Source organism: Tenrec ecaudatus, chromosome 11 (genome assembly GCF_050624435.1).
Source record: "Tenrec ecaudatus isolate mTenEca1 chromosome 11, mTenEca1.hap1, whole genome shotgun sequence".
Lineage (NCBI taxonomy): Eukaryota > Metazoa > Chordata > Mammalia > Afrosoricida > Tenrecidae > Tenrec > Tenrec ecaudatus.
Window position 1 is genome coordinate 63,720,000 of NC_134540.1, and position 140,640 is coordinate 63,860,639.

At 48.7% G+C, this 140,640-nt stretch overlaps 7 protein-coding genes and 2 pseudogenes across 19 annotated transcripts in view; 6 read left to right on the top strand and 3 right to left on the bottom strand.

Moving 5' to 3' along the window:
- Positions 1–18,275: 18,275 nt before the first annotated feature.
- On the top strand, positions 18,276–24,095 carry MAT2A (methionine adenosyltransferase 2A). The gene is made up of 9 exons (XM_075563080.1): positions 18,276–18,483; positions 20,380–20,457; positions 20,545–20,667; positions 20,875–20,987; positions 21,074–21,217; positions 21,445–21,663; positions 21,856–22,038; positions 22,172–22,305; positions 22,941–24,095. The coding sequence occupies exons 1-9, from the start codon at positions 18,393–18,395 to the stop codon at positions 23,041–23,043; spliced, it is 1,188 nt and encodes a 395-aa protein (XP_075419195.1). The 5' UTR covers positions 18,276–18,392; the 3' UTR covers positions 23,044–24,095.
- Positions 24,096–26,706: 2,611 nt separating this feature from the next.
- Positions 26,707–29,065, bottom strand: LOC142460945 (vitamin K-dependent gamma-carboxylase-like). Its single transcript, XM_075562655.1, has 5 exons — positions 29,012–29,065; positions 28,748–28,855; positions 28,491–28,622; positions 27,074–27,225; positions 26,707–26,710 (listed from the first exon to the last, which is right to left on the bottom strand). The coding sequence occupies exons 1-5, from the start codon at positions 29,063–29,065 to the stop codon at positions 26,707–26,709; spliced, it is 450 nt and encodes a 149-aa protein (XP_075418770.1).
- Positions 28,977–93,546, bottom strand: LOC142461297 (vitamin K-dependent gamma-carboxylase-like). Of its 11 annotated transcripts, none has more exons than XR_012786875.1 (6): positions 93,416–93,546; positions 92,889–93,059; positions 91,712–91,790; positions 91,203–91,309; positions 90,508–90,620; positions 87,342–90,304 (listed from the first exon to the last, which is right to left on the bottom strand). XR_012786875.1 is itself a non-coding variant. In XM_075563083.1 (5 exons), the coding sequence occupies exons 4-5, from the start codon at positions 91,241–91,243 to the stop codon at positions 29,153–29,155; spliced, it is 243 nt and encodes an 80-aa protein (XP_075419198.1). In that variant the 5' UTR covers positions 91,244–91,309; positions 91,712–91,790; positions 92,889–93,059; positions 93,416–93,546; the 3' UTR covers positions 28,977–29,152. The 11 variants fall into 11 exon arrangements, 1 of the variants encoding a protein (XP_075419198.1); XR_012786873.1 differs by having other exon boundaries at positions 90,508–90,662; XR_012786871.1 differs by having other exon boundaries at positions 90,508–90,701.
- Positions 48,770–59,885, top strand: LOC142461296 (vitamin K-dependent gamma-carboxylase). Of its 3 annotated transcripts, XM_075563081.1 has the most exons (15): positions 48,771–48,917; positions 49,272–49,442; positions 50,947–51,105; positions 51,414–51,579; positions 53,926–54,004; positions 54,407–54,513; positions 55,212–55,375; positions 55,711–55,976; positions 56,102–56,233; positions 56,993–57,144; positions 57,525–57,694; positions 57,837–57,967; positions 58,268–58,415; positions 58,571–58,766; positions 58,970–59,885. In XM_075563081.1, exons 1-15 carry the CDS (start codon positions 48,875–48,877, stop codon positions 59,160–59,162), a joined length of 2,277 nt encoding a protein of 758 aa, XP_075419196.1. In that variant the 5' UTR covers positions 48,771–48,874; the 3' UTR covers positions 59,163–59,885. The 3 variants fall into 3 exon arrangements, 2 of the variants coding, with proteins under 2 accessions (XP_075419197.1, XP_075419196.1); XR_012786870.1 differs by lacking the exons at positions 58,571–58,766; positions 58,970–59,885 and having other exon boundaries at positions 57,802–57,967; positions 58,268–58,406; XM_075563082.1 differs by lacking the exons at positions 53,926–54,004; positions 54,407–54,513; positions 55,212–55,375; ... (6 more) ...; positions 58,571–58,766; positions 58,970–59,885 and adding an exon at positions 52,701–53,915 and having other exon boundaries at positions 48,770–48,917.
- LOC142460736 (small ribosomal subunit protein eS12-like) lies at positions 68,953–69,351 on the bottom strand (annotated as a pseudogene).
- LOC142461549 (ubiquitin-fold modifier 1-like) lies at positions 70,391–80,054 on the top strand. Its single transcript, XM_075563547.1, has 4 exons — positions 70,391–70,458; positions 70,610–70,668; positions 79,176–79,197; positions 79,384–80,054. Exons 1-4 carry the CDS (start codon positions 70,391–70,393, stop codon positions 79,586–79,588), a joined length of 354 nt encoding a protein of 117 aa, XP_075419662.1. The 3' UTR covers positions 79,589–80,054.
- Positions 93,547–112,620: 19,074 nt separating the features above from the next.
- On the top strand, positions 112,621–112,924 carry LOC142460737 (10 kDa heat shock protein, mitochondrial pseudogene; annotated as a pseudogene).
- A 1,092-nt stretch (positions 112,925–114,016) lies between these two features.
- Positions 114,017–126,431, top strand: VAMP8 (vesicle associated membrane protein 8). The gene is made up of 3 exons (XM_075563084.1): positions 114,017–114,174; positions 124,974–125,132; positions 126,025–126,431. Exons 1-3 carry the CDS (start codon positions 114,172–114,174, stop codon positions 126,166–126,168), a joined length of 306 nt encoding a protein of 101 aa, XP_075419199.1. The 5' UTR covers positions 114,017–114,171; the 3' UTR covers positions 126,169–126,431.
- Positions 126,432–138,504: 12,073 nt separating this feature from the next.
- The window catches only part of VAMP5 (vesicle associated membrane protein 5), a 9,903-nt gene continuing 7,767 nt past the window's right edge, over positions 138,505–140,640 (top strand). Inside the window, exon 1 of the mRNA XM_075562533.1 lies at positions 138,505–138,573. Within this exon, the coding sequence (XP_075418648.1) occupies positions 138,571–138,573 (3 nt within the window). The 5' untranslated portion in view covers positions 138,505–138,570. The remainder of the gene's footprint in view (positions 138,574–140,640) is intronic.

A 140,640-nucleotide genomic window follows, 5' to 3' on the forward strand; every position in this document is an offset into this window, starting at 1 on the left:
CCCTGGGGGATGGGCAACAGAAACGTGGGTGAAGGGAGACATTGGACAGTGTAAGACATGAAAAAAATCTTATAAGTTATAAAGGGTTCGTGAGGAAGGGAGGGTGGGGGAGGGAGGGGGAAATGAGGAGCTGATACCAAGGGCTCAAGTAAAGAACAAATGTTTCGATGAAGGCAACAAATGTACAAATGTGCTCGACACGGTGGATGGGTGTATGGATTGTGATAAGAGTAGTATGAGCCCTGCAGAAGTCAATTCCCCATCAATGGGCGGGGACCAGGCTGTAGAAAGGCTATGCCCAGAGCTGGCGTGGGGCCCGGGGTTTGTTCTTGCTGGATAAGGTAGGAGAAAAGAGCAGTTTTGTTGGTGTGTTTGTTTGCTGGGGGGCAGTATGTGTGGAGGAAGGGGAGTCTCTGCTTTTGCCTGAGTTCTGATGTGAATCCTTATTTCCAAGGTTATTAAGTAAAGAATAAAGTTCTTTTAAAACAAAAGAAGCAGCCCAGTACACTTCTGATCCTCATTCTTGCTTTGAATCAACGCCGTGGTCTTAGATACAGTCAGACAGGGCGGGCCGGACTAAAGGCAGCCGCCCCACGTGGAGCAATGACATTGGCCATACAGATGAGAGTGGAGGTGAGGTTTTAAACACGAGTTTGGTGACGATGTAGAATAACTGCGGGGAATGAGAAGGAGCCTGGTAGTACACTGGGTTAGGCACTGGCCTGCTTACGGCCAGGTTGGTCGCTCAAACACATCAGCTTTTCTGAGGGACAAGCAGGAGGCTATTTATTCTGGTAAAGACCCTATAGAGGGATGCTGTGGGCCGGAATCAACTTAATAGCAAGGAGTTTGGCTGGGTGGGTGGGGAATAAGTGCTCTCAAAATAGAAGTCGAACTGGCAGGTGGTAGTAACAGAGCCCCGGGGAGCCGGAAACCATGGAATCGGAGACAGATCATTCTCCCCGACCTTTCCCCGGAGCAGAGGCAGAAAAGCCAGGGTTGGGGTTTTGCTGGGCGGGTGTGAAAGAGAAGAGGAATCAGCAGTGGTTTAAGGGATCAGCTAAGATAACCAGGCAAGAGAAGAGAGTAGTTCTCTGTGTCCTTACGCCTGTCTGGTGAACATGTCTTAGCTGCACTGCCTGGTTCCTCACCTCCATCCCACCCCTAAGGGTGGGTGATTTCGAGACTCCTATCTGAAACTGGGCCTCTTACTGTCCACCCAGTTTCCCCATCTCAGTTTGACCCTGGGACCTCATCGAAGGTGCCCCATCTCCGACCCTGAATCCTCTGGGCTCTGTACTCCTGTCTGCTACACACCTCCATCGGCAACTCGGCGTGTTCACGTGGGGACCCATGCTTTTCTTCCCCACCCCCTCTCTTTCTGAGCGTTGCCTCGAGCAGCCTGGCCATCCACCCAGCTAGCTGCCCACGGCAGAGAGCTTAGCTGCATCCTCAATTCTTTCCTCTTTCTCCTCCTCCTCCTCCTCCAGTCAGGCCCCGGGGCTATCAAGACCCCCCCCACCTTTTTATTTCTGTAATGACTCCCCTTTCTATAGGGTTTCCTCCACTCCCACCATCACTTCCTCCATTGAGCCCCTGCTCTATTGCAAAAGCTTTCTAACATCTCCCCTGGGCTCTAGTCTCAGGACTCCCCTCCATCTTCCAGGCTGCTGCCTCAGCGAGCTTTCTAACGCACCAAGGTTTGGTCACAATAAGTTGATCCGTGCGGCTGAAACCAGGTTGTCCTGGGTCAGGAAAACCATCAGCTATGGGATGGACGTCCCTGTCCCTCTTCTGCCCCTCTTTACGTTCCTTGTCTGCCTTTTGAACATGGAGTTTTTAAAGTTTTACAGTCCCTTGGTGTATGAAACACGCGCATGTTCTAGAAAAGCGGCAGATAAAAAGCCAGTTATCCTCTGGGCCCTGCATCCCCTAGGGCCGCCCTCCACAGGCTGCCCGCACTTTGCAGGTACGGTGTGTGGGTAACACCTCTGCAGTAGCTTCCAAAGCCCAACCCCGGTGCGATCGTGGGGTTGTGCACTTGGGCTATTTCAACGCAGCGTATTTAGAGAAACTTTCCATACCTGCTCCTACCTTGTGTCCAGGGTTGCGTAGTTTCTGTTTTATGGATATATTTACCTGGTCTTCTGTTGATGGCCATCCAATGCCTTCTTTTTTAATGTTATTACCGACACTGTTGCAAGCACCATGGTGTCTGGCCATGGTATCCCGAGAGTGAATTCCCTGTGCCAGGAATTGCTGGGTCCAGGAGCACAAACATTCGGAGTGTTGACAGACATTGCCAAATTGCCCTTCAAAGAGTTGGATCTGTTTACATTTCCAGCAACCGGGCACGAGGGTGCTTAGTTGCCCATCACCCAGTGAACACCGGCTGGTGATCAGTCCTATACACTGGTTTGCCATTCGGTGAGCTAAAAACTGGTATCTCATTGTTTGACTTTGCCTTCTGCAGCTATGAGTGCGGGTGAAGCCATCTTCACATGTTTACTGGCTATAAATAGTTCTTATAAACTGCCTGTTCATATCCGCTGCCTGCCTGGTGGTTACTTTATGAGTCTAGATGTTTGACGCATTGCACAGTATCCTGGGAAAGTTTATCAACAGATAAACTCAGTGCCATTAAGTCCATGCTAACTCACAGCAACCCTGCAGGATAAGGTGGAACTGCCCTGTGAACAGCCCAACACATGACCTGTGCCGCCAGGGCTCCTTAACAAACGGATAGAGCTCCATGAATTTCACCTTGTCCCGCATCAGACGCAGAGGACTGGGCAGCTCGGGAAAGGCCAAGAAAGGGTCCACACCCAGAACTTTCTGTCCACTGGCGCTTGGCCCAAATAGCTGACTGCTCCCTACTCTTCAGTCACCCAGAGAGTCAAGCTGGAACAGCACCACCCTCCCTGTTCGCAGTTTATGCACAGCACCTGAAACAAGTAGCAGAGGAATTGGCTGCACTCAAAAGCATTCGACTCTGGAATTTAACTGAAGCAACACAAACCAATATACTTCGACTCAAGTCATCTTGGAGAATTTTTCTAAAAGAAAGGACTCCCAATATAGGAAACAGTTATGTACACAAGAAGTTCATTTGCAGTATTGTTTTACTAAGCTCACGGAAAACTACAGTCTAGCAATAAAAGAATGAATAAGTAAAGCCCCTGGGTTTATTATGATAGAGCCCTTAATGATTATGCGTACAAAGACCAGATCATGAATGACATGGGAAATGGTAGTGATAAAAGGAAACATCTATATTATGTATTTACATCTCTCTATATTTATAAACACAGTAGTTTCGTTAAAGAATGGGCAGTATAAGTGATTTTTTTCTCTTCTGTTTTTCCAAACGTTCTTTGGAAAATAACTCAAGGATATAATTCACAAGTAATTTAACATTTCAAAGGGCACATCAGTGATTTTGAGTGTCCCCACTGTCTCACAGTGGGACACTTCCTCATTCCAAAAGATACTCCTTACCTGTGAGCAGTCCCTTCTGGGTACCATAGGAACTCTGGTGATCTGTTGGGCTGTGAACTGAAAGGTCAGGAGTTTGAAACCACCAGCTGCTCCATGGGCGAAAAAGAGGACTTTCTACTCCTGTAAAGAGTTAGTCTCTGAGAATGATTGGGGCAGGGAATGTATGGATGTGCTTTATACAATTGATGTATGTATATGTATGGATTGTGATAAGAGTTGTATGAGTCCCTAATAAAATGTAAAAAAAAATGATTAGGGCAAAGAATGTATAGATGTGCTTTATACAATTGATGTATGTATATGTGGGGATTGTGTTAAGAGTTGTATGAGCCCCTAATAAAATGTTTTAAAAAATCACAGAAACCTTTATTAAGCAAAAATAATTAAAATGTGACACTATTGTTCCCCCCCCCCCAAAAAAAAAGAGTCTCAGAAACCCACAGGGGCAGTTCTGTCCTGTTCTCTGGGGTTACTATGAGTCGGCACCGACTTGATAGCAGCGAGTTTGGCTTTGAGTTTTCTTGCTGCCTTTGGCCACCACAGACCCCTCAACTCTTGGCTACTATTAATCTATTTTGTGCCTCTGCATCTACCAGTCCTGGAGATCTCATATAAATGGGATTCAGGCAGATCCTCGGACAGACAACACCTCTCTTCCCTTTCAAGCTAGGATGGGAATTCGCTCTCGTTTTGAAACTGTATAACTCACAACCAATTCACCACAACCGTCACCATTGCTTACTGCGTGTGCTGCTTTTAATCAGCCTCGAGGGTTTTCTCGCACTAAAGCCAAACCCACTGCCATGGACTTGATTCCTTTCCTGCGCTGTTTCCTACAATGGTTACAGCAGGGCTGCTTCATACGTCGATCACGGTCTACTAGTCGATCTCAAATGTAGTGTGGTTAGATCGCTTGGCATTAAAAAAAATAGACGTGCACCTATCATCCACCCCGTCACTTAACTGATCTACAGCGCAGCCAATCAGATGCAGTCTTAGGTGTCAAACGCATGCGCAGACAACTGCGCTAGGTGCAGCAAAACTGACAAGCTAAGTTAGCGCCAATGTTTTTTAAGACCTTGGTTTTTTCTCTTAACCCTAAGAAAGGGCATTAAAATGAGTGGGGGAGCTGGGCCAAGTAAGAAGGCAAAAACATCACTTTCATGAGGAATGGGAGATTTTGACCCGACAAGCCGACATTCAGCTGAAGTCCAGAGCACATGAACATTTCTGGAACTTACTCGCAGACAGAAAGTATCCAAACATGAGAAAATGCGCTACCTCCTTGACTGCATTATTCGGCTGTCCTTACTTATGTGAGTCAGCCTGTTCCCACATAAAGATCATTAAGTCCAAGTACCGTTCCACCAGGACTGATGATCATTTGGAAGTGTGCTTGAGGTCAACTGTCAGCACCTACTATGCATCCCTGGCTCATTCCATTCAGTGCAAGTCATCAGAGCAAACTCAGGTCATGACAAAAAATGTACATAGTTAACTGTGTTTTGTTGTGCAATGTGGACTCATGCGGTTATGCAAAGTACATAAACATATATTGTACATGTAAAGAATTCTCAATGCATTGATAAATAAACATAATAAATAAATAAATATATCTTGAGGTAGTTTGTTGTGCCAACCTGGCCGATAAACACATGTAAAGTTAATGGAAGGGTGGAGGGATAAATGGCTCTGTGAGCCTCACCTTTCTAGTTCTCAGGTCTCTTGCTTTCTGATGGTCAGACCAGGGTGCAGCTGCCGTAGCCAGTTCTCTGCTTCAGCTGGCAAGGCTCACTTTCTGCAAGACATTCCTGAGGAGAAGCCACTTGGACCTACCCTGATGCAGCCCTGCGTGCTGGAGCAGCCATGTGGAGACCCCTGCCAGTGCTGAGATGCTTACATGCTCATTGATTCAGCTTTCCTCCTGCAGTCGGCATCATTGCATGTGTTTTGTGAGATGGAGGAGGACTTTGTGGCTTGGTGTTGGACATATGGATTAATGTTGGACTTGTGGGCTTGGACAGCACTGGGTTGGGATGTTTTCTTGATGCGCACTTAACCTTTAAATCAAACTCTTTTATACATGAGTTTCTGTGGATTTGTTTCTCTAAAGTACCCAGACTAACACATATATGTTTTATATTTTTGTGGTTGGCAGGTCATTTTGACTTGATCATTTTATAAGTAGGTCGCATGCTGAAAAAGCGCAAGCACTGCTGGGTTGGAGCATTTGGTTTTCCCACCAGCTGAGGATACAACTCCAATTGCCCTGGGTCCTCATCTCTACTGGTTATTTTCTGAGGCTCTGTTCCGTCTTGAATCTTAGCCCTCCTAGTGGGAATGAAAGGGTGTCTTACTGTGGTTTTGATGTGCATTGAGCTGCTTTCCACACGTCTGATGGCCCTTTGAATGTTCTCTTTGGTGAACTATCTAGCCAAGTAACCTTTTGCCCATATTGTGATGATGCGATTTAGTTTGTTATTGTGGAGTAGTGGAAGCTTTATGACCCAACCAAACTCACTGACTTATAGAAACCCACTGTGGGTTTCGGAATAGAAACCCAGTCTTTGTCCTGAGGAGTTGCGAGTGGTTTTGAACTGCTGACCATGAGGATCACAGCCCAACAATTAACCATTACACCTCCAGGGCTTCTTTGGTGATTAAAGTCTTATTGAATACATGGTTTTGGAAGATATTCTCCCAGGTAGTGGATTGTTTTTTCTTTTGTTGTTGTTAAAAGACTGAAAATAAAAAGGTATTTAATTGTTACGAGGCCCTATTCATATATTTTGTCTTTACTATTTGCCCATTTGATATTTTATTAGGTAGCATATGTTAAAGGACATGCCTGATAGCACTGGCCCCCGTATTTTCTTCTAAGGATTTTATAGTTTCGATTTTCACATTTAGGATCTTAATCCATTTTTAATTTGATTTTGTATGGTGCGAGGCGTGAATTCTGCTTTATCTTTCTGCATGTGGAAATTAAATTCTACCAACACCATTTATTGAAGAGTCTCTGTCTTCATCAGATGGACGTAACACCTTTGGCAAACACCCGTTGACCTTAGCTTTGTGGACTAAGTCCTTGGATGCTAAATTCTATTCCAGGAGTCTATGTGCCTTTGTCATACCCAATACCAGATTTAGTTTGGTTACTGTACCTGTATAGGAAGTCTGAGTTCCTCCACTTTGTTCTTTTTCAACATTGTCTTAGCTATTTACATTAGCTATTTAAAAAGTAGTAATAATAGCGTTCCTGTGCAAGAGTTTTAAATGTTGATGAAATCTGATTTACCCAAGTTTTCCCAGTTGATAGTACTTTTGGTGTCATGTCTAAAAAGCTACTCCCAATCCAAGGCCACAAAGTTTACACCAATATTTTCTTCTAGGAGATTTTTTTGTTTTAGCTCCTAAGTGTAGGTTTTGATCCACTCTTGATATTTTCATACACAGTGTGGGACAGGGGCTCAATTTCCTTCTTGTGCGTATGGAGATCTAGTTGCAGAGTCATTGTTGAAAAGATGAGTCTTTCACCATTGAATGGTCTTGACACCCTTGTAAAAAAAAAATCAGTGCACCATAAATTCATGACTTTATGGCTCCACTCTCAATTTTATTCTTCCAAACTTTCTGTAATGGGCTTCAATACTGTAGTAGTCACATAAACAGAATGAAGGAGTGGAGTCTAATCTGTCAATTGGGTCACAAGGTAACACCCACCAGGAGGACTCTGGGAACTTTTATTCTCCTGTGAGGAGGACCATACTCTCCCTCTGTTCCACATTCCTGTTGACAAGCCACATGGAGCCACCCTGATGGCAGTCAGGTCCCTGGAGATGGCCCCACTGCCACTGGACCCAGAGGACTTTCCACTCACCAGCCTGTGATCTTCTTGCATTTGGCATCATTGCATGTGTTGCATGAGTCTGAAGAGGAATTCATGAGCTAATACCATACTTATGGGCTAATATTGAATTAAGGACTTGATCAGGACTGGAGTGTTTTATTGATACATAATTACTTCTTGATATAAAATTCTCTCTTGCACATATATAAGTGTCAATGAATTTGTTTCTCTAGTCAACACAGATTAACACAATTACTATTCTATATGAAAAAGAAATAAATGTCCAGACTTTACTGTATTGTGTCTGTGGTACATATATTCATATATCAAATAAAGACATAAAACCAAACACCTCATAGGATTGGTTTACTGGGTTTGAAGGCACAGTCTCATGGGACAGCTCCACCAATGGGCACAAGAGAACTAGGATTTATCTTCTACATCCTAGTAGGGCAAAGAAAGGTACCCTGGTGGTGTAGTGGTTACACATTTGCTGCTCACTGCTAGCTCAGCAGTTTGAGATCACTATGAGCATAGAGAATTGGTCCTCCTGCACACCGTGCCGGTCCTCCGTTTCCCACAGATGCCGACTGCTGCTCACGGAGACCGCACGTCCAGGCGAAGGAAGCACTTCCCGGTCCGGCACCAGCCTCCCACGGTTGTGCTTCCCTCCATCTTTGAGCCACTGTGTCTATCCATCTCCCTAAGGGCCGCCTCCTCTTCTCTGACTCTCTCCTTTGTGGTTGTATTTGTTGTTGTTGCTGTTAGGTCCCAACAAGTAGATTCCAACTCACGGCAACCCCACAGCCAGCAGAGGAACCCATGCCTGGTCCTGCGCCATCCTCACAGTTGCTCTGTGTGTGAGTCCATCGAGGCACCACTGCGTCAATCCTTCCCAAAGGCCTTCCTCCCTTTTGCTGCCCCGCTCCCTTACCACCCATGATGTCCTTCCCCAGACTGGTCTCCTCACATCGCCATTGTCTCCTCGGACACCTCTCCTCATCTTCTCTTTCTCTCCTGTCTCTTTAATGAACGTTTGTTTCTTTGCGCAAGGTCTTCTTGATGTTAGCCCACAGCTCGTCCGGGCTTCTGTCCTTAGTGCTCAACGCCTCACATATGTTCCTGAGATGGTCTCAACTCCGATGGGACGTGCTCTGGGTAGTGTTTTGGCTCTCATGGATTTGTTTTCATTTTCCTGAGGCCCCAAGGAAACCGATGGTGTGACTTGGTTCATACCCTCTATTCAAATCAGGTCTTAACCTCCAATCCTGCCCATTAGCATAGTAGAGAACACCCTCTAACACGGGGCCACAGCCACAGGCTCAGAGTCCAGAATTATGATCCAGCACCGAAGGAACTGTGGCATGTTCGGCAGGGTTCTCTAGAGAAACAAAACCAGAACACTTATGATTTTATATAGATAGATAAGTGTATACAGCGAGAAGGAATACAACAGCTAATGAGGCCACAGCAGTACAGAGGGCTCAGTTCAACTCACTTTCTTATACATTTGCATTAGCCCTTTGTCTGTGATCTGCGTTGCAAAGCGCGGTTTGATTTCTCTTCTGCAGTGATCTGTCACTTTTCGGCAGCCTGTCTATCAACCTTTTCCTTTGTGGCTCAGGGGCATTCCATTGTACTCACAAAGGCCTCCCAAGATCATGAAAGTGTTCTTTTACCATTTTGCATTTGTCGTACAAAAAAGAATTTAAAAGAGCGCGAGTCCTCGGGACTGGTGCGACAGGGAGGAAGTGGCATTCTCCAACCGGGCTGGCAGGAACTTTGGCAGCGGCTTGGAAAGTGATCTGGCTGTAACTACTGAAACCCAAGCATGCATCTATCCTCTCTCTAAGCCATCCTACTTTGGGAGGCCTTTTCACAGAAATAAAAACGCTGATTCATGAAAGCAGATGTCCGAAGGTGTTCAAGTTCAGCATTATGAAGGGGTTAAAAACGGGAAAGAACTTGAATCGCAACAAAGCACCACTTGAGCGAGTCATGTGGCAAAGGCGTGCTACCGTCTAGTTCACAGCCAGACGAGGTCGTTGGTTTTTCTACGTAGTGTCCTGGGAGACGGCCACAGAAACTGTGAAGACAGGACTCCAAGTCTCAGAGAAATGGCTTTTGTTTGTCTTTGTGAACTATGAGTTTATGTGTTCACAGAATGGAACATCGATATGGAAGGGTACAAACCAAACACTTCTTTGTAATTACTTTAGGGGATGGGAGGTCTTTATTGTTTGGTGCATTTGTTCACACTCATAAGAGGAAGCATAAACGTGGAGACGGCAGTCCCAGCTCCATCACTGCCTTGTGACTAGAGGAACAAAGTGAGTTGCTTCCAGGAGCCCTGGGGGCACAGTAGTTAAACAGTTCACCTGAAGGGTGAGGGTGTGGCTGCAGCCCATCAGCTGCTCCCCGCTATATAGATCCTGTTTGTGTTGTTGTTGGGGCCTTGAGTGGGTTCCAGCTCATAGCGACCCTGGGAACAACAGAACCTAAACGCTGTCTGGTCCTGAGCCAGGCTCACAGTTGATCTTGTATATTCAGCCCATTGTTGTGCCACTTGGTCAATTCATCTCAGCCAGGGCCCTACTCCTCCCTCCTTTTTTGCTGCCTGCTCTAATTCTGTCAAGATTAAATCCCTGGAAACCCTAAGCTTGGTCCTACCCAGTTGCCGCGAGTCTCACTGACTTGCCCGCCTGGGCTTGATTCCCTTTCTTTGTTGCTGTTGCTTGTTGGGTCTGTTGCCTTGTCTGTGAAACTGGAAACATGACCGTGTCTACCTCCTAAGAGCCGTTGTGATGAGGATAAGGTCCAGGACAGGAAACAGTGGCTATTTTCATCCTTAGAGGAGTCCTGGTGGTGTAGTGGGTTGTGCATTGGACTGCTCACTGTGAGGCCAGCAGTTCAAGACCACCAGCCACGCTGGTGGAGGCAGCAAGAGGAGGATTTCTACTCCTGTAGAAGAGTCCCCACCTTAGAAACCACAGGGGCAGGTCTACCCTGTCCTATTGAGTTGCTGTGAGTTAGAATTGACCTGAGGGGTTTTGTTGTTCTTGTTAGGGTCGTTGTCTTAATTTTTTAAGATCATGTTATTGAATATTCTTAGAGCTCTTATAACAATCCATACATCCATTGCATCAAGCATATCTGTACATATGTTGCCAACATTCTTTTCTAAACATTTACTTTCGAGTTGAGCTCCTCTTTTTTCCCTCCTGACCCCCCTCCCACGCTGGTGACCCCTTGATAAATTATAAACTATTTTCTTATCTTCAACTGACCACTGATGTCCTTCCCCCCTAGTGTCTGTTTTTCATCCCCTAGGGGGTGGATCATTGGGATCGATTCCCCCTTCCTCCGCTTCTCTCCTCACCTTCCCCTTCCCCTCCTGGTATTGCCACTCCCATTTCTGTTCCTGAGGGGTTGCCCTGACCTGGATTTCCTGTGCAGTGTGCTTTTCTCTGTACCAGTGGACATGCTCCGGCCTAGCGCACAGTGAAAGGCAGGACTGGGGCCCTGAGAGTGGGGGTGAGGACGCCTCCAAGAACCAGAGGAGTGTCACCCTTCTGTGAGGGGCTGTCTCCTTGTCTACAGACGATGATTGTCTTGCTGGATGCGTTCTCCACGGTACGCACTGTATCGTTCCAGTCCTCGCTGCTTTAGTGACATGGTCAGAGGTTTGACCAAATACGAGGACAGAAAAAGAAATGCCAATAAAGCATCAACTGCCCAGAGAAGAGCGCATTCACACAGCACTTGTTTCTGGCCCCATCGGAGTTAGTTTGCTTCCCAGGCCTTCGGAGATGTCTGAGTTTAGGCCCTAAAGAATGGGTACAGGTTGGAGGCACCTGGCTTACATTTCTTTCTCCTTGGCCTATCTTACGTAGAAGATATTACCTTAAGACTCCATCCTTGAAGGACTTACATCATATCCTGTTTAATCCCTCTTTGAGTTTTGGGAACAAAATGGAGACTGAAGGGGCAAGAGCAGGGATGTCAGGGGAATGCAGTAAGATTTCCCAGGGAAATTCCCCAAGGACAGCCCTTGCTACCCTTGAAGAAAGAGTAGGTGCATTATTATATGAGAGAACATTGTTCTTGACACAACTGTCCTGGCCTTTTGCTCACCAACACAGCTTTCAGTTTCCTTAAACTCCTTTATAGCAAACCTCCATGATGATTCTGTATCCTTTGAGAGAAATCTATCAAGGTGACCCCCCCCCCCCCCCGACGGATCTAGATAATCAGGAACATAACCTTCTGAGCAGATCCCGTTGCTTGGAATGAACTGGCTCAGGAGGTCTTCTTGGAAGCCAATATTTTGATGGGGATCCCTTTGTGAAGGCACGCTAAGGAGCGCTGCCGCCACTGAGGGTTCACCATTGGACTCTTCACCACAAGGTTGATAGTTCAAACCCAGCAGCAGCTCAGAGAGAGAAAGATTAAACTGTTGTCATAAAAATTTAGTTTTGGAAACCCTATACATTGTCAATAGGCATGGGTATTGTCTAGAGCAGTGGTTCTCAACCTTCCTAATGCCACGACCCTTTCATATAGTTCCTCATGTTGTGATGACCCCCAACCATAAAATGATTTTTGTTGCTACTTCATAACTGTAATTTTGCTAGTTATGAATTGGGCAAGTCCTATGAAAGGGTCATTGTCCGGAGCCATGAGGCCCGGCCATTGCTTGGAATTTATTAGGACCTGCATGGAGCCATGAGGCCTGGCCATTACTTGGAATTTATTAGCCTGAGCTCTGGGCATTCTTCTACCCCAGCCTACGTGACAGAGCACTGCAGCTGTAAAGCTTGAGCAAACAAGGGGTGATGCTCTTTAGATAAGCATCCCTGTCCTGCATGCCCTTGATTGGGCAAAAGATCGTCTTCCCCTATGCTTGATTTGCATGTACATGCCACTCCTCTGCGTACCTAATTTAAGACTGTAAGCCCTTACTGACTCGTGGGCAGGGCACGCTCCCCTGAACTCCCTGATTGGCCTGTTGCCAAGGTAGCCTAATCTGCATGTGCGGCTGAGGCTCCCCCCACTTGGCTGGCCATTATAAGCTGTGACTCTTTGTTCATTAAAACAGGACTTGATCAGGATATTGTCTTGTCCTCATTCTCCGTGCCTCTTGTACCCCCCAATTCCCACTCTCTCCCCCAGGACCCACGGTGAACGTCCCGTGGGCCGGGACAGGTCATCGACCCCCAAAGGGGTCACAACCCACTGGTTGAGAACCACTGGTCTAGATGGTAGTAGGCTCAGTTTGGTTGAGATTAACACAGGAGTGTTATTGACAGAATCTGTCTGCAACCCTTCACTGACTGCACAGCATACAAGTGCTTACAATATTTTATTTAGAATTAACATAGGTATTGGCAAAATAAGGAGCCTTGGTGGTGCAGTAAAATGGGTGTCAGTTTGCTAACCTCAAGACTGGTGGTTCAAACCTACTATCCACTACTTGGGAGAAGATGAGGTATCAAGATTTACAGGATAAGAAACCCTCAATATGAGTTGCAGCTGACTCAATGCAGCCCATGGGTTTGGTTTCTTAATGTGTGGACTGGGACCCTGTAGCAGTGCTTTTCCATTTACCATCAAAGAGAATCCACGGCTCTCCCTGCTTTGCTTTGATGTGAATGTATTTACTGTTACAAATGAAACCCAACAGGGAAGAATGACGGAGGTGGAGAGAGGCACACTGTGGTTCGGAAGGCACAGCTGGTGCACGTGCAGGTCCTGAAGGCCGTGCAGGGCTTTGGCGCGGTCTTCCTGTGCACAGGAGCCCTGGTCGCATAGAGGGTTCTGTGGGCAATGCTATCGGCAAGGTCAGGTAGTGCAACACCACCAGCCAGTCCAAGGGGGAAAGTCTGACTCCTGCGAAGAGTTACAATCTCAGAACCCACACGGCCAGGTCTACCCTGTAGAGTCCATGTGCATTGGAATTGACTCAGTGGCACTCAATCCTTTTGTTTCTTAGATAACAACCAGAAGACATTGCAGGATTATTTGCAAGCAGTACAATTAATTTTTTTAACTGTCAATGTTTTAACTGTCAATGTACTTATGCACTTGATACTGTACATATTTCATTTTTCACACTATTCTATTATTATACCAATTTTGAAACAGAATTCTGAGAAGTGTTTTAGGGTTCAAAGGAGACCCAAATCACACATATAACTTTAGGAGAACATTTATTAAATTTTAACCCAAACAAAGCCAAAAAGGCATCATTCAGAAGATGGAGAGCATGAGCATGCGGTCCTCCTAGTGTCTGAGGGTTTGCTGAGAAATAGAGCACAGTAAATTCTCCCAAAAGTATAACTGGTGGCAGATCAACACAACAAACTTCCAGGTAGGGCTACAGAAGCAGAACAGGACCAGGACCGAGACATTCCCACCACATTACACCCAAGCGCTTGAAAGATTGGCAGAGGGCCTTCCAACCAAGGCAGTCTGGATATGACTCATCAGGATGTGACCCCAGCACTGTGTCTCCATCAAGGGCACACAGGCCAGCCCCTATGGGAGACTGCCTGTCTCTGGGCTGGCTGGAAGGCATGGAGGTGCTCCACTTCCCAATGCTCTCTGCCCAAGGGCAAGACTTCACGTCCCTGGTCAATGGCCAGAAGGGAGTCAGTGAGGACTTCATCCACACGGGGAATCTCTGCTAAGGGCTGTTGACTGTCACTGCTGTCCCTAGCTCTCTGCAAAATGGGTGCTCAGAACTGAAGCCGGAAGACAATTGGGAAAAAGGTAGTTAGTTACCTGAATGCCTTTCATATGTAGCAGAGGTGTGATTGCAAAATCCCACATACAACCCTCCCACCATGTACTAGGACAGACAACCCCCCCCACCTCCCCGCTCTATGCACCAGTATTACAAAAATGGGCACCACATGGAAGCAGGTTATTCCCCAGGCCTGGCTATTAGAGTGTGCAGCTGGCCCGAGGGCTGAGGATGGGCCCAGGGACTCCTGCTGCCTGACCTACTTGGTCAGACCCTGAGCAAGGGCAGAGGGCAGTTGGCTGGCATGCCACAGTCTAGTATTAGGGAGGTGGCGTCCCTTGCTTGCAGGGGTGTCAGAGTGTTTTTTGGAGGCAGGGCCTCTAGGGTCGTGTGCAGGCCCCCTCCCCCACTGTTCTAACTGCATCCCTGCCTGGGCTCTGCCATGGCCCCATGAAGGGCAGGGTACTTCTCCATGTTCACTGCTCTCTGACCTCAGCCTGGGACCCCAAAATTGCTGGGGCGGAGTCGAAAGCTCATAGAATGACAGTGACCAGGCTAAGGTCACTCAGCCTGTTTGTGTCCAAGCCAGGTCCCCTGACTCAAAATCCAGTGCTCCCTGTGGTACATCCCATTGCTATCCCTTCTGCACTCACCCAGGGTGGTGCTGTGAAAAGTTTACACCTTTGAGTTGGGATGCTGAGGGCCCCCGTGGAGGAAAAGGAAAAGTGACTAGAAAACTGAAGAGAAAAACCAAAACAGCCCACGTAGAATGATCCAGAACGAGGAGTAGGCGAGCAAGAATATTCCTCCGGCTATTCTCATCTCCTCCGGGGAGAGGCCCCACTGTGGAGTCAGTTGCATAGGGGTAGCAGGGCTTAATGAGCTCGTCAATGAATTTTACGAATGACCTTGTTCTGAAATAACCTAATTATATTCTGGCTTCCTGCTCAGATTTTTCTGCTGGGAGATAATGCACTGACCAGCCTACACCTGCATTTTATTCCAGCTGGCAATTTCAGTGCTCATTATCAGTCAATCAACTGGCACTCTGCCTTCAGTTCAAGAGGGCACTTCCAAATGTTCATGGAAAAAAATGGAATTGAGAGACATGAAATCTTCCAAGAATTTCTTTGAAGCCCCCACATCCCCCTCTTTAGATGATGTGGTGAAAGTCATAAACCTCTTAACCAGTTCTTTTCCCATCAAAGGCTGATTTATGGAAACTCACATGGAAATAAGCGAGGTATTGTATGTGGGTAGTTGAACCTCGACTTGCGGTCTGCTCTCCGTGACCAGGCAGGAGGGCTCCAACCCTGGGGAGGGGCTCTGTCTTGAATTCTTGAAGTTAAGCCCTCAAGCACAACCTACTGCTTCCATTGTTTCCCCGGGAGCCATTAGCAAACGCCCCTTTTCCTTTGTCCCTGGGAGGATGCCCCTTCCGAATGTATGAATTTCCCTGAGGGACTAACCGCTGACAGCCTCTGGGGTCTCCCTAACCTCCCCCCACGAAAAATGCACAGTATTCCCTGACATCTTTACACCTGGCACGGACGCCGGAGCGCCATCGCTGCTGGCGGGGGGGTGGGGGCACGGACACCGCCCAGCGGACACTGGCGGGCTCCCTCCAAACCGGGCTCCACCAGCCCTGACGCCCTGACCTGTTCTTATCTCTCTCTCTCTCTCTCTGCCTATTATGGGCAAAACTGGGACAAACGCAGGTGGACATTTTGACGGTGAAGGCGGCATGAACTAGACCGTACATATCACTTTGTCCTTAATCACATTCCAAGGGCTTTTCTCCCAAGAAAATTATCCACCATTCTCCGGAACAAAGGGTTGAAGTGACACTTGAAGCATCGATTTGTGCCCCCGTAGAGGCAAAATCAGCTGGTTTCGGGCTGCCTGGCGTAGGGACCGCCCTTGGGGAAGCGGGGCGGGGAGAGCGAGCTGCAGGGGGAGCGCGGCCTCCACTCTCCGGGGTGCAGCCAGGGTCCTTCTGGCTCTGGCGGGGTCCGAGAGGACGCCACTCGATCACCGAGGGCGGCGCTCGCTCCTTTCAGCTTCTCGGCCGTTTTCACCGCGGTGACATTAGCCAAGAACGATTCGAAGCGGGCGGGCGCCCCAGGATGTCCAGGCGCGGGCAGCGGGCAAGGCGCGGACGAGCCAGGCTGTGCGTGGACTCTCACGCCGACCAGCCAAAATGGCCACTTTCACTGGGCCCAGGCCCTGCCACTCTGCCAGCGAAAAGCAGGCAGCCGGAAAGCCTGTCGCGACCAGGCCAGAGGACACCCCACCCCCTACCTCCGACTCCCCGCTGTCACGTCGGGGGAGGGGGGACGAGCCGCCCGCCCTGCCAACCCCGCCAACGGCCGAAAGGGAGGTGCCAAGTCACAGACCGCGGGAGGTTCTTAAAGCCCTAGTAGCTTTTCCGCGTCCATGAACTCGATGGGCCCGAGGACGGACACCTTTGTGCACATTTCCACGAGCCTGTCTTTTTCGTTTTGTTTTTAACCCGCCCCCCCACCTCCCTTAGATATGAAAGCTCTATCAGCTTAGCCTTAGTACACAAGTCAGGCTTCAAACACTGTATCAAAACCTTCTCAGTAATCAGTGACTTGGACCTTTGGCTCTGTCTTGCGGGAGCTCATCAAGGCACATTGTTCTCAATTTTATACAAGCTTGCAGGGTCCCCGGGGGGTAAGGGGGTGGTGGTGGCGGTGTGTGGGGGTGGGTACCTTCCTGGCTTGTGGGCAAAGTACATTCCTGATAGTCCTGAATCCCAAGTGCAAGTCATCCTGAACGACCAAGAGCTGTGATTGTTGACCATCTTTGATTGTTGAGGACATCAGACCTTTTCTTGCCCCATCTGACCATGTGCTCCTGCTCTGAGCTCTGTCACAAATATTGCATGAAGGAATCCTGGAGACACAAACTTTATAGATCCCTTCCTGCCCCGAAAAGCAACAATTTCTGTTTCTGGGCCAGTTGACAGCGAATGTAAGACCGATTTAAGGTGCCTTGGCCCAATCCTTTAGGGCTTACCCCCTGTGGGCAGCACCACAATGCCCTTGCATCTCTCTGTAAAGTGGTAGTGGGATGAGACTGAGGTGAAACAAAAATCCTCCCTCCGTGTGTAGGCACAGGGGCCTGAGTGATTCCGGACACTTTTATGAACCGAAGGGTATCCAAGTGCTCACAAACGGAGCACTACTGCATCGATCTCAGGATCCCTCTGGGGTTGGCTATCAGGGGAGAAAGGCCAGCCAATACTGCATGTCATCAAAGAACACAGCCCCATGTTTGGTGAGCTAACAAGCTCAGGAGTTACACCATTGCTTTCTTTGACCTTGGCGCAGGTCTGCTCATTGATCTAAATAAAGTGGAATATTCACACGTACACCCGTGCTCATATGCTATCGCTGTTCAACATTGCCTCTGCACTGTTGCAGTGGCCGGAGGGTCTGTGCCCCTGATTTCAACTCGGTCCTCAGGGGACCCTGGCTCAGCTGGTCTTCTCTAGTTATTGTTACTGCCCATACACAGTGCACACAGGCCAGCCTTTGGCCCAGGATGTTCCCCTTTGAAGAAGCGACATTAGCCTTAGATTGTGACATTTCTGGGTTAACACTGAAGGTGTTTGCTCTCAGGACACCCAGACTCAGAGGACTGAGTTTAAAGATGTCACATTTGGCCAATGGCTTGCACTAGGGTTTTTGGCTCTTCTCCATTATCTAGAGATTTCCTCACTGAGGAGGCGCCTAACCCACTTCTCGTTTCTTGGCATGTTGTGTTCTAGGACCCTCTCCCCCCCCCCCCCTCCAAAAGGCCAGGCTGAGTTCTGCATTCTCAGAACCTTCTATTTGACGTCTGCTGATGAACAGCATCTTTCCTGGCTAATACCACAAACGGAGGGGAAAAGTCCGGGTGGTGGGCATGAGTCTCCACTAAGGCTCCTTCGAACTGTTTGAGCAGGGTAAAAGTTCGCAGGCGCCCCGCCAAGCGTTACCTCGCTACTTCCCCCTGCTTCTCAGAGTGGTTCAGCCCAGGCTCCTCCGACGCCCCGCCCACGCTCCTCCCAATCCCCGCGCGCGACCGGTGCATTGGCGCGCGGCTCGGAGGGGCGGAGCCCGGGCCGGGCGCGCGCGGCAGCCGCTCTATAAATAGTGGGCCGCACCAGCCGCGGCCTCAGTCGGGTCTCGCCGTCCTGCAGAGTCGCTTTGCTCCCGGGCTCCGCCGCCGTCTCCGCAGCCTCCGCCTCGCCCCAGCTCTTTTCCCAACGCTCCAGCTTCACTGACCAAAATGAACGGGCAGCTCAACGGCTTCCACGAGGCGTTCATCGAGGAGGGCACCTTCCTCTTCACTTCAGAGTCTGTGGGGGAAGGCCACCCAGGTGAGGCGACGGAGCCCGGAGGAAGGAGAGGCGGGCGGGCGGGCAGGCAGGGGCCGGGGAGAGCGGCGGCTGCGCGGCTTCCTCGTGGCGCCACCGGTGCAGGGCGCGCGTCCGCCTCTCCCCTCCCCTCCCCCCACTCCTCCATCCGGCCGCGCGCCCCAGCGTGCGGAAGATTCCAGAAAGGCTTGAGGGTGGGGGCTGCGCAGCGGGTGCCCGGGCGGGCCGGCCCTCCGCCCTGCCATCCCCGAGATCTGGAGGGGCCGGCCCGCCCTGCGTGCTCGCCACCCGGCCGCGAGAGCGCGCGCCCGCATTGCAGCCGCAACCACGTGGCTGCCGCGTGCGCCCTCCGGGCTCCCGGGGCGCCGGCGCGCTGGGCTGCCGGCGGCGGGGGGCGCGCGCCGGGACGCCCCGAACAGCCCTTCTTGCACCCTCCTGGCCGCGGCCGCTACCCCGAGAGTCCCGATGTGGGGCCTGCCCCGGCTGGTTACGGCCTGCCCATCAGGGTGACAAATGTCCACTCGATACGGTGCGCCTTGGGGCAGGCGCCCCTTATTTGGCCCGTGGGTGAAGTGGACGAATTCGTGTCCGCCTTGAGACGTAACGTTCGTCCAGCGTTTGCTCCGCCTTGCTGTCCGTGCGCTTTGTCCACTGGTCCGCCATCATGGATCTGCGCTCTCTGCGAACGCATGACGCTTCTTTAATGCTGGCCCCTTCCACCTTGGCGTGAAAAGATCGCCTCGTGGGTCAGAGAGATCAGTCACTGCTATTGACCCTTCGTTCGCGGGCCCACTTCGTGTGACGACTGGGGGTCCATTTATCTGCAGTCGTGGATTGTCCTTGTGATGAACCCCCCCCCCCCGGGAGCCTGGGGGGGGCAGCCTCCTGAGGAGTGCAGAACTGCGGAAGTGCAGGTGTTCTGGGGGTTGGTAGGATGGTTGTTAGGTTTATTCCCGCCCCCACTGAGAATTCACCTGTTCCGCCGGCCTTTGGAAAACTGACCATTTGAGTGGCAGGCTTCACGGGTCAAGGCTCGAGCACTGACTCCGTTGCAATACACATTTTGTTAGGATGGTTATAGAACCTTCAGGAAATATTTTAGGGGCCATTGTATGTTTGCCTTCCCTCCCAGGTTTTAATAGGCAGCTAAGAAATTGAGGGAGCGTCCAACGTTTGGAGCATTTTCTGGTCTCAGATGTTCAGTCCCAAATGCTTGAACAAAACATAACTGGAAGTTATTATGGTCGAGCGGCACCATTGGTCTCTGAATATCGGCAGGGTCAAGGGTTCCCACTGTGTAACTGATCGAAGTTCCCAATTTCCAGGTTTCAAAACATTTTATCCCCAATATAAATTTCAGGGATTAAAAAATGTTAGAAAGTGCATCTGTCATCATTGATTGAAAAACAACATTGCGTGCACCAAGTCACTTGTGACCTTGTGGTCCTCTAGGAGCACTTCTGTTGTGATTGATGAGACTTGCGGTAACTCCAAAGCCAGCAGCAAGAGCACAAGGCTTCCCACACCTCGAAAAAGTCTCAGAAATCAACAAGAGCAGTCGTGTGCTGTCCTACGGTGTCTCTGAGTCCAGAATTGACTGGATGGCAATGAATATGAAGCAGTGACCGGGCCCCCTGTCCTCTGACCTGCCCTTCCACGATGGGTTAGGATGCGTTAGGCTTGCAAGGTGTTCTAGCTTAGCAGAGCTGATGGGCTTGTGCAACTCAGTGAAGGTCTTGGTGTCAAGGTTTCAAGTAACATCCAGGACTTCAGGCAAATGGCTTCTGGAGCTGCAGAATTACCTCCAGAGACCTTTAGGATGACGGGGGAGCATGAACTACCTAAGAATGAAAAAAAGCCCAAAACCATTGACTTGAGCTTGCAGTGTTACTTTTTCAGATAAGATTTGTGACCAGATCAGTGACGCTGTGCTTGATGCCCACCTTCAGCAGGACCCTGATGCCAAAGTGGCTTGTGGTGAGTTCAGACCATGTACTTATTTACTACTGATGAAAAGCTAATAGTTTTGTATATAAAAGTAAACTTTCTGAATGTCTCTTATAGAAACGGTTACTAAAACTGGGATGATTCTTCTTGCTGGGGAAATCACATCAAGAGCTGCTGTTGACTACCAGAAAGTAGTTCGTGAAACCATTAAGCACATTGGCTACGATGATTCTTCCAAAGGTGAGTTGCCTTCTCAAAATAGTTTCCATTTTTCTTCAGTTCACTAGTTCTAGAATGTTCTTGCTAGTCATTAACTTGAGCTCTATAGTATCAAGTATTGGTGATGGTAACTGATGTCTTTAGCAGCCATTGGAATTCCAAACAGTTGTGGGAAAAAGGGTTCTGGTATAACTTTGCTATTAAAACAAAGCCTTTCTGTGCTTACAGGGTTTGACTACAAGACTTGTAATGTTCTGGTGGCTTTGGAGCAACAGTCCCCAGATATTGCTCAAGGGGTTCACCTCGACCGCAATGAGGAGGATATAGGTGCAGGAGACCAGGTATTTAATTTTAGCTTCTACTTGCAGTTCTTGTGACATTAAATTCTGAAGTTCCTATTGACCGATCAATGCCTTCCCGTTTTTAGGGCTTGATGTTTGGTTATGCCACTGATGAAACTGAGGAATGCATGCCTTTAACCATTGTCTTAGCACACAAGCTCAATGCCAAACTTGCTGAACTGCGTCGCAATGGCACCTTACCTTGGTTACGCCCAGATTCTAAAACTCAAGTGAGTGATGCTTGGAGTTCCCTGTGGGATTAGCGAGTTCTGTGAAGACTCATTTGTTAGACTGGCACAGAAGATCAAGTCTTTCATTGAATGATAACTGATTACTACTGGGGGGTGGGGGTGGGCATGGAATGCTCCTTACTCTCCTTAGGCTGTACTTGGGGCACGGACCTGAGCACAAAGCTTTCGTTTGGTGTACAGCTTACGTGATGTGTGTGTGCTTCCAGGTGACTGTGCAGTACATGCAGGATCGAGGTGCTGTGCTGCCCATCAGAGTGCACACAATTGTGATCTCAGTTCAGCATGATGAAGACATTTGTCTGGATGAGATGAGGGAAGCCCTGAAGGAGAAAGTCATTAAAGCCGTTGTTCCTGCAAAGTATCTTGATGAGGATACGATCTATCACCTACAGCCGAGCGGCAGATTTGTTATTGGGGGGCCTCAGGTAAGGCCTCAATGTGAGAATGACTTGCAGTGTTAGCGATCACCACTTAGGGTCCTCAGCCTTCTGAAGTCCACATCGTGATTCTTGAGGCCAACTTGCTCAGTGACATACAATGAGCACTTAGCAACTTCATCTAGAACCATCTGATGGCAATACCTAAACACCGACAGTGACTCAATCCTGCATTTTCAGGGTGATGCTGGTGTGACTGGCCGGAAGATCATTGTGGACACTTATGGAGGCTGGGGAGCTCACGGAGGAGGAGCCTTTTCTGGAAAGGATTATACCAAGGTGGACCGATCGGCTGCTTATGCTGCCCGTTGGGTGGCAAAATCCCTCGTGAAAGGAGGTCTGTGCAGAAGGGTTCTCGTGCAGGTATGTGTTCTCTGTCATCAGGGAATTTAATGTCATGTAAGGGCAGCAGCAGAAGGCGGGGATAACACACCTTTTCATTGCAGAAGTGTGTGGGTCTTGGGATCACTGACTTGTGATATCTGAATTCTTCCAGGTCTCTTACGCTATTGGAGTTTCTCACCCATTATCGATTTCCATTTTCCATTATGGCACCTCTCAGAAGAGTGAGAGAGAGCTGTTAGATATTGTGAAGAAGAACTTTGACCTCCGCCCTGGAGTCATTGTCAGGTAAAGATGGTGAAGTCTGTTCCTGGTGAAAACACTCAGGGTGTGGGTGTGGTGCATACCACTTAAATCTATCCAGGAGGGAAAATGACTGGCTCTTCGGCCGGGTAAACCGTGGTTTTTAAAGTTGTAGAGGCATAAGGTTATCCATAGATTGTCTGCGTTGAAGCCTTAGCTTCTTTAGAAACCTCAAATTGTGCACCGTGGCTTAGACTAACCAGCAATCCTTTAGTGTGATAGTAGGCTTTTTGCTACTTTAGGGTGTTTACTTAAAAAACCCTGCAAGCTAAATGACATGGGGTAGGCTATTAAAGAAAACACCCTAGAGCGGTACAGTGGGACATTGGTAAGTATTCCATGGTCTCAGATGAGCTTTTGACATTTGGAAGTCTCAGGAGACTGACAAGTTTTCGTTATTTGTTGAGCAAGTGATGGAAAAACCACTAGTTACTGATAAAGGACTGCACATGGAGTTGGGACACCAGGGAAGTAACACACTTTTGCCACAGACTTTTTTTCCTAGCGGAACCCAGAGAACTGACCTCACTTGCCAGAGCTCTTGAACATGGGTCTTGCTGAATGTTTTGCTTTCTTTTAAATGAATGCTGCATATTAAGTTACGGACTTGTATATTCCAGGGATCTGGATCTGAAGAAGCCAATTTATCAGAGGACTGCAGCCTATGGCCACTTTGGCAGGGACAGCTTCCCATGGGAAGTGCCCAAAAAGCTTAAATACTGAAAAAGTGTTAGCCTTTTTTCCCCAGACTTGTTGGCGTAGGCTACAGAGAAGCCTTCAAGCTCTGAGGGAAAGGGCACCCCCTTCCTAAATTTTTCCTGTCCTCTTTCAGCTCCTGATGAGTTGCAGTCACTCTGTCTGTAGTCAATGGCGTGCATTTTAGCTATGGTGGGGACTGACTGTAAGTTGGGCTTGCTACTCTGTCCCTGGTGTTTGTTCACCATTAGAATGAATTTAGTGAGCATAGGTGATCCATGTAACTGCCTAGTGACAGACAACACTGTAGTAATTAATGCTTTGAAATTGAGGCTTTGTGTCCTATCACCCAACCTTCTGAAATCCTAATTGCATCCACACACCCCCACCCAGTGCTGCAATGCCCTTGTCATGTGCACGTAAAGTATTCGTAGTTCCATTATTCCTGTCTGGCACTGCCACAGCCCTGTCAGCATGAACTTGGTATGTCTGGAGCTCTCTTAGGAAGGTGAAGCCCTCCCTTGAACTCGATCCATTTCTCATTCTGTAGTTCTTTGTCAGGGTGGATTTCCTGTCCAGTCAGCCTTGCATGTAGCGCAAGTTCCAGTTGAAGCTCTAGGCTGACCCCGTAAGGAAAAAGGGCAGTGACCATCACAAAACCATCTCCTGGTGCTTATGCTCTTAACCGCCACCTCGTAAAGAGCACCGACTCCCAGTCCTCGCTCTCAGCTGTCTTGGAGGACGTACGTAATCAGGTGTTCAGTCCTATGCATGGTTTCAGCACTAGCCAAACCTCGCCGACTCTGCTCTAGAAAAAACAGGCGCTTGGCACCCTTGGTGTCATACAGAGAAGCAGCAGGGGTAGTACCTAGGAGTCTGTAGGTTGCACACTTTGGTACCAGATAACTTTTTTTTTCTTTATAAGAAAGACAGAATACTCCACACTGCACAGTAACTCCTCCCAGGGTTTTAACTTTGTTTTATTTTCAAACCAGGTCCAATGAGCTTTTTCTGAACAGCTGGTGTGGCTACAGAGAAACCAGCTCCCTTCAGAGAGCAATGCTTTTGGCAGGGAGGAGGAAATCCCTCATACTTGAACATTTTCTAATTGCTTATTTATTGTACTCTGGGGTGCGGCGTAAGTACAGAGAAGCCATCACCTCAGATGGCAGTTTTTAAGTTTTTTTTTTCCCCCTTGGCACCATAATTCCTTTAACAACATGTTTCCAGCATTCCCAGGTAGGCCAAGGTGTCCTACAGAAAAGCCTTGGGTTAGACCTACAGGGGGTCTGGCTGGTGTTCACAGAAGGGAGGGCAGAGCTGGGGCAGCTGGCCATGGAGAGGCTGACTTGGCTGGTGTGGTACAGAGAAGCCAGCTTGTTTACACGCTCGCTCCATGACTGCTTGCCCTAAGCAGAAAGTGCCTTTCAGGATCTATTTTTGGAGGTTGATTACGTATGTCTGGTTCTCAATTCCAACAGTTTAATGAAGATCTAAATAAAATGCTAGGTTCTACCTTAACTGTGTCCATTTTTCTTCTAGAAAGGGCTTTGTTAACTCTTACAACCAAGTATTGTCCCTTTAGCCTAGGGTAATGATGTGTTGAATCTTAACCTGTGGCTCAAGAGAGAAGACACCGTGGACCCAGCTCTGTGTGTGCTAGCTGAAAGGTCCTAAAGCCTAAAACCTGGGTTTGGCACTGTTGGCCCTCGTCTCACCACTGCAGCGGCTATTCCATTTAATGGCTGCTTCCCACTGAAGGCTTGATGGGTACCCACACAATCCCCATGGAGCGCTAGAGGGTGCTGGACTGTGTCATGTCACCCTTGGGAACTAGGAACCATGCTGCTGTAAAGGTTGGGGCCTGATAGAGTAGAAAGACCTGCTGGGGAGTCCTGAGCTCAAGCTCATCTTTAAGTACTTTTTTAAGGTATTCAATCTTCAGCCAATGCTAGTTTTGAACAAGAGCTGTAAGGGACAGGATTGTGATCTGGAAGGGAAGCCTGGAAGGGCATGTCTACCGTCTACCTGGTAGCCCATGACAGACCACCTACCACTGCATCAGCTTGGGCAGAGGGCTGTTTGGCACAGTCAGCCATCAATGGGGGTTCTGCTTTTTGTCTAACAACCCAAGTTGATGCTGGCTCAATAGGATTTGAGGATGTAAGCAAAAACTTCCACCTTTCATCTGCCTCAAGTTTGCTCCAAGGAGGAACTCCCTGCCATTGCGTCCTGACTTGGAGAACCTGTAGGACCCCCGCAGTTAGAAAGATGCCTCGTTCTGCAGAGCTGCCGCTGGTTTCCACCCGACTGGGTGAGTCTGACCCACTGTGCCACCAGCAACCATCTGCATTCGATAGCCAAAACGGCTCCCTCTGACCTCAGGAGCCTTTGGAGGGAGTCAGAGCTGAAGCAAAGGCTTGAAGGCTTAAGTTGGCAGATGACGACAAATAGCTGGGGTGGAAGTTAAATGGGAAAGGCATGTGGGTTAGGAGTTTCGGTTTGTGGAGATGAAAATGTTTGGCTGACCAGCTAGCACTGGCATGGAGAAGCCCTGTAGCTTGGAGATAGCTGCAAGCCTGATTGCTCCTGGAATCCAACCAACTCTTGGGTAACACCGCCTTTTTTAAGTGGCCAGTATTTTCTTGGGGAATGGGTTTCAGGTGGTGTGCTCACCATGGGCAGGGCAGTTTCCTCCCAAAGTTCAGAGCTGACCTTTGTCTGATACTCAAATCAGGAGGAGCTTCGAGGGAACAGGAGCTTGCTGACAATGGTGGCAAGCCTTAGGTGTACTGTGACAACGAGAATTTGCAAAGATTAACATTCTCTGCCCCTCTCGGTAGCCTGTGTTTGCAGTTCAGAGCCCTCCACTGGATTTTTAAAGAGGTGGGTTGGTCAGAAGAGCTACTCGCTAATGCAGGAGAAACTGTTAACGAGCGTTGCTGGAGCCCTGTGGGAGATGCCAATGGAGCAATAGCCAGGGCTCAGCAGAGAGCAGCACTGGGTGTGGGGAGCACACAGGAGCCTTCCACTGGGAAGGCAGGCAGCTGCTTCATCAAAGCACTGCCCACATGATGTGGCCATTTTCTGCCTTGAGACCCAGAACTTGCAGACAAAAGTCCACAGAGTAGAACTGCCACTGCCCCGTAGAGTTTCTAAGGCCACCATCTTTCTGAAAGCAGACTGCCTTTTTAAATATTCTGCCAGGGCCAAACCTTCAGTAAGTTCTCACTGTAGAGCTGGGACCACCAAGTTAGTTACCCATCCTCAGTCTGCACCAAGTTTGGTTCTTGCTTTACATCAACTCACTAAAGATTAGGATAACGCCTAATGCTAAATCCATTCCTTATTTAACATTGGTGATCTCTTGTGACCTGTATTGTAATTAATAGCCAACACCACTTACTAGCTGTATAGTTAACAAAAAGTGAACCAGTTCATAATAAAGATAAAATTACTTTGCATTTAGAGCCTGATTACCATCCTAATCACATTTAGAAAGTGTGAAGACAGGTTTTCCACTGTGTTATTTCAGAGCTCTGCATCAATGACTGAAAATTACAAGAGGGGCACAGGCAGACAAATTAGACCCCTTTATAAGCAATATGCTCCTGATCCCTTGCAACTTGACCCTCTACACTCTAGGTCTTTCAGGAGTGGCTGCAGCCATGGTATGCTCCTGCGCTATGTCTACCTGAGGGGAAGACAAACACCTAAGAAGGCCACCATCACCCACCCTCCAGGAGGGACTTACAGCTGTGCTCCACTTTTTGCAAAGAAATGGCTTTGGTCAGCCTGTCATTGCCATCTTGGCAGGGAGCGGTGGAGAGCAATTCTGAGGCGCTGGGAGGAATGGGTCAGTGGCTACTTAGAAGACATCCTGAGCCCCTTTCTAAGAGAATGAGTCAGTCAACGCTTCTCCTTCAGGATGGCGCCCCCTGCTGGAAACAATCAGCCATGGCCACCCCAACCAGGTCCACAGGGCCATGCATCAGAGGGACAGCCTGGCAAGCAGGACAGGACAGGCTCCTCCCCCTGCTCTTCTCCCATGGCCCACCTTTGCTGGAAGCGGTCATTGATGGAGACCCAGATATCAAAGTAGATCTGGGGCTCAGTCACATTGTACTTGGAAAGCAGGTGGCTCAGGCAAGTGGCATATTGCTTCAGCATGTCTGCTTGATCCTTCCAGCGCCGGCTCTGGGTGAACACCTGCCCCAAACCACACATTAGTCCCATCGTGGCTCTCCACCTTGCGCCGCCAGGGCATGGAGCTCCCAGAAGGAAATGGAATATGCCTTAACAATGAAGTTTCCATTGCTGAGCTAGTGGTGCTTAACTTCTCTATTTTTTAAAATATATATTATTATTATCAGATAGCTATACCATCATATTGGGCATTTGCCAGTATGCCAAAATTGTCATCGCCCACGCCCCTCTCCCCAGGCACACATAGCAAAAGCACTACACTTCTTAGGCGGGCACTCCCAGTTCCTCCCACAGACAACCACTAAGGTGGGCCTATTCCAGGCCAGGCATGCATGTGGAATGGTACATTATTTGTCCTTCTGCATCTGACTTACTTCCTCAGCAGTGTTTCGTGGGTTCGCGGGTTGGTGCATGTGTGGGAAGCTCATTCCCCTGTGCTGGAGGATCCTATACCGTGATGGAATCCTATCCCCGAATGGGTTCTGTGCATGTAGTGAGGCCCTCATGGCTCGCTTCCCCCTCGTGGCTATCTGGGATACTACTGCTACGGCCAGTCCTGAACCTTGAGGGCAGAATGGCACAAGGTCAAGGAGAGCAGCCTTGACTTATCCTGACCCACACCAGGAAGGTCCACAGCCCAGCTGCTGAGAAAAAGCCACACGGACCCACGTGTTTTCCTGACAGAGCGCGTGTGGGTGGGAGGCAGACCCACGCTCCAGGGGCCTCTGAAGACTCGTGTGTTAGGGTTCTCTAAAGAAACAAAACCAGGACACTAATAATTTTATATAGATAGATAACATAAGAAATAAAGTTAATCTATAAAGCCATACAAATAGCTCTGTGCAACTCACTTCTGTGAGACAGCTACTACACTGGTAGTCCTCGTGGAGCAATTCAGGCTATCCAGCCACAGGCAGTAAACAACAAGCAGGTCAGCCACAGTCAGCTAGATGACAGGGTCCGAGAGTCCTCGGCTTAAGAGAGCTATCTTCCAGTAGTGTGGTGAAGCAAGACTTGAAGGAACCTCAAGTGACAATGACACAGTCCACGGGTTAGGTGTCCCACAGGTAGTGTAGCTTGCAAATGGAGGCTCTGAACAAACAAGGCAGCCGCACACTGGTCCGATGATCAAAGAGCAAGAGAGAGAGGTGAAGCTCTTAGAGCCATTTATCTCTCTGCCCTTCAATTAATCCCATGTGTTCATTGGCCAGGTTGGCACAATAAGCCTACCTATCACAACCCGGGCATGTCAGCAGCAGCCGTCTCACCCCAGGGTTCAGGTAGCCCAGCTCGCCAGTGCGGCCGTCGCGGTAGGTGATCTTCACGTGCTGGTGGGAGCGCGAGTGCACCATCATGTCCCAGGAATAGCCGTAGAGCCCATTGGTCCAGTTGTTGTAGCCCTGGGAAGGCCGGTCAGAGGGGATCTGCTCACACACCATGATTCTCACACTACCGGCGCCTCTGCCTAGAGGATTCTCTGCCTGGGCGGTCCCTGTGCCGCCCAGGCCCAGCCCTGCGTGCCCACCTGGGTGAGAAAGTGGGAGTAGGGCAGGAAGAGCTGCTCCAGGAGGTTGAGCAAGATGAAGGCCGCCCCCAGCTGATGGCGCAGCCCGGGCTTCACAGGGAAACATCCCTAGGAATGTGCAGAGGAACAAACCCTTCTGAGCTCCCTTGGCTGGAACAAGGGTTCTCGTTCCACCCCTTGCTCTCAGGGAGCCTCTGCCAACAGTCCCACTTACAATGAAAGGGCATCACTCAGATCCTCGCACTTTTCAGAGAATCCCTACACAGCATGGGAGGGCAGCAGGCCCATCCTCTGAGCCCGATTCAATCTGTGTTTCATGGTGATGACACTGGGCTCTATTCAGCTCCCGCTCCAGCCCATCTCCCCTTCCCAAGTGGGGCCTCTGGCCAGTCCCTGGCTGCGGAGCTATGGCTCCTGTCTGCCACCTGGCTGCAGGGACTGACCGATGCTGAAGAGCTGGGAGTTCATGCAGTGGAAGTAGGACACGGAGAGAAGGCCCACGGGCCGGGAGGCGTCAAAGAAGAGCAGGAAGCCGGCGGAGAGGTCGAGCAGCAGTCCGCACCAGTGCACCACCAGCAGGCTGGTCATCTCCTCGGACAGCACCAGTCTGCAGACCCCAGAGGCAACGGTCAGTCCCGGACACCGGCCAGCTCCACATGCACAGCCCATTCCCGGCCAGTCCCACCTCTGCTACCCCTGTCCTCACACCCAGTGTGAGGGGAGGAACAAAAGCGCCTCAGGTATGTAACCCACCGGACACTCTCACAGCCCTTATCATTTCCAGACACTCAGGGGTCCACGCGTTCCCAGGCTGCTCAGCCCAGTAAGCAGGGCTGTTCTTCCAGGGACAACATTGGACTGAGATGTCTGTGTGTGGCAGGCTCCCTCACAGAGATGGTGAGTGAGGGTCAACTTTTATTAAAAGGTGAGTATAATATTGAGGACCTGGGGCCTAAAAGGAAAAAGACCTGAGTGTAACACCTTAGTCAAAGCCTAACCCCAAGCTTGCCCAGACCACACTTGGCATATAGGCACATGTGGACTGGCTGTGACCCATGCGGTGGCTTCTCTGCTCTCCTGGGCTGACGCTTCCTCATCCCGCTGCGCCCCCCGCCCCGCCCCAACTGCCTTATCACACAGGCGTTCCCAGGCCAACCAAGACGTGGCACCAACACCAGTAAAGCATGGACTGCTTTGTCCAGTGGTAGGTCTGCAGATGGGAATCATTAATATTAATTTCCCTGTCTCAGACCCCTCAGGACATTTCAAGGGTCCAATTCCTCCCCTGGCTAGTGGCTCCAATACTGGACAGTGCAGGTACAGTGTTTCCACCCTCCCAGAAAGCTTGATTGTGCAGGGAGAAACTGAACTTTCTCCTACAAAGGAAGCCTCGATGGAGAAATGTTACCAGCTTTGGGGGAATCCAGGGTAGAAGTGACCGATTCAATCTATCTCTCAGCAAGTCCTTCCACCAATATATCTCAGGCCCCGATTCCACCGAATTGAGCAGCTGTCTCACTCAGTGCCTTCAAGCCGGTTCCCACTCACAGAGCCCCTCCGCACAGCAGAGGGAAGCCCCCCCGCCCGTGCCAGCCTCCTCGCCATTCCCAGGTGGGGGTCCACCCAGCCTCCTCACCATTCCCATGTGGGGGTCCACCCAGCCTCCTCGCCATTCCCATGTGGGGGCCCACCCAGCCTCCTCACCATTCCCATGTGGGGGTCCACCCAGCCTCCTCACCATTCCCATGTGGGGGTCCACCCAGCCTCCTCGCCATTCCCAGGTGGGGGTCCACCCAGCCTCCTCGCCATTCCCATGTGGGGGTCCACCCAGCCTCCTCGCCATTCCCAGGTGGGGGTCCACCCAGCCTCCTCACCATTCCCATGTGGGGGTCCACCCAGCCTCCTCGCCATTCCCAGGTGGGGGTCCACCCAGCCTCCTCACCATTCCCATGTGGGGGTCCACTGTGGCAGTCACTGTGCCCTGCGTCCTGTGAGGAGCTTCCTCTTTGTCGCTGCCCCTCCCTTTACCAAGCCTGAAGCCTTTGACCAGGGTCTGGTCTTTCCTGGCAGCGTGTCCAAATGACATGAGCCGAATCTCAGGATCCTTGCCACTAAGGAGCATCAGGCTGTACTTCTTCCAGGTCTGATTTGTGGGTTCTCTTGGCAGTCCACAGTCCTTTCAATATTCTTTGTCGGCGTCATAATTCAAATGCATCGATTCTTCTTTGTTCTTCCTTTTTCAATGTCCAATTTTCACGTGCACACGAAACGATTGAAAATACCATGGTTTGGGTCAGGTGCACCTTAGTGCTCAAAGTCACATCTCTGATTGTCAAGTCTAAAGAGGTCGTGTGCAGCAATGTGCTCCGCCAGTACCATACTCCATCCGTCTCCATTGTTCTTCAGCCTTCCTTCCTCGAAGTCAAGTTCAGGCAGTAGATGGTCTCTTAGTTGGCAGAGGCTGTAAGTGCCTGAGCCCAGGCAGGGGACAGGGACGACCTCTAGAGAGGATGATATTTACGTTCACACCTGCAGGGGAAGGAGGCACTAGTTAAGCCAAGGTGCCCACTGTACCAAGCTCTGTTTTCTTGTTTGCCTTCAGGGGCAAAGATACTCACGTTGTCCTCACTGCTTAGACTTCTCCTCTCCCCCAGGGAGGAAAGGAAGGGATGAAATGTCTTGACTCTTCAAGGGGCAACCTGACCTTGGGCAAACATTCCTCTGGGGCCTGGAGGCAGTAGGACCCAAACTTATTAGTCCATTAACTCAAGAGCCCTGGGTTCGGGCCTGTGCTCCCTCCCCTTCCAAAGGCCTGTGTCAGCTGCAGCAGGTTCCTGCACTGGAGGACGGGATGTCACTAAGCAGTTCCTAGTAACCATCACGCTTTGCATCGCCAGTTGCGAGCGATCACTCCGCAGTTAAAAAAAATAGTTCTGCATTTGGAAACCTCCAGGGGCTCCAACCACCACTTGTCTGTCAGTGGGTCCTCCTGTGGTGGCTTGTGGGAGGCTGTGACGCTGGAAATGAATGTCACTGGTCTTTCAAGTGCCAGCAGGTTCATCCACAGGGAATGGGTTCCAGGGAAGCTTCCAGGCTAAGACTACGTTGAAGGAAAAGGGCATCCATGTCAGAGGGATTAGCCCCTGGAAGCCTTATGGTTAGCACTGAAACATTGCCAGATACCGAAACTCTAACGCATAAAAGCAGACATTGTCAGAGAAAGTGCCAGAGATGAAACCTTCAGGTCAGAAGACACTCAACGTATGCCTGAAGAGAGCACCATGATGGCGTGAATGGAGTGAAGCCTGGGGGCCTTCATTTGTGGATGGGGCAAGTCTGAAAATGAGAAGAAAGAGCTGTAAACATCAATTAATAATTGGAATTGTATTGACTGATATTGGCCATTTTGAATCAGACAGTCATATGGTTTCTAGTATTCAAATTTATGCACAAACCACTAAAGCTAGAGATGTAGACATTGGAGAATTTTACCAATATCACCCATCTTAATTGCGCAAGCATACAATCAAGATGTTTGGGTAAGTATTGACAATTGGAACGTAACAGTTGGAAGCAACGGGGAAGAAGGAACAGTAGTTGGAAACTAGGGTCTTTGTGAGAGAAACAAAGCTGAAGGTTGCATGATAGAGTTTGCAAGACCAACAACTTATGCTGGGGCAGAAGTCAGCTTGGGGAAATTCACACAGACCTCCTTCTCTGACCACCGCGCCATAACCGGAAATAAAAGAAAGGAAAAGAAAACAAGGCCAGTACATGGAAGCTGGACCACGTACTTCTGAAAAAGGACTGGGTTGTAGCCTAATTAGAGATGAATTAAGGAAGTTTCTAGAAAATAATGAGACTGACAATACCTCACACCAAAACCTATGGGAAACAGCAAAGGCAGTCATCACAGGATGCTGGATCATGACAAATACACGCATGAAGAAGGAAGATAGACTTATGGTAATACCCTATCACTGAACCTTTAGCAGTAACAACTGGACACCCCTCACAGAAGGGTCCCAAGGAAGAGAAGAGCCAGTCAGGGGGCAGTACAGCACCGATGACACATACAACTGTCCTCAAATTCTTTAATGCTTCCTAACCCCCTTCCACCCACCCCACTACCTTGATCCCAATTCTATTTTATAAATCCAGCTAGACCAGAGATGTGCATGGATGCAGATAAGAGCTGAATTCACAGGGAATCCAGGAAAGATAAACCTCTATGAACCAATAATGAGAGGAGTGATACTAGGAGGTAAGGGGAAGGTGGGGGAGAAAGAGGAAACCAGAAACCGATCACAAGGATCTACATATAACCCCCTCTGAGGGGGATGGACAACAGAAAGTGGGTGAAGGGAGATGGCAGTCGGTGTAAGACATGAAAACAAAAATTTTATAAATGATCAAGGGTTCATGAGGGAAGGGGTGAGGATGAGCTAGTATCAAGGTCTCAAGTAGAAGGAAAAGTTTTTTAATAGTTTTATTAGGGGCTCATACAACTCTTATCACAATCCATACATACATCAATTGTGTAAAGCACATTTGTACATTCATTGCCCTCATCATTCTCAAAACATTTGCTCTCCACCTAAGCCCCTGGCATCAGCTCCTCATATTTTCCCCTCCCTCCCTCCCTGCTCCCCTCTCCCTCATGAACCCTTGTTAATTTATAGATTATTATTTTGTCATATCTTGTCCTGTCCGGCGTCTCCCTTCACCCAATTTTTTGTTGTCCATCCCCTAGGGAGGAGGCATCATGTAGATACTTGTAATCGGTTCCCCCTTTCCAACCCACCCTCCTTCCACCCTCCCAGTATCACAACTCACATCACTGGTCCTGAAGGGATCATCCGTGTGTTTCCAGTTCCTATCTATACCAGTGTACATCCTTTGGTCTAGCCAGATTTGTAAGGTAGAATTGGGATCATGATAGTTGGGGAGGAGGAAGCATTTAGGAACTAGAGGAAAGTTGTATGTTTCATTGGTGCTACATTGCACCCTGACTGGTTGATCTCCTCCCCGAGACCCTTCTGTAAGGGGATGTTCAGTGGACCTCAAATGGGCTTTGGGTCTCCAGTCCGCACTCCCTGCCCCCACCATTCACTATGGCAAGAGTTTTTATTCTGATGATGCCTGATAACTGATCCCTTCGGCACCTCGTGATCACACCGACTGATGTGCTTCTTCCATGTGGGCTTTGTTACTTCTGAGCTAGATGGCTGCTTGTTTACCTTCAAGCCTTTAAGATCCTCGACATTATGTCTTTTGATAGCTGGGCACCATCAGCTTTCTTCGCCACATTTGCTTATTCACCTGTTTTGTCTTCAGCGGTTGTGTCAGGAAAGTGAGCATCATAGAATGCCAATTTAATAGAAGAAAGTATTCTTGCATTGAGGGAGTACTTGAGTGGAGGCCCAATGTCCTTCTGCTACCTTAATAGTAAACCTATAAATATATGCACATAGATCAATTTTCCCATCCTCATATATAAATGCATTTGCTTATGTGCATGCCTTTATTTAGACCTCTATAAATGCCCTTTGCCTCCCAGCTCTTTCCTCTATTTCCTTTGACTTTCCTCTTGTCCCACTATCATGCTCAGTCTTCATTTGGGTTTCAGTAATTCCTCTTGGTTACATTACCCTACCAGACCTCCTACACCCTCCTCACCACCGATTTGGATCATTGTTATTCCCTTGTCCCCCATCTCCCCCTATCCAATGTCCCCCTGGAACTGTCAGTCCTGTTGTTTTCTCCTCCAGACTGTTCATCCAGCCTATCTTATTTAGACAGACCTGCGGAGATAATAACACGCACAAAAACAAGACAGAGAAAAACCAAGCAATAATATACAACAAAACAGTGACATAAAACAAAAACAAAACACAACACAAGAAGAAAGAAAAGCTTTTAGTTAGTTCAAGGACTGTTTGTTGGCCTTTAGGAGTGTTTTCCAGTCCAGTCTGTTGGGGCACCATGCGCTGGCCCCAAAGTCCACCTTCAGCGTTCCTTGGGGACCTCACTGCTCTTTTCCCTTGCACCCCCTTAATGTTTTGCCTTGGTGTGGTGGGATCAGATCGGGCACAATTCTCACACTGTGTCTCTGGTGTTGTCCCTTGTAGGGCTATGGGTGAGTGAGGGACATCATGTCTTATAGTGGGGCTGGCCCTGTGGTCCTCTCTGTGGACTGGCTGCTTCAATCGGGAACATCGTCCTCAAGGCCTGGTGGGCCAGGATGTGCTCAACTCTCTCCTACTTTCCCTTCATTTGGTCCCGTGTGTTCCAATCAGATGTGTCCCTTTCCCGGAGCTGCAGATTAAATGTCATCCTTTGAAATAAATTCTTCTGGGGGGAGGGGCAGGTGTCACATAGTAGTTGGGATTGGGTCGGGCCCCTCAGAAAATGTTTTTAAAATGATCATGACAACATATGTACAAATGTGCTTGACACAATTGATGTATGTATGGATTGTGATATGAGCTGTAAGAGCCCCCAATAAAATTAATTTCAAACATAAAACTAGAAAACAAAAACTTTCAGCAGTTGGAATAGTCAACCTAATAATCCATCAAATAGAAAAAGAAATGATAAAAATTAGATTGTAAAAAGAATTAGATTGCAGATAAATGAAGGGGAAAAACCAATAGAAAGAAGTCAACTCAGTAAAAAGTTGGTTCTTTAAAAGGATCAACAGAATTGACCAGCCTCTAGCAAACTTAACAAGAGATAGGAAAGCACTTCCACCAATATCCAGGCTAAGGAGTGAAACAAGGGACATTACAATGGATCCCAATGAAATCAAAAGACTAACCACACGGTATTATGGAAGACTGTACTCCAACGAATCCGACAACTTGGAGGACAGGGACAAATACCCGGAAAAACAAGCCCTCCCCAAGTTATCTCACACGGATGTCCACAACCTGAGTAGACCTCTAGCAATAGTAGAAATAGATAAGCGTGCTGGTTGTATAATCGTTTGTCAATTTGAGGATTTAGAGTAAAGGGGTGGAGTGTAGGCTGTCAATCAGTTCATAGCCAATGAGGCCTCTGTGTGGGCATAGCCTTCTCCTGAGAATTCTGGGAACTCCGGTACTTCCTCCTTGGAGGCAGAAGACACACTCTCTCTGCTCACTCCCTGAGAGAGTGACAAGACACTACTCACAAGACACTTGGTTCTACACTGAGATAGCCCATGCCCTCGGAGCAGGAGAAGCCACGTGAAGCTACTCGGAGGCAGTCAGTTTCAGAGCTGGAGAAGCCATGTGGAGATCCCTGCCAGCGCTGAGATGCTTACAATGCGAATAGATCCATAAGACTTCCCCCCACTGGTCTGTGATCTTCCTTCATTTGGCATAATTGCATGTGTTTTGTGAGTCTGAAGAGGACTTTATAGATTGGTATCGGACATATGGACTAATATCAACCTTATGGACTTGATCTGGACTGAGCTGGGATGTTTCTCAATATTCAATTGCTCCTGTATATAAAACTCTTTTTTTATATGAGCGTCAATGAATTTGTTTCTCCAGTCTACCCAGACTAACACAATAAGTTTATTAAATAACTCCCAACTAAGGAAGCTGGCCCAGATGGCTTCACAGGAGAATTCTACCAAGCATTCAGGGAAGAGCTGACACCAATCTACACAAACTCTTCCAGAAGAGAGAAAAGGACAGTAAACTCCCAAACACATTTTATGAAGCCAGTATCACAGTGATACCAAAGTTGGGCAAGAATCCCACAAGAATAGAGAATTACAGACCGATATCTCTTATGGACGTAGCTGTAAAAATCCTCAACAAAATTCTGGCCAATAGAATACAAAAGTATACAAAAAATGATACTCCCTCGTGACTAAGTGGGATTCATACCTGGGATGCAGGGATGGCTCAGCATTTGAAAAACCATCCACATTATCCATAAAATTAACAAGAAAAAGGACAAGAACCATAATGTCATCAGATGCAGAAAAAGCATTTGACAACATTCAACACCCACTCCTAATTGACACTCAAGACGGGAGGACTAGAAGGAAATAACCTTAATATAATAAAAACTATATAAAAACCCGAAAATAGAACTCAAAACCAAATCATTGTGAATGTGGAGGGGTGCAGATTGGGGACCCAAGACCCATTTGTAGGCAACTGGACATCCCTTTACCAAAGGGTCATGGGGAGGAGACTGTCAGTCAGGGTGCAGTGTAGCAACAATGAAACATACAACTTTCCTTTAGTTCCTAAATGCTTCCTCCTGCCCCCCTGCCCCCACAACCCCACTATCATGATCCCAATTCTACCTTACAAATTCAGCTAGACCAGAGGATGTACTCTGGTACAGATAGGAACTGGAGACACAGGGAATCCAGGACGGGTGATCCCTTCAGGACCAGTGGTGAGAGTGGCGATACCGGGAGGGTGGAGAGAGGGTGGGGTGGAAAGGGGGAACCGATTACAAGGATCTATATATAACCTCCTCCCTGGGGGATAGATAATAGAAAAGTGGGTGAAGGGAGCCTTCAGTGTACAATATGACAAAATAATAATTTATTAATTATCAAGGGTTCATGAAGGAGGGGGGAGTGGGGAGGGAGGGGAAATGAGGAGCTGATACCAAGGGCTAAAGCAGAAAGCAACTGTTTTGAGAATGATGATGGCAACAAATGTACTTGACACAATGGATGTATATATGGATTGCGATAAGAGTTGTATGAGACCCCAATAAATGATTAAAAAGAAAAAAACAACGAAAATATTCCCACCCAATAAGGGGACCTAGCAAGGATGCCCCTTCTTCCCACTTTATTCAATATCATCCTGAAGGTCCTAGCTAATAATATAAGGCAAGGGAGCATATCAAAGTTATACGCTTGGGGAAAGAAGTGAAATTATCATTATTTACAGATGACATGATTTTATATATTGAGAACCCCAAAGGCTCCTGTGAGCAGCGGATAATGGGAAGAGAGTGTATATGGATGAGTCCTTTATTCTCATATATTAAGAAGTCTGGCAGGCTGGTTATCTGGGGTGGAGGGTGGTCTTCACCCTTGTGAGTTGGAGATGAGTCCCAATCACATTCTCATAACTAATATTGTTCCCTATTATGTCCTCCCAGAATAGTGCTACCTTAAAGTTACCTCTTACAAGCAAACGGCTGATTGCTATGCAGCCGGCAGCTTTATCTATAGGAGCAGACATGTGCTATTGCTCTCTAGGCTCTGAGGACATCCCCTCACCTGCCCTGGTCACTGGTGTTAGGTCACTGGTGTTAGGGTTAGGGTACAGCCCGCTCTGTTACATATGTGGTTAGGGGGCTTGCATGCGCCCCCCTCCCACCCAGTGTATCTAAGCCTTGGTTGGAAATATATTCTCTCTCTCTGCGTGGTCCTGGCTCCTGAAGTCATGGAGGTCCCGGCGATGACCACTTGCATGCCTTACCTTGTCAAATGTCTTTAACTTTACCCCTCAATTACAGCCCCCCGCCCCTTGGATCCATCGATTATGGGGATGGTACCCCGCACATGATATCTTTTCATTTCCCCACTTCACTTCTTCCTCTTCTGATTGGCCACCATGCTTTATCTCTTTTGTAATAGAATTTATCTTGCACTTTGCCAGTAACCGCAAACACATCTGATTTCTCCGACAGACGCTAACCTCCCTGAAGACAGGAGCAGTGTCTCATGTCGGTAGCCCTTGAAAGGTATAATCCACACCCCACACTCACTAAAGGCTTAGGGGATTGAATTGGGAGGTAGTTTTTTATAGTACAGACCGAAAGAGAATTTTCATTAGAAAACACACAGGAAGGAAAGCATGCTTTCCTAAGGTTTGAACTCTTTTATGAATTTAGCAATGTTAAGTGCCACGAGTCTTTGTCTATGGTCCCTGAAAGGACAGACTGGAGGCCAATCCTTGGAACAGAAACAAGTTGAAATCATTTGGCGGAGAAGCAGTGAGTTAGCGCACACAGCTCATGTATTACCATGGGGGTGAGGCTTAGAGAACAGCAAGGTGGCGACATTCTGAAACGGAGGACTTCAGACCTAAACCCCACTTTGAACCAGGTTAACATGTTCATTTCTAGAGAAGGCCAATGTCACAGGGTTACTGTCCATACAACAATGAAGACCAGAGTGAGGCTTTCTAGGTTTCCATGAAGACTTGCTCACTTGTTCGTACAGACGGTCTCACAGATGCCGTAATTAGCAGACGGTTATGAATATCACTGATCATGTTAAATGAAGTTAAGCAAAAATACAACCATTACTTATTTGCGTCATTGTGTTGGCTTCCAAAGTGACGTGGCCACTTTGCCTTTTGGCCCCAAAGTGGTTGGGTCCTTAATGGCGCACTCACTGTCATCCCAGTCATCCTCCCGGTCAAACGCCTCTCTCCCCAGTCGTCTCTTTGTGATGTCTACTCCTGACATCCGTTCTCGTCTTCTGAGAAAACAGTTCTACAGTGTGATTCCTGAGTCCTTCAGCTTGTCAGGGCCAGCTATGTCTATTCTAATGTTGTTAGTTGCCATGACGTCCAGCTGGCTCTAATTCTCCATGACAACGTGCTCTGTGCCAGAGTAAAACAGAGTAAAACGCCTGAGTGGCGTTATTTTTAGTCCGTGGCGCAGCTATTGTGTGGCGCCTTGTAACATCATGGGACGGACGCACCTTCCAGCACACCAGACGGTGCTCCATTATGAGCCATGAGGTTTTCATTGGCTAATCTAGAAGCATCATATTTTTACATAAATAACGCACCCATCATACAGTTTTTTAACTATTATTGCAAACCAGGCACCCCCGCACGTCAGTTTCCTATGTGCATGACATGCATGGGTGGTTATGGCCAAGGTAGACCACAGGGCTTTCCTCCTAGTCTGTCTCAGTGCGGCGCTTGCACACTGACGGTGGTCCCGCTGCTCTCAGGAAGGCAGTGCAATAGCGCCCAGGATCACAGCAACGCGGATTGCAAGCTGCCACAGGGTGGCAAGCTGACAGACCACGCTCAGAACCCCAAACTCACGGCCGTCGCGTTACTCGTGGTGACCAGTTGCCATTGCGTGGACCTCAACTCCTGCGACCCCACGCGTGTCAGGGTCCACGTGCACACCCAGGGCGTTCAGGGGCTGATCCTGTAGACGGAGAGCCCCACGCTTTCTTCCGAGATGCTTCTGAGGGGCTCACACCTCCAGCCTTGCTGCTGGCAGCCCAGTGCATTAGCCACTTGCACCACCCAAGGACTCGGAGTGATCCGACGAGAGATTGTTATCCTGTATCGATTGACATTTGCACCGATAAAACAAGAAGCTGAGGAAAGCAGTGTGACCTAATTGCAGTAGTAATTGTAGTAGTACTGATTGGATCCCTCATGGTCACAGTTGTGATCTTTACAAAAACAACAAAACTTTTTCTCTGACGAAGGAGTAAAAATGGTTACTTTTATTAAATCTTGGTCCTAGAGGCCATGACTTGGGCTCTTTCATATCAAGCAGGACAGGAGACACAGACACACAACCCCTATGTGTGTGCACAGCAATGGCTGTCTCGTGGCTGTTCCAGGAAAAGCATTGTGCAGTTAACCTGGGAGCTGAACTTTTTGGGTCCTTAACTGAAATACCATTTTGCTTGAGAGAATGTCTGATAGGCTGGGCCAATTGGCAAATTCAAGATCCAAGCTCACTGTCATTGAGTCAACTTCACCTCATCCGACCCTAGAGGGCATGGTAGAGCTGGCCCTGTGGGCTGCCCTGGCTGTAAGGTTTTTTGAGAGTAGGAAGCCTTATCTTTCTCCCATGAAGTGGCTCTAAAGCTGACTGTGTGGTTCCCAGCCCTACACAGAACCCGGTCCCCCACCAGGGGCTCAATTTGACAGATGTTTACCCCAAATCGAAAGGAATGAGATTATCTTCAGTGGAAAAAAAGAGAGAGCATCGGTTGTCAATGAGAATATTTGAATTTTCAAATCAAAATGAAAAAATTGGAAACTTATTTTTTTTAATTTTAAAATTTTTTCTGGCTCCGCCCATGGGTTTCACCCAGCTTCTTTGGGTCTCACGGACCTCGTTTGTATAATACGAGATGGGTGTTAGGAGTGGCCTAAATTACTTCAAAAAGTCTCAACAATTCTGCCTGCAAGATTTTACCAGACTGAGCTTTTGTGAGAACATAGGATAAGTGAGGCTTGGCCACTGGCTTTCAGCCTATGCTATCAATCCACTCCTCCTGCCACCTATGAAGACCTGGCTGCTGCCCACATACAATAATTCACTGCTGAGTGGCCTTCGCCCGATCCCAGCTCCATTCCTGGGCTCCACTCCCACTGCCCGTCTCCTAGGCCACTAAGCTGCTGCTGCCCCTGCAATAAGACAAGGGTGAGTGAGCAGAGGCGAAGCCACTGCTGGACCAACAACCATTTCTTCTCCCAGGTATCCGTCTCTCCCCGCCCTGGTCAGAGGCGCCACACCCTATGATACTCTCAGTAGGTGTTAAGGGACTTGCTGAGCTGGGGTCCCCAGCTAGCCCCAGAGACTGAGGCTCACCTCAAAGTAAACTACAAGTTAGCGTGCACCTTGGATGGAGCCCAGTGTTCTTGTCTTTCAGCTCAGCACGGTTCTCAGCTCTTCTAGTCTGGGGCTCCGTGGTTGGGGACGGGGGTGCCTTAGTTACACCAAGATTGGAAAGTGGGGCTAAGAGGAAGGCAGGGTGGGGCGGGGGGAGCTTGTAAAGCAGTGTAGGTCACAAGGAGAGGAGGCAAACTCTGGCTTCACAAACCAGTCACAACAATAGAGATGGCTGGCCAATTGGGGTGAAGTGAGCCCCTGCATGTCCCCTGCACACACACCTTGCTTCTCTCTCTGCCCCCTTCAGGTGTCCTGTGAGTGCCAGCAGTGTGAAGGTAGAGGATGTCTGAACTTGAGGGTCATGCAAGGATGCTTTTGCTTTTTGATTTGGGGTAAGTGTCATCCTCAGTAGATCCCTGGTGGCATAGGGAGTGAAAGTCAAGGTGAGTGGTTTGAAACCAGCAGGCAGAAACTTTTATTAAGAGATCAACACTTTCCCAATACTTAAAACCCTGGGGGGCGGGGGGGGAGAGTGAAATTCAATGTTTCAGTGTTTTGATATCACAAAATGAAATTTCCACATGTGGATGGTATAATTCAGTGAACCACTGGTTTTTTTTTTAAACATTTTATTAGGGGCTCATACAACTCTTATCACAATCCATCCATATACATACATCAATTGTATAAAGCACATCCATACATTCTTTGCCCTAATCATTTTCAAACATTTGCTCTCCACTTAAGCCCTTTGCATCAGGTCCTCTTTTTTACCCCCCTCCCTCCCCACTCCCCCTTCCTCATGAGCCCTTGATAATTTATAGATTATTATTTTGTCATATCTTACCCTATCTGGCGTCTCCCTTCACCCCCTTCTATGTTGTCCGTCCCCCAGGGAGGAGGTCACATGAAGATCCTTGTAATCAATTCCGCCTTTCCAACCCACTCACCCTCTACTCTCCCAGTATCACCCCTCATCCCCTGGTTCTGAAGGTATCTGTACCTCCAGCTCCTATATGTACCAGTGTACAACTTCTGCTCTATCCACACTTGCAAGGTAGAATTCGGATCATGGTAGTTGGGGGGGAGGAAGCATCCAGGATCTGGGGGAAAGCTGTATTCTTCATCAGTGCTACATCGCACCCTGATTGACTCATCTCCTCCCCTAGACCCCTCTGTGAGGGGGTCTCCAGTGGCCGACAAATGAGCTTTGGGTCTCCACTCTGCACTTCCCCCTTCATTCACTATGGTAAGATTTTTTTTTTTTATGATGCCTTATCCCTGATCCCTTTGGCACCTCGTGATCGCACGGGCTGGTGGAACTACTGTTTTATAACCATATGCATGACTGCAAAATCAAGCGTGAGTAGGAGTCCATTCAAAGTGTAAGCTCTGCCCAGGACCATCCTGACATAGAGGATAAAGTGCATTGACATGGCTTCAAATTCCACATTGCCACCCTTTAAAAACTATCAGTTTTACTGTGGGTATAATATCAAAGAATAAAAAACAAAGAAACAAACAAAGAATAACAACCTCAGTTATCTGAAAAGACTATTAAAGTGTTTCTTCCTTTTTCAAGGAAATATATATATATATTTTAACAAGAGAAAAGCTTGTAGTTAGTTCAGGGATCGTTTGCTGGCCCTTAGGAGCGTTTTCCAGTCCAGTCTGTTGGGGCACCACGCCCTGGCCCCAAAGTCCACTTTCAGTATTCCCTGGGGACCTTGCCACTCCATTCCCTTGCTGTTCTGCTGCACTCCCCCAGTGATTTGCCTCGGTGTGGTGGGATCAGGTCAGGTGCAATTCCCACACTGTGTCTCCGGTGCTATCCCCTGTATCGCCCTTAGTCACTGAGTGGCATCATTTCTCATAGTGGGGCCAGCCATGTTGTTCTCTCTGTGGACTGGCTGCTCTACTCAGGAACATCCTCCTCATGGCCTGGTGGGCCAGAAATATTTTTTAAAGTTTTCACATTTACTTTGATCAACATAATGTCACGATTCACAGAATACAAAACCAGCCATCCTATGCCATCAATTAAACCAAATGTTTACAGAAATTTATATGTAAACAAAAAGGTCTGGTGGCACAGTGGCGAGGTGTTGGGCAGCTAACCACAAGGTCAGTCGTTCAAATTCACCCCCTGCTTGCTGGGTGAAAGATGAGGCTGTCTATTCCTGTACCGTTTACAGTCTTCAAAATCCTGTATCACGTCTCTGTGGGTTGGAATCGACTAGATGGTTGGGTTTGATTTAGATATGTAAAGCAATACCACCTTTCTCATCTTTTTCTCTTTATTTTTAGCATAGAATATATTTTCATAAAAATATTTATGTAAATATGTTATGTATTTATTATCAATGCATTAAAAATTTATTAGTGTATTTGGTATGATAAATATTTAAATATAACATACCTTTAAACACTCTTAGTTAAAATGTATTGATTGTGAATTAGGTGAAGGAGTACAGAGCAGATCATCGACTTTACATTCACCGATTCATACACTTTTTGTGTCAATTCATAGATTGCAATCCAAGTATCAGCGCTTATTCTGCTTCCTCCCTGTTTCCTGTTCCCTTTCAACCCTCTTTCCTAACCCTCTGAACTCTGTCTTTGGGTCAGTGCTGCCCTTAGGCTCTGAAATGGTTGATTATTCTACCATAGGGTCGAGTTCAGTTCTAGACTTACTGGGCAAGGGGCCATAATCTCAGGGGTCTCGCCGGACTCTATGTGATCAGTAAGCCTGTCTGGTCCCTTTAGTGATTTTGAATTGTGCTCCACATCCCACCCCATGCCCATCCCCACCCCACCCCCACCACACATACACACACCCTCATTAGGACTTTGTAGTTGGGCCCCATTTCGTTCTTGTGGGTCACGGAGCCTGACGTTTTTGTAGTTCATTAGTCCACTAGGCTAATTGTCCTTCAGGCGGCATCAGTCTTCTTTCCTCCAGAGATGAGCCAAGTGCTGCAGCACCCCACTCCCTCCTCCCCACGGACGATGTGGACCCTTGTTTTGTCAACTAGGCTGTGCCAATAGAACTTCTTGTCCTGCGAGACGGTCGTCCTGATGCCCAGACATGGAAACTCACTCGCTCCCTCAAGGAGTCTTGTCATGTGGAACAAGTATTCATAATTGTGCGTCCTCTACGCTCCACCACAGAGCCCTGGTCGGATAGTGGCTACATGCCGGGTGGCGATCGCAAGACCAGCAGTGGGAAAGCCCACCACTCCGCAGGAGAAAGCTGGGCCTTTCTAATCCTGTAAAGAGTTCCAGTCTCGAAAGCTCCCATGGGCCCGTCTACCCTGTCCTACAGGCTCGCCGTGGGTTGGCGTTGACTTGATGGCAGTGCGTGTGCTCCACCATATTCCTGGACACATTTACAGCAAAGATGAACACACGTGTTCAGACAGTGTCCTCTCTCAGATCTTTATATGTCGGTGGGCATACTTTCACTGTCCCTCCCCGCCTGGTTCAGCCTGCATTCACAAGAAAGCGCTTTCTGGTCCTTGCCGATTTGTAGCAATCACCACCACCTGTCTCTTAGTTTGCCATCCGTGTAGCTGGCATGTTGCTGTCATGCTGGAAGCCATGACAGCAGATTTCAAACACCAGCAGTGTCGCCCGTGGTAGACAGGGTTCAGCAGAGCTTTCTGACTAAGACGAAGTAGGAGGAAAGGCCTGGTGATCTTCTGAACAACAGTCAATGAACATCTTTTTAAATTGTATTATTGGGTCTCGTACTGCTCTTACCACAATCCATACATACATCTATTGTGTCAAGCACATTTGTACATATGCTGCTGTGGTGGTTATATAATCGTTTGTTAATTTGAGAGGATTAGGAGTGAAAGGATGGAGTCTAGCCTGTCAATGAGGTCATAGCCAATGAGGTCTCCGTGCGGGCCTGGCTTTCTCTTGAGGATTCTGCAAACTCCTTTAGTCCTCCTTGAAGGTGGGAGACTCTCTCTCAGCTCAGTCCCTGTGAGACATCTTGTTGACAAGCCACATGGAGACAGATGAATGCAGCCAGAGCCTCGGGGCTGGAGGAGCCAAGTGGAGACCCCTGCCAGCACTGAGATGCTTACAATGCCACTGGATCCACAAGACTTCTCACCCACTGTCCTGTGATCTTCCTGCACTTGGCATCATTGCATGAGTTTCATGAGTTGGAAGAGGACTTTATAGATTGGTATTGGACGTATGGGTTAATATTGGATTTATGCACTTGGTCTGGAATGTTTTCTTAATGTATAATTACTCTTTAGATAGTTCTTTTCATACACATATGAGTGTCTATAAGTTTTGTTTCTCTTGTCCACTCAGACAAACACAGTTGCCATCATCATTTTCAAAATATATTCTTTCTTCTTGAGCCCTTGGTATCAGCACATTTTCACACTTCCCCCACCCTCCCTCCCTCATGAACCCTTGCAAATTTACAGATTATTAAGTTTTTCATGTCTTACACTGACCACTGTCTCCTTTCACCCACTTTTATGTTGTCTGCCCCCCTGGGAGAGGGTTACATGGAGATCATTGTGATTGGTTTCCGCATTCTCCCCTCACCTTCCCCTTATCCTCCTGGTATTGCTACTCTCATTATTGGTCCTGAGGGGTTTATCTCTCCAGGTCTTATCTGTACCCATGTACATGGTCTGGATTAGCCAGATTTGTGAGGCAGAATTGGGGTCATGATAGTTGGGGGGAAGAAGCATTAAAGATCCAGAGGAAAGTTGTATGTTTCATCAGTTCTATATTGACTTGTCTCTTCCTCATGACCCTTCTGTAAGGAGCTGTCCAATTGTCTACAGATTGACTTTGGGTTTCCACTCCACCCTCTCCTTCATTCCCATTGAAATGATTTTTTAATTCTGGGTCTTGGATGTCTGATACCTGATCCCCTAAACACCTCATGATCACGCAGGCTGGTGGGCTTCTTCCATGTGGGTTTGTTGCTTCTCAGGTCAATGAAAATCTTGTGGATTTATCAGCAACCCTCATGGTTTGTGTAGAGTTTCCAGCCACTTCAGTTTCATCTGTACAAGTTAACAGTTCATTGAGGTTCATAGCCACCCTATGCTTGTATAATTCCCTTTTCTTAACAGTGTTTTAAACTCTATACTATTGGCTAAATTAATGACACTGTCAGTGGAATTACCATATGCTCCAGGGGGATGATTGATAATGTTCTCTAACATAAAACAATGATGTCTCCAAAGTGAACCAGAGGCATACATTAATCATAGATAAGTGAAGAGATTTTGGGCTCACAGTTATAGCCCCAATCCAAGAACAATTAAATTGTTCTTGATGCTCACCCTCATGAGGAGATCACTGAAAATATGGGTGCTCTAGCAGTGTGGTGAGGAAACTAGATGGTGCCTGGCTATCGGAAACAATGTCTAGGGTCTTGAAAGCTGTCTTTGAACAAGCTGCTGTCTAAATGGGGTGTCAACTAAGTCCACCTGGAAGAAGATGCCAGTCTGTGTAATCTAAGGGTTAGAAATAATGAAATCTGTATCTGAAGGAGCGAATGGCATCAGAAATTAAATTGAGAACACTGGGCTTTCAGAAGTTTTTGGAAGACAGTGGAAACCCAAAGTCCATTTCCAGGCTCCACACACAGATAGCCTCCAGTGAATTCTCTGTGACCATAGTCGAAGGATGTGACTAGCCTTGTCATCAGAGGATGGTAAAGTTCATTGTGGCAGACGACTTAGGTTAAAATGTAACACCTTATTGGATCTCCCTTCTGACTCATTGTAAAGTTGTCTATTTTTAAGTGAAGGGAAAATATACTTTCTGGGGATTACTTTGGGATTAAAGTGTTAATTAAAATTTAACACCTTATCATTTGATCTCACTTGACCCATTTTAAATTTGTTCTAGTTTTTAATATTTTCTGGTTCTTTTCTACTGCGGTTTTTCTGTTATACGTGTTATTGTTGCTAGTTTTGTTGTTCCTCCGACCTCCGCGCCCCATGGTATATCTTTCTGTGTATGACATCCAGGAGAGGTGAATCTACAGAGGTAGTTACTGGATTTCTCGGGGTTTTGGCAAGAAAGGTTTGGGGAGCTAACAATGGGTACAAGATTTAAGTAAATCTTCTAAAAGTGATTGTTCAACCCTTCTTAAGATGATTGATTTAAATGTATGTGATTTATATACCAATAAAACTTTTAAAAGAAAAGCAAAACTTTATGGATTATAATTTTCTCAATGTGCTTGCTTTGGACTTGTGATTAGCTGGGATCAATCACAGAGAAGGGCATCATACATGAAAGAGAGGGTCAGGGAGGGCAGGGGAGACTCTCAGGTGAGGCAGAGTGGCACAATAGCCCACCACAGTAATGGTAACATTTCACTGTCGTTTTTATAGTTTTCTAGAGTCAAAGTGGATTTAAAGGCAGCGGGTCTGCTGGTGGTTTCAAACTGCTAACCTTGCAGGTAGCATAACCATTATGCCCCACCAGCCGCCATAGGAAGAAAGATGGGGCTCTCTGTTCCCCTAAACAGCAACAGACTCCAAACCCACCGATCGCTGAGTCGCATTGACTCCATGGTAGTGTTTTTATTTTTCAGTGACCTAAAGTGGCCATAGTATCACAGTTTCAGAACTGGGGCTCAGCGTTCGTTCCTCCGTTCTTGCTGACCAATCCCAGTGCAAAGAACGTGAGTGCCGTGTTGCTCACGGCCGAGGCGTGTTGGTGGTGCTGTGGATTAAGCGTGGGGGGGGGCTAAGTCAAAGAAAGGCAGTTTGAGGTAACCAAGAGGCGCTGTCTCCTCCCCTAAGTATGCAAAGCCTTGGCCAATGCTGTGGAGTTCTACTGGGCCGGGGGTCGCTCTGAGTGGAGACGACGGCCAGGACAGAGAGCTTGGGTTTCTCGGCTCCGAGCTTTCCCAGACTCTTTCCTCAGCGATGGTTCCTGCTTCCCCGTTGCTTCCAGACCCGGGTCTTTGGGGTCCAGGAGGAGAGACGAGCGAGATTCGCGCTCGGGTCCGAGGCCACGCCACAGGTGTCCTTTCCGGGCGCGCCCACAACGCCCTCCCCAGCCCTGGGGTGCGTCTAGTCGTGGAGTCGGACCGCTAACTTTCGGGGGACGGGATCCCAAGGCTCCTACCGCCGCGAGCGGGGGAATGGGGGCCGGCGCGGCCCCAGCAGGAAGGAAACGAAGCTTCGGGGTGCTCTGGGGCGAAAGGATGCAGGTGCACACCTCGGACGAGATGCGCGCTGCGCTGAGCGACGCACAGGCCGCCCGGGAGCGTTTCCGTCCCGCCGCCGTCACGGGCCACCGCGCCAGAGGACGCCCGACCACGCCCCCACCGCCCCGCCCCCACGCCGCCCCGCCCCTCGGCCCTTCGCGCCGCCTCCTGCCGTCCAGCAAGGAGCCCGGAGCCGCAGCGTGAGCGCTTCACGACAGCGCGGCGCTTTTCGGCCGGCCGCGCGCGTGCGGACGTGTCCGGGAGGCGGGGCCCGTGGGAGCCAGCCTGGTGCTGCGTGCTGCGCCGACGCTGTCGCCGACCTGTCTCCGCGGGCCATGGCCGTGTCCGCCCGCGCTGCGCGAGCCTCGCCCGGCTCAGGTCTCTTCAGAAGCCTGCGCTCGCCGTGGGGAGAGGGCGCTGGTCTCAGGGGGGAGGTCGCCACGACCGCCTTTTGGGACCTGGTGACGGTGCCCCCCGCTGGGAGGGGCTTGTAAAGGGAGATTGTCCTCTGGGGCGCTTTCAATCGGGGACTGTAATCCGAGAGGGGCTTTGGGGGAGAGAACACACTGCCGAGGGGGGTTTGTGAGAGCTTGTGGTCAGTGGGAGAAAGCAGGTGGGCAGAAGCCTTGGGGCTAGTGGGACCTTGGTTTTGAGATTTGTAAGCATCCTTCTCAAGACACATCACTTCTTGGTGACGGATCAGAGAGCAACATTTCCCCCACTTGGTTGCAGGTAAAGTCCAGAAAGACCAGGCTGCAAAGTCCTCAGAGCCTGGGCAGGGCCGCCGAATGGGGAAACTCTTCGGTTTTGAGTGGACAGATTTGTCCAGCTGGCAGAGGCTGGTGACTCTGCTGAATCGACCGACGGATCCTGCGAACCTGGCAGTCTTCCGTTTTCTCTTTGGTGAGTTCAGTTTCCGGGAGGGGCTAGTTCATTTGGGGGAGGGTTGCGGACAGTAGTTTCTTGTCTATTTCTTGGTTACTTCGTGGATTTACCTCCCTTCCCCACAAAGCTGACGATACCGATAGAATGCAAAAGGTCCCTGTGGAATCTAAGAGCAAAGTCAGCCTTGTCTCCTCCTGGTGGGGTGTGATGGGCAGAAAGGCCTTCCTCTGAAGCTGCAGGAAAAATGGAGGAAGAACAGGGTCCCGGTTTGCTGGGGCCATGAAGTGCTCAGTAGCTCTAGTAAGTAAGCGCTTTAGAGAAACGGCACTGCGGTGCCAGGTGCCAGACATTTTGGCTGTGGGCTCCCTAATTCAGACCATCCTAACTTTTAGGCATGTGTGCTTGGAATGAGCTACCAGTATGCTGAGATAGTACTCACTTTACTCCAGTAGTTTTCAGCTGGGTGCACGTTTGTTTCTAGAGGGCCTTTGGCATTGTCTGGAGACGTTTTAGCTGTCACACAGAGGGAGAGGGACTTGCATCTATGGAGGACTAGGGGTGTCCCATGATGCAAAGGATAACCTCTTCTGACCAAGCATTACTCATGATCATTGAGTGTTGACTCCTAAGAGCCATATAGGACAGAGTAGAACTGCCCCATAGGGTTTCCGAAGCTGTAAATCTTTATGAGGGCAGACCATCAAGTCTTTTTCCACCAAGGAGTTGCTGGTGGGGTCATATGGCTGACCTTTCGGTTAGCAGCCAGGCACTTAACCAGTGCATCACCAAGACCCCTTATCATTATCTGGTCTTAAATGTGAATAATTCTGAGATTGAGAAATCCTTAACTGGAAAGAGCTTCCTGACCTGAGTAGCTTTTGTTTTGTTTTTTAATCCCAGTGTGTTGTCCAAATAGTAGAGTTTCAAAGTACACTTCACTGCCATGGGGTCGATGCTGACTCATAGTGACCCTATAGGACAGGTAGAACTGCCCCTGTGACTTTCTGAGACTATTTACAGCAGTGGACAGCCTCCGCCAACCTCACCCCCACCCCGGTCTTTGTTCCATCGAAGTGCACAGGAAGCAAAACAGTCCAAGAAGCACCCAAGAGTCCTTTCTGTAGCCTAGTAGAACCACGTTTCCAAATCAGCAAGGGGCCCTGAGAAAGTACATGGAAAAATGGAATGAAAGGTAGTGGAATTTTCCCATGGACATTTGAAGCCCCTTGATAACTGTTGAAACCTAATAGTGTTGATAGCATTCTGTCGGTATTTCTCTGGTTTGGTTCTTACTGTGTCCCCATGAGATATTATGATCCCCTTTCACAAATGGGCAGTTGACTGAGTGGACATAGTAAGTGTCCAAGATTATACTGCCTGCACAGTGCCTCTCGGGGGCAGGCACTTGGCCATCACCGTTGACTAGATGAGTAAACTTCATATCCAGGGTTAGAAGAGCACCCTTCTGCACTCTTGCTTCCCTAGCCAAGGCCTGATGGGCCCCTCCTCCCTGCCTTCTCAGGGCTGTTGATGGTGCTGGACATTCCCCAGGAGCGAGGGCTCAGCTCCCTGGACCGCAGGTACCTGGATGGGCTGGAGGTGTGCCGCTTCCCCTTGCTGGATGCCCTGCGCCCGCTGCCACTTGATTGGATGTATCTGGTCTACACCGTCATGTTTCTGGGTGAGGGAACGTGGGGGAGAAGGGCATCCTGACTGGTCTGCCTACGCCGTAGAGCTACAGACTGTGCTGGTGAATGACGCAGGCTTTGACCTCCCTAGGTAGCGTTGTCTTCTGTGACTCAATGCAATGTGTCATCTGGGTGCGATCCCTTAACTCTTTCTTCTTAAAATAGGATTTAATTTTCCTTCCGCTTTAGTTGGTTTTAAAACACCTGGTGGCTTTTCTTAATTCTGCCCACAGCATGGTCTAGGGGACCTGGGCCTGGGGTGACCCCTTGACCTCTTGATCCTTTCCCTCCCAAATCCCAGGGGCCCTGGGCATGATGCTGGGCCTGTGCTACCGGGTAAGCTGTGTGTTGTTCCTGCTGCCTTACTGGTATGTGTTCCTCCTGGACAAGACGTCGTGGAACAACCACTCCTACCTGTATGGTTTGCTGGCCTTTCAGCTGACGTTCATGGATGCCAACCGCTACTGGTATGCGTCTTGGGGGACAGCAGGGAGGGATGGCTGGGTCAAAATGGTTACCAGAGGGAAGGACCTAGCAAGGCCCTTGAGTTTTCCCAACAAGCATATTTTCACTGATGCTTTCTTTGCTTGGTGGAAGCCAAGCCATTGATTGCTGCTCTTAACTGTAGCTGTATTTCCAGCCACACTTGAATTTGGCTGTGTGTGGCAGGAGGGAGGGGACAAGGTTGAGACACTTGAAATGGCAAACACCGAAATGGTGCCATTCCCACCCCTTTCCTTTTTCCGCCTCTCCCCGGGTGCCTTGATTTATCTGGCTCGCCTGCCCTGGCACCTTGTAGAGTAAGAGTGGAGACTAAAGCCAGGCAGCTGTTTCAGAGCCTTCCAGGGTGGTCATGTTGAACAGGGAGCAGAACTTCTCTGTGTGAGCCCAGAGGGGTGGAGGTAGAACCCAGACTAGAAGTTTATCTGAGGCAGGGCTTGGGGAGAGGGAGAGGGTCCACCAGCTCTGTAGCCTGCTGCCCCCGGGAGAAGTATCCCTCCCTGTCTTGACTGGAGAACCATCCCAAAGGAGAGGAGATTTGGAGGCAGGCTGGCAGGTCTGCTGATCTTTAAGGGTCCCTTCCCACTGTTAGCTGAAAAGCAAACATGAGACAGGATGGGGAATGACTGGAAAGGGGCACCGTGAAGTGTCAACAACAACAGAAGCGAATACGAAATGTCCTATGGATCCAGGAGAAACCGTGTCAGACACTGACCTTGTTACTGAATTGTGTCTTCATTGGGTTTTACCTTTTAATACCTCTGCCCCCCCCCCCAACAAATCCAAACCCGTGGCCTTTGAGTTACCTCTCACTCCTATTAATGCAACTGGACAGAGCGCATCTGCCCCATAGGGCTTTGGTCTTCACCGAAGCAGGCTGCCTCGGCTTTCTCTGGAGCTGCTGGTGGGTTCAGTTGGCAGCAGTTTGAGTGACTACTGGGCCCCAGGGCTTCTGCTCAGAACAATGCTCACCATCATTGAGTGGGTGCCAACTCATTGTGACCCTATAGGACAGAGTAGAACTGCTGCTGTGTGTTTTTGAGACTAACTCTTTATGGGAATATAAATCCTCATCTTTCTCTTGCAGAGTCACCAGAAGTTTCAAAATTCTGACCTTGCAGAAGCAGCCAAACACAGCCCTGTAATACACCCACACAAGTATCCCATGTGGGACCCTTCAAACTCATACAGGATGGCCAGCCGTGATAGTAGAGAACTAAGGGACAGTTTTGGCCAGGGCATCCAAGTCCAGACCGACCCTCCTGCTGGGACTTCACTTTTCCAGTTCAGAAATGCTGAATTGGATCTGCATGTTAACAAAATCTGTGAGCATCACCCAGGGATCTCAAAATGTTAAAATGCCCTTTCTGATTCAGTAGACCAGGAATGGAAAAGCAATTTCTCAGCATGGGGATCCAACTACAGTGACCTGGTTTGAAGCCCTGGATTTCAGAACAGCCCAGAAACGTTCCCCTTTAAACAATGAAAAAGACCTGTTGGGTGCTGAGCACTTTCCACATGCCGGGCACTCTCCTTTCTCCCCTCACTACAACTGCGTGGCGCCTGCAGAGTTCTTCCCGGTCTGTAAATGAAGACACTTAGAGAAGTAAAGGCATTGCCTAAGGTGCCAAGCACGTCAGAGGCAGGCATGAAAACCGGTGTCTCCTCAACTCAACTCAGTATTATTTTAACTTGAAGAGTTTATTGACATAAAAACTCTTAGGATTTTTTACTACTAGTGTCAGCTGCCCCCTTCCCCAGTTTCTCTGCTCACCCATTGTCTTGGAAAGTGGCTTTGTTTCTGCCTCCCCAGAACACACCTGGTCTGCAGGCCTGGGCTTAGCAGTTTCTTCCAAGAGAAAGTGTAAGCAGGGCCCTCTGACACCAGATCCTGGCATCCAGGTCTAAGCAAGGTCATGTGTGCTTTACATTGTTATGCTGTCGAGTGTTTGGAATTGAAAATTAACATTAATGTACAGTCTATTTTCATGCACACCGTTAGCTTTTCAAATACTTAAATTTTTTTTCACTTCTTCCCTCATCTTCTAAAATGGTCTTTTTCCTGGTTGGACTTGTTGGGACAAGCTCACTGGCTAGTCGACTGGTGAAAACTCTAGGACTTTTTCTGGTCACATCTCACAGCTTATTGTCAGGACTGTTAGATTTGATCGTGGCATGTAAAGGGCCTCAGAATAGCCAGAGAGGCAGGGAGGACCAGGGAGCTGTTCCTGGCGTGGACAGGATATCCTTGTTTCAAAGGACAGGTGGAAATACAGCTGCCCCACTCTGCCTGCTCTTCTTTCCCCGTGTAGGTCTGTGGATGGCCTGCTGAGTGCCCGGAAGAGGAATGCCCAGGTGCCCCTCTGGAACTACACAGTGCTGCGTGGCCAGGTACGGAGTGTTGGGAGGAGGTAAAGCCCTCCTGGCCTTCGCACGGCCAGACTTCATGTTCTCAGCCTTCCGGGGTCTTCTCTTTTCTGCTAGGAGCTAGGCTCTCTCCCTTTCTCTAGTTCATTCCTCTCTGAGTCTCTCCCCTCATCTGGGAAAGGGTCCCGCTTTCCCTGATCAGTGAGGGCCCTCCTGGGAGACAGGAGCTCACGATGCCTGGTCCAGGCCAGGCGTTTGCAGGCTGTCCATCTGTCGGTGCTTGTTCAGTGGGAGACTGCAGTGACTGAGTGTCTCCCCTCTCCCTTGGGCCCTGGACTGAGGTCAGAGCTCCCGCTAGTCCTGGCTGCCGCAGACAACAAGGGCCCCTGTGTCCTCTGGAACGGTGATTGTGTCTTCCGTGTGCAGATCTTCATTGTGTACTTCATTGCGGGAGTGAAAAAGCTGGATGCAGACTGGGTGGAGGGCTATTCCATGGAACACCTATCCCGGCACTGGCTCTTCAGTCCCTTCAAGTGAGTGGCGGGCAGGACAGAGGCTCACTGAGGCACAGGTCTGGAGGTGACTCATCCCACTCGGGTCTGCAACCATGGCAGCTGATCCTGCCCTCCTCTGTCTGCTTTGCACCTCCCTACTGTGTGGAAGGCAGGGTGGGGGGCGGAGGCCTCTCAACCTGCGTAGGAAAGCAGGGGGAAGTGGACAGAGCCATACTATGTGACTGGTGCTGAGTCAGGGCCCAGTGGTTGCCCAGGGTGGTGGCCACTGAAACCTCCTGCCAGGGGTTCTGAGACAGGAAGCTGAGCAGTCAGGGTGCTGCCAGAGGCTCACCTCTCCTCCCTGGGAGCTCTCTGCATCCTCCATGCTGCTCTTCCAGTTCTTCCATAATACATTCACCTCTTACATAAAGTTGACTCTCACTCACCTTCTCCATGAGAAAGTCTTCCACACACAGACATCTCAGTCCGAATGTTGTCCCTGGAAGAACAGCCCTGCTTACTGGGCTGAGCATACTGGGAACATGTGGACCCCGCGTGTCTGGAAATGATGAGGGGCTGTGAGAGTGTCCGGTGGATTACATACCTGAGGCGCTTTTGTTCCTCCCCTCACACTGGGTGTGAGGACAGGGGTAGCAGAGGTGGGACTGGCCAGGAATGGGCTGTGCGTGTGGAGCTGGCCGGTGTCCGGGACTGACCATTGCCTCTGGGGTCTGCAGACTGGTGCTGTCCGAGGAGATGACCAGCCTGCTGGTGGTGCACTGGTGCGGACTGCTGCTCGACCTCTCCGCCGGCTTCCTGCTCTTCTTTGACGCCTCCCGGCCCGTGGGCCTTCTCTCCGTGTCCTACTTCCACTGCATGAACTCCCAGCTCTTCAGCATCGGTCAGTCCCTGCAGCCAGGTGGCAGACAGGAGCCATAGCTCCGCAGCCAGGGACTGGCCAGAGGCCCCACTTGGGAAGGGGAGATGGGCTGGAGCGGGAGCTGAATAGAGCCCAGTGTCATCACCATGAAACACAGATTGAATCGGGCTCAGAGGATGGGCCTGCTGCCCTCCCATGCTGTGTAGGGATTCTCTGAAAAGTGCGAGGATCTGAGTGATGCCCTTTCGTTGTAAGTGGGACTGTTGGCAGAGGCTCCCTGAGAGCAAGGGGTGGGACGAGAACTCTTGTTCCAGCCAAGGGAGCTCAGAAGGGCGTGTTCCTCTCTGCCTTCCTAGGGATGTTTCCCTACGTCATGCTGGCCAGCAGCCCTCTCTTCTGCTCTCCGGCGTGGCCGCGGAAACTGGTGTCTCACTGTCCCAAAAGGCTGCAGGACCTGCTGCCCCTCAAGGCTGCCCCTCAGCCCAGTGCTTCCTGTCTGTACAAGAGGAGCCGGGCTGGGAGTGGCCCGAAGCCCGGGCTGCGCCATCAGCTGGGGGCGGCCTTCACTGTGCTCTACCTGCTGGAACAGCTCTTCCTGCCCTACTCCCACTTTCTCACCCAGGTGGGGATGCAGGGCTGGGCCGGGGCGGCACAGGGACCGCCCAGGCAGAGAATCCTCTAGGCAGAGGCGCCGGTAGTGTGAGAATCATGGTGTGTGAGCAGATCCCCTCTGACCGGCCTTCCCAGGGCTACAACAACTGGACCAATGGGCTCTACGGCTATTCCTGGGACATGATGGTGCACTCGCGCTCCCACCAGCATGTGAAGATCACCTACCGCGACGGCCGCACCGGCGAGCTGGGCTACCTGAACCCTGGGGTGAGACGGCTGCTGCTAACACTCTGGGTCTTCAGAGGCCCCTGGAGCATGGGTCAGCCTCACACCCACACGCTCCATCCAGGAAAACACACGTGGCCCCTGTGTGGCTCTTTCTCAGCAGCTGGGCTGTGGACCTTCCTGGTGTGGGTCAGGATAGTTCAAGGCTGCTCTCCTTGACCTTGTGCCATTCTGCCCTCAAGGTTCAGAACTGGTCGTAGCAGTAGTATCCCAGATAGCCACGAGGGGGAAGCGAGCCATGAGGGCCTCACTACATGCACAGAACCCACTCGGGGATAGGATTCCGTCACGGTATAGGATCCTCCAGCACAGGGGAATGAGCTTCCCACACATGCACCAACCCGCGAACCCCGAAACACTGTGCCGAGGGAGATAAGTCAGACGCAGAAGGACAAATAATGTACCATTCCACATGCATGTGCGGCCTGGAATAGGCCCACCTTAGCAGTTGTCTGTGGGAGGACCTGGGAGTGGCAGCCTAAGAAGTGTAGTGCTTTTGCTATGTGTGCCTGGGAGGGCGTGGGCGATGACAATTTTGGCATAGTGGCAAATGCCCAATATGATGGTATAGCTATCTGATCATAATAATATATATTTTTAAAAATAGAGAAGTTAAGCACCACTAGCTCAGCAATGGAAACTTCATTGCTAAGGCATATTCCATTTCCTTCTGGGAGCTCCATGCCCTGGCGGCGCAAGGTGGAGAGCCACGATGGGGGACTAATGTGTGGTTTGGGGCAGGTGTTCACCCAGAGCCGGCGCTGGAAGGATCACGCAGACATGCTGAAGCAATATGCCACTTGCCTGAGCCACCTGCTTCCCAAGTACAATGTGACTGAGCCCCAGATCTACTTTGATATCTGGGTCTCCATCAATGACCGCTTCCAGCAAAGGTGGGCCATGGGAGAAGAGCAGGGGGAGGAGCCTGTCCTGTCCTGCTTGCCAGGCTGTCCCTCTGATGCATGGCCCTGTGGACCTGGTTGGAGGGCATGGCTGATTGTTTCCAGCAGGGGGCACCATCTGGAAGGAGAAGCGTTGACTGACTCATTCTCTTAGAAAGGGACCCAGGATGCCTTCTCAGTAGCCACTGACCCCATTCCTCCCAGCGCCTCAAAATCACTCTCCACTACTCCCTGCCAAGATGGCAATGACAGGCTGACCAAAGCCATTTATTTTCTCTGCAAAGAGTGATGAAGGAGCACAGCTGGAAGTCCCTCCTGGAGGGTGGGTGATGGTGGCCTTCTTAGAAAGCATGTGTGTGTCTTCCCCTCAGGATTTTTGACCCTCGGGTGGACATGGTGCAGGCTGCCTGGTCTCCGTTCCGGCGCACACCATGGCTGCAGCCACTCCTGATGGATCTGTCTCCCTGGAGGAGCAAGCTGCAGGAGATCAAGAGCAGCCTGGACAACCACACTGAGGTGGTCTTCATCGCAGACTTCCCTGGTAAGGAGGGGCTGGAGGGGCTTGGCTGCCTTGTGTGCTGGCTCCCTTGACCAGGGACCGTGTGTGTGGTGGAGGGAGTGGGGTGCATACAGTGCACTGTTGGGCAGGGAATGTGTTCACGCCACGAAGAGTGCCCGGGCAGGTCTGCACCTGGAGAATTTTGTGAGCGAAGACCTGGGCAACACTAGCATCCAGCTGCTGCAGGGGGAGGTGACCGTGGAGCTGCTGACAGAGCAGAAGAACCAGACGCTCCGGGAGGGAGAACACATGCAGGTACTTCGCGGGCATGAAGAGGGGCAGCAGGCCTAGCTGGACACAGCTTCTGAACAGTGAGCCACAGCTTTCCCAGGAAGTCTCATTTAAAAGGCGCTTAGATGAGAGCATGCTCATTACAGGCTCAGACTGCTTTGCTGGAGCACCAAGAATAGCATGTGGGCTCAAAAGGCCAGGTTTCTTCAGCCTCCAACATGCTCTGAGAAGGAAGTTTCCCAGGAGATCAGGGCAGAGCCCAGAAGCTGGCTTGCATCTGGGGAGCATCCAGAAGGAAACGGCTCCATTTCTTCCCTGTGTCAGTTGCCTGCAGGCCAGTACCACAAAGTGTACACCACGTCGCCCACACCATCCTGCTACATGTACATCTACGTCAACACCACAGAAGTCACCCTGGAGCAAGACCTGGCGCATCTGCAGGAATTAAAGGAGAAGGTGGAGAATGGCAGTGGTGAGTGACTGAGGACGCAGGCCGAAGCAGCTAGTCCTGGTCGTGAATGAGGCTCTAGCCTGGAGAGAATGGATGTGGAGCCGGTGGAAGGGGTGTGGGAAGGGAGAGAACATGCCCCTTCCAGTGAGTCTGTCTTTATGCCATCTTCTGGGCAGAGACAGGGCCGCTCCCTCCAGAGCTGCAGCCCCTGCTGGAGGGGGAAGTAACCGGGGGCCCAGAGCCAACGCCTCTGGTTCAGACCTTTCTTAGACGCCAGAGAAGGCTCCAGGAGATTGAGCGCAGGAGAAACACGCCCTTCCACCAGCGCCTGGGCCGCTTCTTGCTGCGAAAGCTCTATCTCTTTCGACGCAGGTCAGTGTCGCCCACAAATGCTTGCTGTTGTCACCCTTTATTAATCCTCTGCCAGGCCGCATAAGGAAACAGGGTGCCTTTCAGCTGGGAGGGTGGGCTCACTGAGTGGAGTGTTGGGGGAAGGCCTGATGTCCCTGAGGGCTGTAGCTGCAGTTGTCATGTTGAAATGGAGCGTGAAATGCAGGGTTTCCCCTCTGTTTCAGTTTCCTGATGACCTGTATCTCACTTCGAAATCTGGCCCTGGGCCGTCCTCCCCTGGAGCAGCTGGCCCAGGAGGTGACTTATGCAAACTTGAGGCCCTTCGAGCCACCTGGAGAGTTGAGTCAACCAGAAGTGGATCCTTCCAGCAGGGATCTTCCTGAGTCCAACTCTGATCTGGATCACTCAGAGCTCTGAGTGGAGGCAGCGCGTGGGCTGTGGGCACAGGGGGAGCCAAAGACCATGTCTTAGCCAGTGACGTTTGTACAGAAAACTTCTCAGTATTTTCACATACATATTTTTATTTCACATACATATTTTTATGGTCCAATGCTCATTAATGGAGAAATGCAAGCTCCAAGAGCCTGAGAAATAAAGGAAGGGCAATATGCATCAACCCAATGTTGGGGGCCCATGAGGAAGTTAGAAACAGTGTGAACATGTCCTCAACTGGATAAAGGATACACATGGTTACATAATCTGGTGTCAACCTCCTACTATTGAGAGCGAAGGGATAAGAGTTTCGCCTGTCAAACAGGTCGCTGCTTGATGGTCTCATTTGGAGGTGCTAAGGAGATAAATATCTCACTGGAAGCCAGACCCACACTCTGCTACACATTCCTGTTGGAAACACAAATGGAGCAATGTGCATGGAGCCAGAACCCTGGAGCTGGAGGAGCCAAGTGGAGACCATTGCCAGTGCTGAAATACTTCCACCACCACTGGATGCACACGACGTTCCACCCACTGGCCTGTGATCTTCCTGCATTCGGAGACACTGCATGTGTGTGTGAATCTGCAGAGGAATTTATAGAGTGGTATTGCACATATGGACTAATATCAGACTTAGGGACTTGATGCGGACTGGGCTGGGGTGTTTTCTCAGTATCGTTGCTCTTTAACTAAAGCTCTCTCAGTGTCTCCCTGGATTTGTTTCTGAAGTCGGCCTGGACTATGACACATAGGGAGAGATCTGGTGAACCATGATGAACGTAGTGTCTGCCCCCGCTCTCCTCAGTGCCCACGGGGTGCCGGGCACTGGTAAAGCCCAGAACCAGCTCTGGCACATTGCGCCTGAACAACCAGTAGACCCACTTTACAGTTGGAGCACTCTTCCAAGGCCATTCCCAAGGACATCCAGCTCATAAGGGCTGGAATGTCCTCCTTCCTCATGGACTGACCTCTCAGAAGGCTCAGCAGCCTCTTAATCCCCTTAAATTCCTTTAGATTTGACTGGACTGCAAGGTAGCTCCTCCCTTTGGGACACTCATATGGGAAGATGCTGCCCCCCCCTCCCCCCGCCTCCATAGTTATTCTGAAACCCACTCCCCTGAAAATACGGGGTTCGTTGGAAGGGGGGTTATCCAAGTGCTGGTGAAAGCTGTTCCGACCTCAGGTGCAAGCAGGCTGCAGCTTTGTGAGGTGTCCGGGTCCTCTCCAAGTTAACAGGCTTGTCAACGCCAGGGTAACTGGTCAGCCAAGTTTTTCTCCACAAAACGAAACTCAACCCACAGTGTTCCTCTCCCAGTTTGCTGCCGCCAGGTGTTTGTCGTCATCGGCCCTCTTAAGCCTTCGTGCGTTCCCTGCAGTTCTCACTACCTGCAAACCTCTCTGAGGCAGAGGGAGCCTCTCTGCTTCTCCTCACAGACGGATTAGTGCTGGTGGCACCGTGGGCGAGAAGACTCACCCAAAGTGAGTTTGAGCCTCTGCCGCGCCACACAAATAATGAGGCAGTAAAGAAGGTTCCAGAAACCCACAGGGCAGCGCTATCTTGTCCTGTAAAAGGGTTCTCCACCTCTGGGTTGTGACCTCTTTGGGGGTCAAATGACCCTTTCACAAGGGTCACCAGATTCATAACGGTAGCAAAGTGACCGTTCTGAGGGGGTCACCACAACAGGAGGAACTGTATCAGAAGGTTGAGAACCACGTCCTACAGGGTCTCCCCAATGACTCAGTGGCATGGGAGTGTGTAGTTTCTGGGATCAAGTAAATGAGGCAGGAGAAAGGTGGAAGCTTTGTGCTTCAATCCTCAGAAACCTTTCAAGCCAGAGTCAACCTGGTTTGGTTTGGTTTGTTAGCAAAGAGCTGATGTCCCCCATTAGCTGCATGAAATGCACCAGGTGGTGCTTGGCCCAACCTGACCCAGTGGACGACGGTCCGTCACCAACTACCAGGCAAAGCTAGTGGCCATGCCTTCAGCCTTCTCTCGTCCCCAGATGGCCCCCCTGTGCAGTTCTTTATAGCTCTCGTCCAAACCAGGACTGGCTGGGGACGTGGCACCTTAGGAAAACACTGAATCCTCAGCAGCAGCTAGCACTGCGCTGTAGGCCTTGTCCTCCTGGATCAGGGCCCAAACCTTCAACCCGCACGGTTTGAGGGCCCAGTTTCCAAGGCTGGCATGACGCAGTGTAGCACCCTCTAGCGGGCCATTGGAGTTTTAGGAATCTCTTGGGGGTTGACAGCTAATATCACAATCCATCACGTCGAGCACATTTGTACACGTTGGCATCATTTTCAAAACATTTTTCTGCTTGAGCCCTGACGTTATCAATTACGTTTCTCATATCTTACAACCACTCTCCCTTCACCTACTGTTCTATTGTCCATCCCCCATGAGAGGGGTCATGTCAATCATTGTGATCACTTCCCCCTTCTGGCATCATTTCTCATCATTGGTCCTGAGGGATTTCTCTGTTCTGGATCTTGTTGCCAGCTCCTATTTGTAGCAGTGCACATGCTCTGGTGTAACAGGATATGTAAGGTGGAATTGGGGTCACATGGTGGAAAGCAGCAAGCAGTAAAGAAATGTAGGAAAGGTTTGTTTCTGACAAAATAAGTAATAAATTATCAAGGATTTGTGAGGGAGGGGGGAGCGGGAAAATGACCTGATGCTAGGTGCTTAAGTGGAGATAAAATGTTTTCAAAATCATGAGGGCAATAAATGTGCAAATGTGCTTTACACAATGGATGGATGTATGGATTGTGATAGTTGTATATGCTCCTAATAAAATGATTTATAAGAAAGGTATGTTTATTAGGTGCTATGCTGCACCCTTGTGACCCTTCTGCGAGGGGGCGTCTAGTCTGTGGATGGGCTTCAGGTCTGCATCCCGCCCCCCCCCCCCACTCACGCAGGTGTGTTCTGGGTGGCCATGAGGTTTTGTTGTGCATAAGCACCACTGCTTTATCTTGGGAAACAACCTATTAAAAGGAACAACCACAGCAATGGGAACAACCAAGGGCAAACAAACTCAGTGTGAAGACAAGATCTTCAGCCTTAGGACGTTTCAATTAGCATAGAGTTGGGTCCAAGAAGGGGTCTCACCTGAGCCAGATAAGAGTCAAAGAATTATCCTAGGTGAAAAGTACACTAGACTTCCAGTTTTACAAAACACATTAAGGTAGAGCCTAGCATTTTATTAAGCTCTTCATCAAACTGTTGCAATTGAGAACCAGATGTATGTAATAAACCTCCAAAAGTAGATCCCGAGGAACTTTCTGCTTAGGGCAAGCTGTCATGGAGCGAGCGTGTAAGCAAGCTGGCTTCTCTGTAGCACACCAGCCAACTTGGCCTCTCATGGCCAGCTGCCCCAGCTCTGCCCTCTTATGAACACCAGCAGACCCCTGTAGGTCTGACCCAAGGCTTTTCTGTAGGACACTTCCCCTCGGCCTACCTGGGAATGCTGGAAACATGTTGTTAAAGGAATTATGGTGTTGAGGAAAAAAAGAAATATCTTTTAGCACATTACAGATGGACCCCAAATTTACTAGTGTTTTGCGCGGCATCTGCTATGGACGGATCACAATATAACTCGTGATTTCTACACCCCGTCTTCAGATGCCATCTGCTTGGATATATTTTAACTACTTCGTCTATTTAGGTGTTTACATCAGTAGTGAATTTATCAAACTTGGTTGTCTTCATGTTCTTTTTGTTTAGCATTTTAGTTAAATCAAATGGTTACTCTTTCTTTGAATATTTTTTCAAGGAGTTGTGCACTTACGATCCAAGCTCAGTGAAATGTAAAACATCACCCAAATCGCTCAAGTCGTCTCCCGTTACACAAAAGGACATGAAGAAATTCTCAGCCAGAATTCTTCGAATTTTTCAAAGTAACATGGATGATGTTGATTATTTTTACAAGATCATTCATAAAAGTAATAATGTTCTGCATATATTGCAAATTATTTCATAATATGAGACAATGTTATATATTCAAAAACTGAAAGTTATAAAAAATTGATGAGATGTAAAAACCCATTTATGGTTTAATGCAAAAAAAAACCCCAACAACAACCAAAAACCCTAACAGCTGAAAAAATACCCGGCCACTTGGGTAAGTTAGTAAAAAAATATCCAGTCTTTAATGTGTTAAGACGCTACCATCTGAGGCGAGGGCTTCTCTGTACTGACGCCACACCCCAGAGTGCAATAAATAAGCAATGAGGAGGTGTAGGAAGGGATTTCCTCCTCCCTGCCAATCAACCTTCTACCATCCTGATTGTTACATTGACAAGGATCACCTGTGCCCACTGAATGCATGATCATGGTGAACACACACCAGGGACAGAGAGCAAGTCAGCTTACAGCCAGGCCCCAGCACAGCTACAATCCACATCACTGGTCACAGAGGGCCAGCGACTGAGGAGGAGCCGAAGGAGCACAGGACAAACGTCGGAAGGGGGTCTTTCCCTCAGAGCCGAGGGCTTCTCTGTAGTGCACGCCAACAAGTCTGGGGGGAAAGGCTAACACTTTTTAGTATGTAAGCTTTTGGGGCACTTCCCAGAGGAAGCCTTCCCTGCCAAAGTGGCCATAGGCTGCAGTCCTCTGATAAATTGGCTTCTTCAGATCCAGATCCCTGAAATACACAAGTCGGTAACTTAGTTTGCAGCATTCATTTAAAAGAAAGCAAAACATTCAGCAAGACCCACGTTCAAGAGCTCTGGCAAGTGGGGTCAGTTCTCTGGGTTTGGCTGGGAAATAAGTCTGTGGCAAAAGTGTGTGACTTCCCTGGTGTCCATCTCCGTGTGCAGTCCTTTGTCGGTTACTGTAGTGGTTTTTCCACCACTTGCTCAACAAATACCAAACTTGTCAGTCCCCTGAGATTTCCAAATGCCAAAAGCTCATCGAGACCATGGAACACTTGTTTTCTTTAATAGCCTAGACCATAGCCAAATACCACACTTAAGGGTTCCTGTTTAGTCTAATGCATGGAGCACGATTTTAGGTTTTCAATATTAGCTGAGGCTTCAACAAAGGCAATTAAAACATATCCTTATGCTCCTAGAGTTAGTATGCACCACACCCACACCCTGAGTGTTTTCACTAGCAAAGGACTTTACCACCTTTACCTGACAATGACTCCAGGGCGGAGGTCAAAGTTCTTCTTTTACAATATCTAACAGCTCTCTCTCACTCTTCTGAGAGGTGCCATAATGGAAAATGGAAATCGACACTGGCTGAGAAACCCCAATAGCATAAGAGACCTAGAAGAATTCAGATGTCACAGACCCACACACACTGCTGCAATAAGACGTATTATCCCCCTCCGCTGCTACCCTTACATGACATTAACCGCCTGATGACAGAGAACACATACCTGCACGAGAACTCTTCTGCACAGACCTCCTTTCACGAGGGATTTTGCCACCCAACGGGCAGCATAAGCAGCCGAGCGGTCCACCTTGGTATAACCCTTTCCTGAAAAGGTTCCTCCTCCGTGAGCTCCCCAGCCTCCATAAGTGTCCACAATGATCTTCCGGCCAGTCACACCAGCATCACCCTGAAAATGCAGGATTGAGTCACTGTCGGTGTTTAGGTATTGCCATCAGATGGTTCTAGATGAAGTTGCTAAGTGCTCATTGTATGTCACTGAGCAAGTTGGCCTCAAGAATCACAATGTGGACTTCAGAAGGCTGAGGACCTAAGTAAAGTGGTGATCGCTAACACTGCAAGTCACTCTCACATTCTGAGGCCTTACCTGAGGCCCCCCAATAACAAATCTGCCGCTCGGCTGTAGGTGGTAGATCGTGTCCTCATCAAGATACTTTGCAGGAACGACGGCTTGAATGACTTTCTCCTTCAGGGCCTCCCTCATCTCTTCCTGACCAACGTCTTCATCATGCTGAACTGAGATCACAATTGTGTGCACTCTGATGGGCAGCACAGCATCTCCATCCTGCATGTACTGCACAGTCACCTGGAAGCACACATACATCACGTGAGCTGTACACCAAACGAAAGCTTTGTGCTCAGGTCCTTGCCCTAAGTACAGCCTAAGGAGAGTATGTTAGAACACCATGCCCACTCGCCCCAGCATGTAATCAACCATAATTCAATGAAACAACCTGATCTCTGTCCGTCTAAGACCACACTTCAATTAAGGAGCTGACAGAGGAAGGAAGTACCTGTCAGACCAGGGGTAAGGTCCAAGGATGCCTTTGCTACCAGCAGTTGGTTCTCAATATGAATACAATTACCTCAGGGTTTGTTAGAATATGCATTTTATTTACAGCCTGCATTTCTAACCAGCTTGCAAGTGATGATGATCTTGCTGGATTGTGAATCGCATATTTTATCTTGAGGATTTAGTTGTTGTTGTGAGGGGCCTCAGGTCAGTTTGCACCCCGAGCAAACTTCTGCACAACAGACGGAAGAACTGGTCCAGTTCCATCCTCACAAGTGTTCCTAAGCCCGATCCACTCTCACTGACACTGCGTCAATCCATCTTGCCGGGGGCCTTCTGCTTTTTCTCTGCCCTTCCACTTGCTAAACATGCTGTCCTTCGCCAGGAACTGGTCTTTCCGCTCAACATGTCCCAAGTATATAAGATGAAGTATCCCCCCACCCTTGCCTCTAAGAAGCATTCGGACTGTCCTTCCAAGAGAGATCAGTTTACCCTTTGGCAGTCTATGGTCCTTTCAATATTCTCCAGGCTTCAATTCAAGAACATCCATTCTTTTTCAGTCCTTCTCATTCAACGTACAACATTCTCAAGCATAGGAGGCATTGAAAATAGCATGGCTTAGGTGAGGCGCACTGTAGTCCTCAAAGTAACATCCTTGCTTTCCGACACTTCAAATGGGTCTTGTGCAGCACAGTACCAAATGCCACTCATCTTTTGATCTCCTGCCTTCTGCTTCCCTGGACACTGATCGTGGATCTCAGCAAGACAAAATCCTTGACAACTTCCATCTTTCCTCCATTTATCATGATGTTACCTATTGGTCCAGTTGTGAGGATTTCGGTCCTCTTGACCTTGAGTTGTAATCCACACTGACGGTGGCAACCCATGATCTTCATCCGCAAGTGACTTTGGTCCTCCTCACTTTCGACCAGCAAGTCGGTGTCATTTGCACATCGCAGGTGCTTAATAAGCCTTCCTCCAGTCCTGATGCCACATCCTTCTTCACATACTCCAGCGTCTCTGGGGACTTGCTCAGCACACAGATTAAGTAAATATGGTCAGAGGATACAATCCTGACCCACACCTTTCTTGATTTGTTGATCATGCAGTGTTCGCTTGTTCTCCTTGTACATCTGCCTCTTGATCCAGGTACAGGTTCCCCATGAGCCCAATGAAGTATTCTGGGATTCACGTTCTTCTCAAAAGCTATCGAAATGTGATGATCCACACAGTCGAATGCCTTAGCAGAGTCAATAGAACAACACAAGTGAGCATCTTTCTAGTTGAGGCAGTTAGTTTATTGTGCCAACCTGGCCTATAAACACATGTGGGGTTAATTGAAGGGCAGAGGGATAAAGGCTGGATGAGTCTGGCCTTTCCAGTTCTCGGGTCACTTGCTTTCTGATGGTTGTACCAGGGTGCAGCTGCCTTAGCAGTTCCCTGATTCAGTTTGCAAGGCTGACTTCCTGCAAGACATTCCCAAGGAGAAGCACCATAGACCTTCCCCGATGCATCCCTGGATGCCGGCGCAGCCATGTGGAGAACCCTGCCAGTGCTGAGATGCTTACACATTCACTCACTCGACTTTCCACTTGCAGTTGGCATCATTGCATCTGTTTTGTGAGATGGAGGGAGAATTTGTGGATTGGTGTTTGCGATAGTTTATTGTGCCAGCCTGGCCGATAAACACAAGTAGGATTAATTGAAGGGCAGAGGGATAAATGGCTTCGTGAGCCTTGCCTTGCTTGTTCTGTGCCTCAATTTAAAGGGATACACTACCTGTGGGATGCCTAGCCTGTGGACTGTGTCGCTGTAAATTGAGGTCCCTTTAATCCCACAGGATTGGAATGTTCGTCTCTGGAGCTGGGGACCAACAATTGGTGACAGTTGCTGACTTGCCTTGCTGTTTGCTGCCTGGGGATATATAACCCAGCTCTCTCTACAGAAGGGGACTGGCAACTGACGGCTCTCAAGCCTTAAAGGACTGCTAGTGTCTCACTGCTTTACCATTTAACTGTTAATCTCTTGTATTGTCTATCTGTATATAATTTAATGGTTCATTTCTTGTATTATATATATCTATCTTTATAAATATATTTATACATAATTACTAGCAATCTAGTTTGTCTCTCTAGAGAACCCTGTCCAACACGGTGTTGGACATATGGGTTAATGGGTTAGTGTTGGACTTGTGGGATTGGGTAGCACTGCGTTGGGATGTTTTCTTGATGCACACTTAACCTTTATATAAAACTCTCCCTTATGCATGAGTTTTTGTGGATTTGTTTCTCTAAAGTACCCGGACTAGCACACTGCTATTCTCTGCTTTCAGCCAAGATCCATCTGACATGAGCATTGATGTCTCCCGTTTCTCATCCTCTTCTGAATCCGGCCTGAATCTCTGGCTGTTCCCTGTCACTGAACGAGTATTATCGCAACTGTCGATGGACGATCTTCAGCAAAAGTTCACTTGCATGTGGGATTAATGATGTGGTTCTCTAGCTTGGGCGTTATTTTGGGTTGCCTTTCTGTGGAATGTGCACAAAACTGGTTCTCTTCCAGTCACTTTCCCAAGGAGCTGTTTTAGAAATTTCCTCACAGAGATCAATGAGTGCTTCCTGTGCTTCAGAGGCTTGTGGAAATATTTCTATTGGTATTTCATCAGTTGCTGGAGACTTCCTTTTGGCACATGCTTTCAGTGCAGCTTCAACTTCTTCCTTCAGCTTCATTGGTTCATGTTCATACGTTACTTCCTGAAATGGTCAAAGGTCATCAACTCATTCATTTTAGTACAGTGATACAGTGTATTTTTCCCAGCTTCTTTTTTTACTCACAGAAACGATCACAATAGTAACTCAAGGCTTAATTATTTTTCTTGAGTTCTTTGAGGTGAAGGTAGATATAAATAAATAAAGGTATTCTGACGAGGCTTTTCACATTTCACTGTAATATATGTTTTTGTCTTCTCCGATTACCATTTCAAATTTTTTGTCCTTTTTAGTCATTTTATTGGGCACTTGTACAGATCTTATTGTGGTCCATGCATACATCTATTGTATCAACCACATTTGTACATATGTTACCATCATCATTTTCAAAACATTTTCTTTCTCCTTGAGCCCAATGGTATCAGCTCATTTTCTCCCTCCCCAACCCTGCCTCCCTCCTTTGAAATTTTCTATTCAGCTCTTTGAGTGTATCACTTCTTTCTTCCCTTTGCTTTAGCCAGGTGCCCTGCAACGAAGATCTAGTTTCAGACTCTCCTCTGATGTCCACTTTGATCTTTTCTTTCTTTCTTGTCTTTTTAATAACCTACTGCTTTCTACATGAAAGTCGGTCTTCATGTCCTTCCATAGCCCATCAGGTCTTCTGTACTTAGTGTTCCATGCACAAATATGCTCTCTATGTGTTCTTGAAATTTAGGTGGGTTAGACTCTTAGTCGTATTTGGCTCATGTGCATTTGTTTTCATTTTCCTCCGCATTATCTTGAACTGATATGTGAGCAATTGGTGGTCTGTTCCACAGACAGCTGCTCATCTGGTCTTTTTTTTTTTTTAACAATTAGCAAAGTTTTATTTGCTCATTTTTTGCATTTAAAGTATTTTTCAATAACATCCTTGGCTTGAGATTCTTTGCCACAATCCTTAACAACCACACAACTGCAACCAACCACTTTCCGGGGTTTTCCTTCTCTATCAGTTTTGCAGAGGCCCACCCACTCTCCTAGTTTCTTGCTGTCATCAACCTTAACGAGGTTGGTCTGGTGTTCAGCACACAGGGCCTCCACCAGCTTGACATGCATCGGCTCATCACAGTTGGATGCAAGCACACAAAGATGAGCTTGGTGCTTGTCTCAGGCTTTGGCAGCTGCGCGGACTCCACGTGCTAGGCCGTCGTGCAGGAGGGCGGTCTTCAGCACCTCTTGTAGCGCAGTGTTGACGTCCATTACACCTCCCGCAGCAGTGCCTTCCTCGGCCATGACGGTTGTTATGGGTGGGACCGAATCTTGAACACCAGCTCGGCGGGGACAGGGCTGCTCATCTGGTCTCAGCGGCTTCTCTGGAGCTCCTCCAGCATCCCCCCCACAGATGTCGATTTGAGTTTATTGACTCCATGTGGGGAATTGCATGTGCATAGTCGCCTTTGCATCATTGATGAAAGTATTTGCTCTGAACCAGTTGCTGATTTGCAAGCTTCTGCAATGTGATCTTCAGCTATGTTTCCATCACCAAGCCTATAGTTTCCAATTACTCTTCCTTCCTCTTCATTTACTAATTTGCATTGCAAATGCCAATAGTTATCAATGCATCTTGATGGCACCTTCCATCAATTTCTGACTGAAGACTTTGGTAGAACTCTTCCATCTCTTCATGACTAGCTGTTGGGTTCGTGTGTCGATGTGAATAATGCTTATATAGACTGAATTTCCTTACACTCGTATAGATATTGTCCTATCACAGACACCATTGTACTCAACTTAGAACTTGAATGTCCTTTGTGACGCTGAATTTGACACCATGTCTCTTGAATGTGTTATCCCAGCTTTGTAAACCATGTGACTGCTTCAAAATGGCCAATAGTGGTGGTCCAGTGCAGCTCACTAATGCCTAAGAGATCAATCATTGTGCGTTCCATTTCATTTTTGAAGACTCCACATTTTTAGGGTCATATTTCCAGGTTCCAAGTTTTAGTGGATTTTCGCAGCTGTTTCCTCTGCTTTTCAGTCATGCATCCTCAGCAAAGGAAGGTCTCAAAGTTCTACTTCATCTACATCATTATGGTCAATTCTATATGAGAAGGCAGCTAGTTTCCCAGTGTAGTTTGAGCGGCTTCCAAACTGAGGGGCTCATCTCCTGGCACTATATTTCGTAATATTCTGCTGCAACCCATGAGACTTTCAGTGCCTAAGTCCTAGAGTGGACAGCCTATTCCTTCTTCATGGACTGCTCTTAGTCTGGAAGCCCTGCTGAATCCTGTGTAGCTTGGGTAACCTTGCTGGTGTCTAAAATATTAGTGACATGACTTCTAGCAGCAATGTGCAGATGGCCTCTCAGCCTGAGAACCAAGAACACCAGCTGACCATGAGGTCATGCACGTCTGATGCAGTTGGGCTTAAGCACTGCCCACGTCACCATGGTGGAGGAGTGTGTTAGCACTGGGCTGCTGACTTTGACGTCAGCATTGGAAACGGCCAGACGCTTCTCAGTAGAAAGGTGAGCTTTCCTACTTCCCTACAGAGCTAGGATCTTGGGAACTCACAAGGGCCATTCTCTTTTGTCCTACAAGGTCACTATGAGTTGGAATCAGCAAGACGGCACTGGGTTTGGTTTGGGTTGAGCACCACCCAGGAACACAGGAAGTGTGTGATCATGATAGTTGTTTTGTGTGGCCCTTCACCTTTCCGTCAGGTACAACACATCCTGGTGAATGCCCCTGTGTGCTCTCCTAGCAGGTGATTGTTGACCTGGCCAGGAAGTGGCCTTTACTGCATTTGTTAGTCTGGAGAAATAAATCCATAGAAAGTCATAGGTGTATAAGAAAGAGTTGTATCTAAAGGGTAATTGTAGATTAAGAAAGCATCCCAACCCAGCTCAGTCCAAGCCCGTAAGTCCTTTATTAGCCCATATGGCCTAAACCAATCTATAACGTCCTCTTCTGACTTACACAAAACATGCAGTGACGCTGAATGCAGACTGGACAGTGGGTAGAAAATTTTTGGATCCAGTGGCATCGTCAGCATCTGAGCACTGGCAGGGATCTCCACGTGGCTTCACCAGAGCTGCATCAGGATAGGTCTGTGCGGCTTCTCCTCAGGAATGTTTCACAGGGAATCTACCTTGTCAGTATTGTCTCTCAAAGGGAGTGAGCAGAGTGAGAGTGTGTCTTCTGCCTCCAAGGAAGAAATCCAAGAGATTTCCCAGAATCCTCAGGGGAAGGCCATGCCCACAACGGTCTCATTGGCTATATCTTGACTGACAGGCTAGACTCCACCCCTTCACTTCACATCCTCTCAAATTGACACTAGATTATGCATGCTGCACAAGCCTGTGGTGGATAAAATTGCTCAAGATCTGCAACATCTTCTGGAACTGACCTCATCCCTGTGGCCCTATTTCCAATTGAACAATGAGCAGGTCCGTCTATAAGAGGAAGGATAACACTACTGAGGTACACACTCCTTACCATAACCAACCATGGAAGATGAAAAGGGAAGCATTTACCCGAAGACCAAGTTCAGGAGGGTTAGGAAAGAAAGAGGAATGGGAACAGGACACATGGAGAGAATACGGGAAAAGTGAGGGTGCACTGAGGGAATTGCATGGACTGAGATGAACAAAATACACATGAGTTCCTGAATGTAATACTGATGATCTGCGGGGCAAACCTTCACCCAAGTTACAGGAAAAGTCACTAAACGAACGAAAGAACAAGCCTCTGCAAATTCACTCGCTGTGGCCCGGGGCTGTAAGGAAATGCAGCTGCTGGTAGTTCATGGCTCATCCCTTCCTCGGTTTAGAGAAAGTTTAGAGGCCTCTCCCCCAGGCCCCCCCTATCATTACACACACACTGTAACTATGAAGCTCAACAATGCATTGCCAGCTATCGAGAACCCTTACTGATATGCCTCATCAAATTAAATGCACATCCCCTCAGAGGCTGCAGTCCTACTTTCAGCAATCTACTCAACAGAACTGTTAGCATTTAATATGGAAATATAGCCATATGCATTGATGTCAGCATTGTTAAAAAATCTAAATATGGAAATATTTTGAGTCATAGTTAATATGACCCTCCTCGCCACAGTCCCTTCTCTGATGGACTATAATTCTGATGGATTTCAATTCTGGACTTGAAGCCCGTGTTAGAGGGCATTCTCTACTATGCCAATGGGCAAGATTAGGGGGGGATTAAGACCTGATTTGAGTAGAGGGTGTCAATGAAATCACCCCCTTTTTAGGTCCTTGGTGCCTCAGGTTGAACCTGAAGAAAATAAAAACAGGTCCACAAGGGCCAAAACACTACCCTGAGCACGTCCCATCGGAGTTGAGACCATCTCAGGAACATATGTGAGGCGTTGAGCAGTAAGGACAGAAGCCCGGGCGAGCTGTGGGCTAACATCAAGAAGACCTTACGCAAAGAAACAAACGTTCATGAAAGAGACAGGAGAGAAAGAGAAGATGAGGAGAGGTGTCCGAGGAGACAATGGCGATGTGAGGAGACCAGTCCGGGGAAGGACATCATGAGTGGTAAGGGAGCGGGGCAGCAAAAGGGAGGAAGGCCTTTGGGAAGGATTGACGCAGTGGTGCCTCGATGGACTCACACACAGAGCAACTGTGAGGATGGCGCAGGACCAGGCATGTGTTCCTCTGCTGGCTGTGGGTTGCTGTGAGTTGGAATCCACTTGTTGGGACCTAACAGCAACAACAACAAATACAACCACAAAGGAGAGAGTCAGAGAAGAGGAGGCGGCCCTTAGGGAGATGGATAGACACAGTGGCTCAAAGATGGAGGGAAGCACAACCGTGGGAGGCTGGTGCCGGACCGGGCAGTGCTTCCTTCGCCTGGACGTGCGGTCTCCGTGAGCAGCAGTCGGCATCTGTGGGAAACGGAAGACCGGCACGGTGTGCAGGAGGACCAATTCTTTCCTGTCCTATTTAAGGAGTCTCACAGGCAGATTCTGGCGGAGGGGGCCTCCACGCTCGTGAGTGGGAGACGCATCCCAGTCACGTTCTCCTCAGTACTAGTTGTTCCTCACCACGTCCCCCAGCATAATGCCAATATTTTATCTGTTCCCTTTTTTAGTAATGCCCATTTTGGGCGCTGCTTGCAAGCCCATGGATGCTACTGTTCTACTGAAGGTGAACAGCTTGAAGCTAAGGGCCTGGAGTTGGTCTGTCATCAAGAGGATCAGGATCACCCCAGCCTCAGGAGAGCCCACTCCCTGCTGATCAGGATCATAGATTGTTCCCTGGACAAGAGCTCAGGGACACTTAAAGTCGAGCCAGTTCAGAGAGGACCAAGGTTGGGCTGCCATATCAACTCTAAAACCTACCCATCTTTTTCTGTAGTAACCTTCCTGTCACATGTATCCCCCTAGCTTGTCCCCTGCCTGTCATGTGTCTGCTTCTCATACATCGCCTTCCTGTTACATTAGTGTATGACGTGGTTTGCTAGCCCTACTTCATATGAGCCTGTAAAGGGAGTTCATTACTCCCTCTCTGGTCCTGGTCATCACGGAAGAGGTGAACCCTTGCAAGCCTTGTCTGCTGCTTCTTTAATTTACCCTTCAGGTCCACAGCCTCCCCTCAGACTCATTGGGTTTTGGTGGCTATTCCCCGACAGGTATCCATTTGAAGGCATCTAACAGCCACAAGAAAAACAACAAAAGAAATGTCATCCAAGGTAGTGTATCAGTGGTTCCTCTCTTGCCCTTTTTATTCCAACTACTGTAGTCCCCAGCTCAGGCTGTGCGGGCAAGCTGAGTTGGAAGTCCTGTTATTCCCCTTCCCAAGAATAAAAGAGAAAAGAGAGCAGTCTTTTTGCCCATTATACTTGCGGTGTCCTTGGTCTCATCCTTCATAGCTGTAAGCCGGGCGAGCTGTGGCTTGGGTCATAGTTTTGTTGAAGCTCAACCTTTTGCAAATCCCTCGCACCTTGCAGTAAAGACTTCCACCTCCTTAGCCTCACTTCAACGGCAATTCACCTCTGTAGCGTGTTGCCCTGCAGAACAGATGAGCACTAAACCTGCTACAGCAGAAAAGGGGGAAGCCTGCCTATTTGGTCAAGAGGAGTGCTGCTAGGACATCAAGGAATCTGCTTTGGTTGAGCAAACTATGCAAACCCTGAACAAGTTAGGCAAGAATGTCCAGCGGTTTAGGAAACCACATGAAAGTGCCTTTGGGTGGTGGCAGTCGCTATTAATGGCATGGGGATCAAACGCCCCTCGTGGGCCCTCTTACTGTAATTTCTCTCTTAGCCCTTTTAGCTCCCTGTTTCTTTAAGTTTCTACAAGGCCGCCTTCAAGAGATGACCAACATTGCAGTTAACCAGCTCTTGCTTCACCCATACTTTCTGCTGACCAGGTCTATACTCCTCTTCACCGCCTGCCAGCAGGAAGTACCTACACTGAGCACGGCGCACATATTATAACCAAAAGGCCAGAATGTAAGGCCGCACGCTGGTCAGGTCAAGGACGTTTGGAGGGTGAATACCCTACCCTGCCTGGGAATGGAAACTTCCCAGAGACAGACCAGGAATCATCTGTGGCTCAACAATGAACAGAACCCAGATGCTGTTGACTTTATCCGGCCCTGCATGTGGCAAATACCCAACCCCATGCCAACGGGCCATTCCATCCAGTTCAATCCGCCCGAAAGCAGGCACTCTAAGTTTGCATATAATCTTCTCTTTTCCTATCCTGGGCGAAACTTCACTAGCCTCATTCTCAGCCCTGTGAATCGCCTCCTTCTCCTCCTCTCAGTTTATCTTTGTGAGAAGCCGAATAATGCCTACAGCTGATTCTCATCTCCTCCGTGGAGACACTCCGCTGTGGAGTTAGCTGCAAATGGCAGCAAGCAGGACTTAAGGAGCTCCTCAATGAATTTAGTGAATGGCCTTGCTCTGAATAACCGAATTATTTTCTGGCTTCCTGTAAAGACTTTTCTGCTGGGAGACAATGCACCGACCAGCTTGTACCTGCATTTTGTTCCAGCTGGCAATTTCGGTGCTCATTATCAATCAACTGGCACTCTGCCTTAAGTTCTAGAGGGCACTTCCAAATGTTCACGGAAAATTGTTACTGAGAGACGACAAAATTTTCCAAGAATTTCTTTGAATCCCCTACACCCTCTCGTTAGATGATGTGGGGAAAGATCACTGAAACAAAAAGTCATAAACCTCTTAACCAGTTCTTTTCCCATCGAGGGCTGATTTATGGAAATGCACATAAAAATCGGCCAGGTATTACCTGTGGGTCCTTGAATCTCTTCCTACTGCCTGCTCTCAGTGACCAGGCAGGAGGGCCAGAGGCCCAGAAAGGAGCTCTGTCTTGAATGCTTGAAGTTAAGCCCTCAAGCACAACCTACTGCTTCCATTGTTTCCCTGTGAGCCATTAGCAAACACCCCTTTTCCTTTCTCCCTGAGAGGTTGCTCCTTCATAATTTACCTAATTCCCTGAGGGATAAGCAGCCAGCTACTGAGCAGCCAGGTTCTCCCTCACCTTCGGAGGAGCAGTGCACACTATTCACCGACATCTTTGCATCTGACTATGAGCTGTCCCAAGTATGGCAGAGGGGACCCTGGAGACGCGTAGCTTACAGACCCCTTCCCACCTGAGAAGCACCAAATCCTGCTTCTGGGCCAGTGGACTTTGATGTAAAGCGCCTTGGCCCAGTCCTTCAGGGCTTACCCCCTGTGGGCAGCACCACAACACCCTAGCGTCTCTCCGGAAAGCGGTAGTGGGATGAGCCTTGAGGTGAAACAAAAATCCTCCCTCCGTGTGCAAGCACAGAGGCCTGCGTGACTCCGGACACTTTTATGAACCAAAGGGTATCCAAGTGCTCACAAACAGCACTGCTGCATCGATCTCAGGATCCCTCTGGGGTTGGCTATCAGGCAGGAGGGCCAGCCAATAGCCTTTGCACTTCATCAAAGATCACAGCCCCACCTTTGGGAGATAGACCATTGATTGATGTGACCTTGACGCAGGTCTGCTCATTGGTGATGCTGGACCAAGTGGAATGTTCACATGTACCCCCGTGCTCATATGTTATGGCTGAGCTTAACATTGCCCTGCACTGTTGCAGTGGCCTGAGGGCTCTGTGCCCCTCTTTACAACTCGGTCCTCAGGGGACCCTGGCTCAGCAGGTCTTGACTAGTTATGGCTACCGTCCATAGAGTGCACACAGCCCAGCCTCTGGCTCAGGCCGTTCCCCTTGGAGGAGGAGGAGGCATAAGCCTTGGATGGCTGCATTTCTGGGTTAACACTGAAGGTGCTTGTGCTAAGGACACCCAGTTTCAGTGATTGACTTTAAGGATGTCACACGTGGCCTCCAGCTTGCACTAGTTTTGGGGGCTCTTCTCCAGTCCCTGGGGAGTTCCTCACTGAGGCGAGCCTAACCTCCTCAGGGGAGGGCCTCAGGGCAGGATGGAGAATGGTGTGATCAGGGCACTGAGGGACCATGCTCCTCCCCCTCCTTCAATAGCACACACTGAGGGTCCCTGGGTCATCCTCCCCAGATGAGGTGCCAGGAAGTCATCCTATGTCCTTGCACTCAAGAGCTGGCTTCAAGACTCACCTCAGAGCCTGAGCTAGTTTCTCCCAGCTGAACATGGAAGCTGAGCCTCTAGCCTATGGCTGAACCTCCCTGAGCATCTGGCCTCAGGTCCTGGCTGCAGGGAGAGTGATGAAGCTGGTTTGTGGGAGATATTATTCTAGCCTTGACCTGTCAGATGACCCGGCATCAAAGAATTCCCCTGCTCTTTCAGTAACTCTTTGAGGCTGACTCAGCAGGACTCTGGTAGCTTTTTGCTAATGAATTTAAAAATAGTTAGAGGTGTGAGGGGTGTGTGTGTGTGTGTGTGTGTGTGTGTGTGTGTGTGTGTGTGAGAGAGAGAGAGAGAGAGAGAGAGAGAGAGAGAGAGAGAGAGAGAGAGAATTTCATGGTATAACAATCTTTTTTTTTTATGTATTGTGACAAATATATGTTTGCTGTCTGGACTGTGAACTTGCTGTTTGTTTTTTTTTATGTGCACAGAAAATTTTTTTTTTAATTTTAACAATTTATTAGGGGCTCATACAATTCTTATCACAGTTCATACATATACATACATCAATTGTATAAAGCACATCTGTACAGTCTTTGCCCTAATCATTTTTTTCTCATCTTTTCTTTTTTTACATTTTATTAGGGACCCATACAACTCTTATCACCATCCATACATATACATACATCAATTGTATAAAGCACATCCATACATTCCCTGCCCCAATCATTCTCAAGGCATTTGCTCTCCACTTAAGCCCCCTGCATCAGGTCCTCTTTTTTTTTCCCCTCCCTCCCCTCTCCCCCCTCCCCCATGTGCCCCTGGTAATTTATACATCGTTATTTTGTCATATCTTGCCCTATCCGGAGTCTCCCTTCCCCCCTTCTCTGCCGTCCCTCTCCCAGGGAAGAGGTCACATGTGGATCCTTGTAATCAGTTCCCCCTTTCCAACCCACCCACCCTCCACTCTCCCAGCATCGTCCCTCACACCCTTGGTCCTGAAGGTATCATCCACCCTGGATTCCCTGTACCTCCAGCCCTCATATGTACCAGTGTACAGCCTCTGTCCTATCCAGGCCTGCAAGGTAGAATTCGGATCATGGTAGTTGGGGGGAGGAAGCATCCAGGATCCGGGGGAAAGCTGTGTTCTTCATTGGTACTACCTCGCACCCTAATTAACCCATCCCCTCTCCTAAACGCCTCTATGAGGGGATCTCCATTGGCCGACACTTGGGCCTTGGGTCTCCACTCTGCACTTCCCCCTTCATTTCATATGGTATATATATACATATACACATATATACACACACTTATACGTTGTTGTTTTTTTTTGCATGATGCCTTATACCTGGTCCCTTGGCACCTCGTGATCGCACTGGCCGGTGTGCTTCTTCCATGTGGGCTTTTTTGCTTCTGAGCTTGATGGCCGCTTGTTCACCTTCAAGCCTTTAAGACCCCAGACACTATCTCTTTTGATAGCCGGGCACCATCAGCTTTCTTCACCACATTTGCTTATGCACCCATTTGTCTTCAGCGATCCTATCATGGAGGTGTGCAGTCAATGATATGATTTTTTGTTCTTTGATGCCTGGTAACTGATCCCTTTGGGACCACTCGATCACACAGGCTGGTTTGTTCTTCCATGTGGACTTTGTTGCTTCTGAGCTAGATGGCTGCTTGTTTATCTTCAAGCCTTTAAGACCCCAGTCACTATCTCTTTTGATAGCCGGGCACCATCAGCTTTCTTCACCACATTTACTTGTTCACCCACTTTGGCTCCAGCCGTTGTGTCGGGAGAGTGAGCATCATAGAGTTCCAATTTAATAAAAGAAGGTATTCATGCATTGAGAGAGTGTTTGAGTAGAGGCCCAAGGTCCTTCCGCCACCTTAATACTTGACCTATAAATATAGACACATAGATCTATTTCCCCATCCTCCTATATATATTTGTATGTCCATGTCTTTGTCTAGACCTCCATGGATGCCCTTTGACTCCTAGCTCTTTCCTCCATCTCCCTTGACTTTCCTCCTGCCCTACTACATGGTATAACAATCTTATAATACATTTCTTTTTAAAAAAATATAGAGAAGTTAAGCACCACTAGCTCAGCAATGGAAACTTCATTGCTAAGGCATGTTCCATTTCCTTCTGGGAGCTCCATGCCCTGGCGGCGCAAGGTGGAGAGCCACGATGGGGGACTAATGTGTGGTTTGGAGCAGGTGTTCACCCAGAACCGGCGCTGGAAGGATCACGCAGACATGCTGAAGCAATATGCCACTTGCCTGAGCCACCTGCTTCCCAAGTACAATGTCACTGAGCCCCAGATCTACTTAGATATCTGGGTCTCCATCAATGACCGCTTCCAGCAGAGGTGGGCCATGGAAACAGAGCAGGGGGAGGAGCCTGTCCTGTCCTGCTTGCCAGGCTGTCCCTCTGATGCATGGCCCTGTGGACCTGGTTGGGGGGCATGGCTGATTGTTTCCAGCAGGGGGCGCCATCCGGAAGGAGAAGCGTTGACTGACTCATTCTCTCAGTAGCCACTGACCCATTCCTCCCAGCGCCTCAGAATCGCTCTTTCTCCACCCCTCCCTGCCAAGATGGCAATGACAGGCTGACCAAAGCCATTTCTTTTCTCTGCAAAGAGTGATGAAGGATCACAGCTGGAAGTCCCTCCTGGAGGGTGGGTGATGATGGCCTTCTTAGAAAGCGTGTGTGGCGGGGTTGGCGTGGCTACCGTACAGTCAGTCGCACCATACTCAGTGTTCCTGAAAGTACCCCTTTTACAGAAGTCTTAAAGTTTGCAGCAGAAGCTAAAGTACCTGCAGCAACGACTGCCATTGTTACCAATGATGGAATAGGAATAAATCCCACACAGACTGCTGGAAATGTCTTTCTAAAGCATGGCTCAGAACTGCCAATCATTCCTAGAGATCGAGTTGGAAGCTGTTAATAGCAGCTTCGAGGTGTACACTTTCAGAATAAATTTCATTTTTGTTGAGGTTTTGTGAAATTGCAATCAGGCTCTATAAAGTACTATGAAAATGCCAATAGTCAATAAGAGTTGACTTTTCTAGCCCTGTTTTTACTCACATGCTGAGTATGAAGAGGGATTGCTTACTAAATGAGACTACCATCACCGTGGGTCACAAAGCCTGTCACTGCTACCTCACAACATGAACAGGTAGTTCATTTCCAGGAAATAGATTATCAAACACGTTATAACTGGAAGGTACTTCTGATCATATGAAACCATATGGAAAGGTGAACTTTACTGTATCCTCAATCTTAATGATTTGCCCCTGAGCTAGAAATTTGTGGTTTGTGGACAGTAGTTTGATTGATGGCACCCGACTTGTGGGACTCACATAATGGACGTATTGATTATGTATAGTTTGTGCTGATGAGAAGAGACCAATGACTAACCTTTCTATCTTTCTATTCCTTAAGGTGTTTTTTTAATCTTTAAGACTGCATATTTATGTACAATTGCAGTTTGATATCAGGCCAAAAATTGGATTTTAAAAATCTAGCCACTAAGTACAAAAGTCTAGATCCCAAATCAAATGGCTGTAACTATGATCTTACAGAATTCTGTAGTTTTAGTGGTGGTAATTGGCAATACAGTAGAAGCATCCTTTGCTGAATTATGTGTTCCTTTATTGTTTGTAATACCACGTTTAAACCAGAATCCTTCAGAAAGGGTACTATTGGTAAGAACATCTGAAATGCACAGGAAATCTAAAGGAAATGCTAACTGGAGGGGCAGATTTGATTTCATAATACCTATTAATGAAGAACCGCCATTTAAGAAATTAGTGAAAATTGGTCAGCTGTGCTCCTGAGAAGCTAGGGAAGGACAGGTGGGAAGCCTCAGTGACCAATAAGAGGAAAGTAACAGAGGCTGACAGTGAAGGAGCTTTGTAGCAAAGTGGGGGGCCCGGGGAGGGCATGCCAGGCAAGTGAATGGGCAAGACTGCAGAGGGCTGGGCTGGTTGGGGAGGCCTGAGAACATCGACAAAATAACATTTTCTTAAGTAACAAAGCAATTCGATAAATCAGAGCGGAGGTCTGATGGATTTCAAAATTCCTCTTGTGAGAATCCAAAGAATGGCTTGGGGTAGATTTTGTTTACTTATTGAGGAACTGAGTGTCTGCATATCTTAAAAGATGGCATGAAAGCACACAATGATTCACAACCAGTTTTGTGTGATAATAGATGGTGAGGCACTTCTATCTTGTTCTGGGTAGAACTAGCAGGATAGCAGGCTGTCAGTAAATATGCTAAATTGTTCGTGAATGAAGTACAAAAGAAGTGTGTTCTCTGTCACAAGCCCTCAGCTCTTTGAGGAACAAATATTTGTAAGAAAACACAAAGGGATCAGCGTAAACACATTGGCATTGTTCTTGAACCCCAAATTCTGTTCCCAGGCTTGACACAAAAGGAAGCTCAGTTGCCGCTGAAAATTCTTGCTGTGCTAGATGCATTTCTCTTGTCTGGGCAAGTTTTTATGTGTATAACAATACAGAATTGATGTTTTAAGGCCCTGTAAGTTTTATAAAAATAAGCTTTCAGTTAACCAGAGATTTATGGACAACCATGCCTCTATTTTAATTTAGACTTTTTTTCCCCCTCTTCATTTTGTCTGTAGCAAAAGAAAAATCTGCCTGCATTGTTAATACCTGTAGGATCCTTTGCCTTAAGTTAATTTAATATTTTCTTGTTGATCTTTAAATTTTATTGTAGCAAACTTAAAAGTATATGTTTTAAATATCTAGCTATTAAATAATTACAGTCTATAGGTTCTTTTTTATATTCATTGTGTTTGGGAGTGTTTAAAATGCATTGGTTTTGCATAATAACATCTTGTGCAAATATGTACTTTATACAGAAATCTATCATATCTACTCTTACTGTATTAATGGGAATCTCAATAGGCACACCTTATATGTCTGTATGAGCAACGTAGCAAAAATGTTCTGCAAATGGTTAATGACTTTCACAGAAATAAGAATTGATAAGGTCAACCTCTTCACTTTGTAGATGGAGAACTAATGAAAAAGGGTGTAAGGGGGCAAAATGAGAGTTCGAAAAGTTCGTAGAAAAAGGAATTAGAATATAGTGGAATTTTTTCACAAACATCCTAAAGTCCCCTCGTAACTAGAATATAGTCCAGAATTATGAACTGTGTACATTCCACTGTTTATGTCTCCACTATCTTGACTAAATACAAAGAGTCTAGCTAACGGTCCCCCTTAACAAACTGGTGTTAGATAGTCTCCTTTAAAGTTTGTGATAAAGAATAATAAAACACAAATTAAAATAGAAAGCGTGTGTTTCTTCTCCTCAGGATTTTGGACCCTTGGGTGGACATGGTGCAGACCTCCTGGTCTCCGTTCCCTGTGTCACTTGCCTGCAGGCCAGTACCAAAAGGGCACAGCGCCTGGAGAGAATGAATGTGGAGCTGGTGGAAGGGGCGTGGGAAGGGAGAGAGCAATCCCCTTCTAGTGAGTTCTCTTTTTGCCATCTTCTGGGCAGAGACAGGGCCGCTCCCTCCACAGCTGCAGCCCCTGCTGGAGGGGGAAGTGACCAGGGGCCCAGAGCCAACCCCTCTGGTTCAGACTTTTCTTAGAACCCAGAGAAGGCTCCAGAAGATTGAATTCAGGAAAAACACGCCCTTCCACCAGCGCCTGGGCCGCTTCTTGCTGCGAAAGCTCTATCTCCTTCTACGCACGCCAGTGTCGCCCACAAATGCTTGCTGTTGCCGCCCTGAAATAATCCTCTGCCAGGCCGCATAAGGAAACAGGGTGCCTTTCAGCTGGGAGGGTGGGCTCACTGAGCAGAGCATTGGGGGTAGGGCTGATGCCTCTGAAGGCTGTAGCTGCAGTTGTCATGTTGAAATGGAGCGTGAAATGCGGGGTTTCCCCTCTGTTTCAGTTTCTTGATGACCTGTATCTCACTTCGAAATCTGGCCCTGGGCTGCCCTCCCCTGGAGCATCTGACCCAGGAGGTGACTTATGCAAACTTGAGGCTCTTCGAGCCACCTGGAGAGCTGAGTCAACCAGAAGTGGATCCTTCCAGCAGGGATCTTCCTGAGTCCAACTCTGATCCTGATCGCTCAGAGCTGAGTGGAGGCAGTACATGGGCTGTGGGCACAGGGGCAGCCAAAGGACCATGTCTTAGCCAGTGACATTTGCACAGAAAACTTCTGAGTATTTTCACATACATATTTTTATTTCACATACATAATTTTATGGTCCAATGCTCTTTAATTGAGAGATGAAAGCTCCAAGGAGCCGGAGAAATAAGGGAAGGGCAAGATGCATCAACCCAAGGTTGGGGGCCCAAGAGGAAGTTAGAAACAGCGTGAACATGCCCTCAACTGGATAAAGGCTACACATGGTTACATAATCTGGTGTCAACATGATACTATTGAGAGCGAAGGGATAGAGTTTCACCTGTCAATCCGGTCGCTGCTTGATGGTCTCATTTGGAGGTGCTAAGGAGATAAATATCTCACTGGAAGCCCAGACCCACACTCTGCTACACATTCCTGTTGGAAACACAAATGGAGCAATGAGCATGGAGCCAGAACCCTGGAGCTGGAGGAGCCAAGGGGAGACCTCTCCCAGTGCTGAAATACTTCCACCACCACTGGATGCACACGACCCACTGGCCTGTGATCTTCCTGCATTCGGAGACACTGCATGTGTGTGTGAATCTGCAGAGGAATTTATAGAGTGGTATTGCACATATGGACTAATATCAGACTTAGGGACTTGATGCGGACTGGGCTGGGGTGTTTTCTCAGTGTCGTTGCTCTTTAACTAAAGCTCTCTCAGTGTCTCCCTGGATTTGTTTCTGAAGTCGGCCTGGACTATGACACATAGGGAGAGATCTGGTGAACCATGATGAACGTAGTGTCTGCCCGCTCACTCCTCAGTGCCCACGGGGTGCCGGGCACTGGTAAAGCCCAGAACCAGCTCTGGCACATCGCGCCTGAACAGCCAGTAGACCCACTTTACAGTTGGAGCACTCTTCCAAGGCCATTCCCAAGGACATCCAGCTCATAAGGGCTGGATTGTCCTTCCTCATGGACTGACCTCTCAGAAGGCTCAGCAGCGTCTTAGCCCCTTAAGTTCCTTTAGATTTGACTGGACTGCAAAGTAGCTCCTCTCTTTGGGACACTTCATATGGGAAGATGCTGCTGCCCCCCCCCACCTCCATAGTTATTCTGAAACCCACTCCCCTGAAAATACGGGGTTCGCTGGAAGGGGGGTTATCCAAGTGCTGGTGAAAGCTATTCCGACCTCAGGAGCAAGCAGGCTGCAGCTTTGTGAGGTGTCCGGGTCCTCTCCAAGTTAACAGGCTTGTCAACGCGAGGGTAACTGGTCAGCCAAGTTTTTCTCCAGAAAATGAAACTCCTAACCCACAGTGTTCCTCTCCCATTTAGCTGCCGCCAGGTGTTTGTCGTCATCGGCCCTCTTAAGCCTTCGTGCGTTCCCTGCAGTTCTCACTACCTGCAAACCTCCCTGAGGCAGAGGGAGCCTCTCTGCTTCTCCTCACAGACGGATGGGTGCTGGTGGCACCGTGGGCGAGAAGACTCACCCAAAGTGACTTTGAGCCTCTGCCACGCCACACAAATAATGAGGCAGTAAAGAAGGTTCCAGAAACCCACAGGGCAGCGCTATCTTGTCCTATAAAAGTGTTCTCCACCTCTGGGTTGTGACCTCTTTGGGGGTCAAATGACCCTTTCACAGGGGTCACCAGACCCATAAGAGTAGCAAAGTGACCGTTCTGAGGGGGTCACCACAACTGGAGGAACTGTATTAGAAGGTTGAGAACCACTGTCCTCTAGGGTCTCCCCAATGACTCGGTGGCATGGGAGCGTGTAGTTTGTGGGATCAAGTAACTGAGGCAGGAGAAAGGTGGAAGGTTTGTGCTTCAATCGTGAGAAACCCTTTCAAGCCAGAATCAATCTGGTTTGGTTTGTTAGCAAAGAGCTGATTTCCCCCATTAGTTGCGTGAAATGCATCAGGTGGTGCTTGGCGCAGCCTGACCCAGTGGTGGACGGTCTGTCACCAACTACCAGGTAAAGCTAGTGGCCATGCCTTCAGGCTTCTCTTGTCCCCAGATGGCCCCCCTGTGCAGTTCTTTATAGCTCTCGTCCAAACCAGGGCTGGCTGGGGACGTGGCACCTTAGGAAAACACTGATCATCAGTAAGAGCTAAGACTGCTCTGTAGGCCTTGTCCTATTCGATCAGGGCCCCAAACCTTCAACCTGCACGGTTTGATGTCCCAGTTTCCAAGGCTGGCATGACGCAGTGCAGCACCCTCTAGCGGGCCATTGGAGTTTTAGGAATCTCTTGGGGGCTGACAGCTAATATCACAATCCATCATGTCCGGACCACTAAGGTCCTCAGCCTTCTGAAGTCCACATCGCCATTCTTGAGGCCAACTTGCTCAGTGACATACAATGAGCATTTAGCAACTTCATCTAGAACCATCTGATGCCAATGATTATACCTAAAATGACTTAATTCTGCAATGTTCAGGGTGATGCTGGTTTGACTGGCCGGAAGATCATTGTGGACACTTATGGAGGCTGGGGAGCTCATGGAGGAGGAGCCTTTTCTGGAAAGGATTATACCAAGGTGGACCGCTCGGCTGCTTATACTGCCCGTTGGGTGGCAAAATCCCTCGTGAAAGGAGGTCTGTGCAGAAGAGTTCTCGTGCAGGTATGTGTTCTGCTCTGTCATCAGGGGGTTGAATGTCATGTAAGGGTAGCAGCGGAGGGGGATAATACGTCTTATTGCAGCAGTGTGTGTGGGTCTGTGACATCTGAATTCTTCTAGGTCTCTTATGTTATTGGGGTTTCTCAGCCAGTGTCGATTTCCATTTTCCATTATGGCACCTCTCAGAAGAGTGAGAGAGAGCTGTTAGACATTGTGAAGAACTTTGACCTCCGCCCTGGAGTCATTGTCAGGTAAAGATGGTGAAGTCCTTTGCTAGTGAAAACACTCAGGGTGTGGGTGTGGTGCATATTAACTCTAGAAGCATAGGAATATGTTTTAATTCCCTTTGTTGAAGCGTCAGCTAATATTGAAAACCTAAATTCGTGCTCCATGCATTAGGCTAACCAGGAACCCTTAAGTGTGGTATTTGGCTATGGTCTAGGATATTAAAGAAAACAAGTGTTCCATGGTCTCGATGAGCTTTTGGCATTTGGAAATCTCAGGGGACTGACAAGTTTGGTATTTGTTGAGCAAGTGGTGGAAAAACCACTACAGTAACCGACAAAGGACTGCACACGGAGTTGGACACCAGGGAAGTCACACACTTTTGCCACAGACTTATTTCCCAGCCAAACCCAGAGAATTGACCTCACTTGCCAGAGCTCTTGAACGTGGGTCTTGCTGAATGTTTTGCTTTCTTTTAAATGAATGCTGCAAACTAAGTTACCGACTTGTGTATTTCAGGGATCTGGATCTGAAGAAGCCAATTTATCAGAGGACTGCAGCCTATGGCCACTTTGGCAGGGAAGGCTTCCCGTGGGAAGTGCCCCAAAAGCTTACATACTAAAAAGTGTTAGCCTTTCCCCCCAGACTTGTTGGCGTGCACTACAGAGAAGCCCTCGGCTCTGAGGGAAAGACCCCCTTCCGACGTTTGTCCTGTGCTCCTTCGGCTCCTCCTCAGTCGCTGGCCCTCTGTGACCAGTGATGTGGATTGTAGCTGTGCTGGGGCCTGGCTGTAAGCTGACTTGCTCTCTGTCCCTGGTGTGTGTTCACCATGATCATGCATTCAGTGGGCACAGGTGATCCTTGTCAATGTAACAATCAGGATGGTAGAAGGTTGATTGGCAGGGAGGAGGAAATCCCTTCCTACATCTCCTCATTGCTTATTTATTGCACTCTGGGGTGTGGCGTCAGTACAGAGAATCCCTCGCCTCAGATGGTAGCTTCTTAAAAGATATTTCTTTTTTCCCCTCTCGATACCTTAATTCCTATAACCACATGCTTCCAGCATTCCCAGGTAGGCCAGGTGTCCTAAAGAAAAGCCTTGGGTCAGACCTACAGGGGGTCTGCTTGGTGTTCACAGAAGGGGGAGGGCAGAGCTGGGGCAGCTGGCCATGGAGGGCTGACTTGGCTGGTGTGCTACAGAGAAGCCAGCTTGTTTACACGCTCGCTCCATGACAGCTTGCCCTAAGCAGAAAGTGCCTTTCACTATCTATTTTTGGAGGTTGATTAAGTATGTCTGGTTCTCAATTGCAACAGTTTAATGAAGATCTAAATAAAATGCTAGGCTCTACCTTAACATGTTTTCGTGTTTTGTAAATCTGGAAGTATAATGTACTTTTCGCCTAGGATAATTCTTTGACTCTTATCTGTGGCTCAGGTGAGACCCCTTCTTGGACCCTACTGCATGCTAATTGAAGATCTTGTCTTCCATCTGAGTTAGTTTGCCCTTGGTTGTTCCTCATTGCCGAGGTTGTTCCTTTAAATAGGTTGTTTCCGAGGGTAAAGCAGTGGTGCTTATGTAGCACAAAATCCCATGGTCCCCCAGAACACACCTGCGTGAGTGAGGGGGGTCGGGGTGGTGCAGACGTGAAGCCCATGCACAGACAACTGGACACCCCTTCGCAGAAGGGTCACATGGGTGAAGCACAGCACCTAATAAACATACCTTTTCTTTTTTTTAATCATTTTATTAGGAGCCCATATAATTCTTATCACAATTCATACATACATCAATTGTGTAAAGCACATTTGTACATTCATTGCCCTCATCCTCAAAACATTTGCTCTACACATAAGCCCCTGGCATCAGCTCATTTTTCCACCTCCCTCCCCACTACCCCCAATGAACTCTTGTTAACTTATAAATAATTCATCTGAAACTGGCCTTCCCTATAGTTCTTTAACTCTCGCTGCCTCCTACCCAATTCCACCTTACAAATCCAGTTAGAGCAGAGCATGTACACTGCTACAGATGGGACCTGGTAACACAGGGAATCCAGGACAGAGACCCATCGGGACCAATGATGAGAAATGATGCCAGCAGGGGGACTGATCACAATGATTGACATAAGACCCTTCTTGTGGGGGATGGACAACAGAAAAGTGGGTGAAGGGAGAGTGGTTTTAAGAAATGATAAAGTAATTGATAAAGACTGCAGCAGAAAAATGATGCCAACGTGTACAAATGTGCTCCACGTGGATTGTGATATTAGCTGTCAACCCCCAAGAGATTCCTAAAACTCCAATGGCCCGCTAGAGGGTGCTGCACTGCGTCATGCCAGCCTTGGAAACTGGGACCTCAAACCGTGCAGGTCAAGGTTTGGGCCCTGATCCAGTAGGACAAGGCCTACAGCGCAGTGCTAGCTCCTGCTGAGGATTCCGTGTTTTCCTAAGGTGCCACGTCCCCAACCAGCCCTGGTTTGGACGAGAGCTATAAAGAACTGCACAGGGGGGCCATCTGGGGACGAGAAGCCTGAAGGCATGGCCACTAGCTTTGCCTAGTAGTTGGTGACGAACCGTCCACCACTGGGTCAGGTTGGGCCAAGCACCACCTGGTGCATTTCATGCAGCTAATGGGGGACATCAGCTCTTTGCTAACAAACCAAACCAAACCAGGTTGACTCTGGCTTGAAAGGTTTCTGAGGATTGAAGCACAAGCCTTCCACCTTTCTCCTGCCTCAGTTACTTGATCCCACAAACTACACACTCCCATGCTACTGAGTCAATTGGGGAGACCCTATGGGACAATGGTTCTCAAACTTCTAATACAGTTCCTCCAGTTGTGGTGACCCCCTCAGAACGGTCACTTTGCTACTCAAATGGATCTGGTGACCCTGTATAAGGGTCATTTGGCCCCAAAATAGGTCACAACCCAGAGGTGGAGATCTGCTTTTATGCGACAAGTAGGGGCTGCCCTGTGGGTTTCTGGAACCTTCTTTACTGCCTCATTATTTGTGTGGAGTGGCCGAGGTTGCAAAATCACTTTGGGTGAGTCTTCTCGCCCATGGTGCCACCAGCACCCATCCGTCTGTGAGGAGAAGCAGAGAGGCTCCCTCTGCCTCAGGGAGGTTTGCAGGTAGTGAGAACTGCAGGGAACGCACGAAGGCTTAAGAGGGCCGATGACGACAAACACCTGGCGGCAACTAAATGGGAGAGGAATACTGTGGGTTAGGAGTTTCGTTTTCTGGAGAAAAACTTGGCTGACGAGTTACCCTGGCGTTGACAAGCCTGTAACTTGGAGAGGACCCGGACACCTCACAAAGCTGCAGCCTGCTTGCTCCTGAGGTCGGAACAGCTTTCACCAGCACTTGGATAACCCCCCTTCCAGCGAACCCCGTATTTTCAGGGGAGTGGGTTTCAGAATAACTATGGAGGTGGGGGGGGAGGGAGGGGCGGCAGCAGCATCTTCCCATATGAAGTGTCCCAAAGAGAGGAGCTACTTTGCAGTCCAGTCAAATCTAAAGGAACTTAAGGGGCTAAGACGCTGCTGAGCCTTCTGAGAGGTCAGTCCATGAGGAAGGACAATCCAGCCCTTATGAGCTGGATGTCTTGGGAATGGCCTTGGAAGAGTGCTCCAACTGTAAAGTTGGTCTACTGGCTGTTCAGGCGCAATGTGCCAGAGCTGGTTCTGGGCTTTACCAGTGCCCGGCACCCCGTGGGCACTGAGGAGTGAGCGGGCAGACACTACGTTCATCATGGTTCACCAGATCTCTCCCTATGTGTCATAGTCCAGGCCGACTTCAGAAACAAATCCAGGGAGACACTGAGAGAGCTTTAGTTAAAGAGCACCGACACTGAGAAAACACCCCAGCCCAGTCCGCATCAAGTCCCTAAGTCTGATATTAGTCCATATGTGCAATACCACTCTATAAATTCCTCTGCAGATTCACACACACATGCAGTGTCTCCGAATGCAGGAAGATCACAGGCCAGTGGGTGGAACGTCGTGTGCATCCAGTGGTGGTGGAAGTATTTCAGCACTGGGAGCACTCTCCCCTTGGCTCCTCCAGCTCCAGGGTTCTGGCTCCATGCTCATTGCTCCATTTGTGTTTCCAACAGGAATGTGTAGCAGAGTGTGGGTCTGGCTTCCAGTGAGATATTTATCTCCTTAGCACCTCTAAATGAGGCCATCAAGCAGCGAACTGATTGACAGGTGAAACGCCACCCCTTCGTTCTCAATAGTAGGAAGATGACACCAGATTATGTAAACATGTGTAGCATTTATCCAGTTGATGACATGTTCACACTGTTTCTAACTTCCTCATGGGCCCCCAACTTTGGGCTCATGCATCTTGCCCTTCATTTCTCAGGCTCTTGGAGCTTGCATCTCTCAATTAAAGAACATTGGACCATAAAAATATGTATGTGAAAATACTGAGAAGTTTTCTGTACAAACGTCACTGGCTAAGACATGGTCTTTGGCTCCCCCTGTGCCCACAGCCCACGCGCTGCCTCCACTCAGAGCTCTGAGTGATCCAGATCAGAGTTGGACTCAGGAAGATCCCTGCTGGAAGGATCCACTTCTGGTTGACTCAACTCTCCAGGTGGCTCGAAGGGCCTCAAGTTTGCATAAGTCACCTCCTGGGCCAGCTGCTCCAGGGGAGGACGGCCCAGGGCCAGATTTGGAAGAGAGGTACAGGTCATCAGGAAACTGAAACAGAGGGGAAACCCCGCATTTCACGCTCCATTTCAACATGACAACTGCAGCTACAGCCCTCAGGGACATCAGGCCTACCCCCAACACTCCACTCAGTGAGCCCACCCTCCCAGCTGAAAGGCACCCTGTTTCCTTATGCGGCCTGGCAGAGGATTATTAAAGGGTGGCAACAGCAAGCATTTGTGGGCGACACTGACCTGCGTCGAAAGAGATCGAGCTTTCGCAGCAAGAAACGGCCCAGGCGCTGGTGGAAGGGTGTGTTTCTCCTGCGCTCAATCTCCTGGAGCCTTCTCTGGCGTCTAAGAAAGGTCTGAACCAGAGGCGTTGGCTCTGGGTCCCCAGTTACTTCCCCCTGCAGCAGGGGTTGCAGTTCTGGAGGGAGCTGCCCTGTCTGTGCCCAGAGAATGGCAAAAAGAGCCTCCGTTGCTGAGCTAGTGGTAATAACTTCTCACTTAAAAATATATATTATTATGATCAGATAGCTAAACCATCATATTGGGCATTTGCCACTATGCCAAAATTGTCATCGCCCACACCCTCGCCAGAAACACATAGCAAAAGCTCCCAGGGAGGAGAGGCGAGCCTCCGGCAGCACCCTGACTGCTCAGCTTCTTGTCTCAGAACCCCTGGCAGGAGGTTTCAGTGGCCACCACCCTGGGCAACCACTGGGCCCTGACTCAGCACCAGTCACATAGTATGGCTCTGTCCACTTCCCCCTGCTTTCCAGCCCAGGTTGAGAGAGGCCTCCGCCCCCCACTCTGCCTTCTACACAGTAGGGAGGTGCAAAGCAGACAGAGGAGGGCAGGATCAGCTGCCATGGTTGCAGACCCGAGTGGGATGAGTCACCTCCAGACCTGTGCCTCAGTGAGCCTCTGTCCTGCCCGCCACTCACTTGAAGGGACTGAAGAGCCAGTGCCGGGATAGGTGTTCCATGGAATAGCCCTCCACCCAGTCTGCATCCAGCTTTTTCACTCCCGCAATGAAGTACACAATGAATATCTGCACACGGAAGACACAATCACCGTTCCAGAGGACACAGGGGCCCTTGTTGTCTGCGGCAGCCAGGACTAGCGGGAGCTCTGACCTCAGTCCAGGGCCCAAGGGAGAGGGGAGACACTCAGTCACTGCAGTCTCCCACTGAACAAGCACAGACAGATGGACAGCCTGCAAACGCCTGGCCTGGACCAGGCATCGTGAGCTCCTGTCTCCCAGGAGGGCCCTCACTGATCAGGGAAAGTGGGACCCTTTCCCAGATGAGGGGAGAGACTCAGAGAGGAATGAACTAGAGAAAGGGAGAAAGCCTAGCTCCTAGCAGAAAAGAGAAGACCCCAAGAGGCTGGGAACATGAAGTCTGGCCGTGCGAAGGCCAGGAGGGCTTTACCTCCTCCCAACACTCCGTACCTGGCCACGCAGCACTGTGTAGTTCCAGAGGGGCACCTGGGCATTCCTCTTCCGGGCATTCAGCAGGCCATCCACAGACCTACACGGGGAAAGAAGAGCAGGCAGAGTGGGGCAGCTGTATTTCCACCTGTCCTTTGAAACAAGGATATCCTGTCCACGCCAGGAACAGCTCCCTGGTCCTCCCTGCCTCTCTGGCTATTCTGAGGTCCTTTACATGCCACGATCAAATCTAACAGTCCTGACAATAAGCTGTGAGATGTGACCAGAAAAAGTCCTAGAGTTTTCACCAGTCGACTAGCCAGTGAGCTTGTCCCAACAAGTCCAACCAGGAAAAAGACCATTTTAGAAGATGAGGGAAGAAGTGAAGAAATTTAAATATTTGAAAAGCTAACGGTGTGCATGAAAACAGACTGTACATTAATATTAATTTTCAATTCCAAACACTCGACAGCATAACAATGTAAGGCACACATGACCTTGTGTAGACCTGGATGCCAGGATCTGGTGTCACAGGGCCCTGCTTACACCTTATCCTGGAAGAAACTGCTAAGCCCAGTACTCCAGACCAGGTGTGTTCTGGGGAGGCAGAAAAGAAGCCACATTCCAAGACAATGGGTGAGCAGAGAAGCTGGGGAAGGGGGCAGCTGACACTAGTAGTGAAGAATTCTAGAGTTCATATGTCCATAAACCCTTCAGGTTAAATACAGGTCCTTAGAGTTAGGGACACACAGATTGTCATTCCTGCCTCTGAGGTGCTCGGTACCTTAGGCAAATTCTTTACTTCTCTAAGTTTTTTCATTTACAGACTAAGAAGAACTCTGAAGGCCTCAGGCGGATGTTGTAAGGGGAGAAATGAGAGTGCCCGGCTTGTGGAAAGTGCTCAGCTTGAAAAAGGTGTTTATATTGCTTAAAAGGGAACGTATCTGGGCTGTTCTGTCAAAACCAGGGCTTCAAACCAGGTCACTGTAGTTGGATCCACTGCTGAGAAATTGCTTTTCCATTCCTGGACTACTGCATCAGAAAGGGCATTAACATTTTGAGATCCCTGAGTGATGCGCATAGATTTTGTTAACATGCAGATTCTGATTTAGTGTTTCTGAACAAAAAAAATGGACAAGAAACTATTGTCCGCAGCCCTACCCCAAATGAACTAGCCCCTCCCGGAAATTGGACTCACCAAAAAGAAAACGGAAGACTGCCAGGTTTGCAGGATCCGTCGGTCGATTCAGCAGAGTCACCAGCCTCTGCCAGCTGGACCAATCTGTCCACTCAAAACCGAAGAGTTTCCCCATTCGGCGGCCCTGCCCAGGCTCTGAGGACTTTGCAGCCTGGTCTTTCTGGACTTTACCTGCAACCAAGTGGGGGAAATGTTGCTCTCTGATCCGTCACCAAGAAGTGATGTGTGTCTTGAGAAGGATGCTTACAAATCTCAAAACCACGGTCCCACTAGCCCCAAGGCTTCTGCCCACCTGCGTTCTCCCACTGACCACAGGCTCTCACAAAACCCCCTCGGCAGTGTGTTCTCTCCCCCAAAGCCCCTCTCGGATTACAGTCCCCGATTGAAAGCGCCCCAGAGGACAATCTCCCTTTACAAGCCCCTCCCAGCGGGGGGCACCGTCACCAGGTCCCAAAAGGCGGTCGTGGCGACCTCCCCCCTGAGACCAGCGCCCTCTCCCCACGGCGAGCGCAGGCTTCTGAAGAGACCTGAGCCGGGCGAGGCTCGCGCAGCGCGGGCGGACACGGCCATGGCCCGCGGAGACAGGTCGGCGACAGCGTCGGCGCAGCTCGCAGCACCAGGCTGGCTCCCACGGGCCCCGCCTCCCGGACACGTCCGCACGCGCGCGGCCGGCCGAAAAGCGCCGCGCTGTCGTGAAGCGCTCACGCTGCGGCTCCGGGCTCCTTGCTGGACGGCAGGAGGCGGCGCGAAGGGCCGAGGGGCGGGGCGGCGTGGGGGCGGGGCGGTGGGGGCGTGGTCGGGCGTCCTCTGGCGCGGTGGCCCGTGACGGCGGCGGGACGGAAACGCTCCCGGGCGGCCTGTGCGTCGCTCAGCGCAGCGCGCATCCCGTCCGAGGTGTGCACCTGCATCCTTTCGCCCCAGAGCACCCCGAAGCTTCGTTTCCTTCCTGCTGGGGCCGCGCCGGCCCCCATTCCCCCGCTCGCGGCGGTAGGACCCTTGGGATCCCGTCCCCCGAAAGTTAGCGGTCCGACTCCACGACTAGACGCACCCCAGGGCTGGGGAGGGCGTTGTGGGCGCGCCCGGAAAGGACACCTGTGGCGTGGCCTCGGACCCGAGCGCGAATCTCGCTCGTCTCTCCTCCTGGACCCCAAAGACCCGGGTCTGGAAGCAACGGGGAAGCAGGAACCATCGCTGAGGAAAGAGTCTGGGAAAGCTCGGAGCCGAGAAACCCAAGCTCTCTGTCCTGGCGTCGTCTCCACTCAGAGCGACCCCCGGCCCAGTAGAACTCCACAGCATTGGCCAAGGCTTTGCATACTTAGGGGAGGAGACAGCGCCTCTTGGTTACCTCAAACTGCCTTTCTTTGACTTAGCCCCCCCCCAGCGCTTAATCCACAGCACCACCAACACGCCTCGGCCGTGAGCAACACGGCACTCACGTTCTTTGCACTGGGATTGGTCAGCAAGAACGGAGGAACGAACGCTGAGCCCCAGTTCTGAAACTGTGATACTATGGCCACTTTAGGTCACTGAAAAATAAAAACACTACCATGGAGTCAATGCGACTCAGCGATCGGTGGGTTTGGAGACTGTTGCTGTTTAGGGGAACAGAGAGCCCCATCTTTCTTCCTATGGCGGCTGGTGGGGCATAATGGTTATGCTACCTGCAAGGTTAGCAGTTTGAAACCACCAGCAGACCCGCTGCCTTTAAATGTACTTTGACTCTAGAAAACTTTATAAAAATGACAGTGAAATGTTACCATTACTGTGGGGGGCTATTGTGCCACTCTGCCTCACCTGAGAGTCTCCCCTGCCCTCCCTGACCCTCTCCTTTCATGTATGATGTCCTCCTCTGTGATTGATCCCTGCTAATCACAAATCCAAAGCAAGCACATTCAGAAAATTATCCATAAAGTTTTGCTTTTATTTTTTAAGTTTTTTTGATATATAAATCACATACATTTAAATCAGTCATCTTAAGAAGGGTTGTACAATCACTTTTAGAAGATTTACTTAAATCTTGTACCCATTGTTAACTCCCCAAACCTTTCTTGCCAAAACTCCGAGAAATCCAGTAACTACCTCTGTAGATTCACCTCTCCTGGATGTCATACACAGAAAGACATACCATGGGGTAGGGGGGTCGGAGGAACAACAACAAAACTAGCAACAATAACACCTATAACAGAAAAACCGCAGTAGAAAAGAACCAGAAAATATAAAAAACTAGAACAAATTTAAAATGGGTCAAGTGAGATCAAATGATAAGGTGCTAAATTTTAATTAACACTTTAATCCCAAAGTAATCCCCAGAAAGTATATTTTCCCTTCACTTAAAAATAGACAACTTTACAGTGAGTCAGAAGGGAGATCCAATAAGGTGTTACATTTTAACCTAAGTCGTCTGCCACAATGAACTTTGCAGTGCTCTCTGTTTGATGACAAGGCTAGTCACAGAGATTGTGGACCCTGGAAATGGACTTTGGGTTTCCACTGTCTTCCCAAAACTTCTGAAAGCCTGGTGTTCTCAATTTAATTTCTGATGCCATTTCCTCCTTCAGATTCAGGTTTCATTATTTCCAACCCTTGGATTACACAGGTGGACTTAGTTGACACCCCATTTAGACAGCAGCTTGTTCAAAGACAGCTTTCAAGACCCCAAACATTGTTTCTGATAGCCAGGCACCATCTAGTTTCTTCACCACACTCTGCTAGAGCACCCATATTTTCAGTGATCTCATGAGGGTGAGCATCAAGCAGGGCCATGTTATAAGAACTAATTGTTCTACGATTGGGGCTAGAACTAAATGTGTGCCGAAAATCTCTTCACATATCTATGATTAATGTATGCCTCTGGTTCACTTTGGAGACATCATTATCATTTTATATTAGAGAACATTAGTAATCATCCCCCTGGAGCATATGTTAATTCTACTGTCAGTGTCATTACCCACTGGTATAGAATTTAAAGCACTGTTGAGAAAAGGAATTAAATTATAAAAGTATAGGGCGGCTATGAACCACAATGAAGTGAATTGTTAACTTGTACAGGTGAAACTTAAGTGCTGGACACTATTTACGCAATGAGGGTTGCTGACATCCATAAGATTTTCTTTTAGCAGTTTTAGATCATTTTATTGGGGTTCTTACAACTCTTGTTACAATCCATACATCAATAGAATTGGACATATTAGTATGTATATTGTCATCGTTCTGTTCAACACATTACTTTTTTAATTGATTTTTTAGGAACTCATACAACTCTTATTGCAATACATACATCAATTGTGTAAAGCACATTTGTACATTCATTGCCTTCATCATTCTCAAAACATTTGCTCTCCACTTAAGCCCCTGGCATCAGCTCCTCATTTTTTACCCTCCCTCTCTGCTCCCCTCTCCCCACCTCCCTCATGAAACCTAGATAATTTATAAATGATTATTTTGTCATATCTAGCCCTGTCCGATGTCTCCCTTCACCCTCTTTTCTGTTGTCCATCACCCAGGGAGGAGGTCACATGTAGATCCTTGAAATCAGTGCCCTCTTTCCAACCAACCCTCCCTGTACACTCACAGTATCAGCACTGACACCACTGGCCCTGAAGGGATCATCCGCCCTGGATTCCCTGTGTTTCCAGTTCCTATCTGTACCAGTGTACTGCCTCTGGACTAGCAAGGCTTGCAAGGGAGAATTCGGATCATGATAGGAATGATAGGAAGCATTTAGGAACTAGAGGAAAGTTGTATTTTTCATCGTTGCTACATTGCATCCTGACTAGCTCGTCTCCTCCCCCAGAACCCCCATAAGATTTTCATTGATCATCTCAGGACCAATAATGAGAGGAGCCATACCAGGCAGGGAATTGGAAGGTGAGGGAGAAAGGGTGAACCAATCACAATGGCCTACATATAATCCCCTCCCTGGGGGCCAGACAACAGAAAAGTGGGTGAAGGGAGACATCAGACAGTGTAAGACATGAAAAAATAATAAATTATCCAGGGTTCATGAGGGATGGCGTGGAAGAAAATGAGGAGCTGATACTAAGGGCTCAAGTAGAAAGCAAATGTTTTGAGAATGATGAGGGCAAAAATGTACAAATGTGCTTGCCACAATGGATATATGTACGGATGGTGATAAGAGTTGTACAAGCCCCCAATGAAATGATTTAAACTTAAAAAAAAAAAGAAACAAACAAAAAGATGTTCATTGACTGTTGTTCAGAAGATCACCAGGCCTTTCCTCCTACTTTGTCTTAGTCTGAAAGCTCTGCTGAACCCTGTCTACCACGGGCGACACTGCTGGTGTTTGAAATCTGCTGGCATGGCTTCCAGCATGACAGCAACATGCCAGCTACAAGGATGGCAAACTAAGAGACAGGTGGTGGTGACTGCTACAAATCAGCAAGGACCAGAAAGCGCTTTCTTGTGAATGCAGGCTGAACCAGGCGGGGAGGGACAGTGAAAGTATGCCCACCAACATATAAAGATCTGAGAGAGGACACTGTCTGAACATGTGTGTTCATCTTTGCTGTAAATGTGTCCAGGAATATGGTGGAGCACATGCACTGCCATCAAGTCAACGCCAACCCACGGAGAGCCTGTAGGACAGGGTAGACAGGCCCATGGGAGCTTTCGAGACTGGAACTCTTTACAGGATTAGAAAGGTCCGGCTTTCTCCTGCGGAGTGGTGGGCTTTCCCACTGCTGGTCTTGCGATCGCCACCAGGCATGTAGCCACTATCCGACCAGGGCTCTGTGGTGGAGCGTAGAGGACGCACAATTATGAATACTTGTTCCACATGACAAGACTCCTTGAGGGAGCGAGTGAGTTTCCATGTCTGGGCATCAGGACGACCTTCTCGCAGGACAAGAAGTTCTATTGGCACAGCCTAGTTGACAAAACAAGGGTCCACATCCTCCGTGGGGGAGGAGGGAGTAGGGTGCTGCAGCACTTGGCTCATCTCTGGAGGAAAGAAGACTGATGCCACCTGAAGGACAATTAGCCTAGTGGACTAATGAACTACAAAAATGTCAGGCTCCGTGACCCACAAGAACGAAATGGGGCCCAACTACAAAGTCCTAATGAGGGTCTGTGTATGTGTGGTGGGGGTGGGGTGGGGATGGGCATGGGGTGGGATGTGGAGCACAATTCAAAATCACTAAAGGGACCAGACAGGCTTACTGATCACATAGAGTCCGGCGAGACCCCTGAGATTATGGCCCCTTGCCCAGTAAGTCTAGAACTGAACTCGACCCTATGGTAGAATAATCAACCATTTCAGAGCCTAAGGACAGCACTGACCCAAAGACAGAGTTCAGAGGGTTAGGAAAGAGGGTTGAAAGGGAACAGGAAACACAGGGAGGAAGCAGAATAAGCGCTGGTACTTGGATTGCAATCTATGAATTGACACAAAAAGTGTATGAATCGGTGAATGTAAAGTCGATGATCTGCTCTGTACTCCTTCACCTAATTCACAATCAATACATTTTAACAAAGAGTGTTTAAAGGTGTGTTATATTTAAATATTTATCATACCAAATACACTAATAAAAAATTTAAATGCATTGATGATAAATATATAACATATTTACATAAATATTTTTATGAAAATATATTCTATACTAAAAATAAAGAGAAAAAGATGAGAAAGGTGGTATTGCTTTACATATCTAAATCAAACCCAACCATCTAGTTGATTCCAACCCACAGAGACCTGATACAGGATTTTGAAGACTGTAAATGGTACAGGAATAGACAGCCTCATCTTTCACCCAGCAAGCAGGGGGTGAATGTGAATGACTGACCTTGTGGTTAGCTGCCCAACACCTCACCACTGTGCCACCAGACCTTTTTGTTTACATATACATTTCTGTAAACATTTGGTTTAATTGTTGGCATAGGATGGCTGGTTGTATATTCTGTGAATCATGACATTATGTTGATCAAAGTAAATGTGAAAACTTTAAAAAATATTTCCTTGAAAAAGGAAGAAACACTTTAATAGTCTTTTCAGATAACTGAGGTTATTATTTTTTGGTATCTTTGTTTGTTTGTTTCTTTGTTTTTTATTCTTTGATATTATACCCACAGTACAATGGATAGTTTTTAAAGGGTGGCAATGTGGAATTTGAAGCCATGTCAATGCACTTTATCCTCTATGTCAGGATGGTCCTGGGCAGAGCTTACACTTTGAATGGACTCCTACTCACGCTTGATTTTGCAGTCAGGCATATGGTTATAAAACAGTGGTTCCACCAGCCCGTGCGATCACGAGGTGCCAAAGGGATCAGGGATAAGGCATCATAAAAAAAAAAATCTTACCATAGTGAATGAAGGGGGAAGTGCAGAGTGGAGACCCAAAGCCCATTTGTCGGCCACTGGAGACCCCCTCACAGAGGGGTCTAGGGGAGGAGATGAGTCAGTCAGGGTGTGATGTAGCACCGATGAAGAATACAGCTTTCCTCCAGATCCTGGATGTTTCCCCCCCCCCCCACTACCATGATCCGAATTCTACCTTGCAAGTGTGGATAGAGCAGAAGTAGTACACTGGTGCATATAGGAGCTGGAGGCACAGGGAATCCAGGGTGGATGATACCTTCAGGACCAGGGGATGAGGGGTGATACTGGGAGAGTGGAGGATGAGTGGGTTGGAAAGGGGGAACTGATTACTAGGATCTTCATGTGACCTCCTCCCTGGGGGACGGACAACATAGAAGGGGGTGAAGGGAGACGCCAGATAGGGCAAGATATGACAAAATAATAATCTATAAATTTTCAAGGGCTCATGAGGGAAGGGGAGCGGGGAGGGAGGGGGGGAAAAAGAGGACCTGATGCAAAGGGCTTAAGTGGAGAGCAAATGCTTTGAAAATGATTAGGGCAAAGAATGTACGGATGTGCTTTATACAACTGATGTATGTATATGGATGGATTGTGATAAGAGTTGTATGAGCCCCTAATAAAATGTTTTTAAAAAAACCAGTGGTTCACTGAATTATACCATCCACATGTGGAAATTTCATTTTGTGATATCAAAACACTGAAACATTGAATTTCACTTCCCCCCCCGCCCCGCAGGGTTTTAAGTATTGGGAAAGTGTTGATCTCTTAATAAAAGTTTCTGCCTGCTGGTTTCAAACCACTCACCTTGATTTTCACTCCCTATGCCACCAGGGATCTACTGAGGATGACACTTACCCCAAATCAAAAAGCAAAAGCATCCTTGCATGACCCTCAAGTTCAGACATCCTCTACCTTCACACTGCTGGCACTCACAGGACACCTGAAGGGGGCAGAGAGAGAAGCAAGGTGTGTGTGCAGGGGACATGCAGGGGCTCACTTCACCCCAATTGGCCAGCCATCTCTATTGTTGTGACTGGTTTGTGAAGCCAGAGTTTGCCTCCTCTCCTTGTGACCTACACTGCTTTACAAGCTCCCCCCGCCCCACCCTGCCTTCCTCTTAGCCCCACTTTCCAATCTTGGTGTAACTAAGGCACCCCCGTCCCCAACCACGGAGCCCCAGACTAGAAGAGCTGAGAACCGTGCTGAGCTGAAAGACAAGAACACTGGGCTCCATCCAAGGTGCACGCTAACTTGTAGTTTACTTTGAGGTGAGCCTCAGTCTCTGGGACTAGCTGGGGACCCCAGCTCAGCAAGTCACTTAACACCTACTGAGAGTATCATAGGGTGTGGCGCCTGTGACCAGGGCAGGGAAAGACGCATACCTGGGAGAAGAAATGGTTGTTGGTCCAGCAGTGGCTTCGCCTCTGCTCACTCACCCTTGTCTTATTGCAGGGGCAGCAGCAGCTTAGTGGCCTAGGAGACGGGCAGTGGGAGTGGAGCCCAGGAATGGAGCTGGGATCGGGCGAAGGCCACTCAGCAGTGAATTATTGTATGTGGGCAGCAGCCAGGTCTTCATAGGTGGCAGGAGGAGTGGATTGATAGCATAGGCTGAAAGCCAGTGGCCAAGCCTCACTTATCCTATGTTCTCACAAAAGCTCAGTCTGGTAAAATCTTGCAGCCAGAATTGTTGAGACTTTTTGAAGTAATTTAGGCCACTCCTAACACCCATCTCGAATTATACAAACGAGGTCCGTGAGACCCAAAGAAGCTGGGTGAAACCCATGGGCGGAGCCAGAAAAAATTTTAAAAATTAAAAAAATAAGTTTCCAATTTTTTCATTTTGATTTGAAAATTCAAATATTCTCATTGACAACAGATGCTCTCTCTTTTTTTCCACTGAAGATAATATCATTCCTTTCGTTTTGGGGTAAATATCTGTGAAATTGAGCCCCTGGTGGGGGACCGGGTTCTGTGTAGGGCTGGGAACCACACAGTCAGCTTTAGAGCCACTTCATGGGAGAAAGATAAGGCTTCCTACTCTCAAAAAACCTTACAGCCAGGGCAGCCCACAGGGCCAGCTCTACCATGCCCTCTAGGGTCGGATGAGGTGAAGTTGACTCAATGACAGTGAGCTTGGATCTTGAATTTGCCAATTGGCCCAGCCTATCAGACATTCTCTCAAGCAAAATGGTATTTCAGTTAAGGACCCAAAAAGTTCAGCTCCCAGGTTAACTGCACAATGCTTTTCCTGGAACAGCCACGAGACAGCCATTGCTGTGCACACACATAGGGGTTGTGTGTCTGTGTCTCCTGTCCTGCTTGATATGAAAGAGCCCAAGTCATGGCCTCTAGGACCAAGATTTAATAAAAGTAACCATTTTTACTCCTTCGTCAGAGAAAAAGTTTTGTTGCTTTTGTAAAGATCACAACTGTGACCATGAGGGATCCAATCAGTACTACTACAATTACTACTGCAATTAGGTCACACTGCTTTCCTCAGCTTCTTGTTTTATCGGTGCAAATGTCAATCGATACAGGATAACAATCTCTCGTCGGATCACTCCGAGTCCTTGGGTGGTGCAAGTGGCTAATGCACTGGGCTGCCAGCAGCAAGGCTGGAGGTGTGAGCCCCCTCAGAAGCATCTCGGAAGAAAGCGTGGGGCTCTCCGTCTACAGGATCAGCCCCTGAACGCCCTGGGTGTGCACGTGGACCCTGACACGCGTGGGGTCGCAGGAGTTGAGATCCACGCAATGGCAACTGGTCACCACGAGTAACGCGACGGCCGTGAGTTTGGGGTTCTGAGCTTGGTCTGTCAGCTTGCCACCCTGTGGCGGCTTGCAATCCGCGTTGCTGTGATGCTGGGCGCTATTGCACTGCCCTCCTGAGAGCAGCGGGACCACTGTCAGTGTGCAAGCGCCGCACTGAGACAGACTAGGAGGAAAGCCCTGTGGTCTACCTTGGCCATAACCGCCCATGCATTTCATGCACATAGGAAACTGACGTGCGAGGCTTGCCTGGTGCAATAATAGTTAAAAAACTGTATGATGGGTGCTGTATTTATGTAAAAATATGAGACTTCTAGATTAGCCAATGAAAACCTTATGGCTCATAATGGAACACCGTCTGGTGTGCTGGAAGGTGCGTCGGTCCCATGATGTTACAAGGCGCCACACAATAGCTGCGCCACGGACTAAAAATAACGCCACTCAGGAGATGGGATAGGGTCGGGCGCTGTTTTACTCTGGCACAGAGCACGTTGTCATGGAGAATTAGAGCCAGCTGGACGTCATGGCAACTAACAACATTAGAATAGACATAGCTGGCCCTGACAAGCTGAAGGACTCAGGAATCACACTGTAGAACTGTTTTCTCAGAAGACGAGAACGGATGTCAGGAGTAGACATCACAAAGAGACGACTGGGGAGAGAGGCGTTTGACCGGGAGGATGACTGGGATGACAGTGACTGCGCCATAAAGGACCCAACCACTTTGGGGCCAAAAGGCAAAGTGGCCACGTCACTTTGGAAGCCAACACAATGATGCAAATAAGTAATGGTTGTATTTTTGCTTAACTTCATTTAACATGATCAGTGATATTCATAACCGTCTGCTAATTGCGGCATCTTATGAGACCGTCTGTACGAACAAGTGAGCAAGTCTTCATGGAAACCGAGAAAGCCTCACTCTGTTCTTCATTGTTATATGGACAGTAACCCTTTGACATTGGCCTTCTCTAGAAATGAACATCTTAACCTGGTTCAAAGTGGGGTTTAGGTCTGAAGTCATCCGATTCAGAATGTCGCCACCTTGGTGTTCTCTAAGCCTCACCCCTACGGTAATACATGAGCTGTGTGCGCTAACTCACTGCTTCTCTGCCACATGATTTCAACTTGTTTCTGTTCCAAGGATTGGCCTCCAGTCTGTCCTTTCAGGACCCATAGACAAAGACTCATGGCACTTGACATTGCTAAATTCATAAAAGAGTTCAAACCTTAGGAAAGCATGCTTTCCTTCCTGTGTGTTTTCTAATGAAAATTCTCTTTCGGTCTGTACTATAAAAAACTACCTCCCAATTCAATCCCTTAAGCCTTTAGTGAGTGTGGGGTGTGGATTATACCTTTCATGGCTACCGACATGAGACACTGCTCCTGTCTTCAGGGAGGTTAGCGTCTGTCGGAGAAATCAGATGTGTTTGCGGTTACTGGCAAAGTGCAAGATAAATTCTATTACAAAAGAGATAAAGCATGGTGGCCGATCAGAAGAGGAAGAAGTGAAGTGGGGAAATGAAAAGATATCATGTGCGGGGTACCATCCCCACAATCGATGGATCCAAGGGGGGGGGCTGTAATTGAGGGGTAAAGTTAAAGACATTTGACAAGGTAAGGCATGCAAGTGGTCATCGCCGGGACCTCCATGACTTCAGGAGCCAGGACCACGCTGAGAGAGAGAATATATTTCCAACCAAGGCTTAGATACACTGGGTGGGAGGGGGGCGCATGCAAGCCCCCTAACCACATTTGTAACAGAGTGGGCTGTACCCTAACCCTAAAGGTTCCTGAGTACATTGGAGGAGTAACCTAACACCAGTAACCAGGGAAGGTGAGGGGGAATGGCTGTCCTCAGAGCCTAGAGAGCAATAGCACTTGTCTGCTCCTATAGATAAAGCTGTCGGCTGCATAGCAAGCAGCCGTGTGCTTGTAAGAGGTAACTTTAAAAAATAAAAAAAGAGGTAACTTTAAGGCAGCACTCTTCTGGGAGGATCTAGTGGGGAACACAGTGATTATGAGATTTGGACTGATGCCCAACTCATTAGGGCGGAGGCCTCCCTCCACCCCAGAACCCCAGCTTTCCAGGCTTCTTAATATATGAGAATAAAGGATTCATCCATGTATACTCTCTCCCCATTCTCTGCTTCCCCAGTATTGGAAGTGATATTTAAATGTTTGGCTAGAAATTCCATCGGCAATGATGGGCAAAGCAAGACCTTCTTTCATCATGAGAGCCACGTGATGCTTTGTGAAAAGGGTATGTAATTTGGTAAAAAAACCTCTTTGAAGTGTGAAAAAGCCAAGATGTTCCTTTGATGACTGAAGTACACCTGACCCAAGCCATGGTGTTTTCTCATCTGCATGGGAAAGCTGAGCAATAACTCAAAGATGGAAGAAGAATTGTGATCTTTGAATTCTGGTGCTGACAAAGAATATTTAATATACCATAGACTGCCAGAATAAACGAATCTGTCTCAGAAGAAGTACAGCCAGAATTCTCCTTAGACATCAGGGTGGTTAGACTTCATTTGAGGATTCTGGATGTGTTCTCAGGAAGAACCAGTCAGTCCCTGGAGGAGGACATCATGCTTGGTGAAGTAAAGGGTCTGTGAAAGGAGGAAGGCCTTTAAAGAGATGGACTGATACAGTGGCTGCAGCAATGGGCACCAACATAGCAAGTATGTGAAGATGGCACAGGACAGCGCAGTATGTCATTCTCTTGGACATAAAACCAACTGGCTAGCACCCAACAACAACAACAAACGTAGTGGAGTGTGACTTAGGCACTGAGAGGAGAGTCTCATGAGAGATACACTTAGGGAAAGAAACTTGAGGACAATCTCGAAATGTTATGCCAAAAAGTTTGGACTTCAGTGTAAGCAGGAAGGGGAATATTTAGGGAAGCTAACAGGTAGCCCCATTAGGCAGGAATGAAAGAAGTAATAACAGTCTAGAAGGGGCTGGAATTATCCAGAGAAGGGATGGCCACCATGGAATTCAGACTTGCTGGGAGCCCATTGCACCTGGCAGATGGCTTTAGACAGTGGTGGATTCAGAGAAGACCACGAGGAAAAGATAAACAGTTAGGTTTGGACGCTGGAAGTGGACTGTCAGTGGTCTGTCCAGAGCACTGGGGAGAGGACGTGGACAACTGAAAGAGGGTCTACCCCTGATCTGCTCTGTCAAACCCTTAATCCCCTATAAAAAGCTCAAATCGAGAGAGGGCAGGGTCCAGGGAGAGAAGAGAAAACACACAGAAAGGAGAATGCCAAGTGAAGGAGAAGGAAGAGATTGGAACAAAACAACCACAAACCAAGAACCCATGGAACAACCGAAACTGGCAGAAGTAAATAGCAAATTCTCCCCTTGAAACCCAGTCAAAAGGCTGACACCTCATTTTGGACTTCTACCCTCCAGAGGCATGAGAGAATAAATTTCTATATTAAGTCACCACGTGTGATAGGTAGGTTTATTGTGCCAACCTGGCCAATAGGAACATGTGGGGTTAGTAAAGTCACAGTGTGATTTGAGGGCAACGAGATGAATGGCTTGGCAAGGCCGGCCTATCTCTCTCATGCTCTCTGGTGATTAGACCAGCTTGCGGTAGCTGCCTTAGCTAGTTCTCTGCCTTAACTTGTGAGCTACGCTACCTGTGGGACAGCCAACCCAAGGATTGTGTCACTAGAGCTTGAAGTTCCTTTGAGACCTGCCTTGCGACACTGCTGGTAGTGCATTGCTTGAGCTTGTGGCTGGTGGATCCTCTCGTCTTGCAGTGTTTGCGTTTGATATCCCACCCAGGCCTGCTTTGCTAAGTTCCCGAGGTGCTGACTGTTGGAGACCCACCCTACTGTTTGATGCTAATGTGGACTGTCTGCATTGCCCTAGAAAGACTCAGCTCTCTGCTTCCTTGACCTTGGTCCTGGCAGCCCCTGTGAGTTGAAGGACTTCCAGCATATTAACTGTTCCATGGAATTAAGTTCAACTGAGCCCTCTGTACTGCTGTGTGGACTAATTAGCTGGTATAGTCCTTCCTGCTGTGTGTGTGTGTATATATATATATATATACACACACACACACACACACCATATATATTCCTGTATAAGCTGAGTTTTTCAGCACATTTTTAATGCCGTTTTTGTGGTAAAAATAGGTGCCTTGACTGAGATTCAGGTCAACTTATACTTGAGTATATATGGTAATAGTAAGTGTCCTGGTTTTGTTTCTCTAGAGAACCCTGCCACACACACCAAGTTTGTAATACTTTGCTAGAGTAGCTTTAGGAGATTTGTGACATCAGTCCTACAATGAATTGGCTTCACAATCAAAATACAGAATGGGGAAAAAAAACACTGTAAAAAGGATACTATTTAAATAAAGTTAAACACACATAAGATATAAACAAAGGTTAAGACTGGAGATTCCGATCTCAGTATTGTTTACAAATAGTTATTGAAGCCCAGAAGCACTGCACTTCCCTGGGGAGACCAGGCTTTCTCAACCTGGGCACTAATGGCATTTTGATCTGGCTCATTCTTTCTGGTAATGGGCTGTCTTGTGCCTGTAGGAGGTTTAACAAACTGGTCTCAACCCATGAGATGCTAGCAGCATCCCTCCTCTCAATGTGATAACTGAAAATATCTCTGGAGATTGCCTACTGTCCCCTGGAGGGCAAAATGACCCCTTTGGGGAACCTCTTTCTAGAGCAGTGGTTCTCAACCTGTGGGATGCGACCCTTCTGGGGTCAAACAAGCCTTTCACAGGGGTCGCCCGATTCACAACAGTAGCAAAATCACAGTTATGAAGTAGCAACAAAAATGATTTTATGGTTGGGGGAGTCACCACAACATGGGGAACTGTATTAAAGGGTCATAGCATTAGGAAGGTTGAGAACCACTGCTCTAGAGTGAGAATGTGGAGTCTGAAGAGAAAATGGTGTGATAGGTAGGTTTATTGTGCTAACCTGGTCAATAGGAACATGTGGAGTTAATCAGGTTGCAATTTGATTGGAGGGCAATCTGATGTTCTGCATCAGATTGGCTCTGCAAGACCCATCCCTGTTAGAGTAATACAGCGTCTGACAACCGCAGGGTCCGTAGGTTCAATTATACGGCTATAATATATAAAGATTATAGTAAAGTCATAGAAGACAGGACAGAAGATACAATAAAGCAGTCAGACACATTATATGGTAGCATGGCCATGATCTCAGCAGCTAGGTCCGCACAGAGAGAAAGAATCTTTACTGTCTTGGGATATTTGTAGGTAGCCATAAGACATTCATGTGTTGCATATACCACAAGGTTGGTGGTAACCACAGGTAAGTCCCTGAGCTGATAGGGGAGGAAACCTAATACCTGCATTGGGGGAGGGCATTAGTGGGGATAGATGTCACAGCAGGAGGAGATAGCAAGAAGGTCTGCTTCTACAGGGAGAATAGAATCAGCCATGTGCCGCATAGCTGTTAGGGGAGAATCTGTGGGAGTGATATTTAAAGCAAGATAACATACTTGGACTTTATCTCTAACTCACCAAAGTGGTGTCTTTCCTACCATGGAATATTAGCTTTCCAGATCCCTCTGTTATAAGTTAGAGAATATAGTCCTGGTCATATTTCCCTCAGTGTTACTTTCCCCCACACACCCCTCTCTCTTGCTCTCTGGGTATCAGAGTGTGCTGGAACATGGGTGCTGCTGCTATGGCTAGCTCTCTGCCTCAACCTGTGAGCTACACTACCTGTGGGCCAGGCCAACCTGTTGATTGTGTGGCTAGATCTTGAGGTTCCTTTGAGACCTGCTGTGCCACGCTACTGGTGAGTACATCGTTTGAGTTTGAGGCTGGTGGATCCTGTTGTCTTGCATTCCTTGTGTTGGATATCCCATCCGGGCCTGCTTTGCTAAGCTCCTGAGCTACCGAATGTTGGTGACCCACCCTGCTGCTTGCTGCCTGTGAGCAGACTCTGCCTGCCTTGCCCCAGGGATGACTCTGCTTCCTTGACCTTGGACCCCACAGCCCACGTGAGTTTAAGGAATTCCACAGTATATTAACTGTTCCATGGAAGTGAGTTGAACTGAACCCTCTGTACTGCTGTGTGGACTAAGTAGCTGTTACATTTCCTTCTCAATGTATAAATCTATCCTCATAAATGTATAAAATCATAAGTGTCCTGGTTTCATTTGTCCAGAGGATCCTGCCTAACACAGATGGCCCGGCCGAGGGAAGAAGCTAGGGGTTCTACAGGGACAGTTGGAGAGGAAGAAGGAAACTTAAGAGAGAAAAGGGTGACTTTGTCACAGTTGGGGTGGCAGCAGCGTTACAGGTTACAGAGGGGCTTGAAGCCTGGAAGAGGCCTTGGCCCTGTTGAGAGCTTTGTGATCCTCCAGGGCTCACTTTCAGCAGAGCCTCCTGAATATGCCTTCTCCCAGCTCTGCAGCCTTTTTCCTGTGAGGTGCAGGACTCAAGCTGCCCACTGGGCCCTCAGAGAAGGCCGGGATACCCACCCAGTGTCACATACCCTAAAGTTTGCTTGTTGTCTTTGCAGACTCTAATTTAGTTTCTCTTTGTGTCTCGCTCCATTTTCTCCAGCAGTCTCATTTAGTCCTTTGCAAATCACTTCAGCAGAAACACGCAGTGGCACAGCTGAGTGACTTGGTGTGGCTCACCTACCCTTCCCACTGGCATTGAGTCCATCATTCTGACTCAGACAAAATAGAACCACCCCTGTGGGTTTTATGGGAATAGAAAGCCTCCTCTTTCTCTCAAGGAGAAAGGGTAATCCACTGCACCACGAGGACTCCTGTCCTCAATCTTTGTAATTCCCACGAAATGAATGGGTAGAAACATGCAAATAGAGTACATGGGACTCTAATGAGAGGGACTGGCCTATTTTGTAATCCTACTAGGAAGCATGTGGTATCAGAATTGGAGGAAGACTTATGAACAACCTTCTATATGCAGATGATACCACTTTTCTGACTGAAAGTGCGGAGGACTTAATGCGCTTGCTGAGGAAGAACAAAGAGTGCAGCCTGCAGTACGGATTACAACTCATTGAGAAGAAATAAAAATCTTCACAACTGGACCAATAGGTAACATCGTGATAAATGGAGAAAAGATGAAAGTTGTCCATGTTTGGAGGGAAGATTTCTTCTATCTTCGTCTTTCTTGGCTCCACAATCAACGTTCATGGAAACACCAGTCAAGAGATCAAAGGGCACATTGCCTTGAGTCTTCTTCAGTGCTGAAAAGCAAGAATGGTACTTGGAGGACTACGGTGTGCCTTACCCAAGTCATGGCATTTTTAATCACCTCGTATCCACATGAAAGTGGGACTTTGAAGAAGGAAGACCCTAGAAGAATCGGGGCATTTGCTTTACGGTGCTGGTGACGAATATTGGAAGTACCATGGACTGTCTGCCGAAAAATACCAACAAGTCTGTCTTGGAAGAAGTACAGCAAGAACACTCCCTCGAGACAGGGATGGGGAGTCTTGTCTCACTTTGGACATGTTGTCATGAGAGACCAGTCCCTGGAGAAAACTGTTGGTTAAGGAGAGGGGCAGCGAAAAAGAGGAAGACGCTCAACAAGATGGATTGACACAGCGGCTGCAACAATGGGGTCAGACATGAGAATTAATTGTGAGGATAGGGCAGACCCGAGCAGTGTTTCGCTCTGTGGGACACCGGGTTCGAGTGGGAACCAGCTCGATGGAGATGGCACCTCACAACAAGAAATGCGATGGCTGGAAGTGCGTCTCTTCGATGGGGCCTCCGTTGTTAGCTGGTATTGATGATTTCTCAGGCGTTGGACAGCCCAAGGGCTGGATGGAGTAGACTTGCTTCATAGGGTTTTTAAGGCTGTACATCTTTCTGGGTGCAGGCTGCCACATCTTTCTTTCAAAGAGTGGCCGGGAGGTTTGAATCGCCAACCTTTGGGTTTTCAGCCAAGTGTTTTAATTGCTGGACCACGAGGATGCAAAGTGCTGCACCCGACATCAAACAAACCCACTGCCGATGAATCCATTTCAACTCATAGCAACTTTATTTATTTTTCTTTTTTCATAGCAACTTTATATGGGGTTTCCAAGACTGTAAATCTTTACAGGAGCAGACAGCCATGCATTTCTCCCACAGAGCACATTGGTGGATTTTTAACTGCTGACTCGCAGAGCCAGCAGGCTCTGTGTTACAAAGCCCAAACAAACAAACAAACAAACAAACAAACAAACACCCACTGCCATCTAGTTGACTCTGATTCACAGTGACAACAGAGGACAGAGTAGAACTGCCCCTGTGGGTTTCTAAGACTAACTCTTTACAGGAGTCTGTTAGCCTGGTGTGTAGCAGCCCAACAAATAACCCACGGCATCACCACGGCTACTCTGTGTTACAGGGGACTGAACCGAACCAAACCCACTGCCATTGAGTCAGTGGGATTTATAACAGCCCTGTAGGGTAGGGTAGAACTGGCCCTGTGGGTGTCCAAGACTGTAGCTGTTTATGAGAGTAGAGGCTGGTGGTTTCCAACTGCCACACCTTGCAGATTGCAGCTGGACGTGTAACCACCACGCCATCACAGCTCCTGCTACAGGGCACAAAAGTCCAAAATTTAATAAATCCTTTTAAAGTATTTGAGGAGTTGACATTTCCTCTTTGGAATTTTTAATCTCTTCCAGGAAAGCTAGGAATGCTGGTTCCCTTCCGCATGTCTCTGTCATAGTTCTTCCTCTTGATAAAGGCTACACGGGAGGGAGATTTATCCCTGGCCTGGTGCCAAGACGATGGAAAAATCTCTTTCCCTGGCCTCCTCACTGGTCCATAAGGCAGACCCTCTGACCAAGATTCTGAGTTTCTGACTGGGTTTACCTACCGATCTGTACTAGTCTGGTAGACTACAGTAACCGATCCAGAGACACCGCAGATGTGCATAAGAGAGAACTTTGTATCAAAGAGCAACTTTACATTAAGAAAACCTCCCCTAGCAGCAAGAGCAACAGCACTAAGAAAAAGAAAAAAAAATTTAAAAACAGCCCAGGAAGATTAAAATGGACATTCCCTGGTGTGCCCCAACCCTCTCAATAAAGAAACAACTCCACAAAACAACAAAACAAAAACCTCCCAGCCCAGTCCAGATCAAGCCCATAAGTCCAATATTAGCCCATATGTCCGAGACCAGTCTATAATTTCCTCTTCAGACTCGCGGAACAATGCAAAGGTGCCGAACGCAGGAAGATCTTGTGGATGCAGTGGTGGTGTAAGCACCTCAGCGCTGACGTGGGTCTCCATGTGGCTCCTCTAGCTCTAGGGCTCTGGTTCCATCAGGGGTCTCTGTGGGGGGAGGTCAGATGCTCACAGCCATCCTCCCAGTTGCCAGACTGCAGTGGGCCCCACTCCCTGCTGTAAAAGACAATGGACGCCTGCAGACATCTATTTGGTTCAAGTAGGTGGGGTTTACACCCTACTGATAATGGTTCCTATGGAGATCTAGGGAATAGGTCAAAGTTAAGCTGCTACCCTAAACTTAGGATCTGCCCATATCGTCACATGTATAACCCCAATCCCTCCCCTTCCTATTGCGTGTATATCCCTAGACCACCCTCCTCTCATTACTGTATTACCTATAGGACAGCCCCTTTCAGTGACGTATATCCTCACCTATGATTAGGGGGCTTGCACATCCCCAGAGAATATAAGAGGCCTGGGCTAGCATTAAATCTCTCTCTCTCTCTCTCTCTCTCTCTCTCTCTCTCTCTCTCTCTCTCTCTCTCTCGCCCTCCATGTGGACCATCATGTGGGGCAGAGGTGAGCATGCTCCCATGAATTGTGTCTGACTCCATTTATTTCTATACTTTACTTCTATCTCTCATGCTCTCAATAACTTTACTATGATCTTAACTTATTATCGCTGTACAATTGTGCCTACCAGACCCATAATGATGTGTTACGGGCTAGCTTCCCCTGACAGGTCTCCATGTGGCTTGTCAGCAGGAAGACAAGCAGAGTATGTGTGTGTGTGTGTGTGCATATGTGTGTATGTGTGGTCTCCAGTGAGCTATTAATATCTGTCGTACCTCCAAATGAGATCAAGCTGCGACCTGATGAACAGGGTAGACTCCACCCCTCCACTCATGATAGTCTCAAGTTGACACCAGATTATGGAACTGCTACACTATCCACACTATCCCATGGTGACCGTTGCAGGGAAATTCTGGACTGCTGAATTCTGGAAGGAACATCAACTGAAACTCACTGCCATGGAGTCAACTGCGACTCATAGCAAAACCCCACAGGACAGACGAGAACCACGCTGGTGGGTTTCTGAGACTGAACCTCTTTACAGGAGTAGAAAGCCTCATCTTTCCCTTGTGGAACAACTGGCGGTTTCAAACTTCTCACCTTGTGGTTTGCAGCCCAACTCAGGAGAAGTCCCCATTCCCTGCTAGCTCTTGGCACCTTAGGGCTCAGTGCTAGGCGCTTGGCATGTGCTAGCTCTTGGCTCCTCACCACCAGCCACCGCCAACTCTGGAGTCAATGGTTCAACAAAATTTAAGGAGAACATTGGCTAAGTCTTCAACTGGACCAAGGCAGCGGCGTAGCATGAGAGGTGCACCGGCTGCGGCCACCCAGCATCATGACAGGACAGGCATTTTGAAAGTTTCTTCCCCTCTTTGACCCAGTATTGGTGGAAAGGAGTGCCGCTGAAACTGTAACCAAAGGAGGCATGATGCTTCCAGAAAGATCGCAAGGAACAGTCCTGCAAGCAACAGTAGCTGTTGGGTCTGGCTGGAAAGGAGAGGGTGGAGGATTGCAACCAGTGAGTGTGAGAGTTAGAGATAAAGGTCTCCTCCCTGAACGTGGGGCACCAACGTAGTTCTAGATGATGAGGCTGATTTCTTATTTCAAATGGTGACATTCTTGGAAAGTATGTGGACTGAGGAACCACTATTGAAGTGGCATCATGTGAAGCGGTCCGTTCCACTGACGTTCTGAAATCTGTCACCATGAAAATCATCTCCACGTCTCTCTTTTATAATAAACTCATGATAGGCGACGTTGCTAAAAAACAAACCAAAAACAGGACCAAGATCCAGACGCAGCCCCCCATGAGACTGTTAGCAGGAGATCGTCATGTCGTGCAAGGGATGGCTGAGATCCGGAGCTTTAAAAAGGGAAGATCCCCCAATCAAATATTATAAATAAACAAAAGGATAAACAGATAACATTTAAAAGGACCTGGGAAGGCAAAGCAAAGTGTCACAAAAGCATATCATGGTGACAGGTGGGACTAGGGAATCAAGACCGGACAGCACCATTGGGGTGCTGTTTTGGAAGGGTGCTCCAACCAGGGCAGTCAGGGGACATTCTTGGCCATGGCCCTCAGGAGATGACCTTCCTCAAGGAAACTGCCAACTTGGGGACTAGTGTTGTTGTTAAGTGTCCCCAAGAGGAGTGACCACAGGGACAGAGTCAAAGTGTCCCGCTGGGCTTCCTAGGCTGTACTGTTCCTGGAAGCAGAACCTCCAGTGCTGGGTAGGGAGATCCTGCTGAAGTTAGTAGGTGATCAGTTAGCGACTGACTAAAGTGTAACTGATTAGCACCTGCCAAACTGAGGGGGAAGAGGCCCAGGCAGGGTGCTGCACCGACGAACTGCCTGCCGCTGGGTGGGCTGGAGAAGCCATGCCTGGGAGCCTAGGAGCAGAGCATTCCTGTCGGTGGGGGAGCCAGAAGGGCCCACCCACAGACTTGGGGGTTTTCCAGGCAGGACTTTCTGTATCTGCATTCTGTGTCCAAGAGGACTAGGCTGGCCGGGTGCTCAGGGTTGCTTTCCGTCCCTGGACTTTGGAGGGAAATGAAAAAGGCGACGGCTGCCTTTTCTAGGTCACGAGGCCCAATCTGAGAAACTTCCAGGGTTGCTGGAGCCGGCTTCCAGACCAGGGAGCCTGGGTTCGCCCAGAGCCTTGTGGCTTTAAGCCCAACCTGGGGCTGGGAGGGGCCTGGGAGGGCGGGCCGGGCGCCGGCGCCTACCTGCGGGACCTGCGCTAGGTGTGGCCGGAGCGCCCCGGGACGCGCGGGGGCGGGGGCGGGCTGCAAGGGGAGTAAGCAGGAAGTGCGCCCAGAGCTGTCCCGGGAGGAAACGCACTAGACGAGGTCGCCTGCCGACGGGCCCTGGCCACTCGGAGAAATGGTGAGCGGACGGGGGGCGCGGAGGGGTCCCACTTAACTGGAAGCCAGAAGAACTCGGGGCGGGAGTTGGCTGTGCGGCAGGTTGGCGGCCACGTCCGCGGGCCAGCGCAGCCGGCGGCGGCCTCCCTGACAGCTTGGCCCCAGAGGGCTCCGAGCCGCCCGGGGAGGCTGTTCCCGTCCCTTCCTTCTCCCCTCCCCCGCTGGGCCTTCCCAGGGCGGTCGGAATTTCGGGGGCTAGGGCCGCCTGCCTTCTCCAGCCGGGTCAGGGGTGGGCATGCTGGAATTCCCCCGCCCTCCCCACACGCCCCGTAGCACTTTTGCTACTTCTAGTTTAAATTCCGGCCAGAGGCAGACTGTACCCATCGCCTTTCACTTTGACCCTATATACAAAGGCCCACAGGGTTGGTCTGCGCACTGAGTCTAAGGAATCGGCCCCCACTTCTTGTGAAAGGACCAGGCATGGGCTCTCTGGGGACCTAGAGGCTGGCCCGCTTCGGGAGTCCCACTGGGAAGGGCCTGGGGGAGTTTCAGAGTGTTTTCCCTCCCTGCTCAAAACCCTTTACAAGCCTGCTAGGAAAACCGCTGATGGAGGCATCTGCCAGGCAGGGCCTGACCTCCCTTCCCTGCCACCAGGCCTGGTGCTTTCTCAGCTGAGTGAGTGGGCAGGAGGCTGGGGCCCGGGCGCAGGGAGTGCTCAGTGGTGAGGAAAGCAGAAGTTTGTGGCTCAACGGCTTGCAGTGCCTCGTGAGGGCCTTGGAGCCAGATCACTGGGGGTCACAGCAGTGAGACCCTGCTGGTCTGCTCAGGAGGTGCGGGAGTCAGAACAGTTGGGCAAGGGTACTGATTTCTCCCTAGAGCACAGGCATACCCGAATTCAACAGTTTGTACACGGAACATTCAGGGACGTTGATTACATCTGTCATACAGCCAAGCAGGAGAGTAGTTGAACCTAAAAGTAAAGATCATTTCTTGAGAGACAGGCCAATTTGCAAACTGGAAATCATAAATTCTAGAGGATTCTGAACTAAGGGACTCAAGCAGAGAGGTGTTTCTATATGAAAATACAAGTAACTTAAGTAAAAATTCAGTGCATGGCTGACATTCAGGGGATGGGTACAAAACTCGAGGGTAGAGCTGATTGGTAGGAGACAACATACGTTTCAAAAATTTAATATTTAAACTTACAGAATAACCATTAAATTGGGTGCATCTGGCCTGGGAGAAGCATGAGACCCTAGTTGAGTGATTACAGGGAGGACATGCATATGTTAAAGTTTGTTCAGAGTAAGCATCTGTACAGCATATTTTTTGGAAGGGACTTTCTAAGCAGCTAGCAAAACTTGAAGCAAGCAAAGTGACGTTGTGTTTTGAAATTGTTTCCCAAGTACATGTCTCAGGGTACAGCAGAGAGGGAAGGAATGACAGGCTACTTTCCTGGTGCCCAGGCGACTATTTCTTCCAAATGGGGTTTTAGCTGCAGTCCTTAGTGTAGCTTTCATCTCATGCCGGGAGTCCTAAGTTCATGTGGGGTGCTCTTACTCGGTACCCCTTTGTGAACAGGATTCTCATTACAAAGGAAATCCTCGATCACATCTTACATTTTCTGCTTGCTGGACTAGTCTCATCTTCAGGATGAGTTGGTTTTAAGTTTTCCTAATAGCCTGCAAAGGAGGAGCTCATCATTAGCAGGGTCTTTGATTGGATAGCATTCTGTCGACAGACATTGAAGACCCGTACCCTGAGATAAGATAGCAGGGTACCATTGACATGAAAGAGTAGCTTGGGCGTACAGGAACCAGACGGAACTAAAACACCTCACTTGAGAGGAGAGGCCTGGACTATGGTGAGAGGTTAAAGTCATGTCAATAGTTTTTTTTCTTCCTAAGTATATGCTCCACCCCCTCCCCTCTGAAGGAATGGAGTTGGTAGTTTATTGAAATATGAGACATACTTCTCATACAGCAGTTCATGATACAAGTAGTTGTAGCAACAACAATGAGTATGGTTAAACCAGTTGGTAAAACGAAACTAGGAAGCGAAGTTTCTTTGCTTTTGGATAATCTAAAATGTCTAAAAAGGGAGCATCAGACAGATTTAATATCTTGTTTTATTTCTTCTGAAGGGTTTATATTAGCTACTGACTTTACAAATATATCCTCATGCTGGGCTCTAGTGGGAATTTGAACATGAAAAAGTATAGGGAGATTTATATCTTAAAAATAGCGCGGGGAGGAGATGAGCCAGTTAGGCTACAGTGTAGCAATGATGAAACATACAATTTTCCTCAAGTTCTTGAATGCTTCCTCCTCCTCACTGTCATGATCCCAATTCTACCTTACAAATCCGGCTGGACCAAAGGAAGTACACTGGTACAGATAGGAAAGGAAACACAGGGAATCCAGGACAGATGAACCCCTCAGGACCAGTGGTCAGAGTCGCAAAACCAGAAGGGTGGAGAGAAGGTGAGGGAGAAAGGGGGAACAGATTACAAGGATTTACATATAACCTCTTCCCTGGGGGATGGACAGTGGAGAAGTGGGTGAAGAGGGACGTCGGATGGTGTAACATATGACAAAATAATAATAATTTATGAATTATCAAGGGTTCATGGGAGAGGGGGGAGCGGGGAAGGAAGGGAAAACTGAGGAGGTGATACCAAGGGCTCAAGTAGAAGGCAAATATTTTGAGAATGATGAGGGAAACGTGTACAAAAGTGCTTGACATTGGATGGATGGATTGTGATGAGAGGTGTGTGAGCCCCCATAAAATGATTTTAAAATCGTATAGAAGGGCAAAAAGCATACACATTATGGCAGTCGTACAGTAGCTTCCTTTAGTGATTGGCATATGAGATAGTATAAAACTGTCAAAAGGAATAACAAAAGTAGTTCTAATACTAAAAGCAAGTGTATATGTTAAGGTTTCTATTTTGCACAGAAGACATGGGGACTGAGAGACTAATAACCTTTTACCAGTTGGTAAAATCTAATTTATAGAATAAATAAAATAATTTATAGAATAAGTTAGTAGCTACTGAAAGTTATAGGTTATTAGGGAAATATAGCATATTTAAAAGCTAATGTAGAAGGTAAAAGCCACCAAGAAATAATGCCACAAATGCATATAGGAGAAGAAAAATACCGTTCACTGAGAAACAACTTCCAGGTTTAGTATTAAGGTAGCAGATGGACATTGGGCTCCCACTCAAGTACTCCCTCAATGCAAGAACACTTTGTTCTATTAAACTGGATTCCACGATGCTCACTTTCCTGACACGATCTCTGAAGACAATGCGGGTGTGTTAGCAAATGTGAAGGAAGCTGATGGTGCCCGGCTATCAAAAGATATAGCGTCTGGGGTCTGAAAGGCTTGAAAGTAAACAAGCGGCCATCTAGCTCAGAAGCAACAAAGCCCACATGGAGGAAGCACACCAGCCTGTGTGATCACAAGGTGTCCAAGGGATCAAGTATTAGGTAACAAAGAACAAAAAACCATATCATTGTGAATGAGGGGGAGTGCAGAGTGGTGACCCAAAGCCCATCTGTAGACAACTGGACATCCCCTTACAGAAGGGTTGCGAGACAAGCCAGTCAGGGAGCAGTGTAGCAACAATGAAATGTACAACTTTCCTTCTCTAGTTCCTTAACGTTCCTCTGGTTTCTCCCCCACCCCCACTCCGCCCAATATCATGATCTCAATCCTACCTTACAAATCTGGCTAGACCAGTGGATGTACACTGGTACAGACAGGAACTGAAAACAAGGGGATTTCAGGCCAGATGATCCCTTCAGGATCAGTGGTGAGAGTGGTGATACCAGGAGGGTGGAGGGAGGGTGGGATGGAAAGGGAGAACCAATTACAATGATCTAAATATAACCTCTTCCTTGGGGGATGGACCACAGAAAAGTGGGTGAAGGGAGACGACAGACAGTGTAAGATATGACAAAATAATAATTTATAAATTATCAAGGGTTCATGAGGAAGTGGGGAGTGGGAAGAGAGGGGGAAAATGAGGACTTGATGTCAGGGACTTAAGTGGAGAGCAAATGTTTTGAGAATGATGAGGGCAACAAATGTACAAATGTGCTTTACGCAATGGATGGATGTATGGATTGTGATAAGAGTTGTATGAGCCCCAATAAAATGATTTTTTTTAAAGTCCAGATGATGTGATAACTTACAGGAATCTTGCTTTGCAATCTTGAATTCAGCTGTTCACTGATACAGTTATCTGTTTGAATTTAAGTTTAAGTCCCTCAGCTACTTGGACAGTCCAAAGATGTTTAATCTTTTTTAATTGAGAAGATGAATCGAAGTTTTAGATCTCAGTAGTTAAACACAATAAAGGTGAGTGAGGGATACTAAATATGTATATGTTATGGCAGAGTCATTTAAATAATTCTGAATAATTTAGCCTGAACCATGGCATGTGCCTTAACATTTTCTGATTTACAGGATACTCTGCAGGTGACATCATGCTCTTAGTTACCCAATAACTACCTCTTCTATGAAAACAGGGAAAGGGAAAAATGGTTTATTATGTGGAGAAAGTACAACACTAACCATCAGCACTTGTTCTCATTAAAAAGTCTCAGGAATTCTGGTAGTTTACTGAGTCGCCCGCCATCCTTCAGTCTCTGTATAAGAGTTTTGGAAATCTTGATTTAGTCTCATGGTATCCACATTTTGAATACTATAACCTTCTTTATAGGTCGGATATAATCTGCTTTTGTTTAAATATTTTGGTCACCCATCTTCAAGTCAGTAATGTAAGAATTTATCTACCGATGATAAAATTTATTATGACCAGGATTGACTTCAACTATTTAATTATAAAATTAATGTAGAGCCAAATAAAGTTAATTTTTTAAAAAATAACTTAAAAAAAAAATAATAACTTCAGACAAATATGTTTCTAAATAATGACTAACCTATTTTCAAAGATTTTCAGATGAAACATAATAACTTGAGATAATATTATGTGGTTGGAATAATAAAAAACGAACTAGAATTATCAAATCTCTAAACATCTGAATCTTAATAAACATTTTTTTCATAAGTAAATTATGTGAGTTCTCCAGTTAAGTCACTGACTTTGAAGATGATAAATTTAAAGGAAATATAAGTTATAACTAAATTAGCAAAATATTAATAAAATTATGACAAAATATCAGACAATTTTAATCCAAAAATTTGGGGCACTTTTCTTTTTTTTTTTTTTTTACATTTTATTAGGGGCTCATACAACTTATCACAATCCACACATATACATACATCAATTGTATAAAGCACATCTGTACATTCTTTGCCCTAATCATTTTCAAAGTATTTGCTCTCCACTTAAGTCCTTTGCATCAGGTCCTCTTTTTTTTGTTTTCCCCTCCCTCCCCGCTCCCCCCTCCCTCATGAGCCCTTGATAATTTATAGATTGTTATTTTGTCATATCTTGCCCTATCTGGAGTCTTCCTTCTGGGGCACTTTTCTTGATGTGACATTTCATATAATTATAACTTATCAATACCTCCCCCTCTGTTTTTCTTAATTTTTATCTTTATGAAAAAAATACATCTTTTATGGCTCTCTTTAATTATTTATTTAATTGTCAGGAGTTTATCATAGACTGAGGAACAATGCCTGAATTATTTAACCAAAGATATTAAAAGTAGACATTTTAACTATTTCCAAAGACAACTTGGCTTTTGACGCAGAAATTTATTCTGTTGATCCTTGTCTTCCAGGTGGATTACAAAAAATATAAAATGAACTCTTCAACTGAGTAATAAAGGAAAATCTTGGCGTAACAGCAAGAAACCCAATTGATTGCTCTATATGCTAGTTGACATTCAAGTTCTAAAAAGCTTATAAATTACTCCATTAAATTGTAGCAACATATAAAATCATTGAATATATCAAATTCCCTTTTAAATTTATCTTTTAAAACATTGTCTCATAGTACAACCCCCCTTTTGTTAATCATTTTATCAGGAGCTCATACAATTCATCATAATCCGTACATACATACATTGTGTCAAGCACATTTGTACATTTGTTGCCATCATCATTCTCAAAACATTTTCTTTCTACTTGAGCCCTACTAGTATCAGCTCTTCATTTTTTCCCCTCCATCCCCCACCCTCCCTCCCTCACATACCCTTGATAATTTATAAATTATTACTATTTTTTCATGACTTACATTGTCTGATGTCTCCCTTCACCCACTTTTTTGTTGTCCATCCCCCAGGGAGAGGAGTATGAGTAGAGATCATTGTGATGGGTTCCCTTTCTCTCCCCCTTCCCCTTCCCCTCCTGTTATCACTGCTCTCATTATTGGTCCTGAGGAGTTTATCTGTCCTGGATTTCCTGTGTTTGCAGCTCTTAATTGTACAAGTGTACATCCTCTGGTCTAGCCAGATTTGTAAGGTAGAATTGGGATCATGATTATGGTGGGGAGGAAGCATTAAAAAACTAGAGAAAAGTTGTATGTTTCATCGTTGCTACACTGCTCCCTGACTGGCTTGTCTCCTCCCCACAATCCTTCTATAAGGTGATGTTCAGTTGCCTACAGATGGGGTTTGGGTCTCCACTCTGCACTCCCCCTCATTCACAATGATAATCTATTTTGTTCTTTGATGCCTAATACCTGGTCCTATCAACACCTCATGATCACACAGGCTGGTGTGCTTCCTCCATGTGGGCTTTGTTGCTTCTGAGCTAGATGGCTGCTTGTTTATCTTCAAGCCTTTCAGACCCCAGACGCTATATCTTTTGATAGCCAAGCACCATCCCCTTTCTTCACCACTTTTCTTATGCACCCGCTTTGTCTTTAATGATCATTCGTGTTGAGAAGGTGAGGATCATGAAATGGCAGTTTAATAAAATAAAGTATTTTTGCATTGAGGGAATACTTGAGTGGAGGCCCAATGTCCATCTGCTACCTTAATACTAAACCTATTAATATATGGACATAGATCTATTTCCCCATCATCATATATAACTATATTTACATATGTACATGTCTGTATTTAGACCTCCAAAAATGCCCTTTGCCTCCTAGTTCTTTCCTCTGTTTCCTTTTACTTTCCTGTTGTCCCACTTCATGCTCAGCCTTCATTTGGGTTTCAGTAATTCCTCTTGATTACATTGCCCTTGATCATGCCCTACCAGACCTCCTACACACTCCTCACCACTGATTTTGGATCACTTGATATCTTGTCCCTGGGTTTGTTAACACCACTTCTTTTCCCCAATCTCCCCCTCTCTCATGTCTCACCGGAACCCTAGGTCCCATTGGTTTCTCCTCCAGATTGTTTATCCAGCCTATCTAGATAGAACTGCAAAGATAATAATATGCATAAAAACAAGACAGAGCAAAACAAAGCAACAAAACAATAACAACAAACCAATGACAAAAAATAAAAGAGAAAAGCCTGTAAACAGTTCAAGGTCTGTCTGTTGTCCTTTAGGAGTATTTTCTGGTTCAGTCTTTTGGGGTGCCACACCCTGGCCCCAAAGTCTATTTTTGGTACTCCCTTGGGACTTCCTTGCTCTGCCCCCTTTGCTGTTCTGTTGCTTGCCCTTAGTGTTTTGCTTCAGTGTGGTGGGGTCAGATCAGGCACATTTCCCACACTGTATCTCCCGTGTTTTCCCCTGCAGGGCTATAGGACAGTGAGGGATGCCATGTCTCGTAGTGGGGCTGGCCATATGATCCTCTATGCGCATTGGCTGCTCTGAGCAGGGATATTCTCAGGGTTGGTAGGCCAGGATGTGCTCCACTCTCTCTTTCTCATGCTTCATTTGCTCCCGTGTGCTCTGATCAGACATGTCCCTCTTCCTGTAGCTGCAGTGCTGTCCTCTGAAGTAAAATCTTCAATGGGGGGGGGGCAGTGGTGGTGGCTGTCTATGTGATTGGGATTGGGGCCAGCCCCTCAGACCTCTCTACTGGTTCCCTAAAAAAAAAATCAACTCTTAATAATAATTTATAATTTATCAAGGGATCATGAGGGTGAAAGGAGGGAAATGATCTATATTTAATGTTTAACACCCTTGATATATATCAATATTAATAATTATTATATATGTTAACATCCTTGGTAATAATATAATATATAATAATTATTAACATCCTTGATCTATATGTATATATATGAAAGAGTAATCCTCAATAAAGATAATAGATTTCTCTCCAAAGGGAGTGGAGTTCAGATTGGAGGTGGGACTCCTTGAGTTGACTCGTGGGGAAATGGTGAATCAAGAAGTTCTTCCTGAAACTGGGACCTGAACTTCCAAGCCCTTCTGGCAGTTGCTCCTTTGGATCCCACTTCTGACACCAAGAAAAATGTCCTAGTTCAACATAGCAGGGTCTAGTTGAAATTAAACATGAATAGATTTTATTGAGAGCTAGGACAATTTGCAAACTGGGAATCATAAAACACAGAGAATTCTAAGCTAAGTGAGCCAAGGAGAAGATGATGCAGGGAGTTTTTATAAGAAAATGTAAGGAATTTCAGTAAAAACCCAGGATGGGTTGGCATTTAGACAATAGTTACAAAATTAGATGCAACTTTTAAAAAGTTAGAAAGTGATTATTAAATTGGATATACCTGTCTTCAAAACAATCACAAGACTCTGAAACCTGAATGAACACAATTGTGCTGCCTGTTACTACTGAACCACAAAGCAGAGACAGGGATTGAGTCATTTTACAATCACTTTATTCAAATGCCAGCAATCTGAGAAGGAGGCAGGTAAAAACCGTAAAAGATACTAGGTTACAACTAATCTCAAGCCAACAGGTTTTATAGTATGGAGGAGAGGAGGGGGAGTGAAAGGACCTGGGATGAGGTCATCTTTGGTGCAGGAGTGAGGTCGAGCTGTCTCCAAAGTCCTTGAAGATCTTGGTGTTTCTTCTTTCTGCTGACCACCGTCTCCAGAACTCACCTGTTACCTGTAGTGTGCAGATGACCCTTGGGTGTCACTCTGTGTCTGAGAAGACCCCTCTGGGCTTTATGAGTCAGCTGAAACCCTAATGCACCTCTCTTCCTTCCCTTGGTTAAATTTAACAAGAGGCACGTTAGAGCAGATCAGGAGGATTACTTCTTGCAGACCCTTCCAGTCTTGTATGCATGACTACAGGCAGACATCTGTAATTCCGAAGTTTATTTTGGGTAAGGATCTGCAAAGAGAACTGTTTAGACTTGGCTTCCTAAGCAAAACCTTTAAACAAGCAAAATTACAGTGCTCACTGAAATTGTTTACCCAGTAATTTTTCAAGCAAGGTACAGTAGAGAGTAATAGAAGTGACAGACTGAGTTCCTAATCCAGATTACTTTTGATTCAAAAGAGAGTTTTCACTTCAGACCTTAGCATACTCCTCCCAGGAGCCCTAATTTGGGGTACTCTTATGACCCTCAAGATGCTCCGCCATCTTCACTCTCCTTTTCTGAGTGTCCCTCCCTCATTGGTGTAAATTCCTGCCCTCTACGGAGTCCATCTTTGGCTTGCTGTGGTTGATTTGAACTCATCCAGTGAAACAAGCCCCTGTCCTCAAGTCGATCCTGTTCGTGTTGAGTCTGTAGGACAGAGTGGAAGTGCCCTGTGGGTTTCCAAGACGGTAACCCTTTGTGGGAGTAGAAAGCTTCATCTTTCTCCTCCAGAGCAGCTGGTGGTTTTGAACTACTGACCTCACAGTTAGCAGACCAGTACATAACCCCTGTGAAACCAGGATTCCTTTTGCTCTAGTTTGGCTTAAGGTTTAAAGATTATCTCAGAGCAAGAGTTTCAGGGTTCCGTCTACTCTGCAGGGTACTGGAGAATCTCCAGGCTTACGTAGAGCCCTGTAGGATCTGAGAAAGCAGGGGAATCCTCGGGGAACTTGTAAACTTGGTGGGCTCTTCACTGGCCAGGAAGGAACCTGAACGGATAGCAGTTCTGCTAGCTTCATGGTCCCTCGCTGAGGAGCCAGGGGACAGCAGAGAGGAATTTAACAGTGGGGTTCTTTTCCTTGCCAGCAAGGAAAGGTGTCTCCAGTGCAGAGGTGTCTCCAGTGCAGAGGTGTCTCCAGTGCAGAGGTGTCTCCAGTGCATGGTTCTAACGAACAGAGATGGATTCTCTCACACTTCAGGCTGCCACAGGTCTGAATTCATGGCAGCGGCTCCAGAGTAAGGCTCTTTCTCTCTGGGCTCATATGTAAGAAGAAAGTTTCTGTTCCTTTCAGCATGTGGAGCGCAGGACTTCCTTGGACACCCCATGTGTCCTGACATTGATCTGCTGGATCTGGAGGTTCTCAGCATAGACCTGGGTCCAAAGGCCCTGTGCCCATTCTTGCTGGTAGGAGATCCCTCTGGTAGTGTATCCCTCTGATTCCTCCCTGCTTCGCAGGCCACACCCCAGGAAAACTACTCTTGAATCAGGTTGGGACTGCGATGAGAGGGTGGGTATTGCACTTCATCCTTAATCCTTTTACAGCCGCTTGGCTTACACTTCAGATCAGTATTAGTTAACACATTGCGAAAGCACTGAGACTCACGGCCCGCTCAGATTCCGTGTATGTTTGAGCAGCACAATAAAGCCCCGATGGGCGCACAGCGAACCTGGACGTGACGTTGCTCTAGTCTGACCTTACCGTTTAGGTTATAAATGCATTTATTACACAGGTCATGAGCAGAAACATTCTCTTTGGAAACTACTCAGGCATTTAAAAAGCTAGTGTCTCCCCACTCTCCCTTGGCCTCTGAGAGAGGCTTTCTGTCCCTCCCCGTTCCCACCCCCCACCGGCCTCATTAACCCCATGTTGCCTCTCAGGAGGAGAGCAGCGGAGGTGGAGGAAATGACCGGGTGCGGAACCTGCAGAGCGAGGTGGAGGGCGTCAAGAACATTATGACCCAGAATGTGGAGCGCATCCTGGCCCGAGGAGAAAACTTGGACCATCTTCGCAACAAGACAGAGGACCTGGAAGCCACAGTAAGGCTGGGGCAACGGGGCTGGCGGGAGAAGGGGAGGGTTGTGTGTTGGGGCAAGGGAAGTCTATTTGTAGGGCAAAACAAGACCCAGGGAGTGGGGTCTAATGGCTGGGGCAGTGGTGGGTGTACACGTGTTTGAGGCAGCGTGACCCGTGAGACCAGCAGATGCGTCTGTTCCTAGGGTCCCTTCCAGTGAGCCCAGTTTTCTTTTTTTTTTTTTTGCCTCCCCTCCCCACCCCGAGCCCAGTTTTCTTTGTGAAGGCTGCTCTGAACCATTTAGACTTGACCTCTTCAGGGCAGAATTGTTGGGTTTTGGGTAATTCTCCTCTGGCCTCCGGCCTTCTCCAGGACTTAGCAGGCAGGGATGGAACATCTACTGGAGTCTAAGAGGGTTGACAGGTATAGACGTGGGTAAAGGAGGAGAGAGGCCCCTAAGAATGAAAAGAGAAATCAGGGTGGTGGGGGCAGATTAGAATATGAGATTGGGGTTGATGAGCGGTTTTTACTGTGAATGCACAACTTCCAGTCTAAACTGTACACACACACAAACACCTAATTAACAATCCCCCGGTCTGCCTTCCCAAGGGCAGATTGTCCTACCAGGGCTGTGCCCCAGGGTGGCACAGGTGTCTACAAAGCCCCTCCATCTGTATGACGGGGCTGGGTGGGATGAGAAGGTGCAGACTGGGAGCCCCCATTTAGGTGGAGAACTCCCTAGAAGCCACCACCTTCTCCAGTTGAACCTGACCTGCCAGGTGGTTGTGATGGCTCATGTCCCAGGGACAGGGGACAGAACATGCTCATAGATGACAGTTTGTCACCGCAGCTCATACCTGCAGCGCGTAGTTGTGAGGAATGTGGCACTGGGTCACTCCCTCCGTTTGTCCCCACAGTCCGAGCACTTCAAGACGACATCGCAGAAAGTGGCTCGCAAGTTCTGGTGGAAGAACGTGAAGATGATTGTCATCATCTGCGTGGTCGTCTTCATCCTCATCCTCTTCATTGTGCTCTTTGCCACGGGTGCCATCCCTACTTAGGGGCCCTGTCCCCTCCCATCTCAACCGGGCCTGCCCTTCCCACCTCCCACCCTCCTCCACTCGGTATGCTGCTTGGTCCTGTCCTCTGACTCCTCCCCTGAGGACGTCTGCACACTGCCTGCCCCAGGGAGCACCTTGGTCGCCCCAGAGGAGAGAGAGTTGGACAAAGGTCACGTCTCACGGGTCATCAGCGTGGGCTGGAGACACACAGAGGGATCAGTGTACAGCTGGGAATCTGATGGCAATAAACTGTGGGTAATAAAGACCTGTCAATATCCAGGGCATGCGTGTGTGCGTGTGTGTGTGTGTGTGTATGTGTGTGTGTGTGTGTGAGAGAGAGAGAGAGAGAGAGAGAGAGAGAGAGAGAGAGAGAGTGTTTGCTCCTTTCCATCTTCTCCTTCGGACCTTTCCGTGTCTTGGCTTCCTTTAGACAGTCGCTGGCATCCTGTCACTGGAGACCGGGTCAGGGGAGAGAGAGGTGGGCAGCTGATGTTTGAGGAGCAGGATGGGGGCTCCCCACAGTCATTGGCTCCTTCTTTGTCCTAACCCTTTCGCTGCCACAGGCCTCACAACCTGTGTTGAGCACAGTGTTCTCTGAAAACTGTCAGAGGAAAGCATCACCGGATTCTAGTGTATCTTGTGAGACTCTAGAGTGTTCCCCTGGCACCTGGTGAGGCCCCTTGTTCCCCTGTGGCTGGAAGTGGGAGGCAAACAGAAAGCTAGCTTGGGTCATGGCAGAGGGCCCACTGCCCCTCCTTATCACAGCCCTGCTGCAGCCTAGAGCCTCAGTGCAGTTACTGGAATGCCATTCCTTTTCTTGCGCATATTCTGTTTGTCCGCGGCCACCCTGCCCTTCTGGGACTTACAGGACCTCTGGGTCTCAGCTGTCCTGAGTAATGAGTGTCTGCCCCGTGTCCCATGGCTGGGCACAGTCAGTGTCACAGGACAGGGCCTGTGGGCCTCCTTCTAGTCCATGGACAATAGGCTCTGTGTCTCTGGGCCTCCCTCCTTCCCACCAGGTTCACCCCCTTCCACCACCACCCCGTTTCTCCTCCCGGAGCTCAATCTGCTCTGATTTGGGGACCGATTCCTGCCATCTGAGAAAGCCACCTGCTGTGTGGAGGGAGGGGGAAGGCCAGACCCAGGGGTGGGAGGCAGACTTGGGACCAGATCCAGCAAACCTAGTCCTGCAATCCCAGGAGAGAGCGGGAAACATGGCAGAGCCCCTGGATGAGTGTTGCCAGGTTTCGGGGTCCTCTTTCCCTGTAGAGCTGCTGGGTAGGTTCAGACCAGGCACTGTCTTAGCATCTGCAGAGCAGAAAAAGGTTCCGGGAGGCCCTGCGGTTAATAGATGGATACAGCTGGGATTTACACTGAGCTGCTGAGGGCAGAGCCCCAGGTCACAGCATTCTAGACACGGGGATTTAGTGTTTCTGGCCACCCACAGATCAGGGAACAAGGGTTTTCCAGCCAGGAATTTCTGTATCTACATTCTGTGGCCAAGTGAACTGGGCCTGGCAGGTGTTTGGGGTTGATTGTGTGTCTAGAAATTGGAATCAGGCGCCCAGAGATCTCTTTAAGAGGTTAAAAAAGCCAAGATGCCACTTTTAGGCGCTGCTGGCCCACCTGGGTATTTTCCGTGACCTCGCATGCGTGGAAAGATGGGCGACCAATAAGGAGGATCAGGGAAGATGCCTTGGAATTAGAGGGTTGTTGCAGCAAAAGTCAAATACGCCTTGGACTGCCGAGAGGGGGGACTGTCGAGAGGAGGGACTGCTGAGAGGCGTGTCATATGTCTGTTGGCAAAAGTATGGTCAGAATGGCCCTTAGAATGAGGCTAGTGAGACTCGCGTCTTTGGACATGTTCTCAGGAGGACATGCTTGATAAAGTCGAGAGGGTCAGTGAAAAAGAGGAAGACCTTTAAGGAGATGGAGTGCAACGGGAGGGTCTAACATAGCCAGGCCTATGAGAACGGCCCGGGACGGGCCAGTGTTTTACTCTGCTGCAGAGGCTCACTGGGACTCTCAGCAACTCCTTAGCATCTAACATGGTCCGTAGCATAAGCTGCCTTTGTAGGCCCCCAGACCCAACCTGAGACCAACCTTAGACTCCAGGAGGGCTGCTTCCACTGCCAGGGAGTCCTTGCTGACTCTCAGCCACCTGCTGTGGGTGTCCGAGACTCTAACTGTTGATGGGAGTAGAAAGCCCAATCTTTCTCCTGCAGAGCTGCGGGTGGTTTTGAACGGCCGACCATGAGGATTGCAGCCCAACACCTAATCCTGCTACACCACTAGGGCAGCTCGCTGGTTCTTTCCCCCTCTCTGACAAGGCAGAAGAGCTTTTCCACAGGGGATGCCTGTTGCTTTAAGCCCCAACTCTGACTGGGAGGAACCAGGAGGCAGCTGCAGAGAGCCTCCACTCACCTATGTCGGGGTGTGGCTGATACTCAGTGGGCAGGGATGGGCTGGAAGTTGGAGCGAAAAGTGAACCAGGGCTGTGTAGTGGGGGTGCTGACAGGTGCTGTCCAATCATCACTCAGATGAATGATGGGGGTGGGAGGGTGCTGGGGGTTGCGATTTCATGAGAGGCCAGACGGACCGGGAGGGCGGGGTGGGAATTTCTGTGCTGCAAGGTGATGGCAAAGACCTCGTGCCAGCGCTGCCTGTGGCTTCTTGGACAGCTTGGCCCCAAAGAGCTCAGAGCCCCTTCTCGCTCCTTCCTCAGTCCCACCCCCCCCCCCCCGCCTCTTTGTCTGACTTTCCTAGGGTAAGCAGTGCGGGTGAGTGAGCTCTGGGACAAGAATAGGATCCTCCAGCCCAGCCAGGTGTTGGAACACTTTGGCCTACCTGGTAGCACTTTTGCCATTTCCATCTTGGATCGCAGCCAGTGGCAAGCTCGCCACTTCCTTTCATTTGAACACACACACACACACACACACACACACACACACACACACACACACACACCCCTCCCCCCAACCAGAGCATTAGTCTGTCCACTGAGTCTAAGAAGCCGCCGCCAATTCTTGTGAAAGGACCAGACATGGGCTCTTTGGGGTCCTCTAGGCTGGCCCACACCCTGGCCCATTTCGGGAGTGCCACTGGGAAGGGCCTGGGGGAGTTTCAGAGTGTTTTCCCTCCCTGCTCAAAACCCTTTACAAGCCTGCTAGGAAAACCGCTGATGGAGGCATCTGCCAGGCAGGGCCTGACCTCCCTTCCCTGCCACCAGGCCTGGTGCTTTCTCAGCTGAGTGAGTGGGCAGGAGGCTGGGCCCGGGCACAGGGAGTGCTCGGTGGTGAGGAAAGCAGAAGCGTGGGCTCATGGGGGACTTGGAGCCAGGCGGCTTGCTCCATGCTCTGGGGCCCAGCTGTGGGTCTCTGGCTGGGCTGCTCTGGAGGCCTGGGAGCTGAAGTGGTTCTGCAGAGAGGGATGGAGAGGCGAAGCAGGGGACACATTTCTTTTATCTTTTCAATTATATTGATTTTGTTGTTGAGACTATACACCGCCAAACATACACCAATCCCAACAGTGTCTCCGTGCGCACTGGTTGCTAGGTGCCCTCAAGGTGGCCCGACCCACGGAGACCTCAAGCACTGCCTGGGGCTGCGCCTGAGCCCCTGGCTGCAGCCACGGTGTCATTCCGTCTCCTTGAGGGCTGCCTCTTTTTCTGTCACCATGATTAGTGGCACGGATTAGATTCGTCCAGTTCTGCAATCATTCTCACCCTCATTTCCTGAATTTTCCCTCCCCGCTTCTTGATGTCAATTCAACCCTCTGCCCCCAAGGTTCCTGTCTAACAATGGGCATGAGCATTGTCGATTTGCTCTCCTATGGGTAGTTGTTTAAAGAGCAGAATGCTCAAGGCTGGACGTTTTATTCCAGTTAAACTAAACTGCTGTTCAGTTTTAAGATGACTTCAGGGGATCTAAGGAGCACTGGTGACTTGGTGGGTCACACCAGGTCGGAGGTTTGCACCCACCAACCACTGGAGAAAGATGGAGCTGTCGGCTTCCGGAAACCCCAGGGGGAAGTCTGGCTCTGCTCTACAGAATCACTGAGTTGGAATAGACTCCATGCCTGTGGGTTCAAGGAATCTCTTTGGTTTAAGGCTTAAAGATCATCTTAGGGCAGTGGTTTCAGGGGTCCTTTCACCCTCTAGAAAGTCCAGTGTCCATGAGCCCATGACATTTGCAGAACCAACCACTGAATGAGGACCCTGGCGGATCAGGGAAAGGCGGGGATGGCTCTGAAATTGTCAGCTTGGTGGGTTCTGCATTGGAGAGTGTGGCAGTTATATAATCTGTCAGCTTGTCAATTAGGTTGCAGCTTGATGACCTCATTTGGAGGCATGAAGGAGATAAATAGCTCGCTGAAAGCCAGACACACTCTCTCCCTGCGAGACACTCTTGTTGACAAGCCACATGGAGACACACTGATGGAGCCAGAGCCCTGGAACTGGAGGGACCACGTGGAGACCCATGCCAGTGCTGAGATGCTTCCATCACTATAGATTGGTATTATACATATGGGCTAACATTGAACATATGGACTTGATCTGGACTGGGTTGGGATGTTTTCTTAATATACTATTACACTTTTACAGCAGAACCCTGGACCTCGATGCTAATCCATTCTATAAGCGTCGAGATGCAATGCAGTTGAGTTCTGAATCAATTTTTCCCACAAGAAAAAATGAAAACGGATTAATCAGTTCTTTTTACCCTAGGCTTGACTTTTTATACAAAACATTACACAGAAATTTCAAAGTAAATAAGTTTAGAGTTAAATAATATCATTTAAATAAGATGCAGCAAAAAAAACCCCAAAAATAAATAAATAAATAAATAGATAAGGTGCAGCATTAAAAAGTTTAACAACTACAGTATGGCCCATACCTTGAGGTTGAGGGGGATCTGGATCTGTGGACATGGATGTGGAGAGGAGGTATGGAGAGAGAGTCATTGTTTGGAAGGGGAATCCCCTTCCATAAAATCCACTGGTAGCTGCTTTTCAGGAGTTTTTTCCCTTCTTTGCCTGTTTTCACTAGGACCTGGTTGGCTTTCTCTAAAAAAAAAAAAAAATCTGTCTGATGTGGTCTGCTGTTGACATTTCCTTAACTGTTTTCTAAAACGGTTTACTGAATTATCATCAACAATATTGATAACACGGTTAACCAGTTCTTTATGATGATTCTTTTCAAATAACTCTTTCTTAGGACCCATGTTTTTTATCTAAAAATTGTACAAAAACTCATCGGACAGGGCAAGATATGACAAAATAATAATTGATAAATTATCAAGGGTTCATGAGGGAGGGAGGGGGGAGCGGGAAGGGAGGGGAACAAAAGAGGAGCTGATGCCAGGGGCTTAAGTGGAGAGCAAATGTTTTGAGAATAATGAGGGCAAAGAATGTACAAATGTGCTTTACACAATTGATGTATGTATGGATTGTAATAAGAGTTGTATGAGCCCCTAATAAAACAATTTAAAAAAGGAAAGAAAGCCACAAAAACTAAGAAAATTATAACAAAATGCTTGCAACATAATGGCAAAAGGTTTAAACAATGTGCACTAACAACACCAACTAACGCACAGTGACCCAAACATGAACTGCTTTTGTTTACAAAAATCATGTGCACCTGGTAGGATTCCGATGTTTCGTTCAAGTTCCAATGCAAAACATTCTCAACATTTCCCATCGAAATCTGATTATATTGGGTACTGATGCGGTCGAGTAGTGGGATGCTACTCTATAAAACTCTTTCTTATACACATATGAGTGTTTATGAATTTGTTTCTCTGGTCAACCCAGACAAACACAGAGGGGAGGGGACATGGAGGAATGCCAGCTTGACTGTCTTCCATGACCCTGTCAGGAGCCAAAGGGCCTGGTGGCATGGTGGGTTAAATCTTGGACTGCTACCATGTAAGGCTGGTGGTTTAAACCTCCCAGACCGTAGAAGGGAACATGAGGAGGTTGTCTGCTCCTGTTACAGAAGAACAGTCTCAGAGACCCCAAGGCGCCATACTAGTCTGTACCACCTAAGGTCTCCGTGAACCAGAATTGGCTGGATGGCAGTAGGTTTGCTGTTTGGTTCTGAGGATCCAGGAAACCATGGAGAGGATACGCTTCTCATCCTTGTCCAGGAAGCCTGGGAAACCGAGCCTGAATTTGTTCTAGTTTGTCCAGAGTTCACCTTCTGGGACTTAAAAATTCCTTTATTTTTGGTCATGTAAGTAACACAGGAAAACATTCTCTTAGGAAATAATTTAGGCCACACAGAATGCCAAAGCCTTCACTACCATTGTCTGGCCCCTGAGGCAACCTCTCAGTGCCTCTGCCACTGGGGCTCATGTGGTCTAATTATGTCAGTAATTTTGTACCCAAAGCGGTACATTGTTTTGCATAAAATTTGTTGTTTAATATCGTAGGCCTGTAATTTTTAAGAAATTACTCATTTTAATCTCTCTAGTAGACATTCCACATATGATAAGCTTCTTCTGATAGTTAACATTTACCCCAAGCCACACTCGGGATTACTGCCAGGGAGGTTAATTTAACCTATGGTCCATGCTGCCCAGGGTGGGGGGGGGCGGATGACGGGGAGACCACTGCCATGAGAGGGTGCAGACCCTGCCCAGTGAAGTGGAGATCAGTATAACCCGGAATGTGGAGTGGGTCCCGGCTGAGGAAGAAACACTCGACTCTGCCATAGGACCTAGGGCCTGGGGAGTGCAGTGAGACCGGCGGCAGCCTGCTGCGCTGGAGAGCATGGCGGGGAGTGTGCTAGGAGCGCAGGACGCCCTTATTTGTAGGGCAGAAGCACAGAGGAGGAGAGAAGTCTGCCATGGGTACTGTCTTGTGACACATTCTGGGGGTCGCTGCGGCTGGTTCTGCTGCTCTCCCCGCAGTGGTTCTGAGAGCAGGGATGGGTCTGATGGCTGAAGCACTGGTGGGTAGGTGTGCTTTTTTGGGGTGAGGTGACCAAGGAAGCATTGGATGGACCATTAGATCACTCTGTTCTTAGGCTCCCTTCCTATGAACCGATTTTCTCGTTGAAGGCTGCCCTGGACAACCATGTGGACCCAAACATACTGGGTGGGAGACAATTCTCCTCAGACCTCGGGCCTGCTTTAGGGCTTAGCAGGCAGGGTTTATAATGTGCTGGAGTCCTGCTGAGTCAGCCTCAAAATGGCGCTGAAAGAGCAGGGGAATTCTTTGATGCCGGGTCATCTGACAGGTCAAGGCTAGAATAATATCTCCCACAAACCAACTTCATCACTCTCCCCGCAGCCAGGGCCTGAGGCCAGATGCTCAGGGAGGTTCAGCCATAGGCTAGAGGCTCAGCTTCCATGTTCAGCCGGGAGAAACTAGCTCAGGCTCTGGAGCCCTGAGGTGAGTCTTGAAGCCAGCTCTTGAGTGCAAGGACATAGGATGACTTCCTGGCACCTCATCTGGGGAGGATGACCCAGGGACCCTCAGTGTGTGCTATTGAAGGAGGGGAAGGAGCAGGGTCCCTCAGTGCCCTGATCACACCATTCTCCATCCTGCCCTCAGGCCCTCCCTTGCCTCCTGCAGTCCCTGGGTAAAGAGATCTTAGATCTGGGGAGATGTTATCCACCTGGGGTCCTGGCCCTCCCCCAGGTCTGCCTTCCCAAGGGCAGATTGTCCTACCAGGGCTGTGCCCCAGGGTGGCACATGTGTCTACAAAGCCCCTCCATCTGTATGACGGGGCTGGGTGGGATGAGAAGGTGCAGACTGGGAGCCCCCATTTAGGTGGAGAACTCCCTAGAAGCCACCACCTTCTCCAGTTGAACCTGACCTGCCAGGTGGTTGTGATGGCTCATGTCCCAGGGACAGGGGACAGAACATGCTCATAGATGACAGTTTGTCACCGCAGCTCATACCTGCAGCGTGTAGTTGTGAGGAATGTGGCACTGGGTCACTCCCTCCGCTTGTCCCCACAGTCCGAGCACTTCAAGACGACATCGCAGAAAGTGGCTCGCAAGTTCTGGTGGAAGAACGTGAAGATGATTGTCATCATCTGCGTGGTCGTCTTCATCCTCATCCTCTTCATCGTGCTCTTTGCCACGGGTGCCATCCCTACTTAGGGGGCCCTGTCCCCTCCCATCTCAACCGGGCCTGCCCTTCCCACCTCCCACCCTCCTCCACTCGGTATGCTGCTTGGTCCTGAGGGCCCTCTGCACACTGCCTGCCCCAGGGAGCACCTTGGTCGCCCCAGAGTAGAGAGTTGGACAAAGGTCACGTCTCACAGGTCCTCAGCATGGGTTGGAGACACACAGAGGGCTCCGTGTACAGCTGGGAATCTGATGGCAATAAACTGTGGGTAATAAAGACCTGTCAATATCCAGGGGGCATGCGTGTGTGCGTGTGTGTGTGTGACAGACGATTTGCTCCTTTCCATGTCCTGACCTCTCCGTGTCTTGGCTTCCTTTAGACACTGGCTGGCGTCTTCTCACTGGAGACCGGGTCAGGGGTGAGGTGGACAGCTGATGTTTGAGGAGCAGGATGGGGGCTCCCCACAGTTGTTGCCTCCTTCTTTGTCCTAACCCTTTCATTGCCACAGGCCTCACAACCTGTGCTGAGCAGAGTGTTCTGTGGTGTTGCCCTATGAGAAAGCCTCAGTGAATTCCAGTGTATCTTGTGAGACTCTAGAGCAGGCGTCCTCAAACTATGGCCCACGGGCCACATGTGGTCCACTGAGGACATTTGTCCAGCCTGCCAGGTGCTTTTGCCCCGTTTGTTTTTGTTTTTTTTTTACTTCAAAATAAGATATGTGCAGTGTGCATAGGAATTTTTCATAGTTTTTTTTTTTATCAAACTATAGTCCAGCCCTCCAACGGGTCTGAGGGACAGTGAACTGGCCCCCTATTTAAAAAGTTTGAGGACCCCTGTTCTAGAGTGTCTCCTGGCACCTGGTGAGACCCTTTATTCCCCTGTGGCTGGAAGTGGGAGGCAAACAGGAAGCTAGCTTGGGTCATGGCAGAGGGCCCGAGGCCCCTCCTTGTTACAGCCCTGCTGCAGCCTAGAACCTCAGTGCAGTTACTGGAATGCCATTCCTTTTCTTCCGCGAATTCTGTTTGTCTGTGTCCGACCCTGTCCTTCTGGGACTTACAGAGCCTCTGGGTCTCAGCTGACCTGAGTGGTGAGTGTCTGCCCCATGTCCCATGGCTGGACACAGTCAGTGTCACAGGACAGGGCCTGTGGGCCTCCTCCTAGTCCATAGACAATGGGCTCTGTGTCTCTGGACCTCCCTCCTCCCTCCTTCCCACCAGGTCCACCCCTTCCCTCTCCACCACCCCCCTTTTCTTCTCCTAGGGTTTAGTCTACTCTGATTTGGGGGAAGTCATTTGGTTTGCCATTTGGGAAAAACACGTACTGTGGGGAGGGGGTGGGGCAGGCCCAGGGGTGGGAGGCAGACTTGGAGCTAAATATCTTTCAAATCTCGTCCTACAATCCCGGGAGAGAGCAGGAAGAGTCCATCTTCTCTCTGCTGAGTCTGCTCCTCCTGCGCTGGGAAGACAAGTTTCAACCACCCAGGGACCAGTGAGACCTGGGGGAAGGGAGGGGGAAATCTCTGTGGGGCTGTGCTCCCAAGGTCAGCCCCAGGGAGGAAAGCCCCCATCTACTTCCTCAGGGAGGGCTCTCTTTCAAGAAGGTTGCGTGGGAACGGGTGGCTGTCCATTTGTCTGCAGCAGAGGGGGCCGCGTGAAGATGGCGCGTTCGCTCAGGAAGCAGCAGCCTTGTCACTGACCCGATGGCACACCCAGGTGTGGCAGGGCAGAAGGGTTCCACGCTGCTTCATCTTTAAGAAGCAGATCATTAGGCCTTTTTTCTCAGTGTCCCGCTGTGGGATCCAGGAACCCATCTTTAGGTTAGCAGAGGAATACAAACCACTCTGCCACCCAGCGACCCCGCCTTCCCCATATCACTCTTGCGAGTCGTGTCTCATGCAGCAAGTATGACAGAATGAAACCAGGTCGGATCATGGCTGGGCTTGAGACCAGGAATGCAGCTATTTACTGTGTCAACCTATCTGATTAACCCAAACCCCAACCAAACCACTGTCTGGTGATGCAGGCGCACAGTGGCCCTGTAGGACAGAGTAGAACTACCCTGAGAGTTTCCCCACCGGTGACTCTTTAGCGGGTGGGAAGCCCCGTCTTTCTCCTGCAGAGTGACTGGTGGAGCGTCTACTTTATGCTGCCCATCGCCTGGGCCAGCCCCTCCTGATACCATGCCTACAGTATGTGAGGTGAGGTCTTGCCATCTTTGCTTCTAAGGAGCATCCCGGCTGTGCTTCTTCCAACACAGATCTGCTCATTCTTCTCGAAGTCCATGGCTCATTCAATATGCTTCATCATTTAAAAGCACCCGTCTCCCCTGTCAGCCTCCATTGTCCAGCCTCGCATGTAGACGAGGCCATTGAAAACAGCATGGGTGAGTCAGGTGCGCCTCCGTCCTCGGGTGACATCTCTGTCTTTTACCCCTTTAAAGAGAGCTTTTAAAAGCGATTTGTCCTATGCCATAACACATCATTTGATTTCTTGACTGCGGTTCCCATGGGTGTTGGTGACAGATCCTAATAAACTAAAATCCCCCACAAGGTCAGTCTTTCTCCCTTTAGCAAGATGTTCCTTAATGTTCCGTTTGTGGGGGCTTTTGCTTTCTTTAAGTTGAAGTATAATCTCTACTGTCGTCTGATCTTCACCAGGAAGTGCTCTAAGTCCTCCTGGCTTCAGCAAGCAAGGCGTGTCATCCCATCGTGCAGGCTGTCCCGTGGCCTTCCTCCAATCCTGACCCTCGGCTGTTCTCCATATCGTCCAGCTTCAGGGATTCTTTGCTCAGCATCCAGATTGGATAAGTCTGGCGAGAGGATGCAACCCTGATGCACACCTTCCTCGTGTTAAATCATGCAGTATTCCTCTGTTCTGCTCAAACGACTGTCTCTAGATCCGTGACAAAGTTCCGCGTGAGCACAATGAGGTGTTCTGGTGTTCCCGTTCTCCCTATTACTCATAGCTTGTTATGGTCCGCACAGTTACTGAAACACAAGTAAACATCTTTATGATGTTCTCCCAGCTGAGTCAAGATTCATCCGATGTCAACAATGACATTTGTAACTCCATGTCCTCTTCTGACTCTGGCTTGGATTGCTGGTAGTGCTTGTCTTTAACGACTACTGCAAATGTGTTTTTGCATCATCTTCGGTAATAATTTTTACTTTTGTATAGTGTTAACAGAATTTCCAATAATTTCCATATTCTGCTGGATCGACTTTCTTTGGAAGAGGGCCCGGCATGGTTTGTTTCCAGTCCGGGAGTCAAATAGCTGGCAGTCTGTCCATTCTGGGGGCTTCCTGTGTTGCCTCCTTCTGTTGAAACATCTCAGTTGGCAGGATCCCAGCTCTCCCTGAAGTCTTTTCACCAAAGCCTTTGGGTATCTAGGAGTTCTTCCTTCAGTGGCATCTGTTCTTGAGCATAGACTCCTTCCCCAGATTAAAAAATAAAACCCATTGCCATCCAATAGATTCTGATTTAGCATGACCATGTATAGGTTTTCTGGAGCAGTAACTTTACACGGGAGAAGCCAGCCTCATCTTCGTCCCAGGAGCAGCTCACGGGTTTGAACTGCCGACTCTATGGTCAGCAGCCCAATGTTCCCCAACAGCATCCTCAGGGAGCTTGCTTTCCCATCCAAAACTCACTGCCGCCCAGTCGGTTTCACACAGAGCGACCCCAGGGCGATGCGATGCCTTCCCTCCCGAAACCCAAACCCAAACTCTGACATCAAGTCGTGCGTTCTCATAGCCACTCTATCAGACAGGGTAGAACAGCCCCTGTGGAGGTCCCAGACTGTAACTCTTTAGCGGAGTAGAAAGCCCTTTGGGCTTGATGGCCAGATCCTCTCTCCAAGGTAGCAGACACCCACCCCCTGGCTCGTTGGTGGCTGTCTCCAGCGCCCACACAGGTGTCTGTTGAATGGAGTGAGTGTGCCTCCTAAGCTCATCGGGGCAAACCGACCTCGGGTGCAGGGGGTCTCCCTGGGCTGGGTTCCGAGCGCACGCCACAGTTTGGGACCCCGAGGTGCGCCAGCGCGCAGCCCCGGCACCAGGCTATGCCGGCGTCGCCACCAGCCCGGCGGCGCAGAGGCCAGAGGCTGGAACGCTCCTGGGAAGAGGCGCGCCCGGCACGGGTCCCTGCGGCAGGGCCCTTCCGAGTGGATTCCCTTTCCGTTGTCGCTGCAAGCTAGGAAGGCGCGCCCCCGCCGCCGCCCGCCCCGCCCCGCCCCGCCGTTTCCTTTCGAGCCGCGGCCCCGGGCGCCGCCGCCGCCCGGCGGGCAGAGCAGCCGGGAGCGCGCGAGGCGGCGGCGGCGGCGGCGATGGTGAGGGGCCGGCCGGGCGGCTGGGAGCTGGGTGGAGGGCGAGCTGGGGCCGGGAGACAGGAGTCCGGTCCCGCAAGGGCGTCCTCCGGGCACCCCGCGTTCCGGGCACCGTGGCCTCGGCGGGGAGCGCGGGCGCCGGCCAACCCTGCTTGGAGAGTGCAGCGGGGAGCGGGCACCGGGCGCGCCCCGTCGGGGCCTGCGGGCTTCCCCCTTTCTGCAGCGGCGTCGGTGCGCGCACCGGCTCAGCTCCGGGCTGGGAACCCATGGGCGCCCACTCACCAGCGCTGTGACCCCCGGCAAGACACTGAACCGCCCCAAGTCTCCTTTTCCGCATGCTAGAAGTGGGGTCCGCAGTCGCTGCCGTGCTGGGCTCTAGCGAGGTGAATTGAGACAGAACTCCCGAGCCCTCTGGACCCGCTCCTAGCCGGGTGGCTCTGGCGGTGACCTCTTGAGAGGCTGTGAGAAGCCAAGCCTGGCCTGGGCGTTGGAAACCTGAGCAGATGAGGCAGTGCCAGCCCAGCCCCTGCCAGGGTGCTGGAGGGCAAATTCCTTCCCAAGGGGAAAGTGAAAGAAAGAGCTTTGCACAAGTTCTTCTGAAGTGATCAGTGTGGCCCAGGCCCGGTCCCCTCCGAACCCCTATCTCATGACACCTTCCAGAGTTGAGTCATCCGCTCTCCCACGGCAGACTTTGTCACCAACTGCCATCTCTGAGGCAAAGGTATCAGGAGCAGCCACTGCCAGTTACCTCCCTAACCCCCCCCCCCACACACACACCCTTGGATGAGCTGGGTGATGGATAGGGCCTGGCCTGGGGTGGTCACCTGGAGGCCCTCATCTCTGGGGGGAACTGGAGGCAGGAAGAGGAAGTGGGGCCGGAAGGTAGTGCTGAGCTGGGAGGTCAAGGCAGGAAACGCAGGGAGGTCCTGAGAATGGACAGAGCCCAGAGCCCCCTTCCAAGTATGCAGGACCGAGGACCAGGCAGTGGGAGGGATGGGCTTCTAGCTGACCGTCAGTATTTGGGGAGAAAAGTGAGGAATCTCTGGAAGTGAAGGCAGAGGACAGGATACTTTGGAGGGGCTGGATATTGGAACACTTGGGGTGGGAGGGGTGGGGATGCCTCTTACTATTTGAGGTCAGTAGTGGATCAGAATCTGGGGGAATCCTGTTGATCTCCCTTCTCGCACCTGGCCCGCCCTGTGTCTCTTTCAGCCTGCCCCTTTCTCTCCGACAGCCCTTTCCTCCACCTTCTTCCCAGCTCCTTTCCACCTGCCCACCTTCCCTCCCCTGCCCTTCTCTTACCCTGTGACTCATCCCTACAAGCTTTGCATTGGGCATTTCCTCCGTGCTAGACATGGCTGCCGCTGGGAAAGTTCCAGAGCGGAGCAAACAGTTTGTGTTGGATGACCGATGAAAGGGTTAGTGGTTTGAACCCACGTCAGAAGGAAGGTCTGGCATTCTGCTTCCGAAAGGTCTGCATCCTTTGACAGCCCCTGAAGCATTTCTTCTCTGTGCATGTTGGCCAACTTCACCGTGTGTGGGAAGCAACTCGCCTAAAGGTTGGTGGTTCAAATCTACCCAAAGTGTGGTGGAACAAAGACCTGTGATCTGTTTCTGTCATGATTGCCACTGAGAAAACCCTACGGAGCAGGAAGGAGCCAAGGAAACATGGACGCTGAGCAAGTCCTTCCCTTCATTCTTCCATCGCAGGGAGGGTCCACTCCCCTGCAGTCCAAGGAATTCCTGTTTGGAGCCCCCAGCGTCTCCCACCGGCACTCAAACTGGCATGTTAGGCATCAGGGTAATCTTTCGGCAGTCAGTTAAAGCATTGGGCTGCATTCTCCCTGCATCCAGTGTGCTCTAGCGGCTCAGATGCAGATCCCCAGAGCCCATGTCAGGTCACCTTCCAGATCCTGAGCTCACTGGCTCTGTGGTTTCGAGCAGACAGGTGATTTTGCCCCTCTGGGCCTCAGTGTCTTGTAAACTTAGGTTACCCAGACCAGGCTCAGCGCGCTGTCATGAGGATTCAGTGAGACCAAGTGAGGGGACAGCAGCAGCACAGAGGTGAGC

Excerpts from the sequence above, each read along its gene's own strand:
- MAT2A (XM_075563080.1), top strand. The coding sequence starts at position 18,393 with ATGAACGGGCAGCTCAACGGCTTCCACGAGGCGTTCATCGAGGAGGGC. Across the intron at positions 20,458-20,544 it reads TGATGCCAAAGTGGCTTGTG|AAACGGTTACTAAAACTGGG; the intron begins GTGAGTTCAGAC and ends TGTCTCTTATAG. Across the intron at positions 22,306-22,940 it reads CGCCCTGGAGTCATTGTCAG|GGATCTGGATCTGAAGAAGC; the intron begins GTAAAGATGGTG and ends TGTATATTCCAG.
- LOC142460945 (XM_075562655.1), bottom strand. The coding sequence starts at position 29,065 with ATGAAACACAGATTGAATCGGGCTCAGAGGATGGGCCTGCTGCCCTCC. Across the intron at positions 28,856-29,011 it reads GCCTGCTGCCCTCCCATGCT|GGATGTTTCCCTGTGAAGCC; the intron begins GTGTAGGGATTC and ends GCACATTCCTAG. Across the intron at positions 27,226-28,490 it reads TGGGCTACCTGAACCCTGGG|GTGTTCACCCAGAGCCGGCG; the intron begins GTGAGACGGCTG and ends GGTTTGGGGCAG.
- LOC142461296 (XM_075563081.1), top strand. The coding sequence starts at position 48,875 with ATGGCCGTGTCCGCCCGCGCTGCGCGAGCCTCGCCCGGCTCAG. Across the intron at positions 54,514-55,211 it reads TGGCTCTTCAGTCCCTTCAA|ACTGGTGCTGTCCGAGGAGA; the intron begins GTGAGTGGCGGG and ends TGGGGTCTGCAG. Across the intron at positions 58,767-58,969 it reads CTCTATCTCTTTCGACGCAG|TTTCCTGATGACCTGTATCT; the intron begins GTCAGTGTCGCC and ends CCTCTGTTTCAG.
- LOC142461549 (XM_075563547.1), top strand. The coding sequence starts at position 70,391 with ATGACTTCTAGCAGCAATGTGCAGATGGCCTCTCAGCCTGAGAACCAA. Across the intron at positions 70,669-79,175 it reads GTCCTACAAGGTCACTATGA|CCACTGACCCATTCCTCCCA; the intron begins GTTGGAATCAGC and ends TTCTCTCAGTAG. Across the intron at positions 79,198-79,383 it reads ACTGACCCATTCCTCCCAGC|TCGCACCATACTCAGTGTTC; the intron begins GCCTCAGAATCG and ends CCGTACAGTCAG.
- LOC142461297 (XM_075563083.1), bottom strand. The coding sequence starts at position 91,243 with ATGGAACACCTATCCCGGCACTGGCTCTTCAGTCCCTTCAA. Across the intron at positions 29,355-91,202 it reads TGGCTCTTCAGTCCCTTCAA|ACTGGTGCTGTCCGAGGAGA; the intron begins GTGAGTGGCGGG and ends TGGGGTCTGCAG.
- VAMP8 (XM_075563084.1), top strand. Across the intron at positions 125,133-126,024 it reads CAGAGGACCTGGAAGCCACA|TCCGAGCACTTCAAGACGAC; the intron begins GTAAGGCTGGGG and ends TTGTCCCCACAG.